Genomic DNA, 121896 nt, shown 5'->3' with positions numbered 1-121896 from the left:
AACTGCCCAAGTATGTGTTGGGGTGGAAGAGCTTCAGATTCCTCCCAGGTTCTTCCCATAAACTACAAGCCCAGCTCTGATTGCCAAATTCTTCCCTAGCTATATAGTTGACCCTCCAGATTCTATTCTGCTTCTTAGCATCTAGATTATTCTAGGCTCCACTCTTGCCCACCAAATTCAGCCTGCTTGTTTCCACTCTCCAGCTGTTCTCAGGAGGGCTTGTAATTTTTGCCATCCAATGTTGGCAACCCCCAAAGAGGCTATAAGAAACAGTGATTTACTCCAAGTCAGCCAATGAACTTCCTGCCTGCATAAGGATTCAACCAAGGTCTTTCTTGTACAAGTCCACTCACTTTGTTCAGTACCAGACACTGACTTACATTCTCGGAAGTGTAATAAAGTCTCTTAATCACCCCCACAAGTTCTTCCATGCATATTGCCCACAGATATACTGCAAGAGTATATTTCATAATAAAACCAGAGTTAACCCCCTCCCCGCTGTCTTTACAGTATACATTATACGTACATGCCAAAGACATCAGAGTGAAAAACATACATTGCAATACTTTTTAAGAGACTGTCTACATATTGGACATTCCGGTGTCAGATGCTGGCCAATGTGACAAAAAGCTCTGAATGAAGGAAATATGAAATTCCATTAGACTGATGACTTACGGCTGTTGGAATTTCTTGGTGACCTCTAAAGTTACAGGACAGATGCGGTTTGCTTTCTTTATTTACTGATTCTGGCTCATAAATGCATTGGACAACAGAAGCAGTTCCCTTGTGAGATTCTTTAGTTGAACTTGACTGAAGAATGCCTTCCTTTTGAAAGCATAATATTTAGTTTCCAGGAGGGAACTGTGGGATACTGTCTTGAGCTATCATTCTGGAACATAAAGGGAAGAGGAAAATTAAATTATCATGATAGTGCTCAAATGGCTTTGTGTAGACAAAATGTAAGAAGTACCTGCTCAGAGACTGCCACTCAACGGATCTTTTTTCCTAGTTCACAATCAGTTGTTATGAATACAACTAATTCATCACTTTATCACTTTGAATCTACATTTGAGAGCCACGATACAATGCAGAGTTTTGCAAGCTTAAGCTTATTGATTTCCGAGGGGCCTAAGATGCTTGACTCTGTGTTGGATAGTGTCCAATGTGGTCAACAGCAAATTATTAGGAAGAGAGCCACAATGTATTTATTTTTATTTATTATTACATTTCTAGACCGCCCTCCTCGTCGGACGGGTTCAGGGCAGTGTAACAACATACAATTTATAACATACAATTTAAAACAATAAAAACATTATAAATAAACATTTAAAACATTATTCCATGTGCAATAAAATTTCTCAAATGGCGGGTATAAATATTAAAATTCAGCATTTTAGGCGCAGGGCTTGGCTCTTACATAATGACCTGCATCACACTTTATGAGCTCCTGCACGGGTGGTGGATGGTCTTCAGTGGTATGGCCTGCAAGAGGACAGCCTAGCCCCCACCAAATGCCTGGCAGAACATCTCCATCTTGCAGGCCCAGCAGAAAGATAACAAATCCTGCCGGGACCTAGTCTCCTCAGACAGAGAATTCCACCAGGTTGGAGCCAGGACTGAAAAGGCCCTGACTCTGGTAGAGGCCAGACGGGCCTCTCTGGGGTCAGGGGCCATCAACAACTGCTTATTAGCTGATCGAAGCGACCTCCAGGGGAACATATCACATCACATCACAATGGCTGTAATTCTGCAACATATTACTACCCTTCAGTAACACCGGTGGATACTCTAAACAAAATGTCAAATGGGAGTCTTTTTTTTTCTGTTTGCACAAATAAATCTTGAACTACGATTTAGGATAATTTTATAATTGTATATACGAGAACATGCCAACTTCTGCATTCTCTGTTTTCCACATTTTATTTGGATTTCCAAAGTGAATGTTACTGCAAAACTGGATCCTCTTTCACTTTTATATAGACAGCACTATAATAAAAGCTCAGTAGCGAGAGCCCCGATCAAAACTAGTGGGTATATTGACTTTTTTGATAGAGGCAATAGACTCTCATGCCTGCTACCAGAAGTGGGAAGGCTCAAAATCCTCTGTGTGCAAGCAGCACTCGGAATGCAGTCCTCTGAATCCTGGCCTAGATAATCAAAATATAAAACATTAAGATCAGCTTGATCATCCCGAAACACGGCACAGGGTTTCTGAGACCAGTGTAATCAGATTATTATTTGGGACCATGTACTGGAGCCTCAGAAGTCTTGGGGTTTGCTCAGTACTTACATACAGATGCAGGACAACCTAGACAAACCAAGAGGGAAGGAAGTCCTCTGCCCCACTAGGGATGCTGCTGCTGCTGCTGCAGAGAGAAGGGACATACAACTAGAGCTGTCTTGCACAGAAAAACATACCTGGTTAAACTAGCAACAGCACTCTGTTGTGGGTGGATTAGCCAGGGCTCCCATTACAGTACTGAGGTCCATAAAGGACACAGCCAGTATGTCATTCTTTGAGTTGGTACATTTATCTACAAAAAACTGCAAAGTATGACAATGATCAACTGCACTAATGCCTCTACAGAATCCAGCTTGCTCTCATCCCAAAATAGCTTCATTCTGTATCCATGATAATAAGTTTATCATAAAGCAGGGAGGCACATACCTTGCCCACTACTGACAACAGACTTATAGGGCGATATTTTTACTTTGTTTATACTCTGCCTTTCTTTCTTGGGGAACCAAGGTGGCTTACATAATTCTCCTCTCCTCCATTTTATTCTCACAATAACCCTGCAAGGTAGGTTAGGCTGTGACTGTGTGACTGGCCCAAGGTCACCCAGAAAGCTTCCATGGCGAAGTAGGGAGTCAACCCTGTCTCTCCCAGATCCTACTCTAGCACTGTAACCACTACACTGTAACCACTACACCATGCTGGCTCTCGTGTTGTCCTACACAAGATGAGTGGCACCAACATTAGTGTTGCACTGGACAACTCTGACTTCTCATTCCAGTAAGAAAGCTTCATACTGTGTACAGAGGCTGTGTACTGTGTCTCAGACATAAGCATAAACCCCCCTTCCATTTAAGAGATGAAGATGTAACTCGGGAATACCTGGATTTAACGGCCAAGAAGCTACAGCCCATAAGAAAGCCAGAACTTGGCTCTGGAATTAAAAGGGCTCAGAGGCTATTGCTGAGAAAAATTTCCATCTGTAAAAGGAGGTCTACAGGCTGAGAAGATTTGCTGAGCTGTGGTCAAACTGGACTGAGGCCAGTTACTGGAAGACCGTCTGTTAAGTCTCCAGAAGCAAGCAATAGGTTCAACTGGACAGAGTTCAGAAGTTCATTCTTGGGAGTCCTGTTGCATGAGTGTTTGGAAAATTGGGGAATAGTTTATATAAAATAACAATCAGAATAGAACTGCTGCTTGAAGCAGGACGCAAGATAGCCTGGAAGAAGATGGAATAGGAATGGTTAGGAAGTTCTCCGTTTGGCTTAAGCTTCACATTTATACAGGAAAGCAAGTTTGCTTGGACAAGATGTGGCCAGAACATTCATGGGAAAGATGGTAGCAAGGAGACAATACAACTGTACTATTAGCCTGTTCACTGAAAGGAATAGAAATATATATATTTTTAAAACATGAACTATTGGGTCAATGGAAGAGCAGAGCCGCTCAAGGAGGGAGAAGCTCAGAGAGAAAGAGACCACCCCCCAGATACCAAACTGGTTTTTATGTTCTCTCCATCTGCAGTGGAAGCCAAGGTAGCCATGACTGCGAGTTAGTGTTGCCAAATCTGGGTTGGAAAATTCCTGGAGATTTGGGGGTGGGGCCTGGGGAGAGCAAGGTTTGGGGAGGATATAATGCCATACAATCCACCGTCTAAAGCAGCCATTTTCTCCAGGAGAACTGACATCTGTAGTCTAGAGATCACTTGAAATTCTGGGATATCTTAAGGCTCCACCGGGAAGTTGGCAATCTTACATGGATGCCACCATCCTCCTTGCTGTCCTTAAGAAGACCAGACATGCTTTCTACCTATGAAGTAACTGGCTACACTGTAGTTTTAATAATTCCTTGGGGGGTGTTATATGTTTTTATATTATGAGTTGTATATATTTTTAGTTAATTATTTGCTGTTGCATGCTTTAATAAACCAATTCAGTTCATAAATCTAGCCAGTTGTGCGCATGGTTGGTCTTGCTCTCAGTAGAATCGCTAGCCACTGTGACCTACCAAACAAAAGTTGATCCCAATGAATCAAGGCTTTTCTGCCTCCAAAAGCACAGCCACTGTAAGTAAAACCAATGACCTAAATTTTCACACCATGCAGACACTATAGACATTGTACCTTGTAACAGTTGGTGCACTGTTAGACACCTTGTTCATGCAGCTACTCCTTTCTTTGGGATTTCTTTTTCCCAAATAGGTAAAGCCATTCCTTTAAAGAGACATTCTATGTCCTTTAATTTGATGTGTACTTAAATGTGTAAATCATGAGTATTTATCATTCATCTGGCACTCATATGGGATGGGAGTTTCCAGTTAATGAAAGGAATCGGATACTGAAATTTATTGCTCTGCTCTGCCTCCTAGCCAGAGGAGTCCAGTGATCAAACCTTACTGCATTGGAAATGCTAGGGTGACAGGCCTGGCAGAACCCTTTACCTGAGCCACAGAGCCATCCTTCCCTGCAGGCAGGCAAGCAGGCCATCTTCCGGGATCCTCCGGTGTATCAGGCCCCTGTCAGCTCAAGACTAGCTGAGGGGAAGGAGGTACCCAAGGCTGACGTCAGCTGACAGCACCAGCTTGTCAGAAGCCCAGGAACAGCCAGAGGCATCATCAAGCTGGTCATCTGGAGAGGAAGGAGTGCAGCAGGTGTGTGCCTGAAGACACAGGGCATGGTGGCTGAGGGGGAGGAGCTTGTGTTCTGGGCAATGCCATTTAATTGAACATTCTGGATAATCAAGTGCTAGATAAATAAGTTTTTTTTGCAGATGTGCTGCGTGGATGCAAAATCACCTACATTCATTCTGTACGTGTATTAGGTACCGTCAATCACTTCCAATTTATGGCAATCCTACAAATTAACAACCTCCAAAATGTGTTATCATTGACACCTTGCTAGTCTCTTGCAAACTGGAGGCCATGCTAATCTCTTGCAAACTAGAGACCATGCTCATCTCTTACAAACTGGACGGATTAACTGAGTCAATCTGTCTCATATTGGGTCTTCCTCTTTTCCTACTGCCTTCAACTTTTCCTAGCACTATTATCTTTTCCAGGGAGTCTTGTCTTCTCATCATGACATGACCAAAGTACAATAGCCTCAGTTTCATCATTTTAGCTTCTAGGGAGAATTCAGGCTTGATTTGATGTAGAATCCACTTTTTGTGGCAGTCTGTGGTATCCGTAAAACTCTCCTCCAACACCACATTTTGAATGTATCCATTTTCTTCCAATCCGCTTTCTTTGTTGGACAACTTTCACATCCATACATCGTAATGGGGAATACCCTAGTATGAATTATCTTGATCTTGGTCCCCAGCAAGACATCCTTAAGGATCTTTGCTAGTTCCTCCATGGCTGCTGTTCCAAGTCTCAATCTCCTTCAAACATTCATAAAACACTCCTCAAAACAGTCATTCGTTTTTGTGATTCATGTTTTAAATGAAAGACATTGGATTGGATCCAGTCAGTTTTGTGCTCCATCTTGCCCAGGTCTCCTCCATGCGAGAGCTTCCATCCCACGTGGCTTTTGTCCACACTGATCCAGTGATCCCAAATGTAGCATTTTTGGGTGGTCAAAGGGGACCCCTCCTTCCTTTTTCACCAGTAGAACTGTGCTGACTGAATCCAGCTCATGTATAATGATAAGACAACCATTCTATTAGCTTTGAAGAATTGCTTCATTTTAACTTTTACTTCAATAGACTTGTTAGAAGAGTAAAATGTTTATGAATTACCATTCAGAATTTAAGCATTGGTTTAAAGTTTGGGTTTTTAAAAAACATAGCTGGAGAGAAGATTTTTGTATAAATTCTTTTGCATAGAAAGTAGTAACAGCATGCTTATATCTGAAAAATATACATTGGAAAACTTTATCACATTTGGGAATTAAACAGAAAAAATCTTTTGATTTTAGTTTAAAAGCATCTTAAAGTTGCTGGTGTCTTTTATTTAATCTTATCAAAGTACTAAAAAAAATAAATCCCTATTAAACTTGAGGTTTTAAAGTAATCTGTATAAATGCCATGTTTAAATGTGTATAGAAGATTATTGGTTTGATCCTTATAAATTTTTATAGGTTTTCAAAAATAAGGCAGTGTCAATATAACTTGGCTTATATATATGCTTTATAATAAGTAAATTGCTAGTTGCTATTATTTGCTGCTTCAGTAAAGCAGAAAGAAAATAGCAACACACAGCAGAAGTCCTGTATCAGATAACAGACAAGAACATGCTGGCTGTTCTTTTTTGTTTCAGTCGTCATTATTTCACAACATTTTGTTGTTTTCAACTTTTAAAAATTATTTCCTTTTACTCCACTGTATAAAGAACATGATAAAGCACCTGCTTAAACAACAAGGCCTTCATCATGGAATACTACAATCAGAAAAGGGGGGAAAAATCAGTATAAGGATGTCATATTTCATGCAGTTATCTGTTTTATCCATGTAAACACAGAAAAAGTGGTGAGAGTTTCCTATCCTAAGTATGCTAGCAAATGCATTTTTATTAGTGTACCCAATAGGAAGCCAAACATTGTTCCCCCCTCCTCCATTTGATCCTCACAACCATTTTATCTTGACAAGGTAGGTTAGGCTAAAAGTGTGTGACAGGCTCAATGCCATGATGAGCTTCCATGGCACAGTGAAGATTCATATTGTGCCTTGTATTTATTTATTTACTTTATTTATACCCACTCAGCCTTCCTCCACAATGGAGGCCCAAAGTAGTTTTTCCACTGTTCTTTTCTCCTCCATTTTATCTTCACAACAACTGTATGAGGTAGGTTAGGTTTAATGAGTGTGACTGACCCAGGATTAGACATGGGCACGAACAGAAAAAAACCCCGAACATGGTGTTCGTTGTTCGTTGCCATCCACGAACAATGAACATTGACAAACATGACCTGTTCATGAACATGTTCGTTGGTCGTGGGGGCCAGCAGGCTCTCCTCCAGCCATCAAGATCCCTACCGCACCACTCCCAGAAACCCTACCTGAGCAGGCAGCAGGAAATGTACCAATAATAAATAATAACTTGACCCCAGAGCCTGGCAACAGCCCTGGAACCTGAAGGGGTAGATCCCTACTGCACCACTCCCAGAAACCTTACCTGAGCAGGCAGCAGGAAAGGTACCAGTAATAAATAATAGCTGGGTCCAGAGCCTGGCAGCAGCCCTGGAACTTGAAGAGGTAGATCCCTATTCCACCCCACACAAAGAAAATTCAAGCTCCAATGCACTCTCCCTGGCTCTCTCTCAAAATGCCAACAGCAACTGTCTCTCCCTCACTGTCTGCAAAACTAGAGCTGGGAACCCCCCTCCCCCCTGCTCCTTGCTTCCTTGTAACAAATTTGGAGCTCCACACTTGAAAGGAAGACCTGCCTATCAAGCTAAATTGGGCTTAGATTGGGGTTTCCAGGGCAACAGCAGGAGTTCAGACAGAGTTCAGGCAGTCCCTGCCTCCGGTTGACAAGGGAATTGATTACAGGTGCCAGATTGGCTTGACCAACAGCAACTAATGAGGCTTGCAATGACCACCTGTTTGTTTAGAATGGGGCCTCACGAACAGCTTGTTCGCAAAGAGCAGATTGGGCTGTTCGTGGCTTTTTTAAGTTCGTATTGCTATTCGTGCCCATCTCTACCCAGGATCACCCAGAAAGCTTCCACGACAAGAGTGGGGATTTGAACCTGGGCCTCCCAGGTTCTGATACTCTGACTACTGCACCACACTGGTTCTTTGACAAGCCACTCCCAAATCTGAGGGAAAGGATATGGCACAGTCTTCTTGAAGTGCATTTGTTTCATAAAACAGTCTGGGATTCCCTTGTATGTCTGAATGTTCAACTACAACAAAACCTTTCTTTGGAAAGCTAATTTGTCTGGGGGGAAAGAATTTTCTTTTTGCTTCTCAGTGTGAAGAAAGGTGGCACAGCAAATGATAGAACACTTCATTGCTGCTATTCAGCAACTTATTTTTCATTTTGTATTTTGGGCTCGGTACTATAGCAGGCATCCAAAGCTATTTCAGTGACTCTCTGGATTTTGTGGGGAAAAGTCCATTTATGGCTCTCCACTCTGCCTGTTCCTTTGTACCTTTCCAAAAGCTTTTGGTATAGCTCAGTTGAGATGTGCAAGGACTGTCAGGAACTCATGATTAATTTTGGACCAGACATAAGGCTGGTTCCTAGTAATAACAACAACAATGTTCAATTTATATACTGCCCTTCAGGACAACTTAAAGCCCACTCAGAGCAATTTACAAAGTATTTTATTATTATCTCCACAACAATCACTCTGTGAGGTGGATGGGGTTGAGAGAGCTCCAGAGAGCTGTGACTGACCCAAGGCTTCAAGCGGAGGAGTGGGGAATTGAACCCGGTTCTCCAGATTAGAGTCCTGCCGCTCGTAACCAACCATGTTGGGCCCCCATGTGTGATTTATGCACTAGCACCTTAGGAAAGTATCCCACTGGGTTCTGAAATTCAGATGGGCTTATAGTAGTCTAACAGTGCTGGTTTAAGCAGTTACACCCTTGTAGACAATGGGCTTAGAGGGTTTAACTCTCCTTAGGATTGCACTGTAAAGGTGTGTCAGGGCTGGGTAGCACCCAGGTAGTTTGGAGCTCTGGGCTCTTGGTAGGTGAGGTGAGGGTTCAGATGTCAGGGCCCCCTCTTCTCCCCCAAGAACATACTGGACTCCCCAATCAGTTTGATGGCAGATATTTATGCAGGACTTCATACAGTCAAGGCAAGGAAGTGGTTGATAGCAGACCTTCTGCAGTTTGTCCTGAAATCCCACTTGCTGCTGATTTTAAAACCTGTTTCCACCAGTAACTTGGCCTACCTGCCTTTCTGCTCTGCCCTCTCCCAGTTGCTGCTGCTAATCTCTGGTGGCCCTGTTAAAGCTCAGGGTTGTGTCACCCATAAGCTTTTCCACCTCCAGCAGGCTCTGCCCTCCTGAGCCCAGCTTCTCAAGGCTGTCTGGACACCCTTTCCCTTCTACCAGCAACTGACCCCCTGCAGGCTGCAGTTCCCCTGGTCCTCTAGCTGGCTGATCCTTTCACAAAGGGTCCTTAGCTAACTTGGCTGAGCTGTGTAGTCCAAAGCAAGTTGCTTCCAGGTGACAATATACCCAATGGATGAGTCACATTTTCCTGCTTCAAGCAAGCCTTCAGTACACTCAGGGCACGTTCCACGGGGTAGTGCCCAATTCAGTTCAAAGAGGCACATCAGAGCAACATAACATGGGAATTACTTTGGTAACTCCATTAAATCTATCTTTGTCTATAAAGCACAGTGAACTTTCCTTTGATCCTATAAAGATAGAAGCATGTGCTCTATACATAGTAGTGTGATGCAATCTGGGGAGCCTGTTTAAAGTGAAGTATGCCATTGAGTTATACAAAGCATCCAAACACTGTAGGGATGAGCCAGAAGCCTCATGATAAACAATAAACAATAAACAGCTTATAATTTCATTTCGGTTCAGCTAAGGAAAAAATATGGCCTGAGAAGACTAAGGCTGCAAGCCTAAGTACACTTTCCTGAGAGTAAGCCCTATTGAATAGACCTGAGTAGGAGTCTGAGTACACCGGCTTATGATGAAGCAAAAACATGGACAAAAAGCATTAAAAAAAGAAAATGGCACAGGTTGTCTGGGCCAGAGATATTCAAAGATCCGGTTTAAATTTATCCAGTTTGGTGTAGTGGTTAAGAGCAGCAGGACTCTAATCTAGAGAGCCGGGTTTGATTCCTCACCCCTCCGCTTGAAGCCAGCTGGGTGACCTTGGGTCAGGCACAGCTTCTAGGAGCTTCTAGCTTTCAAATGAGTTCTATTCACACTTCATATCATCAGTGCAGACGTGGTTCAAATGGAGTAAATACTTTTATTCATTTAGCCAAATCTATTCATGATGACTTGCACTAAAAATAATGGATTCCTCCATCCCTCATTGGGGATGGAGAGCCAGTTTGGTGTAGTGGTTAAGAGCGCGGGACTTTAATCTGGAGAATCGGGTTTGATTCCCCACTCCTCCACTTGAAGCCAGCTGGGTGACATTCGGTCAGTCCTAGCTTCTAGGAGCTCTCTCAGCCCCACTCACCTCACAGGGTGATTATTGTTGTGGGAATAATAATAACATATTTTGTAAACCACTCTGAGTGGACATTAAGTTGTCCTGAAGGGCGATATATAAATCAAATGTTATTAGTATTATGTTTTTATAGTGAGATAAAGACGGGAAAAGGGGCAATAAAAGACTCACATGTTCCACGCAACCAAGAGGAAGGGAGTCAGAAAGGAGTATCTGACTACATTTCCCATAAGTCTGTCCTTAAGGGCACAGACCCTATTCTCTATTGATTTCTTTTGCCAATACATAGGCATTTCTATTCTGCTGAAACAGCAAATGTACTGAAATCCTCTACCATCACCTGCACAGCTTCCTGGTTATGTTATAAACACTTGAGAAATGGAAAACATAAGGAACCACCATCTCCGTTTTTTCTCATTAGAACAAAAAATAGTAAAATGTATTCATTCATTAAAACAGTTCTGTGCTGCCAGCTATGGTACTTGTAAAGAAACAAATGATCACCAATTCTATTTCCTATCTGTAACAACAGGTTTCAGGAGATAATCTATTATCCACTCTGAAATTTGCTTGTTTCTATGTGTATTCTTGTCCATTGTTCTGTTTGCTCCAGGCTACAAATGTTGTGCATTTGTTTTCACTCAAAGTTGCACTGCATTAAGGAGCTTTTTTAACTTTGAAAAGTTTATCAAATTCGAATTCTCATGCATGCATATTTATTCAATGTCAAACTTTGTCACTGAATCTGGAGTTAAATTTCCTGCTTCTGGTTCTGACAAGAAAGGAATCTTTCCAGCTGCACAGCAGAAGTGAGGAGGCCAAGGGTTTCTTTCTTTAACTTCATGCTAAACAGGTCATTTTAAATAGGTCTTCATTTCCTGTATAAATATGCAGAAGAAACAGATAGAACAGTGAGATTCCAGTAATGCTACCAAGTTTTAGAACAGCAATTCAGTTTAACAGAAAAGCATTGTGATTATTTTTATTCATTCGTTCATTTAATCTGGATATTCCTTAATCATCTCTCTAGAAATCTACTTGAGGCCATCAGCATTCAAATGGAAACAATCAGTAAAAAACACAGTAGTGGCTTAAAATACAATAAAACAGCACCAAATAGTACAAAACAAGTAGCAGAAGCATGCTAATCCATTAGAACAAGGTCAAATAAAACAAATGACAAACAAAAAACCTGAGTAAAATTGGTTAAATAAAAGCGATTAGAAAAGTCCACCAAAGTCTTGAACAACTGAAACTGTCTTTACATGGTACCTAAAAGACAGTGGGGCTGGATACCAGGTGGATCTTCAGGGGCAGAGTATTCCAACGTGCCACCATAAAAAAAAACCTTGTTCCACCTCATCATAGAAAAAATTACAGATGGACTTCATCGATCGACCGGAAACATCAAGAAAACAGGATTTTACGAGAAATGGTCACCTTTCATTCAATATATCACTAAAAATGATATACAACCATCAAATATATTTTATTGGACAATACTAATTTATTTATTTTCAATTTCTATTCCGCCCTCCCCACACTGGCAGACTCAGGGCAGATTACATTCATAGACTTTAAAATCATTACATTTCACAATTTAAAATCACAGTGAATACAGTATAAATATTTAAAAACATAAGCAGCATAAAAATAGTTTAATTCGGTCCAACACTAGATACTTAATCTAAGAAGAGAACAGAATGAGAAAACTCTCAACATATGATGTCAATTCTCTTATATAAAACAAAGTAAAATTCCCTAGAAAATATATGCATATAGCAAAATTATTGATTAGAACATGTAATGAGACGTTGAAACTTCAAGCACACATATAGAGATCATAGCTTATATGCAGTTACATTATTATTATTACAACTATATCAATCTATAACAACTGTAATGTTATGTCTGTAAATATCATTGCAAATAAAATAAAATTTATTTTCTAAAAAAAAAAGCCCTTGTTGATACCATTCACCTTTCCTTGGTAAGTAAGCCAAGCAAGACAGAGTTTGAGATGAAGAGTACAATTCATGGGCAGGATAAATGTTTAATATGATTATGCTCTTGCACAGTGTCTTTTCAGAGTCTAAATGCAGAGTCACTCCAGGTCTACTGATATCAGTGGAGTATAGAGTGGAGTACTGCTGCATGTGCTAATTTTAATCCGAGAACGCTAGAGTGGTGGGTGTTCCCTTTGACACATTAAGCCTACAGGCTTAATCGGGATGCTATGCTATTTAAGTACATGTCCTTATGTACAGTCATCTGCAAAACCATTTTCAACAGAGCTAGGAGGAAGTATTACAATGGCTGTTATTTCTTCATACTCGTGTAAGTAGGGTTTCCAGACCAACCCTGACAGGAGGGCTGGGAGCAGGGACAATAACAACAACAACAACATTCGATTTATATACTGCCCTTCAGGACACCTTAACGCCCACTCAGAGCGGTTTACAAAGTATGTCATCATTATCCCCACAACAAAACACCCTGTGAGGTGGGTGGGTCTGAGAGAGCTCCAGAGAACTGTGACTAGCCCAAGGTCACCCAGCTGGCTTCAAGCGGAGGAGTAGGGAATCAAACCCGGCTCTCCAGATTAGAGTCCTGCGCTCTTAACCACTACACCTTTAGGAATTTTCCTAAAGGTTAGCAACATTACCTCTATGGTACACAATGAGATATAACCCAGAAGTTACAAAGGATAGCTCTAGGAATCACTTAAAATTCTATGATATAACATTTTCTAGAGCTACCCTAGATGCCAGCAACATTGCGCTCCTGCCCTCCACAGTGGCCCAAAATGCATGTGTACCCCCCCCACCCCCGCAGGTAAGTGGATGGTCCCAATCCCCCACTGGGAAGTTGAGGGGACCTGGCAACTCTACTCTCACTACAGTGAGAGGTCTGACAAGCCTATATAGAAGGACCGTCATTTTGCAAATTATTTTGCAATCTGTTTAATTTGTTACTGGTTTTCAGGATTTTTATGCAACTGTTCAAAAGATTCAAAGTGTTATCTAGTATAGAATAAAGCAATAAGTAATATTAAATAATAACGATTTAAAATACATAATTTTAAATGCATCATCTTGGACTTAGGGTTGTCTACCTCCAGGTGGGAGTTCTCCCAGAATTACAATTGATCTCTAGTCTACAGAGACCAGTTCTCTAGGAGGAAATGGGAACCTCAATAAGATAAACTTGAATGATTTTACATCCCTGCTAAGCTCCTTCCTTTCCCCAGTCTCCACCCTCCCAAGGGTTTACCCCTAAATCTCGAGGAATTTTCCTAAAGGTTAGCAGCATTACCTCTATGGTACTGTGAGGCCCCGCCCCGCCGGCCGCGTCCTCCCCTCGTCCTGCCGTCCTCCGGGCTACCACCAGGGGGAGGTTGAGGGAGCTCCCTCTGCCTCAGACTTGGTAGGGGCAGTGGTTTGGGCACCAGCGTCTGCCTCCTACCTGCTGCCTTGGAAATCTCTCGCACTCTCTCTGACCAACCTTCCAACCAGCCTTCTCCTCCCCGGCATCATCGGGAGCTTCCCTCTTATAGTCCCTCCTGGTTCTGCCCCCTGTCTCTCCACCAATCCCTTCCCCAGAATCACCCCTCCCCGGTCCCGACACCTGGCTGCTTTCACCTGGTTGGGCTAAACACCTCTCCATCACCCCCTCCGCCCCTGCTGTTGCCTCTGTGCTCGTTTCTCCCCTCTCCCACCCTTCACCAATCCCCAGTGTCCCTTCAGACTGAGGAGCCCTCCCAGGAACCGTCCAGCCAACCCAGCGCGGGGACGGCTCGCTGGGCGTTCCTCCCCTCATCTGTCCTGGCTGGGCCCTCCCCCTGCCGGCGTTCGGCCGTGCCCGTCCCCGGGATGCTGCCCGGGGCGGCCGCGGCGGCGGCCGTGCTGTCCTTTCCCCGCGGCTGCCTCCCTCCCCCCATCCTGTCGCCGTCACCGCGCCGGGCGGCCGGCCTGGTTTCGGCCTCCCCCTCGCCGCGAGCCTCGGTGGCGGCGACCGCGTCGGCAGGCCCGGCCGCCCCGGCGTCGGCGTCGGCAAGCCCGGCCGCTCCGGCGGCCGCCGCGGCGTCGGCAGGCCTGGTCGTTCCGGCGGCGGCGGCAGCGGCGGCGAGCCCGGCCGCTCCGGCCGTAATGGCGGCCGTAGGCCCCGCTGCTCCGGCGGCCGCGGCAGGCTCGGCGTTGGTGCGCCGGGGAAGCTCGAGGCGCCCGGCGTCTCCGGGCCCGCTGCCGCGGGCCCTTGGGTAAGCGGAGGTGCTTGGCGGGGGCCGGGAGGCTGGCAACGGGCTCCCTGGGGGTCCGTCGGGTCGGGGGGGAGGGCCCAGTCCGGGGTGGGCGAGACCCACTCCGGACAGGTACACAATAAAGAAGCCACCCTCGGGTATAGCTAAAACCTAAAGTAGGTAACCACAAAATGAGGGAATAAGGTACAGTGAAATACAATAAAGGTAATTATAAAGAATGTATAAAGTGCAATAGTGAAAAAGTGCTAGTATATATTGAATATAATCAGGGCTTCTGGGTAAAGAGGTGGTGGAACTCAGTGGGTTGCCCTCGGAGAAAATGGTCACATGGCTGGTGGCCCCGCCCCCTGATCTCCAGACAGAAGGGAGTTTAGATTGCCCTCTGCACCGCTTGGCGGCACAGAGGGCAATCTAAACTCCCCTCTCTCTGGAGATCAGGCGGTGGGGCCACCAGCCATGTGACCATTTTCAAGAGGTTCCGGAACTCCGTTCCACCACGTTCCAGCTGAAAAAAAGCCCTGAATATAATAAATAACAGTATCAAAAATTACAATCACTGTCCAGAATAACTCACATACAAAAATACATTCAAATGGCTGAAAAGTCCTATTATGTGCGCAGAGAGTAAGAGCACAAATATTGATAATGTCACTATATCTTTTTTTTCTTTTTTCTTCTTCCTTGCAGATGCGCAGAAAGCAAAGTTCATCATGGAAGGAAACACTGGAAGGCTCAGGTAAGTAGTAATGAACAATTATCAATCTCCCATTTGTTTTTACTTTCTTTCAGGTGGCACCAACATCCAAAGGGAAGACCTTGATGACCCAACAAGGGGCCGGCTACTATGCAATTTGTTTCATGAGAAACTTCATTGGGAGTTGTACATATAAACTACCTTACATCCACACAGACACAACAATTCTCTTACTTTTCAGTGTCAGCTCACTGCACAGCCTATGAAAGCAGTACATGCCAGTTAACATATTAATAAAAATATACTGCAATTTCTATTTCTGAACACTCCACTAAAGTACATGGAGTGATTTCGATACTCAAGGATACGAAAATGCATAAATAACTGCAGCATTAAAGCACACAATATATCTTTGTACTACTTTGATTTTCAATTCTGTATTTTAAAAAATGACTAAGTAATATAAATCAAAAAATTCCCCCACTCATTTTCACTTATAAACAAATTTAATTTTCCTTGGGATGTTTTCTGCTTGCTTGCTTCATACAGAACAAAATTGAAAAGGACTTTCTGAATTGTGGGCGAATTGCTAACACTTCCGGTTTCATTGTACCACTTTACTTTGCTGGGAACTTTCTGCATAGACTTTTTCCCAGTTTTAGTGTCATGGAAATTGTACAAAAGTTGACACTCCAGTAGAAAGAAGCACTCCTTGGGGACTGTTCATTAGACCTACAGAGCCTGCCAAACATTCATATGTGAAACCTGCCTTAGTGCCAGAAATGCTCACGCTATACAATTCATCATAGAAAGAGAAGTGAAATAAAAGAACTATCTTTAAGCATATTTTACCTCTTTTACACTAAGGCATAAAATCCCAGGAAATGTACTGCCTATGTGTGTGTGTTTTTATATAGCTTCAGTATATTAAACATATTTTCGAAGCTCATGGTCACTTCTGAGATTTAAAACAAAAATGCCTAAAGACAACAGATCAAGGACATAGGCATGCTTTCAAAAACATCCCATTTCAATTAAAAGGAGAAAAGCAATCTCCTTTATTCTGGTTATGGCAGTGTTTATTTCATTTTTGCATTAACTTATATCATTTATATCTTCCCTTGCTCCCCAATGGGGACTCGAAATAACTTAGATTATTCTCCTCCACTTCATCTTCAAAACAACCCTGTAATGTAGCTTGGGCTGAGAGTGTGTAATTGGCCCAAGGTCACCCTTTGAGCTTCCATGTTAGAATGGGGATTCGAACGTGGATCTCTCAGTTCCTTGTATGACATTCTACTATTACTACACCACACTTAGCTGACTTTCTTGCTGAGACTCTGGGGGCGGGGTGGGGGATACAAAATAAAAGCAATGTACTCATACAACGTAAGACAGCCAATTGATAATGCAATTGCTCAGAATTAAAAGACAATGCAAATAACAAATGGTGGAAGGCAAGGTATACTATAAACAGTGCAGTAAATACAGGATGATACCTAGAATAATAGTCATTGCAGTAGACTACAAACCTATCCCATTATAAAAGCACTGAAGACAGAAAGTTGCTTAATGTCAAATGTGTAGAAATGTGCCTGGAAATGTGCCTGGAATGGAGAAACAAGCAGAAGCAGCTGTGCCTGCGTCACAGAGTTGCTAACATCGGCTTGAGAAATTCCTGGAGATTTAGTGTTGGTGCTTGGGGAGTACAGAATTTGGAGAGGTTAGGGAGTTTAGAGGAGATTTGGTGGCACGCTAAGACTTCCATTTCTCCTTGACTGTGTGGAATATCATAGAGTTCAGCCTCCAAAACTGACATTGCTTCCAGGAGAACTGATTGCTGCAGTTTAGAAATTAGCAATAATTCCAGGAGAACGCTGGGCTCCACCCATGATAACCCTGTTGTCTCATCTTTTACTTCTGATTGGAAAACTGAAAGGTATGGTGTTGTTAGTGAGGAATCTCTGGTTTACAGCCCTAGTCATGGGACTGCTTTTGGTACATTTACTATTTGGTTTTGTAATATCTTGTTAGCAGGGGTCATTTCCTACTAAAAGAGCTGGAGGAACTCATTAGAATAACTCATTAGCATAACTCATTAGCATATGCCATGCCCCTTGCCATCACCGGAAGTGTGTCATTAGAATAATTGATTTACATATGCCACACCCCCTGACATCACCTATCCTGGCTGTTTTGGACCCAATCCTGGCCATTCAGTGCTGAAATTGGGCCCAAAATGGCAAAAAGAGGCTGAAAATGCCTGAAAAGGGGCCCAAAATTGTCAGGATTGGGCCGCTGCTGATTGGGAGAATGATCCACCACCCGTCAGAGGCCCAATCTGGGCTGTTTTGGCCCCATTCCAGGCCAAAACAGGCCCAAATGGCTGAGAGGCAGGTGAGCATGGCCACCTGACATGTGACCTCTTTGGGGAACTACCAGAACTGCATTCCTGCGCGTTTCCTCTCAAAATGAGCCCTGCTTGTTAGTCAAGCAATGGGCCTCCACTTTCCTAGGTCTGTGAGCCACTGAGCAGCTAGGTAGTTGCCTGACATCAGAATAAGGTTGCCTGGTGCCTACTGATGGCAGGCAAAACCCCACCAAGTTGTGCCTCTGTCCATTGATTGAACACAGGAGTACATGTATGTCTTTATGCCTGTGAAAAAAGAAAAAAAGAACTGATTTAACCATTTGGACTATACTATTAACTAAGCAACACTTACCTTTAATATGGTCTGTCAGGAGCTGCTCAGCTCCTGATCCCGGCAGGGTGACTTGAAGTAACTTCTTGTTCTAGATGGCCTTTTAGGAACAAATATCTACCTTTTTTGTCAATTAATGAGTCTTTCAAAGAAAACTGGGTCTCTCTTGATAATAATATTGCCACCTCCCTAGATTTGGATGAGCCAGGGGCTTGGTACTGCTGACCAAACTATTTTGATTGTAGAACTGGGAGTGCGGCATTCTTTTTATGTGTTTCCTGAAGAAACAACAGTGAGGTTTGAAATTTGGTTAGGGCAGAATTCACTTTCCTAGCCTTAATTTTGTTGTTTAGCCCCGGGCAGTTAACAGATAATTTTATGAGTTTGGTTCTAATTTTGTGCCATTAAAAAGGTATGCGTTCTGATAATTTAACCTAGCCAACAGATTAACTTTACAACCAATGTAGATTGGACACCTGAAGTAACCTTTTGCAGAAACCTTTTTGCACTAGGATAGGAGATGTTAATTACCTGGACATCTTAACAAGTAAGCTATATTTTGTGACTTTATAAGAGTATATAAATTTAGATATTTTGACTTACCAGTTGTGATAATACTACTATCTATTACGTATGTAAAGCAATTGTTTTGCATCAGATATAGCACTATTTCCAGCTTCGTTCCTTTAAGAATCAAGTCAGCTAAAAAACACTAGAAAAGCCAGTTAGTACATCTTCTGCAGTATTCTCCAGGATTAATCTTCCTGAGAAGCTTTATAGTTTTACTAATGAACACAGTAAAAAAAGATTTTGTCTCTTTCTTATTTATAGGAAACATTTCCCCTTTGACAAAAGGAACTTGTTTGCTGGTGTTTATGTGACATGTTTTCTTTTTAGTGTTAAATTGGGTTTAGAATCAAAGTCCTGCCCCTTGAGATGGTACAAATGCTTTCAATAGATAAGAACGTACAAGATCTTAGCAGCTTAATACCTGTATTGCTAATTTTAATTGCTTTGACACTATAGGCAGTAAAATTTAAAAGGCCATTTGGAGGGGAGTGATACATACATTCACTGCTGACACATTGATTCATCCATGCTGAACAAAAGCAGAATCAAAAGCCGAATCAAGTGCACTCTGCATGAAGACAGCTCACCAGATTGTTTTGATCTACAAGCCACTGTCCACAATGAAAGCAATGTAAGCAGCTTTCTCAGTAATCATGCTTTGCAGTATTATCCAATAAAAATTCTAAAGCTTGTATATGTACACTCACACATTGTGCAATGCATTTATATTTTGTATCACTTTTATATTTACCAAAATGCTTAAGTTCACAGGGCAAGGGAGGGTGTCATGGAAATACAGTTTAGAGTACATTATTTTTATTTTATTTATTCCACATTTCTATTCCGCCCTCCCCGCGAGTGGGCTCAGGGCGGATCACAACCCATTAAAATAAAATTCCATTTCCTTAAAACATTTTAAAACATCATTAAAATAAAAACATATTTCTAGTCATACAGTCAGCCTTACAAACAAAAATATTTATCTTTTTGATATTTTTTATGTTTGATATTTTTTATTTTTGTTTTTTAAATATTTGATATATATGTATTTTAAATAACTCTGTATGAACTTTACTGGGTTTTTTCCTAGCATGTTGTATAACTACATAGGTGCTCCTTTATCTTTGACAGCCAATTAAAAATAGTGAACAGTATCAAATAAATGTTCTGTAATTGTTAGGAAGGACGAATGAAGATCTGCTCATGTAACTTTTCCGGTTATTTTTCCTGAGTTATATCTCTTATGATGCAGCTGGTCATAATGTTACTTTTGGCTATGTAGAATGTCACATGATTGGAAATATAAATAATTAATTAAATTATGATTAGTTTGAGATTTATCTATGTTATCACATGAAAAAGATCTTAGATTTCTGCTTTAGAAAAAATATAAAAATGCTAACGCAAATAGCAGATCAGGGATCTGGCTGAAAGAAATCTCATGGAGATCTAGGTGGGAAACTTACCCTTGTAATGTGTGCTATGAGAACTTGAATGCATTTCGTAGTTAATCTGATTGACTTAGATTTAGTTAAGAAATGTTAAGAAACTTAATTCTTATGTTTATCTGTTCTATCTTTATAGGTTTTATTTAAATAAGCATTTATATTTTGATGCTTTATGAAAAAGACTAGAGTTTATGTTAATGAAAGAAATCATTAAGCTCTTAGGAGGAATGTCTGTGTCTTGGTTGGGAGAGTACAACAAAAAGGTCCATCCCATTTATTTTGTATTGATAAACAGTTTCTCTGAAAGAGCAAAAGCTGTTTTCAGGTCTCAATTGAAGGTTTTGTCAATTTTTGTTGACAAAGTGTTGTCAATTTTTCCATCACTGGTTTTGTTCACATTCATCCAATGTTCAATGTTCACACACACACACCTTTTCCATCATTGTTGCACTCACTTTCATTTTGACCCATTGCCTAATTTGATCTATGGGGAGCAATGCTTAAAGCAGTTTACTTTGTTTGGTTGATTATACATATTAATAGGACATCTCTTTTTGATTGTTAGTTGAAGCCTTCAGTCGGAGGACCCCTATTGGCTCGAGCCATGTTTTAAGCCCCAGGTTACTTCTATACAGTGCAAAGTGTGCATCAATGCAATATAAATGTAAAGACAAGAAATAACCGTATTATCAAAAGACAAGGTATATACGTATACACCACTATAAAGGTGCTCAAGTGCAATCAATAGGTGCTCACAGGCACTCCATGAAATCCAATCAAAGAGAAGGCGGCACAAATGTCAAAAAGTGAATTTTAACTCCAATATTGAAATATGAGGCTGTGATGTAGCAGATGGAAGTGCAATGTCCAAAGCCACGTCAGCCATGCCTACGGGATTTGCCAGGATACGTTATTCCAACCCGTTTCGTGAGAGTCACTTCTTCACAGGCACGTTATTCTCATATCTGATATGTAGCAAAGCAATATTACCAAATATATAATATACATAATGCAAAAATATCATATTCACCATACTCAAGGCAAATTACTTACTACATATCCACGTATCTATCTTACTCCGCCATATTAATGATAGCCTGATGGTCTGAACGCCATGATCACTCTTTCCCTATCAGAGCATTTATATAATAACCTTAAAGGAACAGTAGCTCATTTACAGAATGAATAAGTAACAGAATCAAGAAAATAAAGGAACCACAACCTCCAAGGAAGCAGATCCTGCTGAGTCGGGGAAATAGAGATGAGATTGTGCAATATAAAGCTGGAATTTACAAATAGCATGTAAGGTCCAAAGTGTTATTAAGACCAGCAGGTGCTAAGGTATTAAGTCTGTGAATCCATCTGGACTCCAATGGTAACAATCTCTGTTGAACATTTGTACAATTATTTGTATTAAGAACCTCTAGTACTGAGACCCTAAGATCTCTCTGTCCCCTATGTATCTATAAAAAATGTTCCACTAGAGAAGCCTCCATGATTTTATGTTTAATACGCGACAAATGCTCCTGAATCCGTACTTTAAGAGGGCGGATAGTGCTTCCAACATATAACATAGGGCAGCTGCACCTAATTAGATAAACTACCAGGGCGTTTTGCAAGTGGAAAAGGCATATGAACACAATTGTTTTCTGGTGCTTGGGTTTATGACCTCCAAAAGTTTCATAGTTAAGGGGCAGATATTACAGCTCCCACAAGGGAAATGCCCTCTTGGGAGTTGCCTCTCATCCATCTCAGTGCCAAAAGATGAATGCACCAAGACATCTCGTAGGTTCTTAGTCCTTCTATACCCAATAGACGGCACCTGTTCACACCCTTTATTTTTTTGATTCTGTTACTTGTTCATTCTGTATGGCGTGGCTGATGTGGCTTCGGATATCGCGCTTCCATCTGCTACATCACAGCCTCATATTTCAATACTGGAGTTAAAATTCACTTTTGACATTTGTGCCGCCTTCTCTTTGATTGGATTTCATGGAGTGCCTGTGAGCACCTATGGATTGCACTTGAGTGCCTGTGAGCACCTTTATATTGGTGTATATTTGCAGTATTGGTGAGTGCCTGCATGCACTCCTGTTGGAATTGTGACTGGACCATTTTGGATAGTATGTTTATATGTATATACCTTGTCTTTTGATAATACGGTTATTTCTTGTCTTTACACTTATATTGCATTGATGCACACTTTGCACTGTATAGAATATTCATTATATATTTCAGACAGTTTCTGTGCAACGTCTGAGCAAGTGGAAGAGCTAGTTTGGATGGATTATAACCTTTATGTTTAATTCAAGATTTTCCTGCAATGATATTTGTATATACATATGTCTTGTTCTTAAGTGTCTCCTGGCCATTCCATACCATGAAAAGCGTCAACTGCCCATTTCCCCTATTAAAAGGGCAAGACATTTTTCTGCAGAGCTGTTGGTAAGCCTAGCTCCAGACCACCTTGTCTTTAATGATTTCCACTGTTTTTTTTTTGTGGTATTAGCATATCTTTAGTGCCAGTTCCGGCCTGTTCCGTAGTGTTCTGGGAATATTTTGGCAGGGAAAGGGTTAATAAAAGCTTGATATTTCCATATTTTCATTTCCAAAATATTGTTTTGCAGTGTCTTTAATGATTCCCACTATTTTGTGGTACTATTTATTTAGTGCCTGTTCGGGGCCATTTTATGATATTCTGGGAGCATTTTGGCAGGGAAAGGGTTACTAAAAGTGTGCCAGCTCAAGTGTTTTCATTTATAAAATATTGTTCTTCGGTGTCTTTAATGCTTCCCACAGTTTCTTGTTCATAGATCCAGAGGAGTTAGCCGTGTTAGTCCGTAGTATCAAACTAGAAAAAAGTCCAGTAGCACCTTTCAGACTAACCAACTTTACTGTAGCATAAGCTTTCGAGAATCACAGTTCTCTTCGTCAGATGCATCTGACAAAGACAACTGTGATTCTCGAAAACTTATGCTACAGTAAAGTTGGTTAGTCTTAACAGTGTTACTGGACTCTTTTCTATTTCGCTGTTTCTTGTGGTTCTAGCATTTATTTAGCACCAGTTCCGGTTCCACGGTGTTCCGGGAGCACTTCTGCAGAGAAAGGGTTAATAAAAGCATGACATTGTCATGTTTTCATTTCTAAAATAGTATTCGCGAGTGTCTTTAACACTGTCTTGGGTGCCACCACTATTTGTTTAATGCCCCTTGCAGCCCATTCGTCTTCCCGGCGTGATTTTCTGCCCCCCCCCCCCCCGAAAGCCGCGCGTCTAAACAGGGCAGCCCGTTTTCTTCTCCTCCCTCCGCAGCCCGCGAGCTCCGGGCAGGTTTCAGGCAAGCGGAGCTCACCGGAGTCGGCGTGGCTCTAAGACCCGCCGGAAGCCTGGGAGCGGGGCGCGGAGCATGCGTGGCAGCGGTTCGTGCAGCTGGTCGCTGCCTTTCACGGAGCCACCAGCCCGGGCTGCGGAAGGAGGAGGGAGGCGAGGAGAGTTTGAAGTTGCAGCGCTCGCCCGCGCCTTGGCGGATCGGGGAAGTCCGGGCTGCGCTCTGGACCGGCCCGATCGGAGCAGGGGAGCGGGGCTGGTTTGCACCCCACGGGGAAAGCATGGTAAGCCATTCAGCTGTCTCTTCGACCTCCCTTTAAGAGCCGTGCAAGGGAATAGGCGCTGGGGTGCAAGGCAGCTCCGATCGGACGGGAAAGTAATAGAAATGCCCGCTGGGCAGAGAAGTCGGAATGTTACTGCTATTGATTTACCCAAAGTAGTGGGGGGGGGGATTAATAAGTCCATCGCTGGAGTTTTTTTGCGCTGCCCCAGCTGTAATACACCCGAGAGGGTTTCCTGCCTGTCGTTTCTTAGCGATTACCCCCCCCCCCCGGTTTTTTTTTCAGTGCACGCTTTTCTTTGCTTTTCCTTTGCAATCGGACAGCTCCCCCATATACACCCACTGGAAAGTGGGAGGCGCGGTTACTAAAAAGCACCCCCTCCTCCCCCAAGTTTGAGAAAGGGAGGAAGAAGAAGCCAGGCGCAAGGAGCAGCCCGTTCCGAGACGTGTCAACTCGGGGCTCGAGTTGTGCCGGGATGATCGAACACAGATTTGTTAACCTGTCGCCTTAACGTCCCTGTGGTTCTTGTGAAATAAAAGGATCAACTTTTCCCACCCCTTTCCGAGCACGCCCCTCTGGTTCTACTCACTGTTCATGATTTTGTGAAAGGAAGAGCCAGGATGTTTATGTGTGTGTGTTAATTAACATTGATTAGAAAGGTGCCATCTTGTACTTTGCTTTCAACATATGCTTTGGTTTGGAGGAAAGTCCGTTTTCTGGCAGTGCAAGATTCAAGCGCTTTTGACGTTTCTCTGAAAGTTCAAACAGCTCGCAGCAGCGCGGAAAAGTTTGCAAAGTTCCTGCTGGGCATCTCTTCCCACTCTGCGCTGAGTCGTTCCCCGTCATCCTCCGTAAAGCGCTTCCCTCCCTTCTTTTGCAGAGTGCTTGGATTTGGCTGTTCGGGGGCTTTGACAATAGGACGTAGCCTGGCTGAGGATGGGGCGTTCACCCAAGCGGCGCGCACAATGGCCAGAGAGGACTCCGTGAAGTGTTTGCGCTGCCTGCTCTATGCCCTCAATCTGCTCTTCTGGGTGAGTTCCCACGTCCATCTGCAAGGCAAGCAGGTGGCAACTGCCCTGCTCAAATTACAAGCCCGGCCCCTGCAGACATTGCATCAAAGGGACCAGTTAGCATGCAGTAATCGACTGGGATTCTTTATCTGCAGAACAGAAAGTGGGAGAGAAGTGGTTTTTATAAATGCAAATACATTCTGGCCTATATTGTGTTTGCCTCTGAACGAGGTGTAGAAAAAGCAAAAACTGCTTCTCCTGTTTGGGTATTAAAACACACTAAGAGTACCCTGTGCAAAATTCTCAACAGTATCGTGCAAATTCAAGGATGTGCCTCTTGTTATTAATGCCGATATTCTGTCAGCATAATTTTTATCTCTTGCAAGTCCTTCACCTATTTATTAAGATTTCATCTAGCTCTATGTGTACATGTTGGTCAGATGCACATGTTGATCGGAGGAAGATGAAATGTATTTATTTGGTTGGAACAGCCATTGGGGAGAGCTTATATGGCAAAGATTGGAGGGGGGAGCAGACCTTTCCTCCCTCCCTCATTTCATCTCTGCAAGATCCCTTTGAGAGAGAGTCAGGGACCCTGGTGTTGTGCAGAGGAATGGATAGATTTTGTCCTCAACACAACAGTGGTCTCTCCTTTCCGATGAGTGTAATGCATCTCATTTACTCTGACAGATATAAATAAGAGCCAGTGTGCTGCTAAGTGTTAGATTCGGCGGAGGTTGAAAACTTGAGTGCCACAAAACTCGATAAAGCTGGTCACTCTGTTGCAGCCTAACCTCCCTTTCGGGGGGGGGCGTTGTTTAGATAAAATGGGGGAGGAGAGCATGAATATGCCCCCCTCCCAAACTCTTGGGAGAAAAGGTAGAGTAAAAATCAGATAGAACCATTCACTTTTATGACAAAACAAATAGGTTCACAGTGCCGTGGGGAAAGCTGATGGTACGCCATTGGTGACTCTTTCCTCTTGGCCTCATTCTTAATTTGCTTTCCTGGTCACACTAATGTGTGATGGAATGTGAAGAGTCTGGGAAAGAATGCCAGAGACTGCTTTAGATAGTCAGAGGAGCAGGACTTGTGAAGACTCTCAGGGGAGAGGAAATTTCTTCCCACTCCAGCTGTGGCTCTGTTCCCCCCTCCACCTGCTCAGTCAGTCTCTGTTGCCTACCTTCCTACCCGATTCTTCCTACCCATGATAGTAAAGAGTCCAGAAGCACCTTTAAGACTAACCAACTTTATTGTAGCATAAGCTTTTGAGAACCGCAGTTCTCTTCGTCTGCCTGAACTGTGCATGCCACCTCTTTCATGACTTTTGCAACTGATTTGCATCTACTCCCCCCTCACCACCTGTATATTTCTGGCCAGTTTCTTCATACCCTCCATGCATCTGACGAAGAGAGCTGTGGTTCTTGAAAACTTATGCTGCAATAAAGTTGGTTAGTCTGAAAGGTGCTACTGGACTCTTTGCTATTTTGTGACTACAGACTAACACGGCTAACTCCTCTGGATCTTTCTGCCCATGGACATTCACACATCTGTCTACTTTTTCTCATTGCATCCCCTCGCTCACCTGCCTGTCCTCTCTTGGCAGCTTGCCCTGCTGCCTAGTCATCCACTTTTTCTCTCCACCAAACACATCTGGCCAGCTGCCTGGTGTTTTCACCTTCTGCCCATTCACCTTTCTGCTCCCCCCCATCCTTTCCTCTGCTCAGTAGTCCACTTGACCGTTTGGCTCCTTGCTCCTGCCGGCTGAAGCCAACCCTTTGTCACACAGTATCTAGTTAACCCAAGATCATCCAGACCTCTCCCCTCTCATGTTTGGGTGTCTGGAACCATCGCAATTTACATTTTTGATGTGTTTACTCTCGCGTCCCCAATTTTTTATTATTCATTTTTTCTGTAATTCTGGGGCTCCCCAGATGTTTGCAGAAACCTCTGCCTTAGTCCTGAGTGACTCCCTCTTGTATGTTTTTTGGTCCTCACAGGGGCACCTGCAGCTGTTTGATAATTTCTCTTCCTTTGTAAATACGATTTCCCTCAAGACAGCTCATCCTTAAAAAAAATACAAGTTACTTTTTGAAAGTAAACGATTCTCATTTTCACTGTTTTTAAAATGGGTGGTTGAGGGGCGATCCTTTTAATTAACGCTGTTGTTGCTAATGAATGGCCTTAGGTATTCACTGAAGTGGAGGATTGTTCTCACAATTAGGGGCCTAACCAGTTGTCAGCGTACAAATTACTATTCTTTACAGTTCTTCTAAATGACTCTCTATAAGGCAGGGAGAAAGAAAGAATGACCAACTTAGCCAAGGCCACCAAATATGTTTTGTGGTTCAGTAAACATACTACATTGCCTCCCTTGTATATAGATCCACGCCTTCATGTGGGTTACATTGTTCCACGCTGCATTGTACTCTTGGATCTATTGTTATGCTGGATCAGGACAAATAACCTAAATAATGTGATCATATCCTGTATGATTATATTTTTTCCTTTTTCTGTACTCAATAATCCACTTTGATTCTCAGTGAGAATAAGCTAAACAAGTGGGGGACCCACAAGGACTTATGGGGACATCTCATGTTCCCCTTCCACACCATGTCCTCTTTCCCTTATCTGCCCCCTACATCTTCTCCCCTTTTCTTGCTTCCTTTTCTCCTTTCCACCACTTTTGTCTGCCACCCTGTTTTCCCCTTTCTCTCTTCCATCCCAGGCAGCCTTTCCCCTATGGCCCAGCTGCATGGGGCTGGCTGAGCCAGGCCCAGTTGAATGGTGGGGAAGCTGCAAGGACTTGTGGGAGATACTTCGCTTTTCTCTGTATCTCTTTCCCCACATTATTTCCTCTTTCCCTCCTCCTGGCAACCCCATATGCTCACCTTTGCTCGCAGATTACATCATGCTTGTTGCCTCCATATTATTTCTCAGAACAACTCTGAGAGGTAGGTTAGGCGGAGAGTGTGTGACTGAATCAGTCACCCAGTGAGCTTCTACAGCAGGGTGGTGACTCAGACCTTAGTCTCCCAGATCCTACTCTGAAACTCTAACTACTACACTACACTGGCTTGGGGAGGGGGGGGACTGCTGTTGAGTAGAAGCAAACTGCCAGACCTGGGTGAGTCATGCAGGGCATGTGGTATCAAGTCATGTGGTGGTTCCTTCTGGGCCTAGCCCCCATGAGTCCTCCCTCAAAGGCCAAAACAGCTCTGGAAAGGGCCTTTTCCCCTGCCTTTTCCTGACAGAAACCAAGCTTGGAATTCTGACTTAACTGTTATGGTTGCCTAGCAACAGCCCCTGAGGGGATCTGGTTAAAACCATAGGAGCTCCTTTAATCATTTTGTGTGTGTGTGTGTGGGGGGGGGTAGTTTTCAGATTTTTCTGCTAACCTGGGGCATTTTTCAGGTGTGTAGGAAGATCTATTATGTCCATTTATGGCTTCAGTCTCCAGATTTGTATCCACAGATCAGGACCACTTCACTATTAGTATATAAGATAAACAAACATACTAACTCATTAGTAACAATAAGTTCATTAACAGTGCAACCCTGAACAGAGTTGCACCCTTCTAAGTCTGTTGAAGTCCATGAACTTCAAAGAACGTAACTCTACTTGGGATGGTGCCTGTAAACTGATTGCTTCAGCTGCATGTCTAACAATCTAACTAAAACGAGAATCCTTCAGTTTTCAGTTATGTACTTACCATGTTTTAAAATATTTTTTTTGGCAAATTGCCTTGATTTTGGTGATGGATTTCTTATTTGTTCTTTTTTTTTTTGCACAGAACATTTGAACATGTGAACATCTATTATGGCTGTAACAAAATAGTTAAAATGCAAATTTAATTACTTTTTTCTGTGAAAAAACAACCCTCGTTATGGACTTCTCAGCATTCACTTCAGCTTCACCGAATGCTACGTGAACAACAGCAACCGCAGCAGTAAAACTTTTTGATATTCCTGGTGTGCATTCTCCTCCCGGGAATGCTTTGATGACGGAGTACACCCCACTGAAAGGAGCAGGGTTGCTTTTAGCAAGAATGCGCTGGGCTTTGTATCTGCAGGCCTGCATTGTCTAATGCTATTATAGCAGAATTGGGGCTGCTGAAGGATCTCCCTCCTTGTGGAGAGGCCCATATTGGTAGCTGTTTGTTCACTTAAATCAAGGAAGCTTTTAGGGAAACCTTTCATTATACAGAGACAGGTGTGCGGAATAAATGTCTGCTAAAATAAAGTTCGGGGTTGGTAGAGCCAGACATCAGCACAACAGGAGATTCCTTGACATGCCTTCTAGGATACATTTGCTTCAGCAGCCAGGCAGACTTTTGTTGCATGTCCAAATATTTTTGCACCATCCGTATGCTCTGTGGCCTGCAGAACACCATGTCACTTGGCCTCGTGCATTGTTCTTGAATAGAAAAACACTGGGGTGGATCCTAGGTGTATCCCACCATGCCACTGAGCAAAGTTCATTTATTAATTAAAATATTTATGCCCCAGCTTTCCTTTTGGCTCAGGTTTGAAGCTTCCTTCCAGTCCACTGGAGGAAGAACTACTTAAGTTGAAGAATGGCTGCTTGGAGTAGGGTTGGATTCACCTCACTGAAATGTATCTAACCATCCATGGACTCAACAGAATAGGACATCCCAGTTCCTGGGAGCCAGCAAACTCTCAGAAACCACATAGTAGTGGGCAGTGTGTGGAGTATGTGTAGGGAGTTGCAGGGGAGTCAGCCAGAATCTCCGCCCCTTTTTCTGCCAATGGAAATGCTGTTTCATTGGAGGAGCTGTGTGGTGGGATACATGTTAATGTTCTGTAATAATTGCAAAAAATATTGGTCAGGATCTGTGCAACTTTTTATACGTGCACAGAGACTTTTCTGCCTCCTTTTTTTGGCAGCAGTCTTCCCCCCCACCGCTTAATAGCCCATTGTGGCAGCCCCCAATGATTCCAATGTTGCTGTTGATAGGAAAAAAACCAACCACTCAAAGTATGTGTAATCAAAAAGAGTCCAGTAGCACCTTTAAGACTAACCAATTTTATTGTAGCATAAGCTTTCGAGAATCACAGCTCTCTTCGTCAGATGCATGGAGTGCATCCATGCATCTGACGAAGAGAGCTGTGATTCTCGAAAGCTTATGCTACAATAAAATTGATTAGTCTTAAAGGTGCTACTGGACTCTTTTTGATTTCGCTACTACAGACTAACACGGCTAACTCCTCTGGATCAAGTATGTGTGGAAGCGTGCACAAGGCATAAGGTTCTTTGCATCCCAAGTGCTATTTTGCCGTTTGATGGTACTGATCTTTGCAGGGATTTTCAGTACTGGGATACCTGAGGTTGCCTCTGCCCAAGTTATTTTGAAGTCATTCTTTGCTGCTGCGTGCTTCGCTCAGACTTCCCTTTCAAATGCTGTTGCTAGATTTCGTCACTCTTGCTGTAGGGCGTATATGTCCTTCACGTGCTCAGCTGCTATGCCACTCAAGGTCTGTGTGGGCATCAATGAACGTTCTTTCCTCTGGTACAAGAAGACAGGTGCTGTGCTCTTCGTCTTGCAATCCTAACCATTGCTTACTCAAGAACAAAGGCCCTTTCAATTCCTTGGGATGTCCTCCTGAGCAGCCTTTTTTTAGACTGGAAAAAACAAGAAAACCTCACCCCAACAGAAGAGCCAAAGTACAGTGGAAACCCACAAGTTGGGGGAAATACTGGAAAAGACTGTATACAAAGATGATAATAAATGTTTATATGTCAGCCAAGATTCTAACTGCACCGATACAGACACACAGGAAATTTCAAGTGTGCTTGTTGATTTGTGGTGGATCAATCAAATGACCCCTGATGAAGTTCCATCAATAATAATAATAATAACATTCGATTTATATACCGCCCTTCAGGACAACTTAATGCCCACTCAGAGCGGTTTACAAAGTATGCCATTATTATCCCTACAACAAAACACCCTGTGAGGTGGGTGGGGGTGAGAGAGCTCCAGAGAGCTGAGACTAGCCCAAGGTCACCCAGCTGCCTTCAAGTGGAAGAGTGGGGAATCAAACCCAGCTCTCCAGATTGGAGTCCCACGCTCTTAACCACTACACCAAACTGGCTCTCAATGAAACAAGTTTTCCCCAACTGGTTTCTTGTTAGGTCTATATAAATTCAGGGTTGCTTTGGGTCCACCTGTTAAAAATAATATAGAAAGACAAGTAAAATGGTACCTACTTATATTTACCTGTTGGATACCTACATATAATCTTCAGGAGCACCGCTTGTGTCCACACCTAGAGGAGAGAAGAGAACAAGCATTACTCCGATTTGTGTTGCTGGGCTACGTCTGCTTGACTTCCAGGCTGTTGCTGATATTATGTACATAGACATTTTTGTATAAGGATATTTACTGAAGATTGGGTTTTCTGGAATTATTTATATCATTCTATTTATATGACTATATTTATATTAGAGTATAGCACTTGTACACTTTGCACTTTACCTACTATCTGTTTATAAATATTTATAAACATTTATTACCATCTTTGTATATAGTCTTTTCCAGTACTTCCCCCAACTTGTGGGTTTCCACTGTACTTTGATTGTTTTAGACTGGGCTCAAGTCCACACCTTCAAGGGTGATGATCTTTTCTTTATATTTCAAAGAGCTGTTTGATGTGCTTTGGCAAAGCGTGGCTCTCGCCTTGTCGTCCAACGATTCAGACTGATGCGTCTTTTGGAGATTCAGAAGCGCTGTCATCACAGCCGTTCCCCTCCTTTAAAGACTTCTTCAGAAAGAATTACAAAGGGCTGCATAGCGCATATCAAAATGCGGCAAGGGCTAGAATGGTTGGCACGGAATTTTTGTAATGGCTGCTATTCTGGAATGGCAAGTGTTTATTTGAGATGTTTGTCCCTGGTCTCTCAATTCAGACAGTCCTAGAAATGGCTTGCATAAAAGGAACTGGTTCAAATCATTTAAAAATAACAAAGCAACAATCAACCACACCATAACCACTAATAAAACAGCCAATGGCTAATGAAACAGTAATGCAGCAAGATATCCCAGTAGCATAAAAATAAATCACAACACAATAAAAATGAAAGGTATTGAATTACACTACACAATCATCGCTGTCATCATTTACTATGTAGAGGATCACCAGATGGCTCAAACAAACCCTCTTTAACATACAGACAAAATGTGTATGTAGCTAAGCATTCCTTCTGAATGACTAAGGGCCAAGCTACACATGACGAATGACACTTGAACGGCAAGTGGATCGAGTGGAGGGCAAGTGAACAGGGAGAAATACACTTGCTGTTCAAGTGTCATTTGTCATGTGTAGCTTGGCCCTAAGCCAGTGATTGGATGCAAACCTTGGTTTGATCAGATACAGTCTCCCTCTCTCTCCAGCTTCTTTGCTTGCAATATAACAGGAAGGCCTTGCTAATCTCTCTCCTCTCCCCTAACATTCTGCATAGGGGCAGGGCTCAACATTGCCAATCAAAACCATTTTTTCAGTTTTTACTTGAGACCTTAACCAGGGTTAAAAGCAGAGAGCTGGTGTGGTGAAGTGTTTAGAGTTTTGGTCTAGGACAGGGATGGGCAGACTGCGGCTCGGGAGCCACATGTGGCTCTTCTAGACATATTGTGCAGCTCCCAGTGGTCTCTGAGTATCGCTGTGGCCATACATTATATTTTATTTTAGTTTATTTCCCTACCTCCTTTCCCTTTCCTCCTTTTTCATGTCTATCCCTCCCTCCCTTTCCTTCTTTCCTTCTTTCTTTCCATGTCTTTCCCTCCCTTTTCCTTTTCCCCTTCCTTCTTTCTTTCCATGACTTTCATATATTCAATAAAAATGTTGGGGTTGTCAGGTCTAACTCAGAAATTACCTGGGGACTTGGGAGTGAAGCCTAGCAAGAATGTGACATCACTTTTCTGATTTCACTTACAAGTCAAAGGTCAAGTGATGGCTCTTCCTAAGCTCCACCCCTCCTGATGATGTCACTTCCAGCATACTGCACCAAAACCCCACCCCTTCCTGTGATATCATTTTCAGGACACTCCTCCAAACCCATCTCTTCATCTGAAGTCACTTGAACGCATCATGTCTTGTGGCTCTCAAACATCTGACATTTATTCTAAGTGGCTCTTACATTAAGCAAGTTTGGCCACCCCTGGTCTAGGATGTGGGAGACCCAGGTCTGAATCCCTGCTTTGCCATGGAGGCTCCCTGGGTGACATGATCTACCTCAAAGGGAGGTAGACCAAGTGACATAAAGCTGCCTTATACTACATCAGACCGTTGATCTGTCAGTGTCAAGATTATTTACTGAGACTGGCATTTTCTCTCCAGGGTCTTGAGTGGAGGTCTTTCACATCACCTCCTGCTACATGGAAGCTTGCTGGGTGACCTTGGGCTAGTGTTGCCAGGTCCAGGTTGGGAAATTCTGGGAGATTTGGGGGGGGAGCCTAGAGAAGGCAGGGTTTGGAGAGGGGAGGGGCCTCAGTGGGGTATAATACCTAGAGTTCACCCTTCATAGCAGCCATTTTCTCCAGGGGAACTGATCTCTGTTGCCTGGAGATCTCCAGCTACCACCTGGAGGCTGGCAACCCTCCCTTTGACCAGTCATGCACTCGCAGCCTAACTTAACTCATAGGGTTGCTGTGTGGATAAAATGGAGGCAAGAAAAACAATGTAAGTTGCTTTGGGTCCCTGTTGGGGAGTAAGATGGGTGTAAACAAAGTAAATAAAAATAAATTGTACCTAAGCCCATGTTACAGTGATCGCATGTACATCCTGTAAGTGCGTATACATCTGTTTGTAAGAAAGAGTCAAGGCACATCACTTTACGAATGAAAGTGTGGGCCAGTACCTGAATAAATTTAGGTTTGTATCGCATGATCAGCTGTCCATGTGTTGACTACAACATGAGTTTCCTGTGTTGACTATAACTTGAGGCGCATACAAAGAGTGATCAAGTGTACACTGTACGTGGATTGTACGTACATTCACTACAACTTGTAAATAGGGCGTGGATCGTTTTTTTAAAGTGGAGATGCCCAGGTTTGAACTTGAGGCCTTCTGCATGCCAAGCAGATGCCCTTTCATTGAGCCATGGCTCTTCCCCGTTCTTAAGAGGACAAAATGGAGGAAGGGAGAATGATGTTGTAAGCTGCTCTGGGAAGTAAATTGGGTTATACATGTCTAAATAAATAAACAAGCAAGGCATGCGTTAGTAATAATTCATAGATATGTTTGTACGGGGCTGTATTGTAAGGGCTGATGGACAAACTCAACTAACCATGAAGTGTTAGCATAAACTCTCCTCAGCAGATTGACTACTAGGCTTTTATATTGCTTGTGCCTGATTTCAACTAAATATAAGACAGCTATTGATGGGAAGGTATTTCTTTAAAGATGTCATCCCCCCCCCCCCCCCAGCTATCTACTCTGGGCAGGCCCAAACTTGGTGTTCCAAGCCAGCAACGGTTGCTTTATTGTCATAGTACAGGCTTGTTATAACAGCTTCTTAGAGGGCTGCTGCTTTTAAGATACATTACCTATTATATACAATAAAGTGGCATAAAAGATAGCATTGGTTTCTGATCCTTCATTCTGCGTACTAGGTTGTGTTTACTAAACCAGGGAAAATTGGCAATTCTCAAATTGAATGCCAAATATAACTGTGCTTTTCAAGGTACTGAGGTGGACATTGTGCTAGGCTTCAGGCAATGCATTCAATTTTGTTCTTAGGAGTACCTGGGGAGCCACAAAAATTGGTTCGCTGCATGCTGGCTGTAATTTGTCACCCTGTGAGTGAGGCGTATGAAGTCAGGGATCATATAGAAAAATGGAAGACGGTGCTGAGGTTTATTCCCTTACCTAATCCAGACACGACAGGATCTCTTAAGAAATCAACCTGCTTCAGGAATAAAAAAGAGCGGAATCTCCTCCTGTGTGAGCTAGGCAAATTCATGGAAGAACAGACACTCACAGTGCAATCCTATGTAGAGTTGGGTTTAGATGGCAATAATTCTGCATAGGATTGCATTGTCAGTGGATTACTCAAGGGCGTGCTCCAGATGGTCGAGGACCGGATGTCCTGTAAACTGGACTCTCACCAGTGCCAGGAACGGAGCACTTAATAAAGAGGCTTTTTTGTCATTATGAATTTCAGCATTGTAAATTTTCAACTGTCAAGTGTTGGAGAGAGGATGAACTGCTGATCCGACTTAACACATATGTTTTCTTAGGAGGATGTTCTGCCTTTCCTGGAGGAAAGGAAAGCCTCTCCTTCAGGAAAGAACTCAGCATACTTTGTGTCATTTGCCCTGAAAAATGGGGGGAGGAATCTATTAATAGAAAATTTAAATGGTAATATTATCCTGAAGCTGCTAGATACATTTAGCAAGGGGCAAAAATAACTATCAACTAAAACTTTTTAATTTTTTTAAAAAATATGTATTTATTTATTTTTAATAAAGCTTCTGTAAGTCTCTAGATTTCTAAAAAATAAGTCCATACACTTGTCTTCTATATGCAATACGTTCAACTGTTGATAAGTTTTTAAGGACCTCAGTCCAATGAATTATGGGAAGTGTGGTTTTGAATCTCCAGTGTTGTTGTGTAATTCTTGTAGCAACTGTAAGGGCGTGGAGGGTCCATTTCCATTGACCATTGGGTAGGTTCCAGGGGACACCACTAACAAAAACTTGAAAGGGTACACTTTTGCACCCGCCAGCTTGGGAAGTATGTTAGACTTGGAGCCAAGCTACAAGTGATGAATGACACTTGCCAGGCAAGTGAACAGTCTCACGTGATTCCCCCCTGTTCACTTGCCATTCACTTGCTCTGAGGGCCAAGCTACAAGTGACGAATGACACTTGAACGGCAAGTGTATTTCTCCCTGTTCACTTGCCCTCCACTCAATCCACTTGCCAGGCAAGTGTCTTTCGTCATGTGTAGCTTGGCCCTCAGTCACGTAATGAACAAGTGAACAGGGAGGAATAGACGTGAGTCTGTTCACTTGCCAGGCATGTGTCATTCATCAGTTGTAGCTTGGCTCTGAGGTAAAATGAGCATTGTGAGTGACTGAGCAAGCAGTTAAACCCACGTCTCCTGTCGAAGTTCCAGCCTAAACAGAACTACACTCTTTCTTAGTCCATTGAAGTCAGTGAGGTTAGAACAGCATAAATCTGTGTAAGATGGCTCTTAGTGGTTACTAAACGATACTGACTGGCCCTTTGTTATGTAATCGTGTGTGGAAGACTAGAAAACTCTTGGATATATATCGTTTCAGTAAATGCTAGTGTTCAAGGATTAAAATTATTCTTGCAACTCTCACAAAGATATTCCTCAAAATATGGTCCTGGTGTTTCTGTGAATTATTAATTATGTGGATTGTAAAACTGAATGATTGCTATTATGCAGAGTTTAGAATCAGAATCATATACTAGGATGCAATGTATAAACAAAGATCCAGAGGAATTAGCCGTGTTAGTCTGTAGTTGCAAAATAGTAAAGAGTCCAGTAGCACCTTTAAGACTAACCTATTTTATTGTAGCATAAGCTTTCGAGAAACACAGCTCTCTTCATCAGATGCATGCAGAGTAGACAATATTGATGTTGATAGTCCAACTTTATGTGTTCATGAGAGTCTATTGATTTTAGAGAAATTTTAGAGAACAAGCAATGCCCGTTAGTGCTGAATACATTCTGACCTAAGGTTGCCAGGCCCCTTCAACCTCCCGGCGGGGGATTGGATCCTGGCACTTAGCTGTGGGGGTGGGGGGGGTGCACGTGCAAAGTGCACATGCGGTCCTGCAAGCGCGATGGAGTCACTTTCGGCAAATGACGTATCACGTGGCCCCTGGGAGCGCGCTCCCGCTCCCTAGGGGCCCGGATTGGGGACGCTGTGGCGTGCAGGAGCACTCCAGCCCTACACAGTGGCCCAAAATGCGCCAGTTTCAGCCCAGATCGGGCTCGTTTCGGGCCTGTTTTTGTGTGGATTGGGCCCGTTTTGAGCAGCTGCAGAGTGCGGGAGCGCTCCTGCACTCCACAGTGGCCAAAAACGGGCCCGATCCAGACAGAGGCCTGAAACGAGCCCTATCTAGGCCAAAATGGGCGTGTTTCGGGCTGCTGTGGAGCGCAGGAATGCTTCTGCGTGCCGCAGCGCCCTCAATCCAGGCCTGATCTGGGCCAAAATGGGCCTCATCCAGGTGGCTGCAGTGCACGGGAGCACGCAGCGCTGCAGGGGAGCGCACATGGATGGTGCACTTCCCCCTGCTGGCCAGGTAAGACTCCCTGGCGGGGGTCTGGCATCCCTATTCTGACCTCATTAAACTTGACTGTAGGATTGTTTCCATCTTCTGAAGAGCCGGTTGCACTGAAAACTGTGAATGTGGAATGGGGACTGTTTTGCCCACAGCCACATGCCTGTTTGTGCTTACATGCAATTGCATGTGTAAATGTCCAGAGCAATTGCAATATATGAACAGTTTTAGCTTCTACAAAGGCATGGTGGGTGCACAAGAGAGAGATTTGCCTGTGGCTAAAACACTGTGTTGCAAAGGGACAGTGATGGACTGTGTTTAATATCCAAAACCAGTCTGAGGAATGGCAGTATTTTTTTAAAAAAATTAAGACTGGAAAATATCAACCCAATTGACTGTGTAGTTCGGCACTCCAATTTAAACCAAGGCCAGCTTAATTTGAACAGATAGTTCCACTGAGAATAAAGATTCCAAGCCAGATGTTTAGACCACTAAGCCATAATAACCTCCAGCAGAGTTTGAAAGGTCGGCCACTCCTGTGGGTGTCTTCTTTCATTTTTCTGTGAAAAATCATAGTTCCTTCTGATGTAAATATGTATGAGAGGGACTCATTGCACAGAGCTGGTATTTTCTGATGGAACTGCCTTCTGCTGTGCTTTGCTTTCTGGTTCTTGAATGGGCTTAGGTTTCCATTAAATTTCTAGCAAACAAGGGCCAAACTTGATGTAATAGTGACAGATCCATATGTTTAAAGGCAGCTGTGCTACTGTTGCCTGGAATGTGGGGCAGAGGATGGAGTGTCTGGTTTAAGGACGTGGACTCTCCCCTTCCATATGTTGTCAACTCGCTGTAGCCCCTGTCCCCTGATGCTCTTCTCCAACTTGGGTTTTGATATTAGAAGCAAGTCAGAAGGGTAGGCTGTGGCTGCATGCGGACTGGGAAGGTGAAAAGAAAGGAAGCAAAACCTGTAGCCTCTTTGGTAATATTCCGTAGAAATTCTAAGAGTAATCCTTAGTATATATAAGCTTAGCTCTTCACACACATTGTAGCTTTAAAAACAGAAGCCACATAATACCATTTATCGAGACCGACCAAAATAACACACAACGCATTGTGTAAGCTTTCAGGTTCTCCAGAGCTCTTCATCCAGCTAGATGCTTGCTTTTTAACATCTAGCCAGAAGATTTCTGAAGTAGTTGAAAGCTTGCAAAATGGGTTTTTAAAACTTGTTTATCTTTCTGTTTGTTTATAATTTGAAATGTATACCCTCCCTTTCTTCCCTCATGAGAGCCACCAAGGTGGTTGTGTTATTTTGGTTGGTCTTATGTAGCTTCTGTTTCTGGATTTTGCTATGGACCAATGTGGCCACCGACATTATTATTTCATTACTCTGAACAACAGCTGTGCTGTGCTAGCCTGTATTATCTCCCACACTGCAGATTAGCGCTGAGGTTAAGAGATACGTAATGGGTTTGTGTAACAGGCAGGATTTGAACGATGGACTTTCAATTTATTGATAGGTTTCTAAGCCTCTATGTCGCACTCCTTCATTTCTTAAAAGTGCCACAAACCTGGCAGGTTTATTGACGGTGAAATTAAATTCTAAATTGGACCATGGAATACTCCCTCATAAATTGCTGCAGTTTTTCTGGTACTGGTTACAACTTGATCATTGGGAAGCTACACAGCTGCCAAGTCCACATGTTTATATTTGGTCCCATTTTTCTTGCTTTAACTAGACAGGTATTTAGCCGGCTGGAAGAAACCTTCATTTCAGTGAGTGCATAAGGGGCTTATGTTGATTGTCTTGTTATTTTTTTTTAAAAGAAGACAAGTTCAGACTAAACCAAGGTGGAAAAATCTTCTCCCAAGTGAAAAGTTTGTACTGAAAACCTTTGACATGTTTTTCAGCTTCTCTTCAATACATCTCTTCAATTTTCCTTGCAATATACTTATAGGAATGAAGACCTTTTAGTGTGACCATTTACTACCTGATTTCTCTGTTTTTTATTGTATACATAACTTTGGAATTAATGAAACTTTATGGCATCAGGGCAAGATGTTTGTCAGGCTAGAACTAGAATAGGAGTTCAGAGTTCATATGTATGAGGCTGGCACTTGTTTAGGGTTTCCAACCTCCTGGAGAAAAAAATGTCTGGTCCCTTTAATAGAGGTTTAATAGGCTGTTATTTACCATGTGATGTTGTTTCCCCTCCAGCCTATGAAAAACTTCAGGTCCCTTTTCCCACACAAGAAGCTTCTGTTAAAGGAACAGGACACTTTGCTTCATGCTTGTTGGCAACCCAAACTTTATCCTAATAGCATTTGCATGGAAGCAAATTCAACTGATAGGCTACAGTCCTGTTCACTGTCAATTAAAACAAACCCAATTGAATTCAGTGGGCTTTGTTTTTAGTAAATATACATGATCGGGCCGCATATGGCCATAACTTCTAAAGAAACATATTTAAAGATCTGTAGCCTACCATCTTAGTTTATTTATTTAGAAGTATGTATCTTGGATGTTGGTTGGATTTCCAGGGAAGAGTATTCAGGATTGCAGTTTAGCTAGTTTAACTGCGGATTAGAGATGGGCACGAACCAGAAAAAAACCGATCCATGTGGTTTGTGGTTCGTCATGTTTCACGAACCACAAACTTTCACGAACCTGCCCCAGTTCATGAATTGGTTTGTTTTGGTTCGTGAAAATGTCACTTCCGGGCCAGCAAATCACCACTGCCTGGTCAGCAGAAGGTCTGCAGGAAGTCCATCCCCTGTTGCCTAGGAAACTGATTGGCGCCAGGCTGTCTGCAGTGATGAACTGAAAAACGAACCAAATGAACCAGCCTAAAGTTCATGGCGGTTTGTCAGAAATGGGATCTGACAAACTGCTGGCTCACGAACCACAAACCAGCCTGGTTCATCATGAATTTTGGTTTGTATTTCGGTTCATGCCCCCATCTCTACTGCAGATACATCTTCTTAATTGTATTCTGACTTGCAGTCTGGAACTTGAGAGCTAGTGTAGCTTCTTGTGGCAGTAAGTTAACTAAATCAGTATGAGTAATGGTATCTTTGTGGTTTCTAACAATCCAGTCCTAAACAGCTTGGTAACAATCCAGCAAAAGTTGATGACAATGAAGTCCTATTAGTAATGGAAAGTAATAGAATAGGGATTAATTATGACTAATGCATGATTTCAAAGGAATGCACTGCCCATACAGGCAACCATTTTACCTCACACATTGCCATATATCTCTTGACAGGATGATAGCCATGAAATGGTGGAGTGAGAGTGGTTGTCCTGGTATTGCTTGGTCATTAGTAAGTGTTCTTAGTTGTGGTTAATATTCCATGGATTGGGACCATGATTTAGAAGTTAAATCTATTGATTTTAGCAAGCTTTTATTTCATATAAAGTAATTTAGAGGAAGGATGTATATGTTCTGGAATGCCTAATTTAACTGTGGCCAGTAGGTTTCTAAAGGCCCTGGCTGGGAAAAAAATAGTTTGGATGGTTTCATTTAGGTTGCATAACACTGTGTTTCTGTCATGTCTATATTAACAATTAAAGTTGCAACTTTAAGTGACTGCTTCTTTTCTGTGCAATTAAATAAATATCTAATTTAAATTGAGCAAACGTAGCTTGAGTTCTAAATGTCAGTCTGTGTGGATTCATCACTTATTTCCCCGGCAATCATGATAGTTAGCTCATCCAGGGAAATTTTAAAGTAGCAATTTCACGGTGATGACTATATAACATCCTGATGGTTTAAAATGAAACCAGAATGATTTGGGCAGCCATCTGTAACAAGTTGAAAATGTTGAATTGGTTACTGTTGTGTTATGTTTATAATGTACCACAGCTGATATCTGCAAAGAGAAATTGGGATCTTAGTACTGATATACTGACATTTCCAATGCCAAAAGACACCAGTTTTTTTTTTTTTTTAAATCGCATGCTGTTTAAGGAACTCACATTCCATATGGTTGCCTTGGACTAGTACAACAATCTTCAGTATGGCATCCGTGGTTATTTTTGTGCCTAGAATTGCCAGATGGCCTTCCCCCCCAAAATGGACGGGGCCCCTAGCACTCATTGAAGCGCATGCACTCCCAACTCCTGCGTGATAACATAACTTTAGTGACGTCATCCCTGCCCCCGGCTGGGTCTGCATGCCTGTTGCTTCCCTAACTTGGAGGAGGAGGCTGAGCTGGCTAGGTGCTTCTCCAGCACTCAGGGAGGCGAGTGGGCCTGCCGCTTCCTGGGCCGATTAGGTGTCTGCAATTCAAGTCTGAAGTGGTATAGTTCCAGTAGGACTGTACCATGTGATTTTTTTGAATGTGTTGACCACTTGCCTGTGGATATAGGGCTAATAGTTTTTAAAGTTTGGTGTACCACACCCAAGGGATGTGGTCCAAAGTCCTCTTCTTTTCTGTCATGGGAAATACTCTGCTTATTAATGGGAAATTCCCTGGTGTGCTTAGAGTGTTCCCGTGCTCATAAAAGAGCGCATGAAAGACCCAGTTTGTGTCAATCTCAGCAGGAGTATCAGCACTAATGGACCATGGCCAAGTGTTTGGGATCCAAACAAGTGCTCTGGTATAACTGGGCTGAGTCCATATTATAAAGGAGCAAATTTGTGTGAGAAAGCCAGTGGGAATTTGTGTTCCTGATTTATTGACACACACTGAGGGGGAAATGCTTGTGTTTGTTTAATACAGACACGAAGCACTAAAGGTTAATTTTTGTACAGGAATTCCAGCTCCTAATTTTATTGAATGCTTGTTTTAATTTTGCCTACTAAGGGGAAAGAGGGAGGCTAGACAATCCTTATTTTGTCTTGTAAATTAACATAACTCCTGTGTAATTGTAGAGTGTGTCATTTGGAATCTGGAGATACAGACGGGAAAGATTCATCTGGAAATCTTCAAAATTCAGTAGGAGGAAGTGTTGAGAAGAACAAATTATATTAGAAGCACAGATGCTGTGTGGGCCGATGATTTTTTTTTCCTGCAGTCAAAAGCCAAAAGTGCATATTGAATATATAATCCAGATGCCAGATGGCTTCCACTTATGTGTTGTCTTTGTCTGGGTAATAACCAGGCTGTTTCTTTCTGGGTGTGCGGGAGGTATATTACCCAGTTTATTCTTCACACATATCTATCTTTGGACATCCATAATCCAAAGAGATATTAGGTTAATGTTAATTATTTAAAAAACAAACCCTTCATAAAATGTTTTGCGGCCAGCTGAGCATAAGATTATGGAGTTGCCATACCAACTGATTATTACAGATGTCTCACAATTGCTTCTTAAAACGAATATCAGACTCTATAAAACTATGTTCTTTTCTACTCATGGGAGATTTTGTTAAACAGGTCTAGACAATGGAAGATCTGCAGGTCACATCAAACCATCCTATGGCGTTCTTTCCTCTTTGCTCCTGAAATGACAAAGATGTAGATGGGTTGCAACATCCATCTGGAAGCCATCTGTGGGTTGCTATTTCAGGAGTTCCAAGGGCAGATGTGCTTTGGCCCCTCTGCCCTATTCAAGTGACCCCTCCCCTAGTCTAGATATTTCCACCACGTCTCTTTGTGGCTGTGTTTTTGGCTAAGGACGCTGTAGCCTAGCCTCCAGCACTCCCTTGCCTTGCTTATTCTATTCAGATCCTCCCATGTTAATATCCCAGATAGGTTCTCTTTTTAGCCAGCTGCCTCTCTACCCCTTTCCCCCTGGCTCCTGCATTAGTTACCATCCATCAGAGTTTCTAGCCGTATCCCAAGTGTGGTATGCATTACAATGGAAAGGTTCATTTCCCTTCTGATATTTATGTGAGTTGGTTTAGTTTCATGGAGTAGAATCACTGATTAGTTTGTTAGCTAGAAGACTGCATGGGCCCTCTTGTTCTGAAACCAGTTGCTCACATCCTTGTGTCTTCTTGTTAATAAATAGATGTTGTTTTGAGCATACCGAACTGTACCATATGAACCTAGCACCCAAACTTTGGAACTCCCTTTACAGGGAGATTTTTCTTTTGCCCCATTGCCAACTCTAGGTGGGGGAATTCCTGGAGATTTGGGGGTGGATCTTGGGAAGGTGGGGTTTGGATAGGAGAGGTACGAATAATGCCATAGAGTCCATGTTCCGACGAAGCCATTTTCTCCGGGGGAATTGATCTCTATCATCTAGAGATGAATTGTTATTCCAGGAGATTTCCAGGCCTCACCTGGAGGTTAACAACCTTATAATCTGAGAGAAGGAACCTGTGAGTACCCTAATCCCAACCTACAAATAAAAGGGAATATTACAGCAAGAGGCCCAGTGGCATCAGAGTATGTTCTATACACTGGATGAGAGGTGTTCTAGTTGAGTGGAAAGTACATCACTAACTGCCTTTCTATCTAGAGCACAATCAGGATCCACAAGAACCCTAGCTGGGCCCAATGAGAGGAGTGTACATTTGGTGTAATGGTTAAGAGCTGGGTTTGATTCCCAACTCGTCTGCTTGAAGCTGGCTGGGTGACCTTGGGTCAGTCACAGCTCTCTCAGAGCTTTCTCGGCCCCATCTGCCTCACAGGGTGATTGTTGTGAGGATAATAATAACATACTTCATAAACTGATCTGAGTAGGTGTTAAGTTGTCCTGAAAGGCAGTATATAAATCAAATGATATTATTATATGAGCTGGAGAGGGTTGCGGGAATGGGTGTCATTCAAAGGACTGTTGGTAGCCACACAGAGGAGGACTGGATTTTTTCTGTTTGGGTAGATAAACTTGCCAGGAGGAAATGATTAAGCTTAGCCAGCCTGCTTTGTTGAGTTCCAGAATGGAGGATGAGAACAATTGAACAAATGTCTGGAAATTCTCTTCTGGAATTAAGAGGGTGGCAGGGGAAAAGGTTCCAGCTCAAAACAAGGTGAGGACTCTGTGAATTTTATTTCATCACAGCGTGGGGAGGACATAGAGTGCTACAGAGATTGTCAGTAAAAAGGAGTTGCTATGGCTTAACTGGGGAAGTTGTGATGGGTGACTGGGATTTTTCCCTCTCTGGATTCTAATTTTTAGAAAAACAAAAAGGGAATGGTGGCTGGGGGATTTAATAATAATAATATTAGATTTATATACCGCTCTGCAGGACAACACCCAATCAGAGTGGTTTACAAAGTCTGTCATTATTATCCCCATAACAATCACCCTGTGAGGTTGGTGGGGCTGAGAGAGCTCTGAGAGAGCTGTGACTGACGCAAGATCACCCAGCTGGCTTAAAGTGGAGGAGTGGAGTTCTCCAGATTAGAGTCCTACCACTCTTTACCACTACACCAAACTGGCTCTATGTTTGTTTTGGTGACAGGAACCCAAAAATATTGCTTGTGAGAATTCTTATTTCAGACAGCTAAGCAGTATCAGGCAGTTGTTGGACTTGATGCAGAATCAAGAGGGTATAAAATTTCTGAGCACTTTCTTGAATGTTGGGCATATGCCGTCATAAACTTCACATGCACTCGGCTCAGAATTATATGTATAATTTGTGTAATAGCCTGTAGAGACAGAGTAGGGAATGTAGCCTACGAGGACTAGTGAGCGCTCTTGAAGTCTGTCAAGAAACTACAGTTGGCTACAGAATGCTGTAGCCAGAATGTTGACTGGAGTGAGATCACAGGGACCATATCACTCCAGTCTTGTCCCATCTATACTAGCTTCCCAGCCCAATTCAAGGTGCAGGCAGGGCTTTTTTTCAGGGAGAACGCGGTGGAACGGAAATACTCGACAATAGTGCTTGAAAATAATATTATTTCAAAGATACCCATGTGTTTCTTCCTCACTTCCCTCTTGAGAGTTCTGCCACCTCTTTTCCAAGAAAAAAAACCCCTGGGTTTTGAACTTTAAAGCCCTCTATAGCATGGGGCAAGCATACCTTCTCCGATATGAACCTATCTGTCCACTGTAGTCATCTTCAGTTCCCCCTGCCATCTTAGGCTAGACTGGTGGCTACCCGAGAAAGGGCCTGCTTGGTCACAGCACCAAAACTTTGGTACTCCCTCTCCAGGGAGATTTGTCCATCTCCCTCTATTGTTGTCTTCTGCCAGCAGGTGAAGACTTTTCTTGTTTTGTTTGGTGTACCCCTAGTTACTGTTATAGGCCATGTTGTGTTGTTATGGGTGCTTCTGTAGTTATATTTTTTATTGAAGTATTTCATATATATGTTTCTAATGTTGAAAAATTTTAATGTTTTGATGTTTGCTGCCTTGGGGACCCTATTTTGGTGGAAAGGTGGTGTAGAAATGTTTTAAATAAATAAACAAACATAGGGCAACATACATTATTGTCTCCTTGTTTTTATCTTCACAGCAACCTTACAAGGTAAGTTAGGCAAAAGTGTGTGTGTCCGGTCTAAGGGTACCCAATAAGAGTCATAGCTGAGTAGAGGACTTGAACTTTGTTCTCCTAATCTAGTAACTTCTAGAACTGCCACATTCTAAATAAATTTATCTGGAGATAAATCCTGGCCTTTTCATTTCATGTTATTTCTTTGTAAGGTTTAGTTTGAACAGTATGAACTTCCTACATGGAAAGCGTAGGTGTAGCTTGTCATGTGTGAAAATTATACTTGTCTGCTGTTGGAGCATGTATCCCTGATCTCTTTTTCTTCCCTTTTGGGATTCTCCTGACGAACATACAGTCTTTTTTGTAGTAGCCCCCGTCTAGGATTGTATCTGTCCTCTGCCCCCCTTTCCTTCCTTTCTGGCTTCCAAAACCAAAACATGTTTGCAAAAAAGGCTGAGATAAACCTTGTTCCCCTCTTTCCCCTCTCAAAAGAGATTTGGGGAACTTGAGCAAAATATTTTTCTATGGCACTTGTAGGCTCCATGCAATTTTAGTACCCTTTGTTTCAAAGGAATAGGAACGCTTAAATATTGAACAACAGGAATTCCCCGTTCTAGTATCTGGATGGCGTTATCTTATTATTGCAGTCATTTTGAAAGGAAAGAGAAGGATCATGAAAAACATATAGCTATTGCTATAAGCTGAACTTGTTTAACAGAGGCAATTTGATCTTTGCTTCTTCTATAGGGCCTGGTGAATTCTAAGGGATATTACCTTCCCAAATTTATCACAAACTTGCTTTACTGATACCAATCATCAAGTTTTCCCCAACACCGGAATCGTTGGAAAGACTGCTTAGGAGAGCTAGTTTTCTTGGTATGCATGACTTTTATCCTTCTCTTTGGGTGTGACATTTTCCTAGCTGCTTAGGCTTGTTCCCTTACTGTATCTTAATCCAATTCTTACTGTATCTAATTCTCAGCATAGCCAAATCTGTGGCTATTTAAGTCTGGAGACCAGAGATATGAACAGTCAAGACAGATCTTTCCACAAACTTAAAAAAGCCCCATGTTTGCAGAAAAAAATTGAAATCTAAAAGAAGAAAAATACATTGTAGCATTAAAACTCTCTGTAATTACACAAGCAGCACCTCAGAGGAGGGTACTAGACAACAATAACAGTATTGACATTTGACAGTCTTCAAGACTTAATTTCTTTTAGTAAAAACAGGAGAAGGAGGCAGGGCCTTTTGAAGAACTGTTTTACCTTTGAAAGAGAACTTGTGGGAGTCAGACCTTGCAGCAACCAGCTGGTAACTTGCTACTACCAGCTTTGCATTAATCTCCCAGGCCTGGCTGCATACTACAGTTCAACAGCAGCCATTCCATGAAAGCCAATGTAGGTCGGAGCAGAACCAACAGGTTGAAATTAAATGAAAAGAGTTTAGGAAGAACTTCCTGACAGTTAGAGCGATCCCTCAGTGGAAACAGGCTACCTTGGGATGTGGTGGGCTCTCCTATCGAGGTTTTTAAGCAGAGGCTAGATGGCCATCTGACAGCAAGGCTCATTCTGTGATCCTGGGCATATCATGAGAGGGAGGGCAGGAAGGGTTACATCAGTGCTTAGTTCTTGTGGCCCCTTCTTACTTGCCCAGGGTAATGCCAATTGCCACCTTGGGGTCAGGTAGCAATTTTCCCCAGGCCAGTTCGGCTAGGGATCTTGACAGCGTTTTGCCATCGTCTGGGCATGGAGTGAGGGGGCACTGGGTGTGTGTGTGTGGGAGGGGGAAGGGGAGGTAGTTGTGAATTTCCTGCAATGTCCAGGGGGTTGGACTAGATGAACTTGAAAGTCCCTTCCAACCCTATCAGTCTGTGATTCTAGAGCAGCAGTTAGAGTTTCATACCAGGATCTGGGACACCCAGGTTTGAATCCCCATTCTCCCGTGGCATTTTCTGGGTGGTGTTGGGTCAGTCCCACACTCTCAGCCTAACCTGTCTCTCAGGGTTGTTGTGAGGATAAAATGGAGGTGAAGTGAATGATGTAAGCTGCTTTGGGTCTCCTGGCAGATAAAAGATAGGTAGTTTGGTGGGAAGGAGAGAAGGAAGCAGGAAAAGGTGAGGATATGGGGGCTGCCAGGAGAAGAGAAAGAGGAAATAGCATGGGAGAAATACAGTGCCCTTCCATAAGTCCTTGCATATTCCTCACCGTGGAACTGTTCCCAGCTGGCACCATGCAACTGGTTCTTGGTAGAGGCTGCCAGGAGGAGGGAAAGCTGAAGACAGGGGTGCAGAAAAAGATGGGTTGGCTGGTGGGTAGGAAGATAACCGGAAAAGGGAAGATGCTTAAGGGGGTTTTCAGCAAAGGGAAAGAGGAAATAGTGGAGGAAGGGGAAATGAGAAACCCTCCCACGTCCCCCACTTGTTTTTTTCCTTCCTAATTAAAAGCATAAGATTAACACTGCATGGATAGTCAATATATCCTCTGATGTATTTTTCTCTCTTCCTTTTTGGAGTTCAGTCAGTTGTTTTATAAGTATTGGCTCATCAAAACTAATGTACTAAAATAGAATCCAGCATCCTTATTCCTGTATCAGCATATGGTGCATCGTGGATAGCATCTCCTTCGGATAACGATTTGTGATTTCGCCCTCCATGGAGAAAAGATGTTTCTGAAGATGGCATTTTTGGTCTTCTTAGCCCATGAGACCCAGATTGTCTAACAGATCTGGGACAAGCTAATGGAGGAATTAGCTTTTAATCTTTTTGTTAATTGTTCAAGGTGATTGGGGCAAGAACAGAATAGCTATCAGGACAGAAATGTTTCTTTATGATATCCGTTTATTTGGACACAATCAGATAGTTCGTGCATCACGCGCAAGGACATTGGCCGTCGTCACACGGGCATCTCTTCTGTTAAATTTACAGCATATAGCGTCCTACCTGTTATCGGCACAGTAACGTTTCTTTGGGTCACCTAACGGCTCTTCGCGCCACCAGCTGTCCACACCGAAGTACTCTGTTCTGTTCTCTCTAACCGCGCAGAAGCAGCTCCCCCCCCCTTTTTATTATTCTGGCGTTTAATTCCGCTATAACGGAATAACAGCATATAAACATTCCGTTAGAGCAAGACGTTACGACCCTTTTGTTTTTCCAACTTTGAAATTATATAAATAGCCCTTTGCCCACAGAAAACTCCCTGTCTGATGTGATCCCCATCGCTGAAGACTCTGCCATGGCGATTGAGTCATTTTTACTTCAGCAGAAAGTTTGCATTGTGTTATGGCGTTATGGCGTTATAAGGACATGATTAAATTTTAAAAAGGGGAGTCGCAGGACGAAATGGATTCTGGGATTGAAGGGAGGGCATAGGACGTTGCGAGGCGAAATACATCGATGTGAGGCATTCACACTGAGGCACAAAATAGCGCGACTATCAAGCACAAAGCAGAAGAGAGAAAATCGTTACAGTGTTGGAATAAGGTGGGTGTTTGCCAGGAAATAGCGCCATTTTAGCGCTAAATAAAAGCCCGTGTGACGACGGCCATTGTGTTGGAAGTTACAGAGGGTAGGTCTGAGCTCCCTGAAGCATATCTTTGGGCTTTAGTAGTCTGACTGAGGGCCAAGCTACAAGTGATGAATGACACTTGAATGGCAAGTGTATTCCTCCCTGTTCACTTGCCCTCCACTTGCGCTCCACTCAATCCACTTGCCGTTCAAGTGTCATTCGTCACTTGTAGCTTGGCCCTGAGCCATCATACTCTCCTAGATCCAGAGGAGTTAGCCGTGTTAGTCTGCCGTAGCAAAATAGCAAAGAGTCCAGATGCTTCTGATGAAGAGAGCTATGGCTCTTGAAAGCTTATGCTACAATAAAGTTGGTTAGTCTTAAAGGTGTTACTGGACTCTTTTCTATCGTCCTGGCAGTCACTGGGCCATGAGTGTATCATACAAATTTCAAGAGTATGGCCGTCGTCACACGGGCTTTTATTTAGCGCTAAAATGGCGCTATTTCCCGGCAAACACCCACCTTATTCCAACACTGTAGCGATTTTCTCTCTCCTGCTTTGTGCTTGATAGTCGCGCTATTTTGTGCCTCAGTGTGAATGCCTCACATCGATGTATTTCGCCTCGCAACGTCCTATGCCCTCCCTTCAATCCCAGAATCCATTTCGTCCTGCGACTCCCCTTTAAAAAATTTTATTATGTCCTTATAACGCCATAACGCCATAACACAATGCAAACTTTCTGCTGAAGTAAAAATGACTCAATCGCCATGGCAGAGTCTTCAGCGATGGGGATCACATCAGACAGGGAGTTTTCTGCAGGCAAAGGGCTATTTATATAATTTCAAAGTTGGAAAAACAAAAGGGTCGTAACGTTTTGCTCTAACGGAATGTTTATATGCTGTTATTCCGTTATAGCGGAATTAAACGCCAGAATAATAAAAAAAAGGGGGGGGAGCTGCTTCTGCGCGGTTAGAGAGAACAGAACAGAGTGCTTCGGTGTGGACAGCTGGTGGCGCGAAGAGCCGTTAGGTGACCCAAAGAAACGTTACTGTGCCGATAACAGGTAGGACGCTATATGCTGTAAATTTAACGGAAGAGATGCCCGTGTGACGACGGCCAAGGATTCTGAGAGAATTTTGTTATGAGTGAAGCAGCTTCCCATGAATGATCTAGGAAACTACAATATATGAAGCATATCACTGAGGCCTGGAGTATAATATATAATCTGAAAATTTGTATAAACATTTCATCTTGGTATTTCATCTATTCTATTATGGAGCAGTTGTTCATAATCTTATCATGGATGGCTGCAGTAAAGGTCCTGTTCCCACATCATGTTTATTCCCCAAAGATTGCATCATCAGTTAGCGACTAAATCATGTGAAAAAGTACTCAAAACTCCCCAGACCGAGGTTTCTTCTCTCTTCAAAGCCCATGCTCTTCCTTGGAGGCCATTTGCATAGCCAGTTGTGAATCATCCAGTTCAGTGATCAAAGCTGAACATTTGTTGTTCGTTGCACTAACATTGTAATATAACAGTAATTTGCAACCAGGTTATCTTGTCCTCATAGGAAAATCCAATGGCACATGAATCTATCGCAATGTTCAACAACGTGTGGATGCAGCCGAAGTGATATATGTCTCTATAGGAACTGGTCCTCTGATTGTTCCATTCAACAGTCTCCTCTTGTAGCAGACACAATGAAGTTTCACCAGCTTATCTACTGGGAAGTGAATAGTTCTTTTGAGTAGAATTTTAAATACTGTCACTCTAGGACTAAATACAACCTTTTCTGTCTTCTGTTCCTTGGAAAAGGTGACTGAGGAGTGTGGAAACTGGGCGAGCACTTTATTGACTACATACTATCTGGCATGCTTGCAGATTTCTTAGCTGAAACCTTATTACATGCCAAGAAGACAAGTTGCCGTAGCAGCTGTTCTCTGGTTCTTCTGACATTCCGGCCACAAATATATCAAATTCAGCTTTGCATGGTTTCCTGTGGACTATAGTAATTGCTCATTCATCAACTCTATTTTTTTCTTAAAATTTGCTTTTCAAGAGAATATAGCATAAAATCAAGTACTACTGTTTGAGACACAAGAGGTATTTTTATTTTTTAAAATAATTAATTAAAAATTAAATTAATAATAATAATAAAAATATAAATATAAAAAATAAAATAAAAAAAACAAGTGTTATTTTTAAAAGTATTCTCAGAATGATTAGAAGCTACAGTTGAAATGGCTTGTGTTGCAGTTATGAACTGTGATGCAGTTAACTAGTGCCATCCTAAGTAGAGTAACACCCTTCTAAGTCAGTTTAAGTCGATTGACTTAGAAGCATAGAACTCTGCTTAGGATGGCACCGCAAAAGGGGTAAAAGGTAACTGTGCATCTGTCTTTCCCTTAAGGCAAAGCAGAGGAGCTGCAAAGGGTCAATTGAAAGATACCCAGATGGTATAAATAGGTAGATAGGGGTTTTATGTGTACGGTATGCAGAGGCTAAACGAATAGTATTGGTAAATTCTTGTTTTTCTGTTAGTGGCTCACAGATCATGTCAGGTTGTCCTGGATTTTCTAACCAGCTCTCTAACCTTCTGTTTTCTATTCACTGTTAGCAGGGCTTTTTTTCTGGGAAAGGAGGTGGTGGAACTCAGTGGGTTGCCCTTGGAGAAAATGGTCACATGGCTGGTGGCCCCGCCCCCTGATCTCCAGACAGAGGGGAGTTTAGATTGCACTCTGAGGTCTGGAGATCAGGGGGCGGGGCCACCAGCCATGTGACCATTTTCAAGCAGTTCCGGGATGCTTTCCAGCTGAAATAAGCCCTGACTGTTAGCATTCTTCCTCCACCATTTTCTACTGTTTGTCATTGCTTTCAATCCTGAAAAATGCAAAGATTTTTTTTTTAAATAAAATACTTCATTTTTTTCTATGGAAAAATTCTACTGAAAAAATACCTGAGATGAAATGTTTTCCTTTTGGGAATGAATGAAATGCTTTTTCAGATAAGTTTTAATTGACTCAAAATATGTAGTTGGAAGATTTTTATGAAAGACAATCTAAAGCATCAGATCATGGTAATTCCTGTGTATATTGTAGATAAAACATAATTTCAAGCATATGTTTATTACTTAAATGTGAATAATTCTGGCATATTTATTAATATATTATAATGTGTTTGATAATACATCAGTTATCTGTCAGTCAGCATGGCTCCATCTGTGGATACTTAAATCTATCAACTGGGGCCATGTGGACATGAAAGATATATTTCGGTAAACCTGGGTGTTTAAAACTAAACAAAGAGAGGGGTTACAATACACCCAAATAATTAATAGTTGTCTGCACTTGCACAGGAACAGACAACTATCCCCCCAGGGGGCATGCAAACTAGAGTTGCCAGCCTCCTTACCTTGAAGTGGTGGATGGTGGAGTGGTGGGGGGTGGCTGGTCCTGATCAGTATCTCAAAGCGATAGCATCTCTTTGGGGCCAAGTTAGCAATTTGCTATGTTTGGTGCCAGTTTAGCCCCACTGAGACTCTGTAGCTTTTGGTTTTCAACTGCAAGTCACATTATTGGGGCTTCCAGGGCACGCATGTGTGGCATTTCACTGCATCCCTAAGGCAAACAGGAGGAAAGCAGGAACGAGTGGAATCCACTGTCCCAATCACCCTTGCTTTTGGGGGCGCTAGCATTGGAGGTGGGCGGAGGAGGAGAAAGTGGAGCTGTCACTGTCTCCCAGCTATGAGGTGGCACCACTGGAGGCAGGCAGGAAAAAGAGGAGCAGGAGATTTTTCTGCTGCGTTTGCCACTGAGGCAGCAGGGCTGCAGGGGGGTTGATGGGGGAGGAGGAGACCCTTCAACTGCCTCCTCCACCATATGAAAGAGAAGCTGTCCTCCCACTTAAGGCAGGCAGGTGGGGGAGTTGCTGCAGTTAGCAGGCAGGCAGAGTGAGTCAGTTAGGTGGGCTGGCTGGTCTTCACTTGTTATTAAACAGTTCAGTGTTTTCAATATGATAATGTTTCACTTGATATCCAGATATACAGGTAGGCTTACTAAGGCTGTATGAGACTGTTTCTATACAAATAATACATTTTATTTGTTTTCTACAAAATGCATTTTATAATTTCAAGTTTTTATTTTTTCTCTACCTCTCAGAGAGCAAAAATTGAAGTAGCAAGTTTCCATCTCTCTTTCTCAAGGATAAGAACATAAGAACGTAAGAGAAGCCATGTTGGATCAGACCAATGGCCCATCCAGTCCAACACTCTGTGTCACGCAGTGGCCAAAACCAGGTGTCCTCAGGAGGTCTGCCAGTGGCGAAGGGACACTAGAAGCCCTCCCACTGATGGCCCCCCCAAACACCAAGAAGACAGAGCATCACTGCCCTAGACAGAGAGCTCCATCTATACCTTGTGGCTTGTAGCCACTGATGGACCTCTGCTCCATATGTTTATCCAATCCCCTCTTGAAGCTGTCTATACTTGAAGCTGCCACCACTTCCTGAGGCAGTGAATTCCATGTGTTAATCACCCTTTGGGTGAAGAAGTACTTACTTTTATCCGTTCTAACCTGACTGCTCAGCAATTTCATTGAGTGCGCACGAGTTCTTGTATTGTGAGAAAGGGAGAAAAATACTTTCTCTACGGGCGAAGCTACAAGTGACGAATGACACTTGAACGGCAAGTGTATTTCTCCCTGTTCACTTGCGCTCCACTCATTCCACTTGCCGTTCAATTGCCATTCGTCACTTGTAGCTTGGCCCTACCTTCTCTATCCCATGTATAATCTTGTAAACCTCTATCATGTCACCCCTCAGTCATTGTTTCTCCAAGCTAAAGAGCCCCAAGCGCTTTAACCTTTCTTCATAGGGGAAGTGTTCCATCCCTTTAATCATTCTAGTTGCCCTTTTCTGCACTTTTCCCAGTGCTATATCTTTTTTGAGGTGCGGTGACCAGAATTGTACACAGTATTCCAAATGAAGCAGTACTATTGATTTATACGGTGGCATTATGATACTAGCTGATTTGTTTTCAATTCCCTTCCTAATAATCCCCAGCGTAGCACTGGCCTTTTTTATTGCCGTCGCACACTTTATCGACATTTTCAGTGAGTTATCCACCACGACTCCAAGATCTGTCTCTCTTGGTCAGTCTCCGCCAGTTTGGACCCCATCATTGTGTATTTATATTTGGGATTTTGGGCCCCAATGTGCATTACTTTGCACTTGGCCACGTTGAACCTCATTTGCCACATTGATGCCCACTCGCCCAGCCTCGACAGATCCCTTTGGAGTGCCTCACAATCCTCCTTGATTCTCACCACCCTGAACAATTTAGTGTCATCAGCAAACTTAGCCACTTCACAGCTTACTCCCAACTCCAAATCATTAACGAACAAGTTAAAAAGCACCAGACCCAATACTGAGCCCTGTGGTACTCCACTGCTTACCACCCTCCACTGTGAATATTGCCCATTTATACTCACTCTGCGTTTCCTATTCATTAGCCAGTTTTTGATCCACGAGAGGACTTGTCCTTTTATCCCATGACTATTGAGCTTACTTAGCAGCCTTTGATGATGAACTTTATCAAAAGCTTTCTGGAAGTCCAGGTAGGCAACATCTATTGGTTCCCCCTTGTCCACATGTTTGTTCACTCCCTCAAAGAACTCTAACAGGTTCGTGAGACAAGATCTTCCCTTATAGAACCCATGCTGAGTCTTCCTCAATAGCTTTTGTTCATCAATGTGCATACTAATTCTTTAATAACGGTTTCCACCAACTTACTCGGTATTGACGTTAGACAGACTGGCCTGTAATTTCCCAGCTCTCCTCTGGAACCCATTTTAAAGATGGGAGTGACATTAGCTACCTTCCAGTCCTCAGGAATAGAGGCAGATGTTAATGAAAGGTTACATATCTTTGACAGGAAATCCACAAATTCACATTTGAGTTCTTTCAGAACTCTTGGATGTATGCCATCCGGGCCTGGTGATCTGTTAGTTTTAAAATTGTCTATCAGTCGTAGGACCTCCTCTCTCGTCACCTCAATATGATTAGGTACATTTGTAATTTGCTTGTAGAAAACTAAGGCATTTATAATTTTTAATTCCATAAATAGGCCAAATAGTACAATTTCATATGTTAAGTTATTTATGAATGATGCACTTTGAGTTGTAAAAGTTACAAGTTTGTAAGTTAAAAATATAAGTAGGCCACTTTGGCTAGAAAGGCAGATAATAAATGTATTAAATAAATAAATAAAATGTATGTTTTATAGGAAAGAAATACTGCATATATTGTAATTTTTCCTGAAACTTCTGTGGGGTTTTTAATGAGGAGGGGGGCACTTCAAAGGATAAATTTTAAGGTTAAAAGAATCCATCTTCCCATGACATCAGATTCCACGTATTATGATAAGCAAGCGTAAGAGAGGAACTCGCGATCCTGTAGCCCAGTTCTCATTTGTTAAAAATGGTTACAGAATTAGCAGTGCAATCTTTATGCAGAACTGAATTGGCCTAAACCAGTTAAAATCAATGGGTTTAGGCTGGACTAACTGCAGAGGGTTGCACTACTGAAGTGTTACATTTGCCTGGTCATCTACAGAGCTCCCCCAAAGGGGAGGTGAAATTGACAGAGCGTTTGGGGAGGCAAAGATGAAATTAACAAACCCTCTGGGGAGTGATCTCTGCCAGCTGTGTCTTTTAAAACTATGCTTCCTGGCTAACGTTGCATCTCTCTACTCTGGAGTGTCCTTGTGTAAGATGCTTTCTGTAGAGAGGCTCAACAACTCCAGGTATTATTCAGAAGTTTACAAAAGGTTTTTTAAAACATCAACAACTAGAATCTCTCCCATTAAATATAACTTAATTCATTCCTCTGAGCTGGCTATGTATTCTGCCATAGCCACACAAGTGTTTTATTTTCCGTATACCATCTTGAACAAGGGTGCCTGTCCTTTGTCCCTAGTAATCTGATAATTTATTATACAATGGTACCACATTTTCCTTCAGAAGTTACTGCCTTTTTATGTCATGGTAGCTGGTGGATTTCTATTATGAAATCTCAGCAGGAATTGTTAATCTTATAGCAAGCAGAAAATAAAACCTCAAGGCTTGTACTCTCTCTGAGGAGTACAGTTTTGAGGAGAACAGTCAACACTGAAATCACTCCATTGAGAAATGTGTTCTTCCAAGGTATTAGTAAATTGGAGAGGAGCAGATTGGTGTATTTAGAGAAGTAATACTTTGATAATACATCTGCTTGCAGCACTAAGTACAGAAAAATTATTTTGTGTAAGGGCAACTGCTTATAAAGCTTATAGTGGAGCCTGCCCTAGATGAGAAGTGTTTGCTAAATAAAATGCCTGTTTTTTTTTCAGTTGATGTCCATCACAATTTTAGGAGTTTCTGCCTGGATGAGGGACTACCTGAATAATGTTCTCACTCTAACCGCAGAAACAAGGTAGGCCTAACCCTAAAACTGTATCTTCAAGGCCATAAATCTTAGTCCTACTTGCATTTCTCAAGGTTTTGAACATGTGTTACAACCGGCTGAGGTAATGTGGGAGCCGTGTTGATTTCCATATTTCTGATGCTCAATGTGGGAGTGAAGGAATGACTGGTGGAAACGTCATAATGCAGAACTAGTGGGTGGGATACATGTCTGTCAGACAGAGAATTCAGTGAAAACTTTGTAACTTGTTCTTCTAATGTCTCTTTATATGCAGGAAAGGCCTTTATTTAGAGTACCTGAGGTCTTGATCTTCTCTAACGTTTTTACGTACTCCATTAGAAACAGTTATGGAGGAGCCAAGCTCCAGATTTATTTATTTTGTTTTTAAAAATTTATAGCCCATTAAAAAAGATCCCTCAGTGTGGATTTAAAAACACTAAATTTCTATTACAAAAACACACACGGTTCTCAGCCAGTGGACAATCTTGGTTTGTCATTAGCATCATTAAAACTAACAGCAGAGACAAAGCCGTTATCACCTGTGAGCAGCATAACCAGTCAAAGGCCTTGTAAAAAGAGCCATTTTACACACACAGTGGAAAACTGGCAAAGACGAGCCGAGATGGACTTTCCTTGGGTTGGAACTTCTGAGCCACAGCACCTTTTCTCTTGTAGTCACCAATCCTTCAGACAGTTTGGGTGGGGGGTGGGGGGTACATGGTCTTCAAAGAGAAAAATGGCATTTTCTACCCTGATTTTATAAATTATAAGAGGCAAGTTAGAAGGAACTAAAACAAGTCCACTGGTAGAAACTCACTTCACCAAAAGATAACAGGCTTAAACTGAAGAGGCAATGCTTGGCGAGTGTATATTCCACAGTTACTGGGAGCGTAAGTGACCATTCATAAATGTTTTACAGTTACAGTGTGCGTGGATCAAGTGGCAGCAGGCAGTGTCCTCCCATTTCAGCTTCCTCCCTGCTCTCCAGTGTGCTGCTTCCCTTCAGGCTGTGCAGAGTTTGCTGTCGAAAATGCCATTATACACACTGCAAATGTGATAGCGATGTAAATTGTGAAATGGCCACCGGTCGGTTGTGACTGCCAACACAAACTCTTCATGCTACATAGATTGGGAAGCGAATGATGCAGTTTGTCTTTTGGCTCTGGCAAGTCAAACAGGAAAACCTGCTTTCTATTGACATGGTGTCACCTCAGAAAAGGGCTTTACCCCACCATTCTCAGTTAATACCTTGAATTTGCTTGCCCAACTAGAGCCAGCTGGACATGAATGATACAGCAGCAAATGAAAAATGAATGCACGATCATTTTAGTACCATCGTCTTTGATGGAGGCAGCACTATATATTGTAGAAAATCTCTGTGCTGATTTTGAAATTTGCAAAGAGGTTGCCGTGTTTGTCGGTTGTAGCAAAATAGAACAAACGTCCAGTGGTACCTTAAAGACTAGCAACATTTATTTCAATGTGAAGATTTGCAAGTCACTGCCCAGATAGGTATGGAAATCCAACTGAGAATCCTTCTTATGGGGCAGCTAAGGCAGAGAGTTAATTCCATCATCAGTCTTTCAAATGGATATTCACTGCATGAGAGAAAAGGAGGTAGATTTTAAAAAGCTACCACTGGTTTTACCCCAAAAGGAATGCTGCTGACATGCTTACGTGAACAAAAACATAAATGGTTGGCATCCATGAATGTTGATTGGTCTTGGTAGCCAACCACTGTTTTCAGTAGTCAGGTATCATTTTGTACTCATTGTTTGCCAAGGATTTCTTACAACAGAGGAGCAGTAAGTGTGGTATTTTGAGTCTGGACAGAGACAGAAAACTATTCAGTTCTTGGTACTGCTGCTGCCTCCCAGCATGGGATGCAGCAAGGTACTTTGTCTACCTGCATTGCTGGCAGGTTCTAAAAACTCCTCTTGCAGAATATGTTGGGGACTTTTCCTGCTGGTAGGGTTGCCAACTCCGGGTTGGGAAATTCCTGGAGATTTGGGGGTGGATCCTGATGCCGGTGTGGTTTGGGGAGGAGAGGGACCTCAAGAGGTTATAACACCATAGAGTCCACCTTCCAAAGGAACCAGTTTCTCCAGGGGAATAGATCAATGTAGTCTAAAGAACAGCTGTAATTCTGGGAGATCTCCAGGCCCCACTTGAAGGTTACAACAAACACAACAAAGAGGCACCCCTGGGAGAAAGCACAGAAAGAAGGGGAACACCCCAAACATCAGAGAAATATCAACTATACAAAAATACTAAGGATCTCACATGTGTATATTTATAAAGTGACAAGTGCGTTAAGTGAATAAATATATCCCATATAAAAATATATCAATACGTTCTTGTACATAAATAACAGTTAATATGCTCTACCTATACACTTGATAAAGTTGTCCTTACAAAATGGGCAAAGTGGGCTAGTTTCCTGTCGGGCGGGGTGAGTGGAGGGGCTGTACCCCCAAACTTGTAATATCCGACCTGCAAAAGAACAAAAACAAGGAGGTGAGGATACTGGTTATTGCGTGAAGTGACTGCCTGCCTGCACACAACGGTGTTGTCGGCTTGAAATCTCACTCTGGCATCTCTGTAAAGGAAAGAGAAAAAAAACACTAAAAGAGCAATCCTTAAAATGGACTATGGCATTCTTGGCCATATCTAGAGGTTTATGAATATGTATCTGCATATTTGCTGTACTGATTATACCTCGATATCTATGCACTGTTTGAAAACATTGGAGGATTGTGTATCGGTTATATATGCAATAACCTATACTTGCAGTGCTTGCAATAATTCTCTTTTGCATTCTAGAAAGGAAGTCTTCTTTCTGTGGTGGATGTAAAAAACCTAGGAAGGGATATAGTTACCTCTGTTAACACTGATATGAACAATTTATTCATGTATAAAGCTGTATATTTTCTCTTTCATTTTCTCTTGGTGAGAAGAACAGTCTAGGAATTAGAGAGCATGAAAGGTTTGTTCAACTGAAGTGAGTGTTTAGACACAGTCTTACAATTAGGTTCCTTTCTTTTTCTGTTCAATTTATGTAGCATTTTGACACATTCATCTCCTTTTCACTGAACATTTGAGCACATTCTCCAACATTGCATATGTTAAAATTCTAATATTCGTATCATGATGTCAAGGATCTCCACCTAAATCTAGTCTTCCACTATTACTAATTAATGGGTAAAAGTAAAGGTAGTCCCCTTTACAAGCACCGGGTCATTACTGACCGATGGGGGGACGTCGCATCAGGACGTTTTCTTGGCAGACTTTTTGTTACAGGGTGGTTTGCCATTGTCTTCCCCAGTCATCTACACTTTACTCCCAGGAAACTGGGTACTCATTTTACTGACCTCGGAAGGGATGGAAGGCTGAGTCAACCTTGAGCTGGCTACCTGAACCCGGCTTCCACCAGGATCGAACTCAAGTCATGAGCAGAGCTTGGATTGCCGTACTGGTTTACCACTCTGTGCCTGTGGCGCCGAGTGGCAAGCTGCAGTACAGCAGCCCAAGCTCTGCTCACGACCTGAGTTCGATCCTGGCAGAAGCCGGGTTCAGGTAACCTTTACCTTACTAATTAATGAGGGCTCTACTTTTCCTTAAGTATTCACTTCCTTTGCAGAAACACATGTTTAAAATTGATAAGCATGTTTCTTTCTTTTCGTCCTTCATTTTTTCTAAATGCAACAAGAAGAAATAGCTCTGTAGGTACTTGCACCTCAGTAGGTAGAGCTCCTCTGAGAACCGCTATTTTTATACTGTTTTCATCTGGACTGAGAGTGCATGACAGTGTCTTAACAGTCTACTTTTTTTCTGTATTGTTTGAACAAAAGAACAGGGAATCCTGCTCGGCTTCTGTTTCTCTGACCCTGTATTTCATTTGCTTTCAGGGTAGAGGAAGCTGTTGTTTCCACTTACTTTCCTGTAGTTCATCCAGTCATGATAGCAGTCTGCTGTTTCCTTATCATTGTCGGGATGTTGGGGTATTGTGGAACAGTAAAAAGAAATCTTTTGCTGCTTGTATGGGTAAGTTTAATTCATTGGCACATCATTTCATATTTGACCAAAGAAGAGATTATTTTTCCTTAAAACGTGTGTGTGTAGGTAATAACTATTCATACCATATGAATGCACTCTAATGGATCGTGTTAGTCTGCATTTGCAAACTTTTTCAAGGACCTTACCAAAGCCATGCTGTTTCTACCAAATAAATCAGGAACAGGCATTAGGCTAACTGGCCTCCTCTGTCTCCTGTTTTAAACAGTAGAAAAGTGCAAGAGTCCAGTAGCACCTATAAGAATAACAAAATTTGTTGTAGGGCATGAGCTTTTGTGAGCCACAACTAGGGATATGCACCCCAAAAAGATTTGGGTTTCAAAGCAGGAAAAAAATTCAGGAAAACCCAAATTCCGATTCAGGTATTTAAACTGCTTTGGGATTATTAGGGAAGATTCGGCCATTGTTTCCAGTGGGAAGCACTGCTCCTGGCTATCCAGGCTATCCTGGCTATTATTCTTCCCGAATAATCCCAAATTTTCAGAGGACCAACTCCTACCTATCCTCTAAAGACCCCCCAAGTTTCAGGAAGATTGGACAGAAAGAAGGTGCCCCTATCCACCCCTGACCTCTCTTGTTCCCTATGGAGAAAATGGGGGGGGGTTCCCTAGCTGATGGGAGGGGGTATGAGGAGGTAGGAGAGGCAGAAGGGGGAGGAAGAAGGGAATCAAGTTGCAAGAGTATCCCTTGGTTCAGTTTGGTTTGGGTTGAAAGGATGTGATTCTCTGGTGTGAAGTTGTTCCCCTTGCATCAGTTTGGTTATATTGGGGGGAGGGGGCTTCCATTTACTTCTAGTTGCAAGAGTGTCCCTTGCTTCATATGGTTTTGTGTATTTTAAATTAAATTTTTCTTAATGTGATTCTCTGATGTGAAGGTTGGTCCTCATAGGAAAAAATGGGGATTGGTGGTGGATAGGGGCACAATCTTTCTGAAACTTTTGCTTGCAAAATGCCACCTCCAGCCACCTAAAAAGCCCCACTAGCAGCAGAAGCACTGTTTCCTTTTGGTGTTCCTTAGGAACACCAAAGGAAAGGCTGTTTCTGTGCTATCCGAAGCTTAACAAAGCATTCCGAAGCACTTCAGTAAGCTTTGCTTAGGCATTCTCAAATCACTTCAGCGATGCTGAGGCTGATTCGAGAATGCCAAAACATCCCGAATCAGGCCCGATCTGGGTTAAAAACCTGGATCCATAACCCAAACACACATCCCTAGTCACAGCTCATCTATGACACATGAAAGCTCATACCCTACAACAAAATTTGTTAGTCTTATAGGTGCTACTGGACTCTTGCTCTTTTCTACTGCTACAGACAGACTAACACGGCTACCCATCTTGATCTATCTCCTGTTTTAAAAACTCCCATCAAGGCCACTTAGATTCTTCTTTTCATAGATAGTTGGAAACTCTTTTTTAAGTTTTATTAATAAACATCAATACCATTTTCACAGTAATTTAATATAAAAAATGTAATAGAAAAACTATGTTACCATATAAAAACTTCTTAAAATGAGCACATCCAAACTTCATGGAAATTGTAACCTGATATCCTAAAACCGTTTTATGCACCATTATGTTCTATAATAATAATCCATCATTATCTTCTGTAATCATAATCCTTAACGTAATTCCAACCATCAGAATTTATTCCAGTAGTCTAATTTCAGATATTAAGAATTTCTATTGGTTTATTTTACTTAAATTTGCCATTCCAAAAATTTACAACTGTATTCCAATCTATAAAAATAATGTAAAGAATAATCTAACCTTTTTAAAAAATCCAGAATAACTTTCTATTTTATTACATTTGTTTTTTATTTTTAAATTATGCAGCATTTTCCAAATAATATCTTCAGGGACCAAAATGATTTAAAACTGGAGCTTAATCCTTTTCTTCCTCTGCTTATTTAAAATGCCAGAGGAGCATAAGAATCAGTTACTACATTTTAGCACAATGTGGAAGTAAACACATGTAGCTTGAGTAGAGCAATCAAACTTCATTAAATCAAGCCTAGACATTCCTGAAGCTCTTAATCTCCAATATTTCACTCTAGGGAATCTGAGAACCAACTTTTGCTGGCCCAACTGATAAGCAAAGAATAAATGATCTTTTCCTAAGTATGCCACACTTCTTGACTAATTGTTAAATAAGCAGTTTACTGTTGTACTGCAGAGATGTGCAGGCACAAGTCAATAGTTCATTCATCACACTAATCAGAAAAAGAGCCTGATGGATCAACAGCGAAAGCTTTTGTAAAACCAGATGAATGGCATGGTTTTTTTTTTTAAAAAAATATAGTGTGAAGTAGTGAGTCTTTTTAATCTCTCCATTTGTTTTTTGTTCTGAGATCAATTGGGAGCCTGATTTTGTACATGTGCATTTGAACTGAATTCAGAGTTAAATTTAAATTACGAAAAAAAAGTTGGTTCCTAACGGTCACAAATGGGAAGGGATCAAGATGGGTAGCTATGTTAGTCTGTCTGTAGCAATAGAAAAGACTAAGAGTCTAGTAGTACCCTATAAGACTAACAAAATTTGTGGTAGGGTATGAGCTTTCGTGAGTCACAACTCATTTCTTCAGATGTATCTGAAGAAGTGACTTGTGACTCACGAAAGCTCATACCCTACCACAAATTTTGTTAGTCTTATAAATGGGAAGGGGTTTTGTGGAAGTGGCTCTTCCATGCCAGCAGCCCCTGTGCAGCCCAAAAAACCTCTGCAGAAGGCTGTGTTCTTGTTGACTGTATGTCATGAGGCACATGGTCCTGTAGGAAAAGGGTGAAACTGCTCTGCCTCGCTCTTGCACATATGGAGCAAATCTTGCGGCCAAGATTACTCCACATTCAGAAGAACCTGGGGAGAGGTATGCTATGGCCTAATTCCCCTTCCTTCCTGCAGCCTTCTCCCATCATATGGCCTGAGTCTTTGTGAAGCTCATAGGGAGATGCTAGGGAAAAGTCTATGAGCCAAGCTACAAGTGATGAATGACACTTGCCTGGCAAATGAACAGACTTGTGTTCACAAGTGGAGCGCAAGTGAATGGCAAGTGAACAGGGAGGAATACACGTGAGTCTGTTCACTTGCCAGGCAAGTGTCATTCATCACTTGTAGCTTGTCTCTAAGTTGTGAAGTCCTACTTTCATGAACTCTTTAAGTTAAGCTATTACCCCTTTAAAAATATACTTAAACCTAGAAGATAGTTTCAGGTGGGTAGCTGTGTTGGTCTGCAGTAGAATAGCAAGATAAGAGTCTTGTAGCACCTTCACAACCACCTTAAAGACCTTTTTAGGTCTTCAGTGTGCAGCTGGCCGCGAATCTTGCTCTTTAAAGTGCCGCAGTGGTTCCCTATTAATAATTATGAGCCAAGTCTCAACATTTGGTAACTCTTCAAATAGAAACTAGATTGATTCTCAGTGAATGGAGGAGCTTGAGGCAAGTTTAGCTCCCAGTCCAGCCCCTGAGTGCATCTCTGTACTTTCTCTTACATCAGAGAAGGGCAACAAAGATGGTCAAGGGTCCAGAAAACAAGTCCCATGAGTAAAGGTTGAAGGAAATGCTTAGCCTGCAGAAGAGTAGACTGAAGGCTAATCTATAGTGCTGTCACATGGAAGAGGGCGAAGGCTGGTTCTCTGGTCTTCCAGAGGGCAGAAGTAGACCTTATGGGTTGAAATCCTGGAGGGTAAATTATCAGAAAAATTCTAATGATAAATGGTTCAACAATTAAGCCAGTTATGAATGGGGGCCTCTCTGGAGAACTTCAAGCAGTCATTTGGTATGCTCTAGCTTTGGATTTTCTGCATTGAGACAGTGTTGAACAAGATGACCTAAGGCCCCTTCCCGCACCAGGAGTCTTTTGACAACTCTAATTCCTAAGGAGAGAAACAAAGTGCGGCACTTTGAGGAACAGTCCATCAGAGGGAGAAGGACTATGAGTTCACACCCCCTCTGTCATGCATGGGTCCAACTCAACTATGAAGGAGCGTAGTTATTGAATTGGAATGAGATTTCTTCCTGTGAAATGCTTTGGGAGCCTAAACAGATGCACAGGAGAAGGTGCAAAAGGGTTACTGGGGGAACTGAAGAGAGAGAAAGAGAGTGAAGACAAGGAGAAGGGAAAAACAAGAAGAGGCCAGAGAAGTGGGAAGGGAATGAATATTTCAGGTGGATGGTAGGAAGCTGCATAAGGAGGGGTAAAAGAGAAAGAATAGAATGAAAAAGGTTCAGGGAAGCACTAGATGGTTTTTTTCTAACTCACTTCTACTCTCTGAAATGTTGGGGTCCAAGTGTCAGTAACTTTTATGAGAGCTACGTTGGAAACCCAGTGGAAGACTTAGAAGCAGGACAGAGGAAATAAATAAGTAGAGCAAAACTGCGTGAGCATGTTTGGATTAGGAATGAAATAGAGACAGTGAGCGCACTGTGAAAGCTGTATGCTTTTTTTCATCGGCCCATCAGTGCCACCATTCATTTGCAAAATGGCACGTTGTAGTAAAATGTAATACAAATGGAAGCTTTTTTGGTCGGGCATTAGACACAAGTCTAAACTGAACTGACATGTTTAACCTCTCTAATAGCATTAGACCGTAGTTACAAGACGATTGCCATCTGTCATCTCCTACTGCTTACAGAGGGGATCATTTGGCAACAATCTAAACAGAGATACTTAAGTGGAGAGGCTTCCCTTTGGTTAATATCGATGTGGAGTATGTCAGGATAGTTTGGATACATTGGTTGCAAGTCAATTAGTAGAGAGTTTAGCTCACAGGAGCTAAACAGTTCAAAAAAAGTTCACTCCAGTCTCTATAAAGTGAAAATGGTCACTGTTATCTGTCAGATTGGGCACCATCTGTGCAACAAACAGCTGTTGTAACTTCAAAACCTCCCAGGGCCTCTTGAGACCTCACATTTCAATGTGATTTGGTTAGTAACAGTGCAATCCTATGCAGTTACTTCAGTCTAAGCCCTCTGATTAACTGAGTAACTCTGCTCGGGATTGCATTGTATTTCTTATGGGTACTCTCAATGCCATGTCTCTGTTCTGTTGTGTGCCTGCCTAGCATTAAGTGAACGCTGCGCAAGCATTAACAACCTAAACCTATAGAAAAGGATGCAAGCCCATCTACATCCTTTTCCTGTCATGGCTGTGAAATTCTGGTATTTGTTCATAATCTTCTTTGTTTCTTTCTGTTGCAGTCTTCAAAGGGTAACTGTGTTTGTTATAGCAAAATAAAAGAGAAATCAGATGGGAAGAGGTCTACAAGCCTCTCTACACGAGACGCTTCGGCACATGTTGTTCAAGAGTAGGGAGATGCAATGTTAGCTGGGAAGTGTAGTTTAAAAAGACAGTGCTGGCGGAGGTCACTCCTCAGAGGGTGTGTTAATTTCATCTTCGCCTCCCCAAAGGCTCTGTCAATTTCACCTCTCCAGTCTAAAACAGAGTGGGATCGCCAGCAGGGGTCAGCGAGGAAGGGAAATGGGCTGGAGCTGCCTTCCAGAGCCAGGCTTGGACCTGGAGAGATTATAATAGGCTGAAGTTTCTGGCATTTCACAGCCCCTCACACAGCTCCAGTATATAGCAACACCTCTGCCCTGCTGCCAGCTCTGTCTTTTTAAACTACCCTTCCTGGATAACATTGCATCTCCCAACACGTGTTCTTCATGTGTCAGATGTTGTGTAGAGACATCTCGATCATGGTATTTTCTTGTGTATCATGGTCTTCCTGTATGTCTGCTCAGGCCCGTGCACCTGCTTGTACAAGTGGCTTGAAACATGATACTTGGAAGTCATGTTTGATGCATGCTTTGTGGCTGTACAAGACAGTACACATGAGTTGTCTCCTCATTCTGCTGACTCACAATCTAGTTTAACGTTAAATCGAATCATAGCCTGGGGCCTACATACCTGATGGACCACCTCTCTCTGCATGGACCTGTATGCTGCCTCAGTCTGATTCCTCCCCCCCCCCCGACCCTTCCTGCGGGCAGGTGCAGACAGCTACGGCTTGTTTGCATTCTTTTACAATTCCAGCTCCCGTTTTATGGAATAATAGGCTTTCTGAAGATGTGAGAATGGCTGTCCTCACTTTTAGGAACAGCTGCAAAACGGAGCTCTTTCAGTGGGCTTGTGACACTGCGTTAAACGAAGATTCCTCATAGAAGGAAACCATACAATGAATTAAATGGCTTATGATGTAAGATTTGGGGCTTCCAATTTCCTTTGAAGGTTGTTTTTGAGGTTTATTGATAAGATTTCTCATAAGAAAGATGGCATTTTTAATTGAACGTTCTGTATAACTTTTGTAACGCACGGAAATTGAACTGTGAACACTGTTTGCCCAGTGATTGTGCTAGCATGAGTCCTGTTCATTTCAGTGGAGAATATGCCTGTCCAGTCCTTTGGAGTAAGGTTTCAGTTGCTGGCTAGCCTTATGAGAAAACTAAATTCTTAGTTTCTGTAACACTAAGCTTCCTGAACAGATGTGAATTAACACCAGTGCTGCTAGGAAATAGCAGCTAACACAATGAACAAGTTTATAGTCTTGTTTTTCAAGGAGCAGGTCTAAAAATAAAAGCCAGCGGAACTGGATAGATAATGCCGGTCATTCTCATTTTCCAGGTACAATACAACATTCTTTTGTATTGCTCATTTCCTCTTAACTAGGCTCTTCAATGTGTTCACTAATAGAATCGCAGAGATAGTGATTCTAGTAAGAGACAATTTAAGAAAAGGTGAAGGATAAAAGATATTTGTTTTGCTGGAGTTCAGTCCTGGCGGCTCCAAGAAATTGAACTTCCATTTAATTCAGTGAGAATTCGGGCACCGATCACTTCTCCAGATTAGTTCATTGAAGAATAATCTACTTTCCCCTTTAGCGTAGGCTACTTACAGAGATCCTGATTCTTAAATATTTAAGTTTGTATTAGGCAGTGTAACAGTTCAGTTATTAAAACATACACACACACACCAGAAATTCAGGAGAATATTATTGCTGTCTTTGCTGTGATCTGACACATTTGAAATGGTTCCTGTTTTTACAGACTGAAAGGCTTGCTCACCAAACCAGTAAGGGCTCTTAAAAAGTCTCATTTGTAAACAAAGTATAAATCTTCTTCTGTTTCCGTGTACAATTTACACCTTTGGTAAGCCTCTCTTGGCAGGTAAAAGGCTTCTAAGCATTCAGTTTCAGCTGAGTGAGACACTTTTAATATGCGGGGTGGTGTGTGTGTGTGTGGGGGGGTGTACATGGGACAGCCATCTAATGAGTCAATCCTGCAGGCCGAGCTTGTCCCCTAGCAGTGTTTTTGTCATTTCTAATAGGATCTTCACTGGATTTCTTTTAGCTTAGAAGCAAGTGGTGACAGCTTTGAAAAAAAGCCAATTCACACATACTTTGAAAAGCTCAAATTACCTTCTCCCAGGGAAAGGCAGTCTACAGTTGGGGTCTGACTGGCTAGGTGAGGGAACTTCCATAACTGAGCCTGGGGAAATTTTCCTCAGAAAAGTCGACTGGGAACAGAGCCCTTACTCTGTTCGCAGTCGCACAGAGTATTATTGGGAACAGAGTATTATTGCTGAGGAGTAGCTGGCTCTGTAGAGCTTAAAAAACATTTTATTCCATTCAGAGTGCATTCGTTGTTGGACATTTCACTTGTAGCAAGCATTGAATGAGGTACCAGTTTGAACTCACAAAGTGACAGGACAACTCAGATGCATCTGCAATAATATCCATGACCAGATGTCTTTGAGGATGCCTCTCCATCTTCCCTTTCTGTGTCAGGTGGGAAGCAGTACTTTGCTCATCACAAAGTGAAGTACCACTTTTGATTACTGGTTGCCTTTGCAAAGTGATGTGGCTTGACACCTGCCATGTAAAATTGGGTGGCCATAACTTAACCAGGTGGTCAAGTTATAAGTGACCATAACTTGACCATAACTTGACAAGATGGTCTCATATTCATCTCAGGGTGGTAAGCGGCAGTACTGCTCATGACCTGAGTTCGATCCTGGCAGAAGCCGGGTTCAGGTAGCCGGCTCAAGGTTGACTCAGCCTTCCAACCTTCCGAGTCGGTAAAAGGAGTACCCAGTTTCCTGGGGGTAAAGTGTAGATGACTGGGGAAGGCAATGGCAAACCACCCCGTAAAAAGTCTGTCAAGAAAGCGTTGTGATGCAACATCCCCCCATGGGTCCCCCCATGACTTGGTGCTTGCACCTTTACTTTATGTGGGTGAGCAGTGAATGATGTCTGAGCTAAGCACAATTAATTAATCAAATGGTTTGGGTGTGAGATGTCCAAATTCATGATTAAACTATCTGAAGAGAGCTGCTGGGGTGTCTCTATAGCTGTAAACCATAGCTTCATAGTATTGTTATTATTTATCAATGGCATTTATCAATAGCATATATAATAGCATATTAGAGTAAGTTCCTGAGAGAGGTGAGATTAGAACCCAGACTCTCCTGGATCACAGCCCACTTTAATAATAACAACAATAACATTTGATTTATATACCGCCCTTCAGGACAACTTAATGCCCACTCAGAACAGTTTACAAAATGCATTATTATCCTCACAACAATCACCCAGTGAGGCGGGTGAGAGCTGAAAGAGCTCTGAGAGCTGTGATTGACTCAAGGTCACCCACCTGGCTTCAAGCGGAGAAGTGGGGAATCAAATCCAGTTCTCCAGATTAGAGTCCTGCCACTCTTAAACACAACACCAAACTGGCTGGGTGTTTTAGCTACTGTATGACATTGACTCCTTAGCTCATACAGTCTCAGCTACTGTATGACATCGATTCCTTTTAGTGCTGCCCCCTAATCTCAGACATTTGGAAGGCTCTTTTGGTTCATCAACAGAGTGGGAAATGCATTCTTCCAAGGCTCTTTCTTATGTTACTATCTTTTGTAGGGCTGAAAAAACCTCTGGGACTAAACAGATGAAACCTTGGATATGCCAGATTGTCACAAGTTGCATCCATAAATGTTTTCTTCCTCTTGAAATTCTTTATAATCTTGCTTAGCCAAAAAAATACAAATGGATTTGTCACTATAAAATATACCCAAAAAAGTGCAAAGGTTTTGCTGGTGGAATTTTTAAAAAAAGAAAGAAAATGGGTTTTTCTTAACAGCCAACAGAAGTATGAAGTCTGGAATTATTGCTTTCCTGTGGATTTGAATCTATATAACAAAGAAAATCTGTTAGGAATATATCTCCAAGCTGACGGCACATATCTCTTTACTAATAGCCTTTATCGGAAAAATGGCAGAAAAATAAATATTGTTTGTTAGATAAGCACTGGAAGGCCCTTATTGAACAGTCAAGGGATCTGTATTTTAACATTTGCTTAACACAGTCATGGTACAATGAATCTATAAATTGGCTTGTCCCCATCTACGTCAGCCCCATCTCTGCAGTGTGTAATAACGTAGTTTAACAATGATTAAGCTCCTTTATGATAGAATTAGGTTGTATAGATATAGCCAAACTTGTCATAACAGCAAAGGTCCAGGCCTTTGTATGTACTGGTAGTAGAAGATGAATGGCTAACAAACATGACCTTTGTTTGAACCAGTGATTCATGCCATTAAGTTGTAGAATGAATTATTTTACATATGGGTTGGTATCAAAATGAGGACTGTTTCTTGGGACTGTATTTGGCCCCTCTGGAGTAAAATGCCTACTAAAAGGTAAAGCGCCGAGTCATTACTGACCCATGGGGGGACGTCACATCACAACATTTTCTTGGCAGACTTTTGTTACGGGGTGGTTTGCCATTGCCTTCCCCAGTCATCTACACTTTACCCCCAGGAAACTGGGTACTCATCTTACCGACCTCGGAAGGATAGAAGGCTGAGTCAACCTTGAACCGGCTACCTGAACCCAGCTTCCGCCAGGATCGAACTCAAGTCGTGAGCAGAGCTTGGGCTGCAGTACTGCAGCTTACCACTCTGCGCCACAGGGCTCTACTATAAGTGTAAATATGGCCCACCAAAGGGAAATACTGGTTGCAGTCTGAAGGACAGGATCTTATAACATTTTGCATGATATGCAGAAAGTGAATAGAGAGAACTTTCCCTTACTTTCCTTTAATATTGGAAGTTAGATACATTCAATGAATTTGATGGATGGTAGATTCAGGACAGAAAAAAGAACACAGTGCATAACACGGCATGTTCTTTACATCTGGAACTCACTGCCTTAAGATATACTGATGACTATTTGTCTAGCTTTTTAAAGGAGAATTAAAGATTCATGATAGATATATAGATACATCGTTAACTATTAGTAATGATGGCTAAGTGAAACTCCCATTTCCAAAAGATTTAGGGAGGAAAACAATCTCGAGTCCCCCCCCCCCCATTGCTGGGAGACAAAACAGGGACATTTTGGCTTCCATTAACCGTTTCAGGGAACATTTAGCTTGGGAAATGACATACTGGACTGGTTGTAGCATTGAACTGATCTGGCAGGACTCTTAGGACCTTTTTGTGAGTTCCACATCCATTATAGCCCCCTCTTCTGAAAGTATCCACATTGTACCACACAACAAACCCCTCCAAAGTTCAGGTAAATAGCAGCCCAGTTGTGTTCTTTGCAGACAGATGGGAATTGGCCAACTACTGATCGTGCACATCATCCATTATTTGGGGTGGCAACTCTGGCTTGGGAAATTCCTAGAGATTTGGGGGTGGAGCCTGAGGAAACTGGGTTTGGGGAGGGGAGGGAATTCAATGGGCATGTGATGCTGTAGAGTCCACCCTTCAAAGCTGCCATTTCCTCCAGATCAACTGATTTATGTAGCCTAGAGAACAGTTGTAATTCTGGGAGAAGTCCAGGCCCCACTTTGAAGTTGGTGACCCTACTAAAGAAGTACTCATTTCGTAGTCCTTCTGAACTATGAGTGATTCCGCACACGTTGGATAACGCACTTCCAGTCCTCTTTATAGATCATTTGGAATGGATTTTTTCATGTGCGGAACAAAAAATCCACCTCAAACAACTGATAAACTGCATTGAAAGTGCATTATCCAACGTGTGCGGAATCAGCCACCAATAGAGGTACAGATCTATTTTCTGTATCATTTTCTGTTGATAATTTGTAATCTTTAAAAAGAAATGGATCAGCCAACAGAGAAGGAGTCCATACGACTCTAAACACCGTGCAGTATTAACACATTTTGAAAGTAATTCTAAAACAAAATTTGGAACATTCTCATTTAAAAAAAAAAACTGCTGAAAGGCATGGAATCCAGAAATGATGTATTCCAGTCTCTGTCGTGTCTGGTTCTTTGTAAACATCAGTGCTAAAAATTCTGTCAGCCTCCCCCAACCCTCTTTAGGTATTGAGTGATATATTGAAATGTCTCCCTTTAGTAAATAATCAAAGTCCAGTGTCAATATTTGCACAAGGTAATGGAGCAGCTGCTGCACCGTTAATTCTGTACTTACATTGTGACACATTCCTTTATAAATAGGTATGCCAAAGCGCAGGTGCTCGGTTGTTCCTGGTGAATAGCAGTGCAGTCCTAAGCAGACAACACTACAACAACTGGTCCTGGCCTTGCTCTGTTGCAGTTAGGGTTATCATCCTCAAAGAGTTGTCTCAGAATTACAAGTGATCTTCAGACTACAGAGATCAGTTTCCCTTGGCAAAATGGCGATTTTGGAGTTGCCAGCTTCGCATCCCCATGGAGCTCCTTCCACCTTCCCCAGGCAGCTCCTCCAAGTCAACAACAACAACAACAACAAGGCCTTTATTGGCATATCTCAGGTTATTGATACAGGCAGTAAACAAATATAATGGTAACAAGAGTAATTTGATTGAAAGCAGTTAGTTTTTCCATCGATCCTTGATTACCAGACTTAAAAATAGGGCTACCTTTTCAGTTATTTCGGATGACGAATCATTCAGAAGACGGTACACCATTAAGGCCTCCGAATGGCCCAGCATATTAAGTAAAATTGGGTCTAAAAGATTAGAACGTATATCAGCATACTGGGAACAATGGAGTAGGATATGAGGAAGCGACTCAACTGAATTTGAATTACAAGCACCAAGTCTTGCAGAACGTATCTTATTATATCTGCCATAGGTGACTGCAGAAGGGAACTTCCAAGTCTCCAAGAATTCACCAAGCCAGTTTTGGCAACTCTGCTAGTTGGGGTTAAAGATGGATAGTGGTGGGAGAGGTCATTTTGCAGGGTAAGTTTTTCTGTCCTTTTCAGGAAGCAAGACTTTCCGAGCTCTTATCCTTCTGGTAACCCACCCACAAGGTCATCTGGTAGTACCTGTTCTGCCACACACTTCTTTTATTCAGGAGTGCAGTAAGGATATAGAACACTCTTAACGCTCTAGCTTATGATTAATCTTTCAGTCATAGACAAAGAATAAACCAGGCCACGACTTCCAACTTACCCATTACCTCTTGGCAAATGTTGTCCGTCTGAAACTGCAGCCTATGATTAGGAAGGTTTGTGTGCCCTTTTCCTCTCTCTCTCTCTCTCTCTCTCTCTCTCTCTCTCTCTCTCTCTCTCTCTCTCTCTCTCTCTCTCTCTCTCTCTCTCTCTCTCTTCTTTTATAGATGGTTGTTGTGAAGCTTTGTGTTTCATCCATTTTTGTTACTGGTGCCTGACTTATTTGGTGTAGTGGTTAAGAACGCAGGACTAATCTGGAGAACTGGGTTTGATTCCCCACTTCTCCACTTGAAGCCAGCTGGGTGACCTTGGGTCAGTCACAGCTTCTAGGTGCTCTCTCAGGCCCACCCACCTCACAGGATGATTGTTGCGAGGATAATAATGACACACTTTGTAAACTGCTTCGAGTGGGTGTTAAGTTGTCCTTAAGGGTGGTATGTAAATAGAACGTTATTATATGTTTTTAGTTATTTACTTCATTTACACCTCACCTTTGTTTATTTAGAATATTTCTATGGCACCTCTTCAGAAGTCCTGCTCAAGGTGGCTTACAATTAAAATTGCCCCCTTTTAGGGGACTAAAAGTGGCTTTCATCATTTTCCTCTCCTCTATTTTATCCTCACAACAGCCTTGTGAGGTAGGCAAGGCTGGGAGTATGTGGCTGACCCAAGATCACCCAGAAAGCTTCCATGGCAGGGTGGGGATTCAGACATGGGTCTCCCAAACACTAAACCACTTCACCTCCATTGATTATGCCAATATAAGACCCATTTTACACGAGTGATTCAGAAACAGGCACCAATTTTAATGCTAATATTTCCATCAAATTCTGTTAGTATTGTCAGGAAAAATAAGATTTGTAAATGAGTGCGGAGGATCTATATCAGACAAGGGGATTTTGGAACTGAAAAAGTTTCCATGAATAGAGTCCCTACCTGAGACCACTGCAAAAGACAAAGGGTGGAACTACACATTACACTCACTTCCATGATTCTTTCATGGAAGAGAGACTGGTATGGGGGTTGGGTGGGTTACTATTTAATTATAATTCTTTCTCTGTTGCTTTCCTGCCAAAAACAACTTCCCCCCTCCCCTAGCTGCTTTTATCTCTGCTGGAGAAAACTGATGAGCGCCACTCTACGAGTTGTATTCTTTTCAAATCTTTGAGAAAAATCGCAGAACAACACAGAATCACAGAATGTGTAACTCCATCCTTAGCCAAGAAGGACAGAGTATGTCCTCATACTTGCATAGTTTTCCCCTCAGGACTTTAATAACTTTCTTAAAGATGAGTCAGAGTTCTGGGGAACAGGGAAGAAATCTCCGATGGACCCCCCCCCCCAAAGCTTTATGATTCACCCCAAGTTCAAAAATTGCAAGGTTTTTAAAAAGGGAGAATTATATTTGCGTGACCATATTCTAGCCTCTTTCATAACGTGATCCAGAGGAGTTATCTGTGTTAGTCTGTAGTTGCAAAATAGTAGAGAGTCCAGTAGTACCTTTAAGACCAACCAACTTATTTGTAGCATAAGCTTTCGAGAATCACAGCTCTCTTCGTCAACATCTGACGAAGAGAGCTGTGGTTCTTGAAAGCTTATGCTACAAATAAGTTGGTTAGTCTTAAAGGTGCTACTGGACTCTCTACTATTTCATGACTCGGGAACTCTTACTCTACAAGTGGACAATAGAGAGTACAATTCATTTGTCAGCTGTTGACTCTAGGAAATGTAGTATCAGTTATGGTTTCCTTTTTCATTATAACCAGTAGGTTGAATCCAACCACCTTTTCAGCTGGTGAAAGGGGAAGGATACATCATCTTAGACCATGAAAAAAGGCTGGTACTAGAGGAATTGGGTGAGATTGGGTTAAAAAGCTGGTTGGATAGAACCCGTTGTATAAAATGCCTGACTTGCTTAGAGGCACAGAAAGAATGGGTGGGGTGTGTCTGTTGTGGAATGTTTGATGGTCTTCAGAAAAGGAACAGTTAGAATAAGTCAGTATGTAAGAATACAGAAAAAGGGACTGAACTCTGGAGGCAGAATATTTTTTAAAATTTCCTTATCAGTGTTCACTGTATCGTTGTTTGAAATATGGTTGGGAAGTCCATCCTCACGATGGATTCTGTGTTGCACATTGATTAGGAAAGGAAATGAGTGGATAATAACATTTGGCAAATCCTGACAAATGTGTTTTCCAGCAATGTTGTAACTTTAACAATGCAGCAAAGAATAAAAAATAGGTACACTGAATGATGGTTGGGGCTTTATTTTTTAAAGACTTGAAGACCAAACTTTCCCTTCTGCTACTTCTGTGCTCCAAATTGCCTCTTCGGCTGCCTCTTTGCCGCTGCTTGGCAATGCCTGCTTTGCCATTGCTCATGTCGTTACAGTCTGTTGTGCTAAATATGCCCACCTATCTTGGCTAGCTTCATTTGTATCTTGCGGTGATAGCTATCATACTGTGCATAGCAGAGGGGGTGAAACTATGGAGCTGCCACTTACTTTGCAAGTTTGCTTCTTTTAATGAGGCTTAGGTATAATTTTTCTTTGGATCTTTTGCTTTCTGGAGTTTCACTTGCTGAGATGTAGTAAGAAAATAAACTTTCTTTCCTTTTTTAAACATAACATCTCAATAGATTCCAGTGTCTCTTCTCCCCATGTTCTCGGATGTATGAGAATGAATAAAATACTGGAAGAACAATATTTTTTAAAGTAATGCATTCTGTCTCACTTACAAGCAGTGTAATCCTCTGCAGAGTTACACCCAGGGCTTTTTTTCAGCAGGAACACGGTGGAACGGAGTTCCGGAACCTCTTGAAAGTGGTCACATGGCTGGTGGCTCCGCCCCCTGATATCCAGACAGAGGGGAGTTTAGATTGCCCTCCGCACCACTGAGCAGCACAGAGGGCAATCTAAACTCCCCTCTGCCTGGAGATCAGGGGGCGGAGTCACCGGCCCTGTGACCATTTTCGCAGAGGGCGATTTAAACTTTAAAAAACTCGCCCCTTGTTCCAGCTGACCCAAAGTGAAGTCATTTTGCGGTCTTGAGTTCCACCACCTCTTCTCCCAGAAAAAAAGCCCTGGTTACACCCAAGCGCATTGATGTCAATAGACTTAGAAAGGTGTAATTCTGTTTAGGATTGCATTACTTCCCTTACATCCACACACGCACCCGCCCTGTTAATATTTAGCCTTAAGGAAAGAAACACCTGGTGTAAGTTGAACTGTCAACTTAAGGGTCCTGATACTGTGACTGAGTACAACTAAGAGCTGATATAGGGATAGGGAACAAATGGCTAGGATTGCATTTAATTTTTTTTTTAAATTAGATGATGTAGAACAGTGCCTTTGTGCCAGAACATCACCGGTTGAAATAGCAACTTGAGCATATTTATTTCGTTTCTGTCCCAGCTTGCTCCCCAGCAGGGACCAAAGTGGTTTACGCCATTCTTCTCTCCTCCATTTCATCCTCAAAACAATCCTGTTTAGTTATTTAGGCTGAAATTGTGGGAATGGCCCAAGGTCACCCAGCAAACTTCCATGGTTGAGTGATTTGAACCTGGCTCTTCCAGACACTCTATCCCTGCTCATGTAGACTTTAGGAAGTCATTAGGTAAACTTCCAGTGCAAAGCTATGAAGAATCACCCCAGTCAAAGCCCAGTGATTTAAATTTGTGCAACTCTGCACAGAATTGCACAGTTACACAAACATATGATTAATACTGGCCTACTGGGCAAGGTTTTTTTTGCAAAATTATGGAGATAATACAGTGCTTTGAACACTCAAATGTTGTTGCTGTTAGGGTTTGGTTTGGGCAGACTGAATACTGGCAGCTCTTCTGCTAAGGCATTCTTGTGCAATATTATCTATCACCTCCAATTGACTGTATAGCACATACTTGCCTTGCTATTTGATCCTGAACATATAACTTGGAAGCTAACAGCCCTAGTTATGTAACATGCTATATAATGTAAAGAAGGGATAGCAGCTGTCCGTTTGAAGCTCCTCTCTTTCATCTTACTGATGAAAACTACCGTCTTGTCAACAAACATTATAGCACTTCTTTAAGCAGATTTTTTGGGAGGCTCAATGAACTAGTATCCTAACAACCCCATCTCTCTGTATACAGTGCAGTCCTAAACAGAGTTACACCCTTCGGAGTCCAGTGACTTCAGTAGAATGCGCTAGTTTTGCTGATATTTACATACTGAACCCAAGCTCCAGAGCAGGGCTCTGGCTTTATTTATATGCAATTATCCCACTGTGAATGGTGTGCCAACCTTTGCATGAACTCTATTTATTTGTGTTGCAAACATCATTAAAACTGCTGTTCTATGTTTTAGAAATCAAGAGTGGCCTCTTTGAGATCATTTCTTTGTTAAAATTTTATTATTCTGCTACATTCCTTGAAAACTAATTCATGTCCCTGAGTATTTGTTTTGTGTTCCATCGACGTAAAATAAAGTGTGTGTGTGTGTGTGTGTGTGTATACAGAGCTTTTTTTCAGCTGGAACACAGTGGAACAGAGTTCCAGCACCTCTTGAAAATGGTTGCATGGCTGGTGGCCCCACCCCCTGATCTCCAGACAGAGGGGAGTTTAGATTGCCCTCCGTGCCATGTGGTGTGGAGAGCAATCTAAACTCCCCTCTGTCTGGAGACCAGCCATGTGACTATTTTCGCCAAGGGCAATTTAAACTTTAAAAAACTCCCCCCTTGTTCCAGCTGACCCAAAGTGACGTCATTGTGCAGTCCTGAGTTCCACCGCTGAGTTCCACCACCTCTTTTCCCAGAAAAAAGCCCTGTGCATGTTGTGTGTGTATATATATACATATAAAAATAATTTCATACTGTTAGTGATCAGAACCTTAATTTTTACATTACTTTTTCTAAATTATAGATGCCTCATACTTTGGGTTTCCAAGGCAAGGGGCTTGCTTTCAAATCTCAATTAATTTGAAAACCTGTTTTGTTTTTAATGACAGTAATTGAGGGAAGGGAGATACCCATTTCCTTTAGAAATGTAAGTAATATTCTTTTGTGTTCTGCAGTATTTTGGAAGTTTGCTTGTGATATTCTGTGTTGAACTGGCATGTGGCGTTTGGACCTATGAACAAGAAATTACGGTGAGTGAGATAAAAGTACATGCATTTAAACAAGACCAAAGATTTCTAGTAAGTAACTAATTCTAAGAAGAGCTTGTCTGGAAAAATTTCCCTCTAACTTACATTCCAATCCTAAACCTATCATACAAAACTGAAACTTGTATGTGAATTTTAGACAGCCCTCTTTTTTGTACATGTGTGAAAAAACTTTTATCTTCCTTTCAGGTAAATAGGGTACTTAGAAGTCTGATCAATAATACATATTATTTAGAATTGAAGTTTGAAACAGCCAGGTGCTTTTTCCCCCCTTTAAAAGTCTACTAAAACATACCTAACATAATGCACTTTGAAGCGTTTGCTACAGTTTTCTTGTTGTGTAGAATGGATTTTTAAAAGTTTTTTAAAAAGTTCTGACTGTATTCTCAGATGTATGTGGGTTGACTGCAGTTACTCCTCAGGGACAGAAGCATATTCTGCATGCTCAGATGTGCTGTTCGTATTATTTTTCATGTTCTCCAAGCAGAACCCTAGCAGTGGAAACAGGATATAGGGTTCAGTCTAGTTCATGTTCATTCTTGGATAGCTACCTTTGGCCTAACAGCTGGTGTTTGCATCTTTTTGTCAGTTTTGTTTTGTATGTGAATGATTCAAAGCAGTCTTTTTGGAAAAGCAATTGTTTCTAAAATGTACCTAATTTGATACATTCATTTTTTTAAAAAAACTATTTTAAATTTTTCATAAGGTTCTTCATTACAGGTCAGTAAAAGATAATTCCGTTCCTTAATCACAATACCATTACTTTCTTGAAGTCTGTATCCTTAGGTCTTGAGTCATTCAAAAGCATTAGAGGCCTAAGTTTTGAGAGAAGCTGCATTAACTATCCAAATTACAGTTTTTCCGAATCCAGTTGAACCAGAGGACTTTTCTACAAAATGAAATTTGTATCTAGTTTAGGCAATCAAGGTTGTTACCATGCTTCCACAACATACGAACATACTAGGAGAATGCACAGGAAAAATTTTTTGGTAAATAGGTATTCTCTGGATACCAAATTGATTCTCTAGTTTGGTTCAGTATTACAGAGCAAATGTGGTAAAATTCGGCCATTGTTTCCTATGGGAAACTCAGTTCAGGTTTATCCGTTGCCTGGGATTGACCAAATTTAACAAATTTGCAGAGAACTTACTCTTCGTTGTCTTCTAAAGACCCCCCCCCAAATATTGGACTCTGGGGAGCCGTTTTATGGCCCCCCAAGAAGGTGTCCCCCGGCCACCTCCATTCTCCGTTACTCTCTATGGAGAAAACTATATGGGGGCTATCCAGGGAGATGGGGTGGTATTTTGGAAGCAAAATCCACCACATTTTCAGGGGACCTATTCCTGATGGTCTAAGGACCTCCCTTCCAGTTTCAGGGAGATTGGACCCCCCTGAGGTCCAATTCTGTGATCCTCTGAACAAGGTGCCCCCAGCCACTCCATTTGTCCCTATTGTGGGGAAAAAGTCCAAACTGACTCCCACTGCAAAAACACATGGGCCAAGGCTGCCAAGGCCAGAGGCTCACTCCAAATGCAAGCTCCACACCAGGTAGTCCAATAGAACCAAACTGACCCCCCCTGCAAAAAACCAGCACCTCCTGACCAGGTTGACCAGCCACTCTCCATTGTTCCTAGAGATGAGAACTTTTCCAAGTTCTTTTCCAGAAGGACATACACTCAGAGCAAGGATACCACAGCAAAGCCGTGCTCTCAAATCAAACTCATCCCTGGGGAAATACAACAGAACCAAATTGATGCCTCCTCAACCCCAAATGCCCCCTGACCATGCTGACCAACCACTCTCCATTGTTCCCTATGAGGACCAACACCAACAGTCTTGCAACTAGAAGCAAACTGAAGCAAGGAAATGGAATCTTCCCCCGCCCGCCCACCAGAACCAAAGTGAAACAAGAGTACCAACTTCACACCAGAGAATCACATCCATTCCACCCAAACTGAAGCAAGGAACACTCTTGCAACTTAACCCAACAGAACTAGTGTCATTCACAGCAGCCAGGCACTGGATTCAGCCAGTAGGGGAACACCACAGAGCAGAAGCAAGCAGTACCTAGCCACAAGCACAAGACAATGGCAAGCAAGTACAGTTGGCCTCAGGCTGAAAGTGACAGTGAGATACTTGGGAACCCAAATAATCCTCTCTCTGCAGCAGCCTTCATCATCGGTCCCCTCCCACCCCGGCAATGAAGAAAGTTGACATTAGAACAATTCATTACATACATTATATTACACAACAGCATTCTGTAGCTTCATTTGCGTGTTTCTGTGGAGTCCCCTCTGTGACACATGATGTGTCCTTCTCTACTTTCCATAACCTCTATCTCTGAATCCGGTTGGTTCAGGACACTCCAGCAACAATGGGCCAGCTTATAATACGGGCTTCTTTAATTTCAAATAAGGCAGTGGCAGCAACTAACGGATCCCATTATTATTATTGTTGTTGTTATTATCATCATCATTTATTATTTATTATTTATTATTATCATTTCTTCTAGCCTGCCCTAACCGGGAGTGGGCTCAGGGTGGGTTACAATAATGCATAAGATACAAAAGATAAAACATATTTGGCATAGTAAAATCAAAGTCTTGGTAAACATAATTTCTGAAACCCAAGATGGACCCTCCCTTCCTTCTTCCTTACCCACCATACATAGGGGGGGAAGGGAGGTGTGGGTTGGTATCATCCTACTGAACAGATGTGGGGGGGGCAGATGGCCATATAGCCCCCCTCACTGACAGGAGACTGATAGAAAGGCTTATTTGATGGACTTAGTCATCAAATAAGAGTTGATTTAGTTAAGATTCCATGTTCCTTCTGAGGAATCTGAATCTCATTATTCAGCATTTTATGACGCAGGCACAGCTTCAATCTTGCTAAAGCTAGTAGTAAATAAGCTTAATTGAAATGAGCTGTACAAGTTAGCAACTAACTAAAGTTCTGTCTCCTTGTATAATAGGCTAGGTGGTGTCCAAGGTGAAATTCATGGCTGAGTGAAGATTTGGCCTAAGTCTCCCACAGTGTAAACACAAACCATTGTATCACACTGTCTGTCTGTTGTCCAGCTGTTTTCTATGGGACTTGATCTCAACCAACATGGTTGGATCAAAGCCACTATGTTTCATCTGCTAAGTAAAATTGGCTGAAATCTATAGCAACTGCTTCTTAAATGCATGCACCTTATTTTTTGTGAATTACAAATATTTGGAAGAGCATTTGCCGTTCTTTCCTTAGCTAGAGGTGTGATTCTTATGTGGGGAAATAGTTTAATCACTGAGGAGAATGCAAGCTGGCATGTTATTCCACTAGCTGTTTCATTTTCCCATCTTATTTTCCATTTGGTACATATTCATAACGAGAGTGACAAGAGTTTTCCACAGAACTGCCAAGATATACCCAAGGCACTGGCCTTTCCAATAGTAGCAAGTGTATTAGAAATTATCTTGCTGTGTTGTCGCTTTTTTAAAAAAAAGAGTTCATTTGGTGTCTGCACAGCACTGGGACCAAAAGAGTTTCTGGCAGATCTTCAGACTTGAAATTGCATGCTAACAGTTTTCATCAGAATTCATTCCCCTGCTATACGGATTCCAGTGAGAGGCTACTATTCCAAATATAACAGTGGTTAAAAATATCCTTTTGTTGAAATGTCAGAATAAAAATGGGAATGTAACTATATGTGCTTCATTCACCCCGTGAACACGATTACCTTCCTCTGGGATTCTGATGAGGAAGAACTTCCTTGAGCATAATAATTAAACAGTTCACCAGGGGTTACACGCAGGATGTATTGAAAGGGAAGTCTTCCACGCTGGCCTACGTTCAGGTGGGGGCCACTAGCAATGCACACAAGCAATGAGATGCCCTTTCTCCTTTTACTGGCTTTTGTGGCCCCATGTTTCTCTGTCAGCAGCTGATAAAGCCTAGAACTCAAAACAAGCTTGTGCGTGTGTTTTGGAATCAATATATTCTGAAACAGGGGAACAGAAGTGTTGCTTTCTATTGCTTGCACAATTATAAAAGACTAGCTTGATGCCCATGCTTCGCTACGGTATTTAACTACTTTAAATCCAATTATAATACTTATGGGTATGTAACATTTTTTGGTTTGGGGTGGGTGGGTGTTTTTTGAGTTGGTTTTGTAGTATAATGGCATAGTACCCGAGCTTAACAAAGGTGTTTCAATAAAGCGAAGTGTGTTGATGCCAAAAACTGATGAAGTGAATTTCAAAATGTAACCTTTATTGAAGAGATTTTAAAAGGAAAAAAATGTAGTCCAATAAAAAAGTGAAAAATATGCACAACCTTTTTTTTTTCTACTGAAAGACCTCTTTGTAGACCTCATTGGTGGTTTTCCTGTCAGGTGCTTAGGATCACCAGGCTGCTGCGTGAGCTCATTCTGCAGTAGGCCACGTAGAACTGCCCATGTGAGAAGCAGTCCTCCCTCAAGTCAATTCATGAGGTTCGCATTGAAATGAACCCTAGAAAGGTCGTGCACCATCTCCCCATGAACATTTAAAAACTCAGCTGTCATACTGACTTTTATATAAAATCCCTTTTCAGGAGTCTTGTGCTGTCTTTCTTCAGCTGTCTGCAGTTTCCTTTGCCTGATTTTTACCTCAGAACACAGAGTTCCACAGCTGACCCATCAGCCTACCAGTCACACAGGAAAGCCAAGCCCCACAGGGAGATTGGCAACCCTAGAGGGGAGGTGTATTTTTTACCTCAGGACACGTTCAATGACTGGGATGTCATTGAATGTGTCCTGAGTACTGCATGTGTCCTATCTGCTGTTTAGAATGTTGGGCTGATGGCCAATCAAGGCCACATATGCAAATGACCTCGGTGCAGAGTGGCTGAGTTGGCAGTTGGCGGGGGGAGGGGTAGGAGCAGCCTCCCAGCCACACAGGGAAGATGTATGCCTTTGGGAAAACACATTTGACCCTTTTTACCCCCTTAGGGGGCAAATTTCCTAAAATCTCTTCTTAGTGAGCCCCTACATCACAAAAGGAATATCCTGCCCAAATTTCATGTTTCTAGGTCCAGGGGTTTGTGCTGGGCGTTGATGAGTCAGTCAGGACACTTGTCTTTATATATATAGATTTAGTATCATGTCATTAAAGTGATATCTTGGCCTCTCTTTAAGAAGTTCAAGATTCCATTTTATCTTCTCAATTCCTGTGTAGTAGATGCTATAAAATTATTACTGTTAATTATGTGTAGACCTGAAAAAGAACCACAGTTTTAATTTGTTCCTACCGTTTTTGATACTTTCATCCCCCTTTTGCTATAAATGAATTGTTTTCTTTAGTTTTTGTTTATACTGATTCTATGTAAAGCTTTTTGAGCCAAAGTTATTTTTATAATGTTATTAATTGTACTTAAAAAATAGAGCAGTTGACTTTAGTTTCATTAGTTCTTTTTCCAGTAAGATTTTCATCTTGCATTTTTAAAAACTTTATTTTAAATTTATTTGTTATGGGTAGGATTCTAAGGCTCGAGACCAATGAACACTTGTCATGGAGTAAGCCCCACTGAATAAAAATTTTTTTTTTAATTTATTAAAGCATTTATATTTCAGCTTTCTGTGTGCTTCAAGGCAGCTTACAATAATAGGTTAAAAACATTTCTAGTTAAAACCAAAATAAAACAACCAAAATGGGACTTACTTTTGAGGAGACCTGCTTAGGAGTGCCCCCCTGTCTTTTGTGAATGGATGGGCATCTCCATTTGTGTGGGGGTGGGAGATTGCTGATTCCTTCTCCTACTGTAGACTCCCACCCCCTTCCCAAAGCTACATTTCAGGGAGCACAGCAGGCTGCAGTGAGAAACAGAAGATGAGGAAGATAGCAGCAGCAACAACAACAACAAGTTCAATTTATATACCACCCTTTCAATGCCCACTCAGAGCGGTTTACAAAGTATGTTATTATTATCCCCACAACAATCACCCTGCGAGGTGGGTGGGGCTGAGAGAGCTCTGAGAAGCTCTGACTGACCCAAAGTCACCCAGCTGGCTTCGAGTAGAGGAGTGGGGAATCAAACCCGATTCTCCATATTAGAGTCCCCCCGCTCTTATCCACTACACCAAACAGGTTCTCTGTTGTGCCCAGTGTCCTAGGGTTCCAACTCATTGAAATTTTATTTAAGAAGTATGTACTGTAAAAATATGAATTCTGTTCAATCTGTTAATGAGCCTAGATGTTCATGGATGCCTTCTATTTTGGCATTTCCCTACCTTTTTTATAGTTATGTGATATATAGCGTTGCTGCCTTATTTCCCTCAGTTACGCTCAGCTAAAAGTTTCTGTGTGGTTATTTGTCTTTGATAGTATACTTTCAAACTATAGCTTAGCAATATGTGATTTTTCCTCTTCAGTATTCTTCTTTTCACAAACCTTTGCATCGCTCTGCTTTAAATGGTTACTAATACCAGGTGATTTCATTTGAATTGAGCACAGTTATTTTCGCTCTTGTCAATGTCATTACTCTAGGTTTCTTCCTTTTGCTGAGTGTGTGTATGGACTTAAACAGCTATTTTAATACCTTGTTGCCTACTTGTGAATTTTTCTCATTTTTTAAGTGTTATGTTTAGACAGTATCTCCTTCTGGTTCCCCTTCAATTCACTGAACGAGCTTCTTAATTGGTATTCAGCCTTTGAAAACAGCTTCAAATATTTCTTCAGTCTGTTTTAGAAATATTCATTTCCCCCCTCAGATTTCATTTTTTCATGTACTTTTATGGTTTTCACCAGTATCAATGCCTTATGATTTTAAGTGAAACCTGGTTTTCTCTTTTATACTTTACCTTTTTAATTTCCCCCCTCTTGAGACTATATGAAAGCCCTCATATGGCTCTGTATCTGTCAGTTCCCTTTATTTTTCAGAGCATGTTCAGAAATGCAAACATGCACAGTGCTGACTTTCTCAGTGTTTTCAGTTTTCTCATAAAAAAAAATGTGTTTAGAAAATATGAAGAAGTGACACTCTTACTTGCATATCTTACAGTTCCGGAATACCCATTTCATCTGGACAGAAGGTCTCTTCTCCATCAATAGTCGTTGCTGTCGTTATTCCTCTGTATAACCCTTACTTGTCATTGCTTGCCCTCCTAATTCTCCAGCTCTGTATGTGTAGACAGAAGACAAAAATCAGAAGACAGAAATCCCTGCTATGCCATGAATGCTAGCTGGGTTACCTTGGGGTAGAGTTTCCAGGTCCCTCAGGGGTCAAACCAGGAGGACAGGGGCCTGGGGTTGGAGGGCAGTGGGGTGCTTACCTTAAATGACATCATTTTGGGGTGCAATGGAGGAGCTGCAAGCTGTATTGAAGCCAGATTGATTAAAAATCTACTCCAAACAGGCAGTTTTTAATTAATTTGGTCTCAGCATGACCTGTGGCTTCCCTGATGTAATTTTCCAGGGCAGTGGCAGAGCTGTAGATCGCGCTGAAGCCAGATTAATTGAAAATCACCCGTTTTAATAAATTGGGCTTCAGCATGACCTGCAACTCCTCCATTGCGCTGGAAAATGACATTATTCTCCAACATGACAGGGGAGTGTGGAAGTGTGTGTGTTTCTCCTCCCTGGTGCTTTCCTCCCTGCTGGCCAAGTGAGAGGAGCCGGGGAAGGGGCAGCTGCAGGTGAGGGCCAGGGGCTTGCAAACCTACCTCTGTCCAGCCTCTCTTTCTTTCAGCATTACTTAATTAGGATAGTTGGTTTTGAGAATAAAATGGAGGAAGGGAGAACCATGTTGTAAGCTGCTTGCGGGGAAAAATAGGGTATAAATAAATCTTAAATAAACAGGTATAGAAACCAATTCTGCTGGATTCTATGATGCCTTCCACTTAGCATAAAGGTATGAAAATGCCTGAAACAGTATGTTTTCATGTACACGCTTGTCAAAAAAAATCGTCATGTCACAGTTTAAGGCTACATTGACCTCTCTGATTATTGTTGTGAGTCTGTGTGCAGAAAGATTGACTTCTAACTTATGATCAGGGCAGACTGGACATCTAACATACAGGGAAAGTTCCCAATGGGCTGCTGCAGTGGAGGGCCACAGGCAGCCAGAAGCAAGCACAGCCAAATACCTCTCATTCTTCCAGACCTTTCAGCAGCTGCAGTGATCTGTGTCAACTCAGTGCTGTTCGAAAGTATGTTTTATATGATTAATTTTCTTCCATATATACAACTGAAAAACCAAACATAGTTTATAACATATTAGAAGCAGAGGTGAGGCCTAGAAATTATTAGAAGCAATGAGAATGAACATAATAAAAAGATTGGTGTTTGAAAATATCTTTGATTAGAAACCAGTCAAATGATACATGTTTATCTATGTCTTTATATCTTCATATGCCCCTTTAAGAATTAAATCATTACCCTACCTAGAGTTCCCAGGTGCCTGCCGGTGATGGGCAATCTGCCAGCAATTGGGTGGAAGTGGCAAGCCCCCTAGAGGTCGTGTGCCGCCGGCAGGCGCTCTGGGAACATGCGTGGTGCGCACGCTCCTGGAGCATACAACAGCATCACTTCTGGAAGTAACATTGTTGCGCCGCCCGCAGGAATGCTCCAGAGCTTCGTTTGGGGCCGATTCTGACCCTAAATGGGTTGAATCAGCTCCGCACAGAGTGCAGGAGCGCTCCCATGGCCAGCACAATGATGTCAGTTCGGGAAGTGATGTAATCACACAGATACCGGAGCATGCAACTGGTACGAGGTAAGTGCCAGGTCCCCCCTACCACCCCCTATGGGAACCAGGCAATCCTAACCCTACCACTAGCGTATGCTGTGCCACAATTAAAGGAGGACTTCTTTTCACTGCATACCTTATACTACATATGAGAAAAAGATTTAGTTCTGAGGAGTCTATGGCTGAATCCACACGTCCCAGCATCGCGGTAAACGTTAGCTAAACTTCCGGAAGTATAGCGTCTTTCTAGCACGATTTCTGACTCATTGCGCAATGAGTCAGAAATCATTCTAGAAAGATGCCATGCTTCCAGAAGTGACGCCGGGACGCACCAGGACGCTTGGATTTGCCCCAGCAGAGATCTGATAATATAAATAAATACGTTGAATTTCATTATGAATTTGCATTACAGTTGAAATTGAGAATGCCTGCTTTGGAAAGATTTAAAAAATACACATCTTATTTAATGAAAACATTTGTGTAAAATTAAAACCAATAGCCGTATCTTGTGATCATACATTTATTGAGATCTCCTTTTACTCTGAAGATTGAGATTTTAATTTCTTTGTTTAGGCAGTGCAGATAGTTTAAGCGCCTGTTGTTGCAAGTTCACATATGTTAATCTTTACAAAAGCTGGAAGAAGTCCAACAAGAGAGGCAAGCGAGCCAATTAACTCCAACCACAGCTGTGCCTGAATATCCTCAGGTGACACAACAGATAGTGCTGTCTGCCTTCAACAGTAGTTTCCAGTTTCCTCTGGGGTTGTCATTTCACTTTCTAACTCTTTGTCATGGTGTGATATTTCATTTTCAGGAAACAATTAGTATTAATGAAAACCGTGACAATGTCCCATTTTACTAGTTTCATATAGTAGCCAGCTATGGTGTAAGCAAATGTCCTGTTCATGTTTTTTCCCCCCTTCCTGTTATAGAGAGAGAGAGAGAGAGAGAGAGAGAAAACTCAGAAAAGAATTTGGAACGCAGTTTACAAAATATCTGAGAAAACGGACATCTTACGGTTTATTTTATCATTTCTGAGCCCTTCAAACAAGGTGCCTTCAGACTTATACATTTATTTCCAAGACTATAAGCAAGGTCACATGCTATGATATTTGCATGACAGTTACCAGTTATCACTTGTCAACATGAATGGTTGAAAGTTAGTTCACAGGTGATGCGTCAATACAGATAGGAAGCATGTCTCCTAAGGCAAAAACATTCAACAAGTCATCCAATAGTGACAAATAGCCATAGTCTGTGATGACACACTTTACGGTGACGAAGGCTAACATTCCTTTGAGTATGAATCTCTCCTTAATCATTTGCTAATTGTGACCGGCCCAGTGGTAAGCAGCAGTTTGAGACTTGATTTAATGGAAAAAACTGACCTGTTCAAGCTTGCTAAGGTTAAGTATACAGCCAGAGGTATTTACGGGATTTGGTTCTGGTTTGTTGATAAACCAGATTCACACATTGCAAAGCCATCCAGATATTATTTGTGACTAATAATTTCATATTTCCTTCCATTGTACTCTGTATAAAATGTTCATGATTAGTATCAAATTTATATTTTTGGCAAATTATTACTTAGGAAGCAATTGTTAATCTTTATTCTTCATAAACAAAATCGTGTTTTCTTTTGTTGAGTACACTTTTGTCTTGAGTTTAGAGCTGCTTTTTAAAAGTACAATAAAGTATAGGAGAAATAATCTGAGGCAGGCGCTTATACATGAAAAAATTCATACCTGGAGTCTGATGAATCTGTGTTTATTGAGGTGTTTATGGGTTAATGGTTCCCTAGAATCAATATAATAATTAGCATTGTTTTAATACAGTGAAATACAAAGCACGTCTTTTTGCCGTTCGTGTGGCCGTTCGTGTGGCCACGCTTCTGTCAGTTTTATAGTACAGCAATTACTGTTGTTTAATATCAACTGTGTGCTAGATTTTTGTAGAAGCAAAAGGAACAGTTTTTTCTAAGAATCCAAGAAGACCCAGGCTGGATCAGAGCAGAGGCCCACCTGGTCTTCAGTGGCCAGTTAGATGTCGCAGGGAAACCCATGAGCAGGGCCTGCAGTCAATCACATTCAGCCTCTGAAAGAAGCGTTATATTGCCCCTCAATTTTATAGGATGACCTTGAGTTCTAGTATTATGGGAGAGGGAGAAAAAATTTTATCCACTTTCTCGACACTATTTATTATTTTGTAGAATGCTATCATGTCAGCAGTCCATCAACTTTTTTCCTAAACTGAGATATTTAGCCTCGTCTCATATGGTGAGAGTTCCAATACTGTGATCATTTGGGTTGCCATTTTCTGCACTTTTATCCAGTTCTTCAGTATCGTTTTTGAGATGCAGCAACCAGAACTACACTTAATATTCCAACAGTGGAACACTATGCAGAGCTATTTCAATTTTTCTCTAGTATTAGCCCATTAACTACAATAGGCTTAAACTGGAGTAATTGCATAGGATTGTACTGTAAATAAGGTGGCACTGGAGATATGTTTACTGGCAGTTAGGAGTGTGTACCAAAAAAAAATTGGTAAATTGGAAGCAAGGGAATGCCTTGTGGTTGTGGCTTGGTACTGCTTGGTTCTGTTCTGTGGTGTTTCCCCACTGGCTGAACCTAGTGCCTGGCTGCTTTGAATGAAACTGGTTCCGTTCGGCTAAGTTTCAACAGTGTCCCATGCTTCAGTTTGGTTTGGGTGGAATGGATGTGGTTCTCTGATGTGATGTTGATCCCCTTCCTTCACTTTGGTTCTGGAGGGATTCCATTTCCTAGATTTAGTTTGCTTCTCTTGGGCTTTCTTTGGGATGAGCTCAGCTTGCGTTTGGGAGTTGGCCTTGGCAGTCTTGCCCCAGTGTGATTCTGTAATGGGAGTCAGCTTTGACTTTTTCCCATAGGAAACAATGGAGTGGTTGGAGGCACCTTGTTCAGGGGCCCATAGAATTGGTCCCTGGGGTCTAATCTTCCTGAAACTTGGGGTTTCTTTAGAGGACAGTCAGGAGTAGGTCCCCTGCAGATTTGGTGGAGTTTGCTTGAAAAATACCATCCCCAGTCCCCCAGATAGCTCCCAGATATTTTCCCCAATAGAAAATAATGGAGATGGGTGGAGGCACCTTCTTTGGAGTCCAATCTTAATGAAACATGCTTTATAGGGCAGTTAGGAGTAGGTTCCTTGAAAATATGGTGGAGTTTGATTGAAAAATGACCACCCCTTCCCACTGGATAGCCCCCAGAATAGTTTCCCCATAGAAAACAATGGCTGAATTTCACCGAATTTTTACTAAAAATTCAGAATATCTGGGTTTTGATTTGGAATACCCAGATTTTACCAAGTCAACCAACATTTGGGTACTTCAATCTGAATTCTTAACCGAACTGCACCTTCCTAGTGGCAGTTTTATTCTTAGTTGCTACGATCCTTCACATCCTTTCCACAATCCTTTGTTTTCATGTGTGTGTTTTGAAAAGCTGAACATATCAAATTACATGTGTAGCAAAATCCACAATTTGCCCCAAGATAGCAAAAACTATTACAATAGCTGGGGAGTCTTGAGCTAATTGGCTTGACCTCAGCAATTTCTTATCTAGACTAAATTACCCTGAGACACGTCCAAAGTCTGGAAAAAATGACAATATTGTTGTTATAAACTTTGGGGAAGGTACTGGTTTTCTTTTCTTACCAAGCATAGTGGTGACTTCTTTTTGACTGAATACTGAAATCAGCAGTATTACAAGAAAATAAACATGGAAATATTGCCACGTATTTAAAGATCACTTAAACCAGTATTATTGGAAGTTGGCATAATTTTAACAGTGGATCTTGTAGACTTGAGGTTTATGTTCCAAAATGTATCATTTTTTTGAAAACATTCATTAAGAACTAAAGTTAAGTCTTGAATTACACCATCTGTTTTCACAACAGGGTGAGCATTTTCTACATGATAAATTGCTGCCTTGTCATAGCTGCTTGATTTACAAGATGCGATTATTGTAGGTCTGCTACTGTGGAATGTTTATCCTTTAGTTTATTACCTAATAAGGAGAGACAGGGCCAGGATGAGATATGATAAAGCCCATAATAGTGGCTTCGTCGTGACAATAGCCGAGGAATGAGTAGTGGAAAGATACCAGCAGTTTATCACATGGAAAATCTGAAGGGATATCACTTAAATAAATCAATTTCTTTGGTTTCTACCCAACCAAATAATAGAAAGCCAAATGCATAAGACATAATGAAGAAACAGAATTATACAGTAAGGACATTTGATTATTGGTGTTTTTCACAATAAAGTAGAAATCAGTTTTCAGTCTTAACTCAGCTATGCTCAAGGAAGCAAAATTGTCCTTAACATTGTTATTCATACACTGATTGGGGTCATGCTCTGTGACATGAGAAAGCAAGCTGTACATCTAAAAATAGTTTTATTTTGGGAAAGAGATTAGAAAGGAAACACTTTCTTAGTACCTACAAAACACACATTGCAAGAATAAAAAGGATATGCTAGGCTAACTACCCTGCTTTTAGAGCCACAGGAATGTTTTACTCATGGATAGAAATGATATGTCTTGTAGTTATGTAGTTTGAATCTTCTACAATTCATACAAAACCAAAGATAATTGCAATGGAAACTCAAATGCAAAATCCCTAAAATGTAATTATTTTGCTCACTAATTTGAATACTTCTTCTCGGAAATATATATAATGCAACAGTTCAAATTTAGTTTTTATTCAATGTTGCTGAAATTGTAAACATTATTAGGACTAAAATGTATTATTTTTCCTGCACTGATCATTTCATATACACAAAATACTTGTCAAAACTTGTTTCAGGTATTTGGAAAGGGATGGCTGGTCACAAGGGAAACTTTTTCTCTTCCTTACCTTTTACCTTTATGTGAAATGATACTGGTACTTCAGTGCAGGAAAAATACAGATTCCCATTGTGAAAAACAATAACAAATGCTTTGGGGGACATAGAAGCTTTGGGGGACACAATATGTTACCGTATTAGAGAATCATTCGTTCAAGACCATTTTACTATACAATCGATATTGATAGGGAATAACTTATCACCAGTGGTTCTTCTCAAAAGTGTCCCTAATCTGCCCCAATATCTGCAGGTTTCTATGAATGTTTTCCAATTGCTTTCTGAGCATGTGACTTTCATTTATTTGAAACGTTTCCCTTTTTTCCTCAGGTTCCTGTGCAATGGTCAGACATGGTCACTTTAAAAGCCAGAATGACCAATTATGGCTTACCTAGATATCAGTGGCTTACTCATGCCTGGAACTTCTTTCAGAGAGAGGTAAGATGGCAGCCAGTTTATAATGTGGCTAGGAAGTAAATTAATGGTTCACTTTGAACTAGCTTGAATAGTTCCTGGTTGGGCTGTTTCACATTATTTCACATCCCATTTTTAAAAATATTGGAGATTAGAGATGGGCACGAACCAGAAAAAAAATGAACCATGTGGTTCATGGTTCGTCACATTTCACGAACCATGAACTTTCACGAACCTGCCCCGGTTCACGAACCGGTTTGTTTGTTTTGTGAAAACGTCACTTCTGGGCCAGCAAAGAAAGCCCATCCCTTGTTGCCTAGGAAACTGATTGATCAGCACCAAGCTGTCTGCGGTGATGAACTGGAAAATGAACCAAACGAACTGCCCTAAAGTTCATGGTGGTTCGTCTGAAATGGGCTCTGACGAACCACCGGTTCACGAACCATGAACCAACCTGTTTCATGCCAAACTTTGGTTCATATTTTGGTTCATGCCCATCTCTACTGGAGATTGATAGGCAATTACAGCCTTAGTAAGCAATAATTCTTCTCTGTCCTTACTTGTAATGTGTGGTATCTCCAAAAACATATATTTGTTGAAAAGAAGAACTATATTAAAGTAACTTAATCTGGACAAATGAGGGGATTATTTCTCTCAAACACCTCTTTATCCTCCCATTCCTCTGAGACAGGCATGCATGGTTGGCCTCATCCATTTTATGCTCACAAAAACCCTGTGAGTTAGATCAGACCAGAGGTTAGAGAGATAGAGTATCTGGGCCAGAGTTATCCAGTGAGCTTCATAGCTTAATGTGGATTTGAGACTAGTTCTTTCCAGACCTAGTCCACTGCCCTAATGATTCAACTATCCTCTCACTGATACCTCTACCTATTGTAGATAGGAAAAAAATCAAACGGATGATTATAGGATGGGTGTGACTTGTCTTGTATATGTAAAAAGGATCTAGGGGTCTTAATAGACTATTCATGGAGCATGAGTCAACAGTGATCTGGTAGCTAAAAGACAAATGTGATTTTAGGCTGCCTCAACAGAAGTATAATAGTAGTATCACTTTTAATCTGCTCTGTTTAGACCTTATTTGGAGTACTATGTTCAGTTTTGGGCACCTCAGTTTAAGAAGGATATTGGAATGTGTCCAAATGAGGGCCACGAAGATGGTGAGGTTTCTGGAGACCAATTTCTATGAGGAAAGGTTGAAGGAGTTGGGTATGTTTAGCCTAGAAAAGAGATGACTGAGAGATGATATGATCGACATCTTCAAGTATTTGGAGGGTTGTCCCATAGAGGATGGAGTGTAGTTGTTTTCTGGCACCCGAGAACGTTGGACCAGAACTAATGGGTTAAAATTAAACGAAAAGATTTTTTGACTGAACTTTAGGAAGAACTTCCTGACAGAGCGGTTTCTCAGTGCAACAGGTTTCTTCAGGAGGTAGTGGGCTCTCCTTCATTGGAGGTTTTTAAATGGCCATCTGTCAGCAGTGCTGAATGACTTAGTATGAACTAAGGTGGATTGTGAGAGGGAGGGTAAGAAGGGATGAGCCAGTGCTCAGTTCTTGTTGACTATTCTTATGTGCCCAGGGTAATGCTGATCACCACTTTGAGGTTCAGGAAGGGATTTTCCTCCAGGCCAGATTTACCAGGGATCCTGGAGGCCTTTTGCCTTCCTCTGAGAATTGAGCAGAGGTCACTGGGAGAGTGGAGTGTAGCTATGAATTTCCTGTCTAATGTGCAGGGGGTTGGACTAAATAATTTTTAGGGTCCCTTCCAACTCGGTGTCTATGATTCTGTTCTTTCAAGCTTCCCTAAAACACTGGCTTCCCACAGTTGGATATCAAGTACTGAGCTAAAAAGACCTTTGGTGGCAAGGCTTACGGTAGTTATGATTGTAAGAAAAGGTTTTACAATAAGCTAAACACAGAATTGAATTTGTTCCTTAATTGTAAATATAAAGAGCCCGTTGGTTATAGTGGTTTAGAGTGCGGGACTCTAATCTGGAGAGCTAGGTTTGATTCCCCACTCCTCCACTTGAAGCCAGCTGGGTGACCTTGGGTCAGCCTTAGCTCTTTCAGAGCTCTCTCAGCCCCACCCACCTCACAGGGTGATTGTTGTGGATAATAATAACATACTTTGTAAACCGCTCTGAGTGGGCGTTAAGTTGTCCTGAAGGGTGGTATATAAATCAAATGTTATTATTGTCATCATCATCATTATTAAATGTCTAGAATTGGATTTGGGGACGGAAAGTTTAGGAAAGCTTAATGTTGAAGCAATCGACAGATCCTGTAAGTTTTTACAGAATATCAATCTATGAAACAAGATTTTCAATTGTCTGCCAAGTAGCCCATTTTATTTCTTCTTTCTAACTGAGGGTGAAAATAGCACTTTCTTATATTTTTGATCCTTAACTGAGGGAGAAGCACAAAGCTCTTTTTTAAAAGAATGAACTATTATATTGCACAAACATGGAAGTGCACAAGGTAAAAGCCATTAATTCAAAATATATGTCCGTGTGCAGGAAAAGAACACTTTAAATGCCTGTCATTCTCTTGCATAGTTGAAATCTAAAATCTATCACTGTTACACAGATTTCCTGTTTATTTAAACATTTCCTGGCTACATTTGATAAGTCTGTATTTGTTTTAGAAAGAGTCCTGTAGGCAGAATATAAAATTAACAAGTTTTAAGTTGTTTTCCTTTAAAGGTACTCCCGTGTTAGAAGAAACACTGTTGCCTTTTATGTAGACAATGTTTTTATTAACTTAAATTTGCTTTAACCTGAATAAACTAGCACTTTCCTTGTCCTCTGAGATCAGTTTAATTATGGAGTCACTAATATCTGTAACCAGAAGGCCCAAGTCCTGAAATTGCTACGAGGAGCTTTTGTGGGGGAATCATTCCCCCCAACAATAATTAGGCCTTTCACCTAAATTTTTGATATTCATTGAAAAAAATAAAAAGCCTGTAAGGGGAAATGTGGAGGAAGTTCTCTACCCAAACACTCATTAAAATCTCTTTCTACTTTCGAGCCAATGAATGAAAGGCATTAGTATGATCAACAAGAAGGGGGAAATAGTTACTTGTTTCTCCAACATTACTTTTAAGGACCAATGACGAGAGAAGGGGTGGGAATTTTTATAATTCCTTCTCTTATTGGTTCTAAGAGTTTGTTCCAGTTGACCATGGCTCAATTTTTTCCTCTAGTTTATGCAATACATCCTTGACCTTCTTGGTACAAAACAAAGTGAAGCATATTACTTATTTAGTAATTTTGTTTAAAGTTTAGTATAATAATTTTAACAAATATCTCTAGCCTCAACCAGGCTGGTAACTGAAGCAAAAAGCATCAGCAAAAGCAACGGAAGGATTTAGCCTTGGGCAGTCTCGAAACAGCCTCGTCAGCCAGAATGAACAGGAACAAAGTCAAAAGCAATGAAAATAGAAGCAGTAAAATAAAAGAAGGCCAGCGGAGAAAAAGCCCAGGACAGAAACTCTAGGCAGGGGAAGTGACAATGTTAGAGCAGAGAGGAACACCAGGCAAGGCCAGACTCAGAGAACTCAAGGCAGAGGAGAAGTGGAAAAGAAAAAGGCCTTCTCAAGGTCAGATACTAAGCCCTCAGACACAGGAGAAGACCAACAAGAGGAATGAAAATAAAGGAGAGGTCAAGGCCAAACTCCTCAAAGGAGAGTTTTGGATCTGGATTCTCCTGAAGAGAGATCTGGGGCAGCTGATAATCTAAGAGGAATATTGCACAAGATGCGTACCAAGCAATTAGTTGGGTCGCATCCTATTACTGGATGATAATCCAAATAGAATGCATCTGGGTGGCAGCGGTGGCAAATGCTGCCTACCCAGATGATTCCAAAGACCCCATTCTGGAAAGAGGTGAGTGGAGAAGGAGGCACACCAGGCAATATACAAGAGGGTGGCTTTTCTCAAGCAAGTAGTAAACTGTTTAAAGCGGAGACACAACCTGTTGTGAGAAACGAGGCAAGGAGACGGTAAAGAAGAAAGTAGGCAAAAAGAGGCTTCCCTCACCCTACAAGAAATAACTATAAAATACAGGGAAAGTGAAGAGGAAAAGAAAATGAGAAAAGGAGGAGGAGGAAACTGAAGAAAGCCCAAAACGTGATTGTGTCCTGACCATGAAAAGATGGTGGCAGGAAACCCAAAAGCAATCTCTAGAAGGTCAACTAGAACAGTAGGGCGGGGGGGAAGCTGACCGGGAGAAATTATTGGTCTCTCTAAACCCCAAAGAATGTGCTTAAATTCTGAGACAAAGGAGAACCAGAAGTGAGTAGCAACAGCAGTGGTTCAGCCCAAGTAGTTTAACCCTAACACAAACTCAAAAAACAAATAAAGTGGAAGTTCAGATGTCTTGGTATAAAGAAAGCTCAAATAAAGCTGGGATTTACTCTTCAAATGGTCTAAACAAACTGCAATTTATTTTTGTTTTCCACCAAGCTGCAATCGCAAGCTATTTACCCTAAACCTTAAACAAACTGGCAAGAGCAGTAGAGGGTCTTATTCTTAGGAAAGTCTCCAGATAGCCTGGGGAAACCTTAGATGGCAACTTATCTTCTATCTGTATCTTCTTCTGTATCTGAAGAAATGAGCTGTGACTCATGAAAGCTCATCCCCTACCACAAATTTTGTTAGTCTTATAGGTGCTACTGGACTCCTGCTCTTTTCCACCTTATCTTCTAGTCACCAAAGAGGAGCATGGACTCATATAAGACATTGGCCTGGTCCCTAACTGCAGGCAGGTCCATTCTTTGTTCACTTTCTAATATGTTATCATATACTTGCAAAGCTAGCTTCAACTGTAACTGCAAGAAACCTGAAATCCTTTTTTAAAAGGAAACAAATGAAACTCTCAAGATGCAGAACACACACAATACTGAACTATGCCCTTGTTATGATCATAGTGTTATGGAAGTGAATTAATAGACATATCCTGTTCTAAACGTTACTTTATAATAAGCTAAACCTCCCAAAATGCTTCCTTGCCAAATATACTAATCCTACTTTTTCCAAAGAGAACTTTGAAAAGGTTTACTTAAGAAAGATACTTTACTGCCAATATATATCTGATTTGGTGTATTTCCTATTTGGAACATGCAAACTATTTTTGTCCACTCAGCTACAGAATGCATTAAGAGGCACACTCACTTTATGCTCTAGTAAGTGGCTGTTATTTTATTGTATTGAAAGCACATGATTTTAGTTCAGATATTTTTTAATTATTCAGGTTCTTTTTATATATATACAATGGCCTCTTGAGTTTGTAATATCAACTCAAGTCATTAAAAGAACGAGGTTCACCAAGATGAGTCACAAGAAAACAAACTGAGCTGAGATTTGGAGGTCAGCGTTACTGACTGCAAATCACAAAACTTATTCTGAGAGGAATCTTTCAAGGACATTCCAGCCCAGCCACCTCCAGAGCGAGTGATTTATGAATTTCTGCTAGGGTTGCCAGCTCCAAGTTGGGAAATTCCTGGAGATATGGGGTGTGAAACCTGGAGAAAGTGGGGTTTGGTGACGGAAATGACCTTGGCATGGCATAATTCCATAGAGACCACCCCCCAAAGTAGCCATTTTCTCCAGGTGAACTGATCTCTGTGGCCAGGAGACCAGTTGTAATTCCAGGAGATCTCCAGCCACTAACTGAAGGCTGGCAACCCTAATTTCTGCCCAGGAAGAAGAATGGTCGAAGAATCTGCTTGGTTTGGGCTTCGTTGCCACACCAAACAGTGCACCTAGGTTTTCTGGTCCCAGTGAGGAGAGAAACTGTGTGTCCTCTTGAGCAAAAGCCATGTTGGTTTCTGGCTGCAAAATGTAGTGGACTTTATGAGACATTCACAGGGGGAGAAAGGACCAGGGTTTCTTTTTCGCTTTTATTGGCTATAGAGCCTTATGCTTGACTGGACTTTTCTTTTGCAGTTTAAATGCTGCGGAGTGGTTTATTTCACTGACTGGTTGGAAATGACAGAGATGGATTGGCCTCCTGATTCTTGTTGTGTAAGAGACTTCCCAGGATGCTCCAAGCAGGCCCATCAAGAAGATCTTAGTGACCTTTATCAGGAGGTAAGGGGGGGGAACCCCACAAAGGTGGCCCCTAATAGTTTAAGATGTGTGCTGCAAATGTCGAGATAACTTCTTTGTAGATACATAACAGGTCATAAAGGAGTTTCCCGGATCTTTTGCAGCATGAGATTGAGAGCAGGGGGAGAACAGATGGCAGAGGGGACCTCATAGGAAATATAATCTCTTTCCACAAGGAACCATGCTACAATGCACACACTGAACTCCTGAGTATGTTAGCTACCCAAAGGGCAGGGGTCATTTTGTAGAAAAAGAGCTGGAGGAACTCATTAGCATAACTCATTAGCATATGCCATGCCCCTTGACATCACCAGAAATGTGTCATTAGCATTATTCATTTGCATATGCCACACCCCTGGCATCACCTATCCTGGCTGCTTTGGACCCAAACCTGGCCATTCAGGGCTAAAAGTGGGCCCAAAATGGCAAAAAGGGGCTGAAAATGGCCGAAAAGGGGCCCAAAATGGTCAGGATTGGGCCGCTGCTGAACAGGAGAGTGATCCACCACCTGTCAGAGGCCCGATCTGGGCCCAAAATGGCCGAGAGTCAGGTGGGTGGGGCCACCTGACATGTGACCTCTTTGGGGAACTATTGGAACTGCATTCCTGCACGTTCCCCTTGGAAATGAGTCCTGCCCAAAGGTAGCTAACATACTCATGTAAAACTCGCGAGTTCATTGAAATACATGGACAAACTATTGAATGCAAAGTAATGTGTGTTTTGTTGCTCCATTGCTTGCAGCAAATCACTTATTATAGTCTAAGCCTGCCCCCCTCAGCCCCCACTTTTCTAAGCGGCCTCCCTGCTTGCTGCTTTAAATTTTTGTAAAAACATTTTCACATTCTGGCAGGAAGAGAAAATGGTAAAATGTAGAAGTGTGTTCTCTGTGAATTAAACAGTTGATCTTTCCTCACTTCCCCTCTCACCTCTGCCACCAGAAGAGCTGAAAGTTTAGATGGAGTAGGAACCTTTGAACTTTGAAACTGCTGGAGAGCAGTTTCTAGCGGCTCTGTCCTCACTTGCTATAGACCTCAAAAAGAATCCTCAAAAGTACTTACAGAATGCGGTCTTTTATATTTCCACTACTAGCAATCTGTGGCTTTCTTATTCAAAATTGTGTTAGGGTGGTGGGGGTTTTTTTTTTGGAAAAGGAGCAATTTACCCTAATCATGAGAACAGTTTTTAAAAAAATCTCTGTAACGTTATTAGGAGCTTTGGTGCAACTCATCCTGTTTTGGTTTCTTGTTGAAAAATAACATTCATTGGAAATAATGTTTCATTTTGCATGGAATAGTTCACTAGGAAAGAAAGATATTTAAACAAAAAAAAAGCTGTGAAACTCAACTCTTGAGGAAACTCAAGACAGGCTCAGATTGCGTATAGAAATGCTCCAGAGGCCTTCCTTGATAACTTTTAATTACTTGCCTAGATTTAATTTGATTTTTATTTACTTCTAAAACTAAGAATTACTGTAGCATTTTTTCATAGTACAAAGTACTTCATTATCTTACCCTCATGACATTCCTGAGATAGAGCCGACTGAGAGGTAGGGACTGGATAATATTGAGTTTTGGTGCAGAGATTTGAACCTAATATTTTTGCCATCAAACCTCCAACACTTTTCCATCTATTGGATTGTTGTTAAAGATATGTGTCACCTGGACCAATTAAATTTCCCCGTTTGAGTGTTCTATTACATCAAAAATCGAATAAGATAAAGGCTTTGAGAAAAGGAAATTGTGACATCTGATGTATATCTTAATAATGTTAGCTAACTTTTCCCATCTTTCTTTGTTCAACAGGGTTGTGGCAAAAAGATGTACACTTTTCTGAGAGGAACCAAGCAACTGCAGGTGCTTCGATTTCTCGGAATCTCTATTGGGGTCACCCAAATTCTGGCTATGATTCTTACTATTACTTTGCTATGGGCTCTATATTATGACCGGCGGGATCCAGGGACAGATCAAATATTGTCCTTGAAGAACGACACCACACAGCACCTGCCATGTCATTCAGTGGAGCTGCTGAAACCTAGCCTGACAAGGATCTTTGAACACACATCTATGGCAAACAGCTTTAACACACACTTCGAAATGGAGGAACTGTAGGCTGATCTGAGGTCACAGCAGTATCTTTCTCTAGTCTAAGTGCACCATTCTAATTAATTGTATTAGAAAAGAAAACAGACAAGAACGACGTTCTTACGGAGGGGCAAGGATCGCATCTTCTGCCTCTTAAAACTGTTGGGGTTCTAGCCTTACTAGTAAAAACCGCTCTTTTTATTACTTCCTACATTTTGTCGAACTGTGCATGTTATGAACACTTTTCTGCTGGTTGCTGCAGAAAAGAACACAACGCTTTTAAAGCAGCGTCTTTGCAAAAAGAAATTCATTATTTTTGTGGGCTGCCTGGATTTTTATCTGAAGAGATTTATAACAATCTTTTTTTAGGAGAAGGATGGACAACTTGTTCAACACTGAAAGCCTCACTGAGAATATATCAGGAACGGAGGGCCGAGACTAATCATTGTCAGCTGAATGTAACTTAACTAATTTTTGGATCATTGTAAAGAAATATTGGGTGGCAAACCCTCTTTGTTGGGAATATGTTGCACTCTGATAAGCTTTTTCTGGAATGAATTGCATCTGAGTAAACTCTCAAAGTCAGTCTTCCAAACTCTGAAAATGTTTCTAAAAGCCATGAGGTTGGGTCAAAAGGGACAGCTTTCACTTGCTTCTGAGCCTTTAGAAAGCATTATTCCTTTTCAGACTATCAGCACAATCATGAGGGCCAGAAACTTGAAAACATGGTATTCTCAGGATTTAGCAAGAACACAGGACCCTGAACCAACAGCTAGTGTTGCATGTGAGAAACTCTGTGCTAAGCTACAAGAGACGAATTACACGAGGATGCACATGTGAAGGGACTCACAATGTTAGCCGGGAAGCTGAGTTTTAAAAGGGATCGGAAAGCTTTGTTAATTTCCCCTCTTTACAGAGCCAGCAAAGATAGGTCCTCAGAGGGTTTGCTAATTTCCTCTTTGCCTCCCAAAGGCTCTGTCAGTTTCCCCTCCCCTTCTAGGAGGCAAAGAGGAAATAAACAAACCCTCTGTGGAGCAATCTTTGCTGGCTCTGTAAAGAGGGGAAATTGACAGAGCCTGCCAATCTCTTTTAATAATAATAATAACATTTGATTTATATACCGTCCTTCAGAACAACTTAATGCCTGCTCAGAGCAGTTTACAAAGTATGTTATTATTATCCCCACAACAAAACACCCTGTGAGGTAGGTGGGGCTGAGAGAGCTCCAGAGAGCCATGACTAGCCCAAAGTCACCAGCTGGCTTCAAGTGGAGGAGTGGGGAATCAAACCTGGCTCTCCAGATTAGAGTCCCGCGCTCTTAACCACTACACTAAACTCAGCTTCCCAGCTAACATTGCGACTCCCTTCGTGTGAGCATCCTCGTGTAATTCATCTCCTGTAGTTTAGCTCTCTTTCAGAGTGATGACTGTCTGTTTGTGGAGGCTGTGCTCCATGGAATCTTTGGGACGCTGATGTTTACATTACATTGGTCCTATGCATATGATAATGGTAATTTGTGCATGTTATTCAGATCTACAGCTAGGGCCATGTGTGTCAGTTACTTGTGAATGGTTGCATCCAGCGGAGACCTATACATACATATAGAGAGCCTTTCCTTTTGTCCTTCTGTCACAGCATTCAGGGTATGATGAATTGTTTATCTGAGCATGCACAAAATCCCATAACCCATAGACACAGCGAACCAAGGCAATGGAGAGCGTAGATTTGCTTTGGGAAAGCATATTTCAACCCCTGTACCAAGCCATTGTGGAAAAAGATCAGGGATATATTTGTATATAAAATGGTGTGTGTATATATAGCAGAAATGCAATGCATATGAATGCTTGGTTTTTAAAACTTCAGTTTTTGTAAAAAAAAAAAAAAGAGAGAGAGACCTTTTAGCAGCACTTTGATTTTAGCTGTTTTTAAAGGAAATATCTGAAACATGGGGTTTTTTTCTAACATGACTTTTTAATTTTTTAAATTAAAATATTTAGTTAAGGCTGTAGACTTGTATCTCAAATGTGATCCACTTTGAATATTTTTAAACTAATAGATGTTATGGAACTGGATTTATTGAGGTGTATATTATATATTCTTTCCTGACAAGAGATCATTAAAACTAGATGTGTGCATGGGTATGTGTAACCCTCCTGCCCTATTCACTTTTACAAAATTGTGCGCGATCCAAATAGAGTTTAATACTGGGTAGCCACACTGTTTTTAGTGTGATAGGTTTACAAAGATCTCTTACTGTCCCATAGACATCAGTGAAACTTAACAGCGCAATCCTAAGCTGTTGTGCCCTTCTAAGTCTACTTTGTCAGTGGGTTTAGCATGCGGCTTTGGTTAGGATTGCATTATTAAACTCCATCTGGAAATGTTATCTTCTCCCATTGGCTTGCGTGATGCCCCTGGAACTGTTTCGATTTGCAAACCGAGTTCCAAGGATCACCTGCACTCTGCAAATGGCATACTGTGGCCTGGATTGTGTGTGATCTGGAGTAGATGCCTTGTGTTTATCAGTTAGCCTAGATAACTTTTTGATCCCTCTCAACTCTGTAGTTCCATAATGACAGAAAATTGATTAGCTACTTTTATTCATGCAGTTCAGTAGAGCGTAACATCACATTGTAAGATGCTTGCTTTTCCCCGTTTAGAATATTTGATGGCTAAAATTGCCACATATTAAAGATTAAAATATATTTATTGAGTTGTGAAAAAGTGCATTTTACTGTATTTTATATGTGCCATGGACTTTAATTTTCCAGCTCGCCATGTGCTCATTCTGTACACTGCGGCAGTGAATTCTGGTGGTCAGAAGCCATGTGGTAGCTATCTCAGAGCTTACAGCGTGAAACTGGTAATTATGCGGGGAGAGGATCAACTAAAGTCTCTGACCACATGGCTAAACCCAGTTTGACCCACATCACAATTCTGGGGAATTGAGGGGTGGGGGTTGCTGGTCCAAAACAAGTGACTGGGGACTATAGACTACTGCAGCCTTGTAAGTGGATGTCATATGGATCCGGTTCATCTGAATCCCCCCCTTAAAAAATTTGCTGTGCCCCTCCTGTGTGCAGCGCACCCTGGAGGTTTTAATTGGTAAGTTTTGGATAATGGAGCTCTGGAAGTGGCTATATGTACTCTTAGATGATTTTGAAATTGTTCCAGTTTTTGTGGAGATTGATGAGGGAGGGGAAAACAATGTGTAATGTGGCAGTCAATAAAAACCACTATTGTTTTATTTTTTGTTATGACGTCTTTTGTTTGAAATCTTGGAGGTGTTTTCCTCATTAGTTCCTTCTGTGATTTTCTTGACTGTATTACAAGAAACTTTTGCCTAAAATTGCCTATAATAACTGGCGTGGTTATGTTCTATAATCCTTCTGGAGCAGGGCTGCTTGAATTTTGTCACAGTGAAGCTTTTCAAATAGAAAATAACTTTCCAGTTCATTCCAATTAACAGCCAGGGACTTTCAGTTCTGGTTATAACACCTACTCAAGAAAAAAGGGAACAGGAATGAATAAACCAATAGCAGCTCGGACCAATAACAAAGAACTGCAATGGCTGCCAGAAGAATTGGCAAGTGGAACAAGCATGAAAAGCATTTTGTACGTGTCCCTCCAGAACTCTGCCACCAATTGCCTCTCCAGAATTCTAAAAAAATAAAAATTGATTGGCAGAGGACTGCCCAATCAGTAAATACAGGGACAGGGAGAATGAAAGGGATTGGTGGACACACTGGGTTGCAACGTTACAACGCATGTGCTGATTTTTTTAAAAAAGTGACTTCATCCTGGAATAAAAAAGCAGACACCAAATCACTTTGGCGTCATGCAGTACCAAATGCAGGGAGCCCAAGCCAATCCAGCCCCAGTTGGCATAAATACTCAGCAGCACTGACTTAAAGCGTGTTATGCAGAAAGGATCATAATCAGACCATAAATAACAAAGGACGGGGAGGTAATAAAGATAAACAAATGCATTGGGATCTTTGTGTAAACTTGTCAGTTGAGCGAGGCTTTCACAAACGTCTTTCAACATTGGAGCTTTGTACAGGTGACTTTTAGGTAGAGAACTTTGGTAAACTATAGATTGGACCAGGGCTTTTTTTTCTGGGAAAAGAGGTGATGGAACTCAGTGGGTTGCCCTCGGAGAAAATGGTCACATGGCTGGTGGCCCCACCCCCTGATCTCCAGACAGGGGGGAGTTGAGATTGCCCTCCGTGCTGCCAAGCGACGCAGAGGGCAATCTCAACTCCCCTCTGTCTGGAGATCAGGGGGTGGGGCCACCAGCCATGTGACCATTTTCAAGAGGTTCCGGAACTCCGTTCCACTGCGTTCCAACTGAAAAAAAGCCCTGGATTGGACCCAATGCCCCCCTCCCACCAAGCTTGAATGCAATGACTCCTCTCTGCTAAATCTTCTGTTGACAAAGATGTCCTCCGCTTAGTGGAACTGGACTGTGCCCAAACCGTCTCCAGTGGAGGGAAGCTGGCAGACATCCCTGCCTTCTTACTCCTGTTGCAGCCTACTGATCTGGGGACACTAAGGAACTGGATTGGTGGCAGAGAACACTGCAACTCGTTTACTTTCAGGAACCAGATGGTGAATACATATCATTCCCATTTTGCAGTCACTCCATTGGCTTCCCATCAGTTACCAGGCTCAATTCTAGGTTACGACAATTACATTCAAAGCCCTTCATGGCCTCGGCCCCTCATACCTGTGTGGCCGTTGCTCCCCGTATGTTCTGCCACAGCAGCTTTGCTCATCTGAACAGGGCCTTCTGCATATACCACCCTGCAGTTGGGCAAAATTAACAGGTGCCCGCATGTGTGCTTTCTCTGTGGTGGCCCCCACTTTATGGAATGGATTGCCTGAGGAGGTCAGGATAGCTCCCACTCTCCTGGCTTTGCAAAACTGAATTATCCAGGAGGGCTTTCTACACATAGGACTGTGTCATAAGAAATAGCTCAGAGAGATACCTTGGTAGGGACAGGGATACTGTATGATGATGCAGATATGTGCCATTAGAGAGTTTCCACATTGCGTAACATGCCATGTAAATTAGTTTTGAATTGTTTCAGAAAGATTTCATCTCTATGCTTGACTTTATGCTTATCTTCAAATTTTATGCTACTCTGCCCTGTTGTCTCTGTTTTCACTTAACATCCTAATTGTTGTTCATTATTATACCTGCTTGGTGAATTGCAGTCAACTATTATGATAAATCATGGTTTGAGTGACAAACTCCGATCACTCTAACAACCTAAGCGGCAAATCCTGGTTTGTGCATAACTCACATTCTATTTCCATCTTCTGTCCTACCTCTAAGCATGGACAATACCCTCCCTGTTATGCTATCTCTGTGGCCAGGTAACGAGTAACTACTCCTAAAACTAGTTTATGAATTCAGATGTCACTGCAAGCCACAATTAGCACCAACTAGTTATAGATCATAGCTTCAAGTCCTTGTTTGTGCTGCATTTGGATGGTACAGCTAACCATGGCTCAATTAAACCACTTTTTGCAAAATGCAGTTTATCATAATGTCTGAATGCTGCTTGAGGCTATGGATGGGCAGCTGGATTATGTTGAATATCTGCCAGAAAAAGCTATACATTAAAGAGATTTTTATTAGGAGAAAGGTAAATTGTGTGTTATTTTGACTCATTGGTGAATTGTGCTTATTTACCTATGAAAGAGGTAGAATAACTGACAAATCACAAAAGGAATTTTAAAGGAAATTTCCCACATTCACTTGAGCTTCATTAGAAAATCTGAGCAGGCAAAAAATGCTCCATGAATGAGGTTATTGCAAAACCAGTTGTCCCATTCAAGCATGCAGATGTTTTATTTAAATATTCCTCAGATGTCTGATTTATTCAGCATAACACATCTTGTCATACTGCCCTTCCAAAGTACAATATGAATTCCAAAACAAAAAAATGTTAAAAACAACAACCTTGGTTTCTTTGTGGGATACACAGAAATAATTACATTTCATTTACAGTACAGATGCGCATTTTACAGTCGCCAAGTCATTCACTACCAAAAAACAGCATTTAAATCACTTAAACACTAAAAAAAGTTCAGCTTCTGAATTTCAGAGAAAAATTTTTTAAAATAGTTTTTGCATGAACGATGGGGTCACCTAGCATTATGCAAAATCATACCCAGTCCAAGTGTAGGATATTCAGTGATGGTTCCATTACTGGGCTGCAACCTGCTAGGTAAGCAGTGTTGTGTTTCACTTTCCCATTGGTGTGAAATGAAACAATAGAGACCGACTCTCTACCTTGGCTTTACTGGGTTATGTAGCCTACAAACTGGAACACAGTCAGCTCCTATCGACGGGAAACATGAGAAAGGAAATGGGCAGTCACAGAAATGATGCGATATCCATGGAATAATATTATATATACTTAGGGGTGCATGGAGATCCCTGTGGGGTGAAGACATGGAGTTCCATTTGCATTACTCCATGGTTGGGCCTGTTCTTTGTTTCTTCTTATATAGCAGCATTTTGTAAACCCAGAAGGGCCTGGTGAATGCTATGCCTGCATGTAGATTCCACCTCCTGGATTGGGGTCTGCATCTCTAGTATCTTTTGGTAGGTACCATTTTCTATCAGAAAGGGAGCGTCAATGCATGTGATTAATAAATTCTATGTGATTTTTTAAAATAAGCTGTTGGAAATTGTTGCTATTAGGGTCTTTTAAATTTAGAAATGGCTTCAATACAAAAAAGAGTCTCCACCAATATTGACTGTGAGTAAAGTTCATAACCTTGCAACCTCTTCATTGTTTTATTAGTCAAAAGTGCATATACACAGTTCTGCCTGTAGGCATAGTGTATCACACTAGGAATACACCAGTTGGGTGTGCTAAACGGAATGTCATATAGGAATGTGCTGAATCTTTGTCATTGGCTTCACTGCAGTCACTTAGAAAGAGGGGGACATGACTTTTGCAACTTTGTAAAATTTCAGTCCTGTTTATACTTCATTCATAACTATAGTATTTTCAGTTTCTGGTGATGAAGAGGAATCCAATGTCTTTCTTCTTTAGTAGAGTAAATAGTTAAGCATCAATGGGACCATTTTATACAATGTTTTCAAATTTAATAAAATTGTTAGGGTATCAGGCTAGTTGAGCAGCTGCAGTATCTCATAGCGGAGATTGACAACTATTTTATTTATTTAAAATATTTATATCCCACCTTGTCTCCATCCTGACACAAATTTTAGAAATGTTTATCTCTCTTAGTTGGTATTATGAGATGAACGGACGGTGAACGGACTGATGGGTTGAGAAGCAAAATGGAAGGTTCTGACACGGATCTATTTAGGAGTATGTAGATAATGGTTTTGAAGGAGATACATTTAGCCCATTTCCATGACAAAGATGAAAGATGGAGGAGGGACAAAAGTACTTGACTGAATTCTAGAAACTATGTTTCTAGAGAAATGTATCGAAAAAATGTATTCAACATATTTTTAAACGTACATTTCATCCCTGGTATTTATCTACCATCTTTGAATGTTACATTCTATTTAGTGCCAGAGTCTGAAAAAATAGCACCTCAGTAGCAGAATATATTCACAAGGCATGAATACCTCTTGGTTATCCTGATACAGTCCCTGTGATTCTCTGTTTACCTCAGCTCTGCAACAAGATCCGTCCCTTGTTGCAGTTAAGGATGATCGAAGAAGCCCTCTTCACAAGTTACAGTGAACACACAATTTGTACACAGCGTATACTTGGACTTTTAAAAAATACATGTGCTGAGTAACTCTCACATTACATTCAACGCATATACAACTGAATGTGTACAACTGAACAAACCCTATATTGGTACTCTTCCTTTGTTTCAACTGCAAAGTGAATGTGTCAGCTCTTTCTTACAAACAGATGAGCGTGCATTCAGTGTAATGTGTGAATAGGACTACTGAGACGGGATATTCTACAGCCCCTGAAGTATCCCCTATATCTACTCATGCAAGATCTTGTCTTGGGCCTGGTCTTTGAAAACGAGACAAAAATGTGTCGCTTCTAGTATCTTGCCTTTACCCTTTCCTTTCCACCTGATCTCTCAGAGGGATTGCCAAGATGGTGGACGGAGACATAGGCCATTCCTTCATTTTAGGAGCTGAAAGCCTTACATTTCTACTTTTGTTAATAACAACATGATCCAATGGTTTAGGAAAGTGAAATGTGCTATTTCAGATGATATGCTGATTACACTAAACTACAGCAGTAGATGTGGCTGAACTACTGTGGACAAATAGGGAGGAGATGATGATGGAATCTGATGACCAACATCCATTTTTTTAAATATAAACATAATTTGAACGAGAACTCACTTAAGGACATTCTTGGCTTCATACATTAGTGGATTTGATGATCAGATGAAACTGATAATACACTACCAAATAAGACCTCTGTTTTAGAGGAGTTATATAAAGCCATTTAACAATTTCTTTAGTAGTACTTCAAGTTTCATTCACACATTCTTACTCAGAAATATCTTTTTTGCTTCAAGACTTGAAATGATGGGAAGCCACCATGATCTTTAACAGGTTAGTAACTATTAAGAAAGTTACTTCTCCGGAAACAACATTTTAAAATTCCTCTGGACAATGAAACAAAAAGACATATTTTTAACAGTAAAGTCTGTGTATTGATCCTACATTGGTACATCCTTCTATGTCAGTGGTTCGATCCTTCTACTAGATCCAAAGCTTTCCTTTGAGCAACACTCTTTGTTAGGCTATCTTACTAAATGTTCCAGAATTTTGATTTGACCAACAACATTTTGCATAATCTTCAGCAAAACTTAATTGAATGCCTTCCAGTACTCAGCTTCTCCATTAATAGTACACAATATCATTGAGGTTTTAGAGATGAATTAATCACCAAACCATGTTATTGTTACCTGAAAGGAGAACTACATTGTAACATTAAGCTAGGAAGACTGTTTGTTTGTTCAAGAAACAAAAAATATAACCGGTGTTCATAAAAAAGGGTTTCTTAGCTAATTTATGAAAACCCTGGACATTCAGAGAGAAAATAAATATAGCAGAAGGCAATGACTGGTGCTAAAGAATTATGGGGTAATGAGAACCATAAGAAGCATGGTGAAAAAACTAATCTATGATTCAACCAGTTTTGGTAATGAGGTTATTAAATGTTTCCATATTATGGAAAATACTGTACTGTCTATCCATGTGGTCGTGTTATCTGTGTCAGTGAAATTCTGCAGTTATATAACCAAAAGCCTGATTCCTGATACAACAGGTGTAGATTGAATTATTGCAGTTGTAACAGTACCAAGGAAGCAAGAGAAAACAATGTTAAATATTGAATTAACTGAACACCTCAAGTCCACTAATGAGTGTTCGAGTAAGAAATACTTCCTTTTTCCCTCTGAAAGAGGAAGTTATTTGTACAACTACCATGGAACACAAACAATCAGCTTTTTTTTGTAAGTCCACAGAAATGCCCCTTTTCTACAGTAACATGTTATCATGCCTAACCTGAAAAAATAACAGAAGTAAACTGAGATCACAGCTCCAAAGAATTTTCACATGCAATATGGTTGTTTCATTCAGTCAGAATACAAATATTTTATGAGACATTTTCTCTCGCGCGCTCTCTCTCTCTCTTTGAAAGTCAGTTTGTCAACAGGTTCATGGTTTATTAACTGGAAAAAAGATAACACATTATCAAAACATTGTTTCCATCCTGGATTTTGCATTCAGTCGGAACATAAATTGTCTGAATTTTTTTTTTTTAGATATTTTATTAAAAAGATTTTTAATGGAAAGAAGAAGCATCAATGGGAACATTTCATTGTGCTCATAGACTAAATCAAAAGAGTCACAGAAGAGTTTCTTACAGAAAAGTTCAAGTGGCATGTAGAAATTCCATTTGGTTGCTCACTGCACACAACTTAGTACTGAAAACCCAAAATGTTTTGTATCATCAGAACCCTTCAGTCATCTGTTCCTGCTTCACCGAACCAAGGGTTTGCTGTGTCCTTTCTTCCAGAATTCAAGTTCTAAGTGGTCTTTATTCTAAGTGTTTTATAAAGCAGATACTCTGACAATGTTTCCTCCTGAATACTCCGGAGATTCCGGTCTATCGTCTCCCTCTGGTGTGGTCACAGGTGGTGTTGGGATGCTGATTATTGCTGTGGTTACATAAGGCTGCTCACAGTTTAGTTTAACACACTCTTCCATTTTGGCATTTAGACTGGATCTGCTAGAGAAGTTGAAAAAAAACACAACGGGGACAAAAATTATAGAAATGTTCCGTCTGCGGAGTGTTTTTATTTCATTCTGGCCGGTCAAAAACATCAAGGATGCATATAGGATTCAACTAGCAGTGTAGCCCTAAGCAGTTTTATACTAAGTTATATGAAATTCATTGACATTAATGGGCTTATAAAGGTGAAACTTTGCTTAGGTTTGCACTGTAAAATGTCTCCCTCCCTCCCAGTGGTAATTACACTAATTAGTCATGGGGGTGCATTAGAAACTATAATCTCATTGTGTAGAATAAAAAACTATAGTGACCCAAAGACATTCAGATCAGATGAAGTACCAAGGCTGTTTTCTTGACTTCTGATAATACATATCATAGTAAAAAGAGCCCCATGGCGCAGAGTGGTAAGCTGCAGTACTGCAGCCCAAGCTCTGCTCACGACCTGAGTTCGATCCCGGCGGAAGCTGGGTTCAGGTAGCCGGCTCAAGGGTGACTCAGCCTTCCATCCTTCCGAGGTTGGTAAGATGAGTATCCAGTTTCCTGGGGGTAAAGTGTAGATGATTGGGGAAGGCAATGGCAAACCACCCCATAAAAAGTCTGCCAAGAAAACGTTGTGATGTGACATCCCCCCATGGGTCCCCCCATGACTCAGTGCTTGCACAGGGGACTACCTTTACCTGCTTGCCATGTCATCCCAACTGGCTACATTTGCTGACAAGAAAGCAACCTTTAATTTCAAATGACTAACAAAAATCATCTGATCCAAAGACAGTTTTTAAGTTGAGAAATTTTGATTCCATATACACGTCACTCTCCTGTTCACAAAAACTTGGAGGGACCCCCACATATGAGTATAAAGAAGTTTATAAATGTTTATAGGTTGTTAAAATTATGCACAGGGTAGAGAAAGTGGATAGAAGGAGCTTTTTCCCCTCTTCCATAATTCTAGAACTTAGGGGCACCGAATGAAGCTGTCAGGAAATAGGATCAGGAAATACTAAAGGAAATACTTCTTAACTCAATGAGTAATTGAACTGTGGAATTCACTGCCTGTGGATGTAGTGATGGCAACAAGCGTATATGGCTTTAAAAGGAGGTTAGCTATATTTTTGGAGGACAGGTCCATCAATGGCTACTAACCATAATAAATAAAGGGACCCTCCTAGGGTTGCCAGGTCCCCCTGCACTCCCGGTGGGAGGTAGGGGCCCCAGCTCCTACCTTTTGGTCCTGTCCTTCATGTGTGCACTTTGCATGTGCCAGCTTCTGGGCCTGTGCAATAATGTCACTTCTGGGAAGTGATGTCATCACGCAGGCCATGGCTGCCCCAGGAGTGCTCCCATGCTCCACAGGGGGCCCAATTCAGGCCTGAATTGGGCACAGAGGAACAGTCCCCTGCCTAGCAGCAGCCTGATCCGGACCATTTCAGGCCTGAATCAGGCCCAAATCGGCCCAGAACGGGCTGCCACTGTGAGGGGGAGCACTCCCCTCTGCAGCAGCAGCCTGATCTGGGCCGATTCAGGCCTGATCTGGGCTGTTTTGGGCCACGGAAGCACGCCGTGCCACCTGGGAGTGCTTCTGTGAGGTCCATGCCTCCCCTGCCAGCCAGGTAAGTGAGGGCGGGGGGTGGAGGGTGGCAGCGGGGGATCCCCTTCCCCAGCGGGGGAATGGCTACCCTGGACCCTACATATATAGAGGCAGCAAACCTCTGAATACTAGTTGCTGGGGGGCAGCATCAAATGGAAGGCCTCAGCCTCTATGCCTTGTTTCTTTGGCCATCCCGGGCAACTGGTTGGCTGCTGTGTGAAATGGACAGCTGGACTAGATAAACTACGGGTATGATCCAGCAGCCATTACTTATGTCCTTAAGTGCTTGTTGAGATTTGGGTCCTTCGTTGAAGTTTACAGAATCAGTCGTGCATGCAAGAAATCCTCTGCAAGGTCTCTGGGCAGGTTTGCATGTACAGAATTGAAGCTCAGAACAGGGACAAGATAGATTAAGAATGCAGATCTTGGGGATGGGAGCTGTTGATGTAATAAGCCAGGTTTCAGATAGTTTTCAAAATCTTGTTTTAATATGGGCCAGAACTTTCACAGGAAGTGCACTCCAAATCATGAAAGCTCATGCTGGAATAAACATTGTTCGTTTTTAAGTGCCAGCCAGCAGACTCGCTTTATTTTGCTACAAGAGACTGACATGGTTGCCCTTCTGGCATTAAAATGTTCAAAGTTCTGTATGCAGAGGCAGCAAACCTTGGAATACCAGTGCCAGGAGGCAGCATCAGAGGAAGATCTTGGCATCTATGCCCTGGTTTTTGGCCATCTAGGGCAACTAGTTGCTTGCTGTGCTGGATTAGACGGGCCACTGTTCTGATCCATCAGGGACCTTCTTATGTTCAGACACCAACATGTCTTGACTTCATTTAAAAAATGGGCATGTGAATGTATCCAATTCTTCAGCAATTTCAAACCAATTTCTTTTTTAAAAACTGAACTTTTAATCTATTTCAGATTATTTCTAACATACCTGTTAGATAGAGGTGTTCTTTCCATGCATCTGATCTGAATGGTGCTGAGTTCTTGGACGCTACTCGGGTGGCTGCTGGTTATATTGGCGTTTGGGATGTGGAATGTCTTTTTATGTCGCCGTGAACAGCAAGTGCTTGTAACTCCTTGTTGGGAAGAAAGAGAAGGGCTGGACCGCCTGTGGACAGTAGAAACCTCCATGCAGTTTTCTTCATAGGTATGTTCATCCACAAATTCATGATTCTGTTCAACGTGGTTTAGAAAGAAAAGCAGTATGAAAGTTGGAAATGGCCACGAAAAAATGAAGGCTTACAAAGACATGGAGCCTAATCCTGTGCATGAAGTAAGGTTCAGGGTATTAAATGGGGCTTGCTGTCAAGTAAGTGCATTAGAATTTGTCAGCATTAATTTATATAAGATTGTCTTGAAGAAATACAAGTCATAATTCTTCCTCACATCAAATAAACAAAACCCAAACCTGCCCCCCACCCAGAACTAGATTTCAGGCAGGGCTTTTTTCAGTTAGAAAGCGGTGGAATGGAGTTCCGGAACCTCTTGAAAATAGTCACATGGCCGGTGGCCCCGCCCGCTGATCTTCAGACAGAGGGGAGTTTAGATTGCCCTCCGCACCACCTAGCGGCGCGTAGGGCAATCTAAACTCCCCTCTGTCTGGAGATCAGGGGGCAGGGCCACCGGCCATGTGACCATTTTCTCCGAGGGCAACCCACTGAGTTCCACCACCTCTTTTCCCAGAAAAAAAGCCCTGATTTCAGGGGTCTTTGGACTTGAATTTCCTTAACCCCTTATCCTGTTGATCCAATTCTTTTAGAACTAAGGACACTCTTAAAAAGAGACTGTGATATGATCTGGCTGCCTGTTGATCAAAGAACACTAAACCCTCCTTGAAAGTCCTGTCAGGGGGTATTGGGCTATGACCTTGTCTAAAGAAACTCTTTGGATTCCAGTCACCATTTGCCTCCCCACAGCTGATGTACTTTACATACAAATAAATACAAAAAAAATACAAACAAATAAATCTACATTTAAAAAAGAAATAAGAAATGGTTTTAAGGGGAAAGGGAAGAATGGTAAAGGAAAAATATATTCAGGCAGGGCTCATTTTGAGGGGGAACATGCAGGAACGCAGTTCCGGCAGTTCCCCAAAGAGGTCACATGTTAGGTGGCCCTGCCCACCTGACTCTCAGCCATTTGAGCCCGTTTTGGCCTGGAATGAGTCTGAAGCAGCCTGGATTGGGCCTCTGACGGGTGGTGGATCACTCTTCCGCTCAGCAGCAGCCCAATCCTGACCGTTTTGGGCCCCTTTTCAACCATTTTCTGCCCCTTTTTGCCATTTTGGGCCCAATTTTGGCCCTGAATGGCCAGGATTGGGTCCAAAACAGCCAGGATAGGTGATGTCAGGGGTGTGGCATATGCAAATCGGTTAAGCCAATGACACAATTCTGGTGATGTCAAGGAGCATGGCATATGCTAATGAGTTCCTTCAGCTCTTTTTCTATGAAATGACCCCTGTATTCAGGGAAAATAATATTGGATCCTATAAAAGCATGTATAAAATAACGAAAGTGTTAAAGTACTTTCTGCCTTGACCTAGATGACCTAGGCTAGCCAGATCTTATCAGATCTTGGAAGTGAAGCAGGGTTGGCCCTGTTTATTACTTGGATGGGAGAACACTAAGGAAGTCCAGGGTTATGACAGAGGCAACAATGGCAAACCACCCCTGTATGCCTCTTGCCTTGAAAACCCCATGAGAGGTCACCATAAGTCGGTTGCAACTTAATGGCACTTGACACACACACAAAGTGCTTTCAAAAGGGAATGAAAGAGCAACTGCAGAGATTATTACATTAAAAAATCCTTCTTCCACAAATCAATACAATGGCAGCAGTATCAGAAAGGATGTATTGTTGAGATTCTTCGGGTTGAGTTTCCAGGAGCATGTGGAAGTTATGAATATTAAAGTGATATAAAATAATGCAATTGTTTTGTAAGGAAAAGAAAAGGTCTTCTAAACCAGTAACCCATCTTTAATCCCCACCTGTAACACGGGACTCAGTGTTTCAATGCGGATGTCAATAGCCATTCTTAGAGGAAATATATTCTCCTATTTTCTTCATCTACAATTTCAAAATTGTCATACCAATAGTGTGATACAGTTTTGATCAAGCCAGTATGCATTTTGCGGGTCTGACCCAGGGCTGACAATTTCCTGTTGGGAGTGGGGATTTTTTGCCTCTGGATCCTGTTTCCCGCTGTTGCATCAGTGGGAGAAAAACAATGTGGGGAAATGCCATCAATGATAGCGTAATATCACTTCCAGGGAAGTGACATCACACCAGTACTGATGGCACCCACAGTGTTTCCCCTAGACTCCTGCCGGTTGCCAGCCAATGGTAATCCTATCCTGGCCTCCTAGTTGGTCCAATGTGAGGACTCAGAGTCTCAGGCTCAAATCTGCCCCTTCTCCTTTTCTCAGCTTGGTCATATTTTGCCACCAGAACTCACAAATAGTCACAGTTGTTGGCGAGGGTTCTCTATCTAGTGTTGCCTGCCCAACGGTTGGCATGAACACTGTGCCAGTGACTGAATGATTTCCCTGTGGATCTGCCCCCCTCCACTTTGATGCTTCTTCTTACAGACAGAAAGCTCGCAAGAATGAGGATTTGAGAAGAGGACCTCAAAAAGAGGTTTGAAACCAGCAGGCTCCCATCTTGAGAACTATTACTACAGCTCAATGCTGTAGTTACTTTTCCCCCCACCATCCTTTGCCAGCAAACTTTCTGATCAGGCAGTTAATGTGTGAATAGTTATCACACAATTCAGTTTAGATTCAGAGCAGGCCTAATGAAGTCCAAAATGAGCATCGTGTTATACATGTATATGCCTCCAGACGAATCATAGTCCATGAAATTGCCTTTGATAAATATATGCATAATGGCATCATAGTACTTCTTAATTAAAAACAACAGATCAACAGCAGGAAGGCGACACCATATCTGTTTTTCACAGATTACAAAAAAGTTGGAGGTTTATTTTCTTACCGTGGTTTTTTCCAGACAGTGAAGTAGGTGGTGGTGTTGGATTTCAAAGGAAGAACCAGATTTGCAGACAAAGCCACCTTGTTCTTCACCAGATAACTGTTAATAAATGATATTAACACAGTATTTAATGTGAGAATCATTGGGTTTTTGGGCTATGTTTTTGGCTAATTAAAAGTGAATATATAAATACAACTTGCCTGCAGTGTTTCATCATGGAAATGCTGGTCAATATAAAATAAATTATGCACATTTTGTTAATTTAACAAAACTTGCCTTAAAATAATTTTCAACTAGTTTTCTCTAATAAAGCACAGTTCATTTTAGCCAAAGTACTTGGTATTAACACCAGAACTCAAGAAACCATGGAAACAACTGGAAAACGTGCCCCCACAACCAACTCAAAATCACTGAGATGACTTTTTCATATTAGCTTCAATAAAAAATTGGGCATTCGTTTTTCATTTTCCCCCCTCAGTTGATATCCAATAGGAGTTGAACACTATTTATTCAGGGGGCTGTTGAGTCCAGCAGCACTTTGAAACAAATCACTTTATTATAAATCACGTTATATTTTATGCATAGATAGAATGCTAGTTCCATAAGCAAGAGCCTTATTTGCAGTTTTCTTGATCCGAGCTTTTGTTTACAATGACCTCAAACTGCGAGAAACCTAAATAAGAATGACCAATTTTTTTGTCTACATATGGTTTTTCTGTAGGGTTGCCAGGTCCCTATACCCTCCTGGCGGGAAAGGGGGGACCTGACTCTTACCTACAGGTAAGTGCTGGAAGTGACGTTATCGCTCCTGCACTGGCTGTGCTTTGTGGGGCCAATTCAGCCTGGGGGGGGGGACAAAAATTGCCCCCTGAAAAGTATGGAGGGGCATGCCTGCTTGTGGTGCAATGACATCACTTGAGGAAATGATGTCATTGCACCCCACCAGAGCTCATCCACTACACACTTGCCTACACGCTTCACTGGGGGGGAGGTTGCCAGCTGATCAGAAGACAACAGAGCAAACCCCAGGAGACTGCCCACCACCAGCAGGCAACTGGAAACCCGATTTTTCTGTCTCATCTTTTTTTAAAAAAATGCTGTAGATAGCATTTTTATTGGGATTTCTTTATACCGTAAAAAAGTTATTTTAAAAAAACTCAAATCACTCAGCAACTCTTCTTTGCATTAGAAAGAACAGAGCAGATGCTCGAAGAAAACATATAATCAGATATGACATAAACAGTACCTACTGATTTATTAATTGTGGTTTTATTCATTCATCACAGACAATAAACTAAAACTATAGATTACAATAAAAGGAGATGATTGCAACAATATGACATGGGCACAAACTTTAGGAATAATCCAGTTTCTGAAATCTTGATCTCATATATTAAAGATTAAAATTAAAAAATGGCTGTTGGCTGACAATGTGACATCATTTCCAGGGAAACCTGGAAGTGATGTCACACATCATTACAATAAAACCATATTGTTTCCAGCAATTCCTAGGGAGAATTAATATTGCTTCTGGGGTTTTCCTTGGAAGTGATGTCAGCCCTCTCTAAAAATCATAGAGTTTTGGCCAATTCCTGGAAAGGCATGACATCACTTTCAAGTGTTCTCTGAAAGTGATGTAATGCTGTTGACCCCGCCCCCCTTAATGTCCCTGATCCCTGGCAAACCTATTTTCTGCTTACTTAAGTTCTTAAAATGTATTTTTATACCATTATTCATTACTGTTTTATTAAATGGGACACAGTTTTTTTTACCTGCTAGAGCTTTATTTCCTTCTTTTCTATATATCAACAATGAAAACTGTCCCAAGGCTCAGGGCAATCTGGTGTCTGTGATTAGGCCTGTCAACCTGCATCTTCAAGTTAAATGCATTTTTGAAATTTAATAACAACAACAACAACAACAACAACATTCGATTTATATACCACCCTTCATGACAACTTAACACCCACTCAGAGCGGTTTAGAAAGTGTGTTATTATAATCCTCACAACAATCACCCTGTGAGGTGGGTGGGGCTGAGAGAGCTCCTAGAAGCTGTGACTGATCCAAGTTCACCCAGCTGGCTTCAAGTGGAGGAGTGGGGAATCAAACCTGGTTCTCCAGATTAGAGTCCTGCAGCTCTTAACCACTACACCAAACTTAGCTAGTTTGAAATCTACTACTACTAAAAAAAAAACCCACTCTGCTTTCCATGATGATTGACAAGTGTCTCAACATTAAAAATAGTAAGTATTTAAAACATATCAGAATAACAATAACACAACAATTTCAACTACTCCAGTCCTGTTTCGGAGGAATAATCAATAGATCCTAATGCTTGCAAGTTTTACTGAATAAGTACTGAATACACAATAATCTAAAGGTCAGGTGGGAAGTACCCAAATGCACCTTTTGGATGTGGTAGTTCTGCAATCTTGGGGATGTAACGGAAAAGACCCTGCTCTTTCCTGCAGGTCTCACAACCCTTGTTAAGGAAACATAGAATAAAGTTCTTAAAACTGAAGGAGAGTTGACTGAATAAGTAGATGGGTTGTGTGTTGCCTGATGTCCATCCCTCCCCTCTCCCCACGAGTTTTGCATTAGACTGGCTGCTCCCTCCACCTCCAACCCCTTGAGTGTTAATGGGGCAGGGTATATTTTGGGGATGACCATCTTGAGTTTTAGCGTATGAACTGAATTTTATCATTGTATAATTTTATATGTTTTATGCATGTCTTAATGTGTTTTAACCAGGTTGTTACTCCGCTCTGAGCCCGCCGTGGGGAGAGTGGACAAAAAATTGAATAAATGAAATGAAAATGAATGAAATGAATGTACTGCAAGTCATGAAGAGCAGCGCAGGAAGGGTAAGAGAAGCAACAAGGAACTAATCAAGACATAGGCTGCTTCCACATACGTTGGATAATCCACTTTCAATACTCTTTAGTGAACATTTGAAACTGATTTTCCATGTGTGGAACAAAAAATCCACTTCAAAAGGATTGCAAAAGTGCATTGAAAGTGCATTATTCAACATGTGTGGAAATGGCCAAGGTCACACAACCACAGCAATCCTAGAGTTACAAAATTCTAAGTCCATTAGAATCAACGGCTTTAGGATGGTGTAACTCTACTCTGAAACAAAGGCATGAAGCTTCTTTTTACTGAGCCAGGTCAATGTTCTAGATAGTTCAGAACTCTCAGCATATTCATACCACATGAAGCAGCATCATACTGAGACAGGCCATGGAGTCTGCTCTGTCTGGCAGCTGCTCTCCAGCATCTTCTGCCTGATCCTTTAAGCCAGAGAGGCCAGGAATTGAATGCAGGGCTTCCTGCATGTAAAGCAAATGCTGTACCATGGAGCCACAACATTTTTGTCCATTATGGAATGCACTGGAGGCAAGCTGGCTGTTTTCTCTTTTGGTATATAATTTAACAGGGTTTTTTTTCAGTGGGAACGTGGTAGAATGGAGTTCTGGCACCACTTAAAAATGGTCACATGACGGGTGGCCCCGCCCCCTGATCTCCAGAGGGGAGTTTAATTGCCCTCCGCGCCACCAAGCTGCACGGAGGGCAATCTAAACTCCCTTCTGTCTGGAGATCAGGGGGCGGGGCCAACTGGCCATGTGACCATTTTCACCTAGGCCAATTTAAACTTTAAAAAACTCCCCCCTTGTTCCAGCTCACCCAAAGTGACGCCATTGTGCGGTCTTGAGTTCCACCACCTCTTTTCCCAGAAAAAAAGCCCTGTAATTTAATAAGCATGGGTACAAGTAGTGGGGGAGGGGGGGACTGCATTTTGTATGGTGGTCCCAGACTCTTGAAGTTCACCAGATGAAATTTGTTATTGGAGCTGAGCAGGGGAAGCGGACGCTCCCTTCCCCCAGGGATTAGCTGATGGGCATTCGGAAATTTCCCACCAAGAAACCCATTTGCCTGACCTGCAGATGTGCAATTCTACAGCAAGTTACTTTATTTCAGTGGGCTTAGACTGGGATATCTCTGCATAGGATTGCCCCATTAGACTGCTAACAACAATTATGCCTCGCTTAGTCTGAAAGCTAACTGGCATGCTATGCTGGGAGCTGGAGTGACTTGTTCCGCTGCAAAGCAAAGCAAAACAGGGACATTTGGGCTATGATTAAACAGGGTTCCTGGATTTGGAATGCAAACGCTCATTACCTGCTGCAGCTGGTTACTGAGTAAGCCATTTCTTTTACTCTGCATGTAAGCATTCGCACTCCCGCTCTTTGCGGCACGGATCCGAGCAAGTCTGGCTTTCTGTGCAAAGGGGGGAAAAATGAGGAAGAAAGAAATTCATTACTTGTCTTTGTATCCATCTTTCAGAAAATTACACCGCTAATGCAACTATTATGACTATCAAAGCACCTAACTATGAAGGAGCTCTTTCAGCTGGGCTCTCAGGTGCCAAGCCTCAAAAGTATTTCCAACATTTATAATGCAAATGAGAGAGGAGCATTTGTTTCTCACCATGCATCAGCCAACAAGAAGAATGAATGGTGTTTGGAGTCGGTGTTTACATACATTTTCACATTAGGTATTTATTCCCCCTTTTTTTACTCTCAGTGTGATCATGTCTGTGCTCATATGTCAAGGTCAGGAGTATAGCTTTCATCTTGCGTTAATTACACCGCTTTTGATTCCTCCATTAAAGGTTTCTTCAGGGAAAGGACAATAGACCAAAAGAACGCATAGCTGTTCAACTGCTGTGAAGTGTCACATATAATTACTCAGAACATTCTGATTTGCAGAGGAACGTCTGCGTAACACAATGAGACCTAAACCAGTGGTTTTCAGGTTGTTTGCGCAATGGGACAGGACGTATGAAAAGTAGTATACACCACTGTCTGGTTTATGTTATTTGCCTTGGATATACTCCAAAACATTGAAAAATTCAAAGGAAACCCTTTAGGCGTAAACAGTTGATTTTTAATTGTTAAGGGAATCTAGGAATCCCCACCAAAGCTAAGGCATCACAAGCCACACATAAATGCAAAACATTTTTTGAGTTTTTTCAGGTACAGAAGTCCAAGGCTAGGAGAAAGAGTGACCTAAATGAGTCAATTTAGTTGATAAAGCTGGTGTGCTGTCTCTTTTCTACAGAATTTAATGCTGCACTTGACTAGCAACTGGAGACATGCTCTTTTGCGTGGTGTGACGACGAATGCCCAAACGGGAAACATGAGCCAGTACTGCAACCCATTTAAGAAGCCTATTTTTCTTTGCCATGTGATTGAACACTTAGGTAGCAATTTAAAAAAGCAGGGTCTTCTAAGGTGAAGGAAATGGTTGTCAGTGTTTCATACACAGCCACTTGGAAGAAGTGGGATTCTCTTGTCATCTCAAAGGTGACGGCGATCAAGAACCATGATGCCCACCCAACTTTGCAGAATGCTGAAAATTTACGCTAGTGCACCTCTGTGTTATAAAGCATCCATAACCATGGGAACAGGATATTGCAGCACCAAATGAAACCAGGAAGATCCACAAAGTATGGGCAGGACTGGATCCTACCATAAAATAAACAGCAATGTGTCCCCACATATTTTGTTGCACCGTAACATTCGCTATATAGCTTGGCTTGGCTTCTTGAATACTTGCTCTTTACCTTTTCTACTTTCAGATCTTCAGACTTTCGACTTATATGGACTCCCACAAGTGTGCTGCATGCTTCCTTTTAGAGATTTCTCCTTTCAGGAGGTGAACCTGACCTCTGTAAACTCGGTGGCTTTCTCTGGGGCAGCACCCACTCTCTGTCAAAGGGACATTGGGCACCTTCCTTGGTCATCCTTCAGAAACTGAAGAAGGTACTCTAATTCCAGTGAGTTTTGCGTAACTAACAGCACACTTCTAAGTACAGTCATGTCTTTCTAAGACCACTGAAGTCAATGAGTTTAGAAGGGAGTTCGGATTAGGACTGAGGATTGCACTGCAAATTTCACCACTATTGAGCTATATTGATACTGCACATTGTTATAGGGTTCCTCTGCTGATG

General features: G+C 41.8%; 2 protein-coding genes across 3 annotated transcripts in view; one reads left to right on the top strand and one right to left on the bottom strand.

The window, feature by feature from the left end:
* Positions 1-23441: 23441 nt before the first annotated feature.
* TSPAN12 (tetraspanin 12) lies at positions 23442-103270 on the top strand. 2 transcript variants are annotated; one of them, XM_054988991.1, is made up of 8 exons: positions 23442-23610; positions 24488-24638; positions 56114-56196; positions 60096-60231; positions 77727-77801; positions 91732-91839; positions 97781-97924; positions 99745-103270. In XM_054988991.1, exons 2-8 carry the CDS (start codon positions 24573-24575, stop codon positions 100048-100050), a joined length of 918 nt encoding a protein of 305 aa, XP_054844966.1. In that variant the 5' UTR covers positions 23442-23610; positions 24488-24572; the 3' UTR covers positions 100051-103270. The 2 variants fall into 2 exon arrangements, with proteins under 2 accessions (XP_054844966.1, XP_054844967.1); XM_054988992.1 differs by lacking the exon at positions 77727-77801.
* A 6846-nt stretch (positions 103271-110116) lies between these two features.
* Positions 110117-121896, bottom strand: part of KCND2 (potassium voltage-gated channel subfamily D member 2) — a 399252-nt gene continuing 387472 nt past the window's right edge. The window contains exons 3-6 of the mRNA XM_054988907.1: positions 120063-120161; positions 115882-115977; positions 112823-113064; positions 110117-110294 (exon numbers count right to left, since the gene is read on the bottom strand). Coding sequence (XP_054844882.1) covers positions 110117-110294; positions 112823-113064; positions 115882-115977; positions 120063-120161 — 615 coding nt within the window. The remainder of the gene's footprint in view (positions 110295-112822; positions 113065-115881; positions 115978-120062; positions 120162-121896) is intronic.

The sequence above is a fragment of the Eublepharis macularius genome, chromosome 9 (genome assembly GCF_028583425.1).
Source record: "Eublepharis macularius isolate TG4126 chromosome 9, MPM_Emac_v1.0, whole genome shotgun sequence".
Taxonomy (NCBI): Eukaryota; Metazoa; Chordata; class Lepidosauria; order Squamata; family Eublepharidae; genus Eublepharis; species Eublepharis macularius.
Note: the sequence above shows the minus strand (reverse complement) of the source record. Positions and strands in the feature narration are given on the sequence as shown.

Excerpts from the sequence above, each read along its gene's own strand:
- TSPAN12 (XM_054988991.1), top strand. The coding sequence starts at position 24,573 with ATGGCCAGAGAGGACTCCGTGAAGTGTTTGCGCTGCCTGCTCTATGCC. Across the intron at positions 60,232-77,726 it reads ATCTTTTGCTGCTTGTATGG|TATTTTGGAAGTTTGCTTGT; the intron begins GTAAGTTTAATT and ends TGTGTTCTGCAG. Across the intron at positions 77,802-91,731 it reads CCTATGAACAAGAAATTACG|GTTCCTGTGCAATGGTCAGA; the intron begins GTGAGTGAGATA and ends TTTTTTCCTCAG.